Consider the following 121,896-nt stretch of genomic DNA (forward strand, 5'->3'; position numbering starts at 1 on the left):
GCTTAAGCTACATGGTTTGGTGGCTTGAACTCAAAGACCATTGCATTTTGAGTTTGGCGACTAGCTTAACTTGAAGCGCGTTGGAGAGCAGCTGATTTCAAGATATTTTTGGTAGTCGTTCGCAAAGCAACTTGAAAAAACGCAAGTGAAAACACGGCCATTGTAAACTGAAACAGTGTAGACCACACAATGTAAATTTGACAGTGTAAGCGAATAAATGCAAACTAAACAGTGTGAACTGAAAATTATGAAAAAAACCTTGTCAACTAGGCTAAAACAATACAACTATTCTTAGGTAAACAACTTTAAGTACTGATGAGAAAAGAAATGAATGATTAAGACCGCTTTCTCTCAACCGAGATATGTAATCCTCCCTCAGGGTAATTCGCGACACGAGACCTAAAGGCTGGGAAAAATAAAAAACACTAAAAGCTTCTCCCTCGCAAGCCATTTTTTCCAGCTACAACTTTATCCACACACTCACGAAAACAGTAATCTATTTTTATTGATCAAATCTCCACGCCCCAAGAATGAGCACCATAACAACATTCATTTACTAAGTTACCTTTACTGTTTTGTCGTAGGATGCCGAGACCAAAAAGTCTTCTAAAAAATGAAAGAAAGTATTCAAGACAACTCAATAGACAAACTAAAGTGTGGTCCCTGAAGAAATATGAATAGACAGAAGAGCCATAAGTGATGGGGTTGGTGAAGAACACATTGCAAAAAAATAACCGGTGATCATGTCATTTACAGCCTTCCAAGAGATCGTAAGAGCCACTCGAACAGCGTACATAATTCGGCTTATCGTATAATAGATCATAGATCATGGATAACAACCAATCGAAACTCATGCTGAATGAAGCATTTTTCAAACTAATTGTAGATAACATGGCTTACCTTGAAACTTGACGTGTGATATAAGGTTGGTGTGAGCAGGAATAGTGTACACGCACTGCCTCTTCCTCAAGTCCCAAATCATAATTTTCTGATCTTCACTTCCAGTAGCTACACGATATCTGATACAAAGAGGCCATTTTACAACTTCAAGTCCAAGTACACGCACAAGTTTATACAATTTTATCCGCATTACTTTGTTACCGTTTTTAAATGGTTGATATAAATTCTTCATTCGTATGTTGTATTAAAATAAGCAGATTTAAGTCTAATTTACATCTAGCAGCACCTCTCTCGGTGCTGACGGTTTTCTGTCACTTACATTACTTTCTGTCACTTTCTTACATTAGTTTCATTTCCCTCGATGTGTTCAGATTGCTCGCGCGAACGCGTTTGGTCTTAAAGCAAAAGAAAATTACACACAACAATTGCCACTGAATTCACGAAATTCATCGCAGTTTCCTTTATTTGGATTGTCTAAAGACGTGTTCGCGAGCCTGCTGGTCCTAAAAACCTTTCTTTTTTGGGCGATAAACAAGAAAAATGTTTGATGATGCAGTCGTGAACCAACACTCGGTAGCCAACCAGAACAAAGTATCAACTTCATCTTAATAGCTCGCGGGGCTAACCATACGATAATTTGATATGTTTGGCATATTTTGCTTTGTTTTGATTGGTTATAATTTCTTTGGTTTAAGTTTCACGCATGCGTAGACACCCTATGGATGGGTGTTCTTAGGCGTAACTCACCCGTCAGGTGCAAAGTCTATTCCTAGCACTTTTTTCAGATGTCCATCCAATCCCATAATACACTGACCTGTTCTAAGGTCCCATACCAGGCCCCGCGCATCGAGGCCACTGAAAATATAACAGAAAGCAGCTATTTTGACTCGAACTGTACGCACAACAAAAGGTATTTAAGTGAACTTCATTAATGCCATCCAACATTGCCTCCTCTGTACAAATAATTGTTACTTAACTCCTATTTACTGTTTTGACAGCAAAAAATGGTTTGAAAGAGCACAGGAGTAGACTTTTTACATTGGAGAAAAACGGGCATTGAATATGACATGGTTGCCACAGAAACTCTATTCAAAACTCCCTGATGAAAATAGAATTTCCCTGACCAAACAAGTAACATACACGAGCAACCCCTAAGCTCTTCACACATCCTTCCTTTCCACCCACTGATTTTTTTTTTCAATAAATCACGACAAAGCATTTGTAATATCGCCTTAACCAAACAAATTGGACTAAACCAAAAACATTGTCCATCTAAAAATGATGAAAAAAGAAAAGGCCTTCCACCCATCCAAAGCATTTACACTGTGGTGTCATACTCTCAGTTATCCCTGAAATTCCTAAAATTTTCCAACTCAACCAAAAATTCCTGACCCAAGGACTTCTGCTCATCCCTTTGGCAACCATGACAAAATCTCTGGTGAACATAAACTAGCAACTGAATAAGTAATGATAAACCATACCATGTGGCTGCAAGTGAGCCATCAACTTGAAATGCAATACTGTACACCTCTCTAGAGTGACCCTCCTACAATAAGAACATTCACAAACCATCAAATAACCATTATCAAAAGATCAATCACTTGGGAATGGAGTAAATGGAGTAGTTTTGAATACCTGATGGAGAACCTCTTTTAGCTGTTCCAAATCCCATAACCTCCAGGAGTGATCAAAACTACACAAACACAAACATCCAGGAATTAAAAGAAAAGCAGACTTATATTTGTCTGACAGTCAAAAAAACAAAAAACCATGGATTGAACTACTGGACTGACAGAAGGTAACACAGCTTACCAACAAGATGCAAGAAAGCGTCCTGATGGATGGTAAGCCACATGGGACACACGCTTCTCGTGTCCCTCAATGTTTGCAAGTGGTGTGTCCCTAAACAGATGATGGGAAAAGGTACCATGTAAGTATCAACCTTTTCACTTCCTCTATTAACCCTTTACACCCTAAGATCCTTGTGCATATTCTCCACACTGTTTTGTATACATTTCCTGTGGTGCTAACAAGGAGAATTTGTTTAACAGTCAAAAGCTCCTTTAGTTGGGGATAAATTTCTTGTATTCTCATGACCTTAATGTTTGATTCAGCAGTGATACAGTTGGGAGAAATTAGCTGCTTGTCACTCTAATGACTTAAAGGCTTTTTCTTCTGGCAAGATTAGAATTCACACTGATGATGACTTCTGATGAGGTTGTCAAAACATCAGTCACTGCAACCAACAACAGTTCTTCTCACTACCAACACTCAGACTACACCATCAAATTAGATTGCAGAGCCAGGAAGACAAGTGATGATGATAAAGAAAATCATTAGATAGTATCATCTACTGTGTGATTCCATACATGTTCAGTGACCACAAAAGCACAACACCATCTGCATCACAGGATGCCATGCAAGGTCCTGATTCATCCAATGACAGTGTAGCTTGGGGATGGAACACAATGGAGCCAACACGCTCATTATGACCTGCAAACATGCATAAACAAAAGCATCACAATTTTTTAGAAAAAAAATTGCTGGTAGTAAGGAGAATTTCCAAAAAATATCAACAATGGAGAGAAAAAGAGCAAGAGTACCAAAAAATTCATGATTAATTGTTGCCCAATTCACAGCCCAAATAGACAAAAATTGAGCCACATTGTATTAGGAGAGAATTATTTAAATAAAAGTTTATGTGAAAAGAAAACTATGGCACTGTAGGTTAACTTTCAGTGTTTGAAAATGGGAAAGAAAACAATTAATTATTGGAAATTGCAGATTCAAGGCCATTTATGGTACTAAAAGTTTGAAAGTAACCAAAACACATAACAACATTTATCATACAAGTGGTACCTCGCAAAACTGCTATTGATTCACAGTCAGGAACTGACCACAGCTTACACAAGCCACTCCTAACAACCAAAAAAGGGACAATAAAAATAGTGTTAGTCTGCTATAACATGCAGGATACTTGCCACATACAAATCTAGTTTTAGGCCATACCCACCACTGAACTTTCTGTAGCTCAGTGGAAGAACATCAGGCCATTAAATCAAAAGGTCTGGTTTTCAATACCTTATTGGGGATTCATACTTCCCATGGTTATGTAAAAGCAAATAAAATCTTCCTATAAAAGGTTATGTGTAGTATGGAGCTTTCACTATAAATTGGATTACATGTATGTCTGCTCAAAACCTACCATGATGCAGTGGCTAGCATGGATGAGTCTGGGGAGAACTGGCAGTAAGACAGTGGTCTATCATCACCAATCTGACTACAAAAGTTGTTCAGACCCTGCAAAACAAAATGTTTTCTTTTTTTAATAGAACCAAACTAAACACCTCCTTGCTTTCAAGATATTGTACACACAAACCCGCAGCTTCCGATGTAACTCCTGTGTCTTGGCAGCCTTTTCTGGATCAGGTCTAGCTTGCTTGATACGCATTTGCTTTAATCTTTCACAAGCCCTGCAAATCCAAGACGTATTCTCAATAAACCAAAAATTTATGTAAATTAGATTTTTGACAACTACAAGGTGAGAAATGAGTACACAGACCAAAAGACTGACAGACAGACAGAGCAACTACATAAGAATGATGAAACATAAGAAGTACACAAATAAAGGTACCCTATATGTTAAACTACAATACATCATGACATTCATGTCAATACAAAATGGCCTATGTTTAGTGAGATGAACCCCATCTTAAGATAAACAAATTTACTCCAAGGTCAGTGTCAATGCTCAGTGTCCTGAATTAGTATAATCACATGACAGGTTGACTTGAGTTGGTTCAGAAAAAGCCGTCCTTGTGCACTTAAATAGCTTTGTTACAAAAAAAAGAGAGAGAAAGACACTTTGTTTACTTCTAATGAAAAAAAAAGAGTAACAAAATTGAGAAAACAAGTCACGTTTTTCAATGAATTGTGATTTTCTTGTTCTGACTTGAAAAAATAAAGGAATAGTTTTTATTGTAAAATCTTTTTATGCGGTTTTCCCTTGCACACCAGTCTATTCCATCCCATTTAAATGACAACAAACTTCTTGAATTTTCCAAAACCTATTCAGTAGCCTCATGATAAAATACTTATTGACTAAGTTAGGTCAGGCTAGATGGGAAAATATTTTACTCTCATTCATGAAGTATGGATCTTGCTACAATTGGTCTGTTTGCCATAATCACGAGCCAAATATTTTCCCATCCAGCCCTCCCACTCAGTCAATTAGTACATATTATGTCCTGAGCATCTGAATGTGTATGTTAGAGCTGGCAAGATGTCAGGAAAACCAAGTAAGATATTATGTGGGATAATGGAAAATTTTGCAGGCATTCATTTTGAAAGTCTACCCTCAATCAATCAAAACACCATGTATAATAGGGGTCAAGTGTCAAATTGTATGCTATCTGTTCAGACTCATTCAAACTATCCACCCATGATTCATCAACCAAACAACTTTGCAGTGCATACCTTGAAAAGTTATTGAAAATTTGCATGTCTTCTGGCATGATACTAAACCCTGAGGTACCAAACTTTATTGTTTAGAAAAAACCAAGAGAAGGACCATAGAATGAAATCATGAAAATTGGTTAACAGCATGAATTTCTTTGTCATCTTGACCAGCCCAAAAATCGTTCCTATATATTGCAAAAAAACTGTCTATCCACATTTAAATAAGTCTTCAAAAGTTTTTTCCTGATTTACGTATTCTAATCAAATTGCAATGGGTCAGTGACAGTGACTTACCGAGGTAAAGAGTATTTAGCCATCCACAATCGAGCTATTTTGAGTTCAGGATCTCCTTCATGGTACCAGACTTCTTCCTGAACTTCCTGACAAAAAAAAAGTAATGTGAAATCAGAAGACATTTCTCATTACACCCATAACATGGCTTATATCCTAAGATTCTCAAAGTTCATTCAGTTTTCATCATCTTCTTCTATGAAACCTGGCCTCTTTCACTTAGGTTTCTGAAGTATTAAATTCTGAGATGTTGCATGAATCTCCAAAAACATTACCAGCCATATTGCTTACTCCAAAACAAGCCGTGTGATTTAGCCAGTAAGAAATACAGCTCAGGCAAGCTGTCCTTTGACAACATTTTTTGTCTATTTTGGTGACCAAATTTTATTCCTGGCAACCATTTTAACACCAAATATTTGTTCAAAAAATAATGCACTTAATCCGCAACAAAGAAGTTACAATTCAATTAATTTAAAATCCTTTCCATAAAGGCATACTTACTGGTTCCTGTTTTGACTTCTCTGCAACTTCCTTATTTCCAAAGGATACATCTTCACCTGTTTAGAAAACATTTTGCAATGTAAACCATAACAAAATCCTCCTTATTGCATCTAAGCATGCATGCAGATAATCATCAGTTCACAATGTATTCAAGTATGCTTTCATTCAGATAAACAAGATTTTACCATAATTACTTAATTCTTACCAAGTTCAGACAAAAGGATTCTCAATCTGTCTCTTCTCTCTGGAGGACCTTCTCCAAACAAAGCTGCAAGGAAAAACATTAAATTATTAACAACAAGATGGCCTAAAGTTTTATCCTTATTTAAGCATGCTGAATTCACACCATATTAACCCTTTACAACCTAACTGTAACATCAGTAAGCATATTCTCCATAAAATTCCTATACATTTCCTGCGGTGCTGACAAAGAGAATGCGTTTAACAATCTTCTTTTGTTGGTGATCATTTTCTTTATTCTTGTCAGTTTAATGTGTGGTTCAGGGATGAAGAAAAAAATAGATGCTAATTACTATTTGGGGTAAAAGGGATAAAATAACTTACTTATTGGTTCTCCAATTTCTCTGAGTCTTGCCTTAACTGAAGCATCATCTGTTGGTACAGTTATTGCCCGTGCCTATAATAAAACACCATCACAACTTTTTTACCATGTCATATCATAAAGAACTCTAACTCTAAACAAGTTAACAAAAAAGTGTTTCTAGCCACCAGAGAGAAACTGAGTCTATTACGTTTTCTAAAACTTAACACAAACCAAGTCTATGGTCTCAAATGAATCTTCTGAGATGTAATGTAATCTACAGTGTTACCTTTTTTCTTCTCTCAAATTCTGCCAAAAGTTCCTGATGTCTCTCACTGGTCTGGTCTTCTGACAGCTCAAGGTATTCTCCTGTTTTATTAAGTGGAAAAAATATAAGCAATATCTAAAACTAAATGCAGAAATAATCAATAATGAAAGATAAAAATTCCAGCTGTTAATTCCACCTTTTCAAAATCTTGTCTGAGTTGGAAAAGAGAAAGAAATACAGGGCCATAATCATGCCCTTACTCATCCAAGTAGTGACACTTTATGGCAAAGAAGACAATCTAGTTTTAAATGTATATGGTGACTAGTTTATAAAGAAATTGTTATTCCAACTGAATAACAAAATTTAAATGAATAAAAAAAATTTAATTTTAGCAGCAGCAAATCCACAGAGTAGTCAGATGGTTATTTGGATTGTTGGTTTTCATAGAGAGGGGAAAATCGGGAACACAGAGAAAAACCATGAAGCAAAGATGAGACCCATCAACAAACCAAGGCTACGCCTGGTGTCGGCTTTGGAAATCAAAGCAAAGCCAGATATATGGAAGGTGACTGCTCTCATAAAACAGAATTCCTTCTCCATCAAAATACATTCACACATGTACCTTGGAAAAACATGGGTCCCACACTTTTTCCAGAAAACCACAGAATCTTATTGTCATTTGCAGTGATTCTAGAAATCTCATTTGTAGTATGTTCATATTGATCTAAAAGTTGTTTTCAAAGCTATCAGTCTTGGACTTGTCCTCACAATGAAGAGTATCAATCAAAAGGTACAGTAACTAAAGTTTGTTGGGGTTAAATCTTTCCAAGCCACTGAAGTCTGTTTATAGACCTTTGCGTGACTTGAACACATGCAATGATCCTTAAAGATGCTTCAGTAGTGCTAGGGAATAATCCAGTTGAAGTATTTTAGCATCTGTCTAAAAAACTGACACCACCTTTTTATGTTCCTACAATCAGTGTCAACATTAGTTGACACATCATGTTTAAACAGTCCTGTTTATGTGTATAACAACACTCCTGTGTCTACCACACTCTTGATCATTAACAAGACCACCCCTTACTATTCAATGTTGCCTGTAGCTAAAAAAAAGTTCATGGAATCCCAATACAAAATTGTTTGGGAGGGGGGGGAGGGGGCAAATAGGTTAACCTAACAAGAGCAAAAGAGATAAAAGTGAAGTAATAGGGGTTGAAAAGGTCAATGCATCGACAAGTTTGTCACCGGTTATTGATAAGGAAGCAGCACTAGAGTGAAGGACCTTGCACATGAACAACCACACAACTAAGTGATCCTAGCCAGGTGTTGAGCAGTATGAAACATGTCTAGTTCCCCAACAGTGCCCAATATTTTAATCATAAATACATGTAAGCAATGACAAATATTTATAAGCAGGATTCTCTGTTAAAACTGCGATGAACATGCCATAATTTGTGTCACAAGTTTCTCTTGATGCAAGAGAGTGATACTGTAGGAATTTGTGATCTTGAGACCATAGCAGCAAAAGCAATGACAGATATTGATATGTACGATGCTGTGCTTATTCAGTGCCACACATTAATACTGTAAGAATCTGTGATAAAGTCAAAGTCTGCCCATATTACACGGTGATTTTAAAACCACGACAACTCCACGCTATATACAGCTAAAGACGTTCTCGTGACGACAAAGCACGCGACTATATTTCTAAGGAGGTAATATCGTCGAAAAAGTAAGACACTAGACTTATTTACAAGCTGCAGAATAATAATTACCAGCTTACCTTCGGAAATATTTATATTTCCCGCTCGAATTCCAGCTAAGACAGCCGCGGACACTTCGTTGTCCTCACCCTCGGCTTCTTGATCGTCATCATCTTTTCTATCATCATCATTATCGTTGGACGATCCAGTGACCAGACGTTCTCTTTCTACAGTTTCAAGGCTTCCAAAGTGAATCCTTTGTTTTTTGACCGCTGGGGCCAAATCTTCGTCGTCCGACATGGTTGGTTTTCACAAGTAAATTGTCATAATTTTGATTTGCAGCACGAGGGGTAATGGCTTGGGGACCGCGCTAAACAAATTAGTAGCCAAGCCTTCTTGTTATCGTCTGAACCTTGGTATGTGCTGACAAATCATTTGGGCTTGTGAGTCTCGATTCAAAATGTAGTTTCCGCGATACACAGGAGGATGCAACGCTCGTAAAAACTGGTTTACAATGTCAGCTGTTCGGGTTTTGGTCCGGTCACTTTTCAGGCAAATTCATAATATCGGTAAACCATTCTGTCGTTACTTTCTACTAGTTAATTTTTTGTTTGTTATGACGTTGTTTCCGACCCTTTCAGTTTCATTATATTTCGTTTCCTTTTCGTTATTCGTTTTTCCTGTAAGTTTGTTGATGTGACATAATGCTTTCAAACGATTAGGACAAGTTGCAGCAAGATCAGGCTATAACAGTGCTGGTGAATTCGCAGCAGTTAGCAGTGTTGCTAACGGCCAGTCAGCACTCATTCTACGAGCTCCAAAGAAAAATGTTGGTGTGTTCGCAAGAGGTCTTTGGAGTGGTTTTACTTCCAGAGTAGGATCAGTCTCTCAAGCTGCCTCCCTAAGGCGTAAGTTTGAAGCCCTTTTATATTTGCGATCTTTACGTTCATATCTTTAATACGTAATGTTGATCAAGTGTTAACACACTGCTAGTGGTGAAAATAATACGTACATGCATTGTTATGAACTGTCGCTTTTTATGAACAGAACGTTCTCTTCAATTCTTGCTATCTAATGTTCATGTCATCTTTCTTTTAATTTAATTAAGTTCAGATAAGATCTGTTCTAACCAAGGTCCAAGTCAGGAAGAATTATGTCCAATATTCCACTAATCTTCATTAATCCTTTATACTTCCTCTAAATTTCTATATTAACCTTTAGTCTAATTCCAACATTGGATTTATAATTCTAGGTTCAGGCCTCTATATTTTTCCTTTTTAAATAATTTAGGAGATTTTCACATTACATCCAGATGACTTACCATTATGTTTCTTTAACCTCGTCATTTGTTTGTAGCATAATGTAAAGATGTTGTGAAATTTTCTTATTGATCACCACATAATTAACTGACTTAATTTGACATATGCAAGAGGTTGCTAACTGAATAATTAATGAAATTTTTATTTTTTTGTTATATATATAGGGATGGCAATTGCCCGCATGCTCAGAGGTTGTGGACCCAAATCCCCTATGTTTGCCTTCCTTGGGTTTGCAGTTGCAATTTCAAGTAGGTTTTTCTTTTAGTTTTTAATAACCTGAAATTTACTTCTTAAGAGGAAGATTTCACAGCTTGACATATATGTACAGTTACTCACATATGTGTATGTTGTTTTAACAACAAAACCTTTGCAAAATAAGGGGGGGGAGGTGAATTATAGAAAACCTACTAATTTTATCAAGGCAATGTGAGAGAATGAGGAAAAAGTATCCCTTGGAGGACAAGGCTGAATAGTTTTGGGACATGACTCTTTTAATTGTTGCAACTCTGCTCACTAAAGGATTTCTCAATGACAGACTTGTAAATGGTAGCCTCAAGTTTTGCTGAGTATGTGAGCCAGATCTCTTTACATCACAGTTCACCCTTAGAAGGATGTTTATTCCAAACACTTTTAATTTTTTTATAATGATCCCTCCACAGTCATGTGTAAGTTACTTGGGTAAAGTAACAACCATTTTTGTTTCTGCAGGTATAAAATGGTAGAATTGCACCGCGTTCGCCCCCTATCGAGTTCACCCCTTCAAGTTCGCCCCTACCTGATGCTGTGTTCGCCCTCACACTTTTCGAGTTCGATCCCATCAAGTCGAGTTCGCCCCTTGATTGAGTGTTATCCAGATGAGTTGATTTGTGACAAAGGCACTAGCAGAATGTGCCAAATGTCACGTCAGCGACAACCATTTTGAATTTCGGCAATTGCGTGGAACCTGCTTGGGAACTGGGTCGACAGAATCAACTAAATACTCCGCATGGGATCTGGGGTTACCAGAAATAACTGTATACACTGAACTTGTGATAAAGAGAACCACACGGTTTATCTAACGAACACAAAATGTGTTGATCGTAACAACCAGACTTGAGAAGATGCAAACCATGCTTTCATCGCGACAGCATTACTTAAGTTGTTAGACTTGTACCCGTTTAGCTTTATTTATGAAATTAAGACTGAAGAATTTACTCATCAACTTACAAATCAACTCATCTGGATATCACTCAATCAAGGGGCGAACTCGACTTGATGGGGTTGAACTCGAAAAGTGTGGGGGCGAACACAGTATAAGGTAGGGGCGAACTCGAAGGGGCGAACTCGATAGGGGGCGAAAGCGGCGGATACCAAATGGTTCATTTTGTAAAAGTTCTTATGTGCTAGTCTTTTTTGAACTTTGTATCAACATTACCCTTGGATATTGTATTTTCAATAGGTGAAGATGGACAAAGAAAAGAACCATATAAAAAACTACATCAGACGGCCCGAAGAGCTCTTTTGACTAAAAATATGTTTGCAGAGGTACAATAAATTATCTTTCGGTGAAGTGATCTTGTTCATGTAGACTGTATAATCATAATAGCTAAGTAGTGTAATCATATTAATTAGCATCTGTGATGAAAGGACTAATTACTGCTGACTGTTAGGATTTAATGTAACTGTGCTGTTTGGAGTCAGATGAACAACAAAACCATAGGATTGACTGTGAATCAAAGCACACTTCTCACAACAAGATGGCTGGTTCAGTCTCATGTCCCATAGTTTTTTTCGCTTGTATAGGTCTTAATGTCCTACTTAGAACATTACAATAACCTTAACAGAAATCATTTCTAAGTACACAAGGGTTTAATGATATCAAAGTATACCTGGTACCATGACCCTTTTTTTTCCTCTCACAGCTTCAAAAAGATTTTGAGGAACCTTCCCTTGCTCAGCTCAAACTAAAGGACTTCAAAGTTGGTGAACGACTTGGCCAAAGTTCCTCAAACTCTGCAGTTTATTCAGCTGAATACATGGGCCATGAGGTTGGGGTCTTATAAAATTTGTTGTGTTAGTATGACAATCAATTTAGAACCACCCCCCCTAGATTGAAGGTTTACTCACAGGTTTACAAGAAGGTTGCTATTAACCAAACAAAACTTATACTTTTTCTAATACTTAGAAATTTTAAGCAAGTAGTCTCCCATTATGCATGGTAGGCAACATACTGTAGGAATCCACTGGTGACATCATTTTCCATAGTTTCTTAACTCTGATGCATTAAAACACTCCTGGTATTTTGAATAGGTAATTTATTGTACAATAATATTATTGTTACTCTGATAAATAAATGTTTTGTCTTAATCAAACAGTATGCCATCAAGATGTTATTTAACTTTGGAACAAGTTCTCAGAGCAGCTCTTTAAAAAGAGTGAGTTTTTATCTTTTTCTTTTATAAGCATATAACATATTAGGTGCAAGGATGAAGGTAAAACTTTGTACAGATGGAGATGTGCACTTAACAGGCTGTTACTTTGGGCAGAAGGCCCTGTTTGCCACATGGCAGATGCACCTCTTGTTGGGTCCAGGGGCATGTTCCCCTTGAAAAGTTTAAAATTTAGGCTCTCTCTTTTGTGCCAAAATTTCAGCCTATACGAAATGTAGGTTACTTGACAGGGTTGAGATATAAAGTAGAAATACTCTGAGGAGCTAAGCTTTTAACAAACACATGATCAGTCCTAGAAATGGAGTGTTTATGATCTTGATACTTCTATAAGAAAATAACTGAAGTTTAAACATACAAAACAATATCTTATTTCACTGAAAACTTATATGAAGAAGCAGAAACTATTTGAAGATTTATATTTTTTTCCAGCCATGAAAATCCTTTTGACAACTGGATATTTTCAGCTGCCCATGTCTATTTTTTGCATTCCTAAGGTGGTTCATAGTACTCACATATCTGTCAACTTCCATTCTTAAATTGATGAAGCATCATTAATATGAATATTTCCCTTTTTAACAGGAATTTTCAAAAGAGTATCAGGTTCTTAGTGCCAAAAATGAGTGCAATGCCTCCCAAGCAGGTACATGTTATTGTATAGCAAGTTTTTGGAGCAGACTTTGATAACATCAGAATAAAGTAATGCTAAAAGCCAATCAGAACAGACTTAATTAGAACCCATTGAGACAAAAGCCTGTTCTGGGCTCCCAGTTATTAAAAATGAGTGTAATAATAAATGGCGCAACAGTAGTGGTGAAGCGCAAAAAGGAGAGATGTGTGGGTTGGGTTGCCTGTAACTCCTACTGTGCTCTCTGTGACAGAAAGAAATCTTATTTTACAGGTTTATCCTACACCAGGCTTTCAGCACATCCAAACATCTCACCGATCCTGCATCACTTTACTGATGACATCCCTGTCCTACCAGATGCTTCCACTAGCTACCCAGCTGCATTACCTTGCAGTAGTGGTGGACTGGCTAGGAATCGCACTATGTTTTTAGTCATGCCAAGGTTTGAAACTACATGTATTCACAAAATATGTCCACATCAGACTCTAAATGTTTTGTCTGCTGTGATAAACATCCCCATCTTTTAAACCCAATGAAGTAAAGATTTTGATTTTGTATTATTTTTGACAGATATGACAGAACTGTCAGAGAATATTTGGCATCAAATTCAAAGCCAGATCTGCAGGTATCTTCACTGCTTCTCCTGCAGCTCCTTGAAGGCATCAGGCATCTCAAAAGACATGGAGTGGCACACAGGGACCTTAAAACTGACAACTTGCTTTTGGGTGAAGACACCAATAGTTCATTCCCCCAGTTGGTGATAGCAGACTTTGGTTGCTGTCTAGCAGACAGATCAAGGGAGCTTGTACTCCCTTTCCAAACAGCAGAGATTGATCGTGGAGGCAATTTCACTCTGATGGCCCCAGAGGTAAATGATCAATGACAGTGCAGTGATCAAGGTGTTTAATCAGATGTATTTGGAGCTGAACAGTACACTGTACTGAGTGATATACGTTGAATTAAACAACATAATTCCAGTATTTTTAGCAGCTGTAGTGACTTGTAATTTAGTTCATTACACTACCATACCTGTAAATTTTCTAAATATTACATCACTTTAACTTTTTTCCCAGATTGCATTAGCTGTTCCTGGGAAGGATTCTGTCCTTGATTTCACTAAATCTGATGGTAAGCTTTTAGTGCTTTTCTTGTCAAAGGTTCTTTTCTCTATGAAATAAAACTGTGTGCAGTTTGCAAGATCCACTCTGTGACTGCTGTAATGCATTCATGTTAATCTTTATTGCAAAAACTGTATTCACTTGTTGCTAAAAAGATTTGTGATGTGCAAGATATGTATTTTGTGTCCCTTCCTTGTTCTTCAGCATGGGCAGCAGGAGCCATTGCATATGAGTTTTTTGGCAATGTCAATCCATTTGGATGGGATGGGTTGGACAGCAGGAATTACAAAGATGATGACCTTCCTGTTCTTGTCCAGTAAGTGAGATACATCTTTTCTGCAGAAAAATAATTTTTTTCTTACCAAAAACAGTCATGGGCTTAAGCGCTGACAATATTATTGTGTTGTGTTCTTGAACACTTTATTCTCAGAGTCTATCTTTTCTTCCAAGAGGTGAGGATAAGTACCAGCAGACTGTCTGGGAACACTGGCAGGCATCCATTTAGGGGGTTGAAAAACTATATGAATTGCTTCATGTTACAGAAACCTGGATAAGCCCCACCCAACTCACAAACCATTTTTAAAATTATAACCAGCCAGTCATGATTGCAAGAGATAGCCAAAAAGTTGCCAATAGTGCAATATTTTATCACTGTACATTAACACTTTTTTGCCCCAAACAGAGTCCAACCAGGTGTGAGAAAAGTAGTGTCACTGCTCCTTAAAAGGGACCCTGCAGAGAGGATAACAGCAGAAACAGCAATCACTATGTTAATCCTAGTGTTAAAGGCCCCAGCTGAGTGGCACCAGGGGGAAGATGTGCAGGTTGAAAACATCAATTGGTGAGTATTTGTAATCCTCCAGAATTAAGTGGAAAGTATATCATGTTTCAGGAATCAGTCAGTGCAGAATAGGGGTGGTTTGGAAAATAAATGAGCCAGGCCTTTTACAGAGATTTGTTTAGATCCACAACATGTTGTTTGCAAGTTCAGCAAAGTTGTTTTCGAGAAGGAAGTATTAGCAGTTTGACTGGACTCAAAACACTTAATTAACAACTGCTGTCACTAGATAAGGAGAGTAAACTTTCTGGCCATGATTGTCTTAAAAAAAACAAGCCCCTAGGGTGGCAGTATGGGACAAACTAAATCAACCAGTCCAAGATTAGGCACAGGCTTAAATCATAGTACTCTCTTATGCTCAAGGGATTTAACTATTTGAACATAGTGACACCACCTTGACAAGGAGTGTAAATGGTTTTGGCAACTAGTCAGAGAATCCATCATTCCTGGGTGTAATCTGTAGCAGACGTCAATAGAAAGCGATAAAGAAAATAACCCAACACCATGTGAAGAGTTTGCACACTTCTTTTCCATTCACTTAACTTTCCATAATACACATACTGCCAGGATTTCTTTCTATTTTTTTTTTCCAATTTTGTTATTGCTCATTTTAAGAGTTGTGCTGGGGAACAGGGAATCCCTTGATATGTGGAGACTAATTTTGTTTTTTAAGTATTTACCTTTTGAAAATGTATTTCTGATGTGCCCTTGGTACTTTCAGTTACCACCAATCTTTTAGCAAAAACCTGGGGTTGATTTGTGAGGTGGAAGTAAGTTATGTTTTCTTACAGATGAAAGCATCTTTTCTCTTTTTTCCTCTTTCTTCAGGTGGCTTTTCTGCATTTCATTGGAAATGCTTGGGTCTGAATTCCAAAGAGTGTGGACTCTTGAAGATAAGGTCAGTTGTTGGGCACAACTTGCTAGAAATCCTGTGGAAGTTTGTCAACTCAAAAAGTGTAAACAATGACAAACCACAATAATAGTATCTATCTGACCTTTTCAGGAAGGAGTAAGTCAAGTTGTAGAATACACTTAAAAATAGTGCCCTGTAGAATTTCCTCTAGTTGTGTCCTAGATTCCCTTGAGGGCTGAGTCCTTTCATAAATGTCTCATAGTTTATCCAATAGTCCAGTCACTGTTGTGTGTCTGTTGTTTTTTATTACGTTCCTGCTTGTGTGTTTTTTTGTTGTTCGTTTGTCAGTCCACAACCAAATTTACTTAATCGCAAATAGACAGAAGCAGTCAGGATTCAATTCAAAAGTAGCCACATGTTCATAAAAGGAACCATTTTGCTACTTATATATTTTTTCTATAAAAATCTTGTCTTATGTCTCATTTTTGTTATTTGATCACATTTTTGTTTATATGCAGCAACTGAAGAGTGGCCAGTTCATACTGATCATTTGTGTTTACTTCAACAGATCATGTATCGCTTCCTGTGCCGTGTTACACCAAAACAAATCAAAGATGCATTGGAACTGCTGACAAATGATGTTTAATGGACTGGACTTGTAGTTGCTAGACTCGTTCTGGGTTGGGGTGGAAGTTATCAATAGACTTACATAAAGGCATCACTGGAATCAAAAAAGAACAGTGCAAAAATGTTGGAGACATGAAACAGATTTATTGCCACGCCAACGTACATTTCTCTTTTGCAGTTGAAACAGATTTTTTGTGACTTGTGTTTTGACAACGCGTAGTGGATTTATTTCACTTATAAGTTGTCTCCCAAGATTTCCGTTAGTGTGGAAGAAAGACTAAATAAGTTACATTTGTTTAATTGTCAATTTCAAAGTTGTAGTTGCGAAAGAGAACATTATCTCTGATCGCTGACCAATAAGATCTGGCTTGTTGTATTTATCTACGAGGCCCTCTTCTTGTTTAAGTTCCGCTCTTTTTGTTTCATTGAGTGTAGAAATTCAAATGCATCTTGCTGTGTTTCACTTTAATCCAACTAAGGGCTACATTCGTTGCGGTAGTTAATTTCCCTTAATCAACTTTTACTACTGAAATTCAACCAAGTGTTAAGAAACTAATGATACATACAAATAACCTGTCAAAAAGTAGACTACTGAATGTAAAGAAACTTTTGATTGGTATGTTTTTTACTTCTGGCAATTGAGTCGGGTCCAGTACACTTTATATTAGTGTTTGTTTGTACCTTGGTACATTCGATTCTGAGGGTTTTACCCAACGGTTGTACATTTTGAGTTCGCCTTTTAGTTTTTTTACACTGAGGGCAGCGAGTGATTTATTAATGGTACCCTCAAAAAACTAATTGTTTCGTTGATTCGAATTTGTGGTCAATCTTTAGTTAGATCGCTTTTTATTGTTGAATTCAATTCCTTAACTTCTATTTCTTTTGTTTTTGTCTCTTTAATTAATTGATGATTTTAAAAATCCCGTGTAACTCCTAGCAATGAAAGGTAAAACTTTTCTTTACCTGCTCAAGTTCCCCTATGTTTTTAGCACTCTGATTCCACAAGAGAGAGATCTGGATTCGAGCGGGGCCCGGTGCACAAAGCATTGGTCACCTTGTCGCCACACAGGAGAGTGAAGTGTTTGCCACATAGATAACATTGAAAGAAAACTGAATGTTAAAGCATCCCGGACCAGGTGGATTTTTTTAACCACCATCGCCGCCTCGAGACATGTTGATATACCGGCTCTGAAAGCCACGAGAGCCATTCCTGTTTTGCTATTTTCTTATCGGTTTTATCACGTCATTGTAAAATCGTGAGTTTCTCGTTTTTTCCTCTCTCTTTTTTTTAACTTGTCAGAATGGTTATTCAGTGCATCTCTCTTTGGTAGTCGCCCGAGGCATTTTGCAGTATATGAAAGGCACATTTAGCCCCTCTAGATCAACACGACTTTTATTTTGTCTGTTATCATAATCTGAGGTTAGGAATACAGTCTTGGAAAACAGGGAAACGTTTCAATTTTTTTATCCACCTCCTTTGATTAAAATGCGATCTCCAAACACCTGATCCTCTTTCCTGAAGACCAGGCATCGCTAAACAACAAAGAAACTGAAATTAAACAAGCCTTTGAATAACTGCAAACAAACAGACTCCGCCTCTAATTGTTTCTGGATAGCGAGTGAGGAAAACCGCAATGGGGTTCTAATGACGGCTGTCAGGTAATGAAAATACTTCATTGAATATGTCACCGCTAAATACAGCGGTATTTATCAAACTACCGACCCGATATATTGGAAGGAGAGAAAACGTGAGTTATTTAATATGATATGTAAATTATCCATATCACTAAGGATTAATAGGGATGGATATTTCGCAATCAATTTTGAACCTTTTGTTTCGGGCGCAAGACATAAAAGGTTGACGCATTTACGTTCTAAGTAGATCGAAAAACTTGGATTCTCAGATGAAATTAGTTTTCAGAGCGGTTCGGTGATGATGACTGGAAATCTGTTTTTGTCTTAGATTAGGATCCAGTTTTTTTCTTCATATTTTCACGCCTTGGAATAGGCATTTAGAAATGTTTTATTAGCGTGTATCGCGGCCTAAACCGCACTGTAGAAATCGTGATAAAGAAACTGAAGTAAATTTTGTCAGCGTTTGATAAACAGACACTGCCAGAAATTTCTAATATAAATTACTCCCAGTGGCTGAGCGAAACTGAGTCTTCTAAACCCAGGTGGTAATAACTGCCACGTGCACACATCACGATATTGTGTCTAAATCAATATTTCTAAGAACAAAACTTTCAGCTTCCTTCTTAAAATCAAGCAACACTATTTACTGGTTGCGATAAATATAGAAACGTTTTAGCGAGAAGTCGTCAATCGAAGCGATGTAATGCTGTCAAAGTGTTTCGCATTCTTACTTCGTAAAACCACAGTGATAAAAACAGTTAACGCCAGATAAAATGGTCGGCAATTAAATATTTGGAATTAGGTTTTCTAGTGGTCGGACATAGGGAAAATTATTGTCTAATTTTTCAGATTGTGTTTCACTCTGCAAAATGCTGCGGTGAGTCCAGTCCACTTTCCTCTAAACGCGGTTCTCGAGCTAGTGTTTCAGTTATAAAATATAAAAGTCATTAATGGTTTGACTTACGGACACAAGCACCGTAAATACTTTGTTAAAAATAATCTTGTTCAACAAAGAGACACCGCAATATGTGCTAAGGTCAAAGTCAAACTCAGGACATTTTTGTAATTTACCTTTAAAAATAGAAATCTCTCTATTGAAAAGAAAAACACGTCTTTGAAAAGTTGTGTTTTTTTTTTGTTTTCTTTCCCTGTTTAGTCCATTATTTATTTTATTCAAAAAATCTAAATATTTTTTCTGTTGTTTATAACTCTCTACCGAGCCAAACATTTGTTCGGGCATAAATCAATCGAAAATCAACTGAACTCAACTCACTTCTAATATGAATGACCGAAGGCGTTTCAAAATTTAATTGACGCGGTTTTCTCTTTTCACAACTTTTGAATCGGCTGCGGGTAGAGCATCTCGTATGATAATTCACCGGATAATCAAACCACTTGAAAATTGCATATCTCGGTGTAAAAGAAACACCTGTATTGAGGTCGAGAAAATATTTTGATCGCAAGGTTAGAAATGCGTTTTTAAGACTTTTTTCATTGTTTATCTTGTCGTCAAGTGTTTCTCAGTCAAACTTCATTCTTGCATCATTAGCATCGGATTTATACCTATTACTAAAAAAACTAGGTTAGCAACAAAACTCCGTGCTATGCTGAATAATAAATAAAGTGGAAAGAGAGAAAACTGTAACGTAAGAAGGTCCAGATAAAATTCTGTTGAAATGATACGTTCAAGGTGATCCAAGAATATTAATGAAATATAACTGGAAACCCAAACACCAGAAAACGCAAACAGTTTTCTAGACTAAATCCGTTGAAGAAAAAAAAGCAATTAGATGTCTACAAAAAATTATTTTCTTTTTTACACCCACCCATCACGTCGCCAGTGAGACGCTTGTCTCATTTGCCATAATTAGAGTTTCAAAAAAACTAGACGTTGCTCTTCTAATTAAAAATAAATTAGTCCTAAAGAGAGCGACACGGGGGGGTTTTTAAAGACCGTCGTGTTAGCCATTTTGCGTGCCCAGATCAAACTGAATCAAAGTGTAAGAATTCTTTTATTAGTACCGATAACGATTAAATCCTTATACCAGGAACAGAAAATTTTGTTTAATATCTGAACTTGTCGCTTTATCCGTTTCTTATCATTTTTCAGGTTTTAATTAATGTTACCTAAGATATACTTTGTTAGAATCCGATGATATTAGACTGGGAGGAAATTGCAAATTACCGTGAGCTTAAATATGCTTTTTTTCTCTCTCGTTGTTTTTTCCTCCTCTATTACTCCAGCAAACAATGTAAGTTTTCTCTTTAGCTCTGTGTTTAATCAAGGCAAGCATAACTTGTGTCTGCTGTTTAGGTCTAACGTTATCCGTATGACGCATGTTTTAACGACTTGATTTGTCAAAGAACTGGGAACTCCTCACGTAGAATTGTGTTTAACCGGCGTTAAAATACTAAAATTCACTGAAACAATATCTTATTGATACTCATGCTATGACTTATTTCATAAGGGAATGCACGACTCACCCAGAAAGCGAGCTCACACGATAGACCGATATAATTTAAATCAAATGCAGCCGTTGGTAAACATGGATTTTTTTCCAATTTTATATCGGCAGCGACACCTGCATTCTGTTCGCGCGACAAAAACACTCCCGAAGCTTTCAAAATCATTTTTGAAAGTTGTTGTTTAATCTGAGCCTGTGTTTTCCTTCTTAGGCGCTATTCGTTGCTTTTCTCGCCAAAGACAGGCTGCCCAGATAATGAGGCAGTGTATTTTGTCTTCATTGTCAACCAAAGGTGAAGCGAGCAATTATGCAAATGCATGTTACTGATGAGGCAAACACAATAATAAATAACTTATCCCGTTCGCGTAATTTGTCGTTCATTTTTATCACAAAACTTTGTTTAGAAAACAACGCAGCTTAGGAAAGCTTTTGAAATAATGAGAAAGCTCATTGAAAAGTCCGTCATTAAGGTTTTTAAACAAAGTCAGTTCAAGCCATTAAAACTCACTTTACAAAGTACGCTTAAGATACTTGTCAATATGATAAAACGCAAATTTGTAAATTTATCCTCGAATTTACCCAAACGAAATCATTCGCATAGTTCACACACTGAACCTCATTAGAAATAAAAGACCTTTGATAGGAATGGAAAGTAAATTATCGCACTGCAAAACCTCGCTGAATCTAATCTGAATTTGTATAGAAGGAAATAATGTGTCAGTTTAAACTGAATAAATTTTTCTATCTCCAGTTTATGACGTTTCTCTCGACTTCTCTCCCGATCCTAAATTTCAACCCTTGATTTGTTTGAGCAGAGAATCAAAAGATCTTCAGTCTATTTAGCTCAAAGAGCTCTATCGACAAAACTGTACTTAACTGAAAACAAAAGGGAATCATTTGAATCGACTGTTTGAGAACTGTTGCCATCTTAAAGTATTGTCATGCCTTGCTGACATTTTGAACTGGCTAAAATGAGGTATTTGTTGAAAGGGAAAATGTTAAATACCGAGTATTTCTCAAGGTAGAATTCCGACAAAAACGACGAACTGCTGCGGTTTTTTGAGCGAGAGTTAAACTTTTGAAAGGAGAGCGGTGAAAATCAGCTGGTGGGCAAGGGGACCACAAAAGATTGGTGCCATAAGCGGCGTATATAGTTAGCGAAAGGAAAGACTTATTATGCTGCAGCTGAAATTACAAATAAATAACGTTTTGTAAGTACTTTTATTTGAATTTTTCCGGCTTTTTACATCATTTCAGTCTTGTTTGCGAGATTAATGATAACAAAGTAACTTACTAAACTTTCGTGTTAGTTTGTACTTATCCATGAGGACTTCTGAACGAACTAAAAACTGTACCTCCGTTAAGTAAATGTTGTTGTAATTATTGTCTTTTCAGGAGAACACGGTCGCATCACTATAAAGTGTTTAATTTCCTTTATTGTGAAAATTTGATCTAATGGATTATGTCGGTGAAGTATAAAAAGTTACGTGGTTATTCCATTTTAAAGTAATGAATAGTGTCGGTTTGTTGTTTTTTGAGACAAGAGATAAACTTCGTTTGAGTTCAAGATCTCAGAAAAATTTGTCCGTTTTTCCATTTCTATTAACATGCACGCTATTTGTTACTGACGTATTTCTGACCATTCTCTTTATATCCATAGCATAAATTTAGCTTTCATAAATTATTGATTCAGCGCAAAAGCAAACTATACAGTTATTAGAAACAGGAAGAATACTTCACTACTTTGACCCTGAAAATTCATAAGAACTAAAATGTTACTGACTGAGTTTCATCCCTGTTGAGGTTTTGGTGATTTCTAATCTTTTCTTACAGAATAATTCTCACTTTTTCTTCTTGTATGTGGTACCAGGGCGTTAATATTGTTTTAGTTTATGGATAATACAGTTATTGAAATTGCTAGTTGAAAATGTACTTGCTTAAGGTATGTTAGCACCTTAGGGTTTGTAAGTTCCAGGCGGGGCGAAGCGAAAAAGCCTTGGAAGTATTCACGGCTTCATTAATGAGCTTCCATTGACAGTCTTTCAAAAGAAAATTTACTAATAGCGCAAATAGGCATAAAGTACATCTTAAATAAAGTGCGTTCTTATTTTATATTGGGTAAAGCTTAATACTCTACCAAGGCGAAAACCTTTCGTGATAAAATGTCTTGCAATTTTTTTGTAATATAAAAATCTAATATACTACAAATGATCGTAAATTCATCGAGAATTCTATGATTGTTTTTCGGTAATTTTACAATTCTCTTTTCAGCCAAAAGAGTTCTTATATCCACTGACTTAGCTGAAAGGAAATACTCATATCAAAATGCTACTATTTGCGCCCAAGTTCTCGCACTTTTCTATAGTGCTTCACCTTGACATTTCAAGTTAATCTTTGGCTATTTCAACTGTTTGTCAAAAACAATATTCTTCGTTGACTTTACATCGGTGGACCGTTCTCGTTCTATTTTTTCTCTTGCTCGGCAAGGTAGCGTAAGTCGTGAACTAATGGTACGATGGAACGAATTCAAACGCAGACATTGAAGAGGCGTGTGACTTCGCCTTCATTCTTAACGCTTCCAGCGCCATCTTAGGTTGTTCGGCATGGCTTGAGAAAGCGGCGCCTTGGCAAGGCCAAAGCGTACCGTTGTGCATTGGTAGCTGCGATGAAGACATGTAACTAGAGTTTGTAGCGTTGAGAGAAGTCAAAATGCCTGGATATGTGTGGTGATGGGCGCTCACAGGAACTGCACCCGGTAAACCAAGGAAGTAGTTCGGTGGTCCACAGGGAATACTTGGTCTGGGAGCAATTGGCAGGTGCGGTCCAAGTTTTTCGCTTTGATAGCGCACTTTTTTCGTAAAACTCTGCGACGGGTTTTGTCTCTTTCGCCATTTGGCTCGTCTGTTTTGAAACCAAACCTAAAAAGTGAGAAAAAACAAGCTGAATCTCAACGAAATTTCTCCGTGTTCCTTCAAATAAGAGGGAACTCCAACTTGTATGATGTGAGTCAACAAAAGACAAACAATTTAATGGTTTCCACAAAGAAGCATTTAAAACGTGTTCGGATGACAAAACTCGTCTCTTTTATCTCTAAATCAAAAAGCAGAAGTACTGTAATATAGTCAGTTGAAGGATAGAAATGATGTTTAGAACTTGGTCTGAGAAATGCCGGGGTAAGTGAATACACTTATACAACATTGAAGACAAACATTCTCGATGACCGATCGAAGTCCGCGGTGTTTAATTGTACATCTCAATATCGAAAGAGCTATGTATATATCGTATTAGTGGAAAAGTTACAAAATAACGGCAACAGGAAGTCTCGACAACAGCATGAAAAGACGGTTCAGATTGAGATATTGTAAAAGACTTAATGTTTTTGGTCACCAGTAATTTGCCACTCAGTGTTTTTTCGTGAGTGTCATGAAATTTGTTTAAATTTTTCGTAGAAGGACTCATAGAAGAGGAAACAGCACATCGATCGATCCATTTACTTTGCAGCAAAAATTTTTTAAAGGATGCACAAATCAAGCGCTGGCTATTAAAAGGCAGAATACTCAAAGTAATCTTATCTTCATCAAAAATACACGGACATAAATTTTACCTTACATTAGACAATCGATGGTATATAATTTTCCACTCATTTTAGTGTGCTATTTAGTGGAAAATCTTTCCAACAGAAAAACAGCTTTTCGAAACTCAAGAGAGAGAGAGAGAACTCGAATTTCTGCTTGACTCAAAACATCGAAGTCTGCAACTTTGGCAGAGTATTTTGCAGCAGTGTGCTAAAATCACTGGTGAAATATCGTGTGAAGCCTTTATTCTTGGTAATGTGTTATTGGCAATATATTCATACTTTTAAAGGTGGAAAAAAGAAATTCAATTATGCACAAATTCACTAAGCTTGAAGCTATATCGTCGATCACACAATTTTCGCTAGTAATATAATCTTGCCCGGCGTCCTAATACAATTATGGGCCTACTATTACACAAGGCTATCGTTAACGACCACACCCGTTTACGTTTTATCTCATACATTATTTTTTCTTTTGGCGAAATTAAGATATATTTTCTGTGAGATTACTTTCTTCACACGCAACATGAAATCGCTTTCGATGAGCTCTGTGTATTCAAAGATGAGGCTCAAGCATAGAGATGGGTGTTTTTAATTATTGTTAAAACGATTTACCTGGATTCGCGCCTCGCTGATGTTAATCTTGGCAGCAAGCTCTTCTCTGAGGGCGATATCTGGGTAATGCTTTTTATCAAATACTTTTTCTAGTTCTTGCAATTGTTGCTTTGTGAATGTGGTACGATTTCTACGTTGCTTTCTCCTCACTGTAACAGAGCTTTCACCATCAGCATGTCCTTGGGGATCTGATGGTGCTTGGAGGTCTGCCGATGGAGTCTGATAACTTCTGTAAACCAAGGAGGGGACTATAAAGGGAAGTGTTTAGAAGATAGTTAAAGTCATATTCGACACTGTCTTTTTTGACAGGCCTGGGTTAAAGGTTTTGGACGTTCCCTGGCTAAAATTAATGTTGTTTTCAAATAAAGACAGATAAACTGTGCTTACACTTAGAGGAGGAAGTTGCCAAGCTCTCGATTCCTAAGACATCACTGACTACATACTGGCTATGGGGTTTGCCCAGACCAAGAGATTGCTCCATGGCTTAGTTACAATGAGTGACCGCTATATTCAGTGGTACGTGTGCGAAGACTGAAGTCCGTGCAATTCTGATCCTTACAACTCGCTCTCTTTGAAACTTATTAGCTACACGAGCTGATTAGGGCCTTGGCGCTAATTGTTTTTGGCTGTGGAGCAGCTGCAATGATGCATGAATTCAACATCATAGCCACAGCGTTCGTAGAGAAAATTGAAAATTAATATAAGCCCTGTTTGAATGCATACAATGGTAAATTTTATTACTAATGCCAAAGCAAGACCTTAAGACACCTGCCATACGCGTGTCTAAGAAATACCCTTCGAGGTTTTATTTGTATACGCCTAACATAAAAGCCATCACTATCAATACTAATGTTCTGTGAATAATAAGACAATTTTAGTAATGATAAAACGACCGGTTATAAGATATCTTAACAGTGTTTGGAGCACTTCCTGTAAAACAGGCCGCCGTTTAGCGTTGAACAAGCATTTGTAACATTTTTGCGAGCAAGCGCGGAAACCGACAACGCTGTAAGGAATGCGAGTTGTTCTAAGCGAGGATTTTTGGATGTCTTCCTCAGAAAATGAGTGGGATTCCACATTTTTAATTAATCAGTATAAATATTCTTCGGAATCGTGCGCTCAATTTGATTTGGTTTTCTTAGTTATGACTCAAGCTAAATTGGGATGGCTCGGTAAACATTATCAATAAAACCGGACTGTCATGGTTCAGAACAATTTTAGCTTCCCGCTAATGGACATTGTAATTTGCAAAATTAAAAGAGCATCATTTCATTTAATGGTCTTACTTTGTCCTCGAAATCATTAAAACCGTTAATAGATGTGAGCTGCAAAAAATGAAATTGCATGGCAGTTCATTTTCAAATATCGCTGGTCATAATGTTAAAATTTAAATAAAGATGTCAATAGAGATATTTATGTTGTGGCGCCAAAGAATTTAAGTTTGTTAAAAGATAAAAACATTGAGGTAAAAATGCCATTAAAAATTGCTAATATCATTGTAAAGAAAAAACCGACCCATTTTCGATATGAGACATGAAAATGATGTATTAAAAATTGTATGTAGAGTCGCATTTTACAACATCTCAGGTGTCCTTATGGAAAACCTCCCTCAACACATCCGCCAATCAGAAGAGAAGCTAAACGTGACTCGATAACAAGCGCTGTTTAAAAGACTTTTTCTTTTGCGAAGAAAGTCAGTTTACGATAATAAGCAGATGGTATTTTAGGTCTTTTTGCATTGAAATTCAAGACAGTACGCCTTTCAGAGCGTAGTTTTTTCGTTTTTAATCCTCAGGCGCTGCTTCTGGGAAGGTTGTCGTCAATTCTTTTTCATATCTGTTACTTCTCATTTCGATCGTTTTTATTTACTCTCGAGTTTTGCTCATGCAAGGAATTGCTCTAACATGATAAAGGATTAACATTAGTATTATAAAAAATTGATTAAGACTGGTTTAAAATTGCAAGTTGGAAATTAAAATGTTTACCCCCCTATAAATATCAATTTGTCAGTTAAGATATTTTTATATTTAACTCAAGTCGAATCACACCAGACGGGAATCAAGAGTGTTTCGTTTTAAAAAGGCCTTAAAATCGCAAGGAATAAGATATATTCTTTCAGGTTATGCTAGATTTTGTTTGAATCAGATGCACATAATCATTCGTAGAGAGCACTTATCCCCCAGCTGAAGAAAGATCATCCTAAAATTATTCTGAAACAATACTAAACCAATTGGAAGCCAATCAATGGAAACTTTGATGAATAATTTACAAGTTCGAATAGCTTCTGTTGTTAATGACAGTGAATATTCAAGCTAAGCCGGCCAATAGACCATTGGGGTTTCTTGTAAGTTAACAACCTGCGCTATGATTGGTAAAAGTTGTTAACGACGTCTACTTTCTGTGAGTGCAATGGTGTTAAAATTGAACCATCTCGGTTCGAATGTTTTTGTTCGCATTAATGTCTTTTCGACATGATATTTTAGGCTTATTAATAGTCGCAAATTATTTGATTTATTGCTGCTTGTACGCCTCCACCACTAAACTAAAGAATTTTAGTCTTAAGAAGCCTAATATCAAAAAACTTTTTTCACGAAACGGTATGTTTTTTTTCAACCTCGCATTAAAAGCAAAGATCGCAATTACTAATTTTATTTCAGTTTTCTCGCTACAAGTGTTCTTTTGAAGATTTAAGCTCCATTCCCTGGTATTAAAAAGTGTTTTTTTAAAGAGTTTTTCCAATTTTAAATTATATTGCGTAACTGTTTAAGCCGGGATATGAGTTACGAAACATTCATCGACTGTGATATTGTTTATGCAAAAAAAGTAAATCGACTTTTAACATGTTTAAATTCATATCTACCCCTGCCACTTGTTCTTTAACCACCTCAATATTCGTTTTTTAAATGGCGTTTAAAACAAAAATGGTCGTAGCGGAATTACATGGTTTTATCTGAAACAAAGAGGTTTAATAGAGCCGCATATTGACATTACATTACTGAATAAATGTGTTCGATTCTTGGTAAATTATGAAATGCTGGTACAAAAGAACCCTATAGTTTATCGCTTTTGTCAAGGAGCTGTGATCAGTTTGTAAACAGGGGCAAAAATGTTTGACTTTACACCTAAATAAAGGAGAAATCTTGGCGTGTATTTAAACGTTATAAACACAGATTTCAGAGTTTTCCTAATTATCCAAGCTTTTGTGTGCTCGATGTTTTTGGTTTTTTGTTAGCGATAAACATAGCATTTTTATTAAAGTCACTGTAAGATCTCTTGAACAAAAGCTTTTGTCATTTTGTTCGGTAGGGGATCCAGCAGAGGTAAAAATAAAACAGAATTCTTTTAGCAAGATATTCAATCGAGTAGATTTTGTTTACATATACAACTAGTTCTTGAGGAGGAAACTTGTGAAGTGAGATGTCTCCGTGAAATACTGACATCTGAAGTGCTATCTTATTTCAGCGTTTCTTTGTTTAATAACTGAGCCGATCAGGAAAATTTTTCCTCCTATTTTAAGTGACTATGAATTGCGTAATAATTTATAATCAGCTCGAAATTGATTTGTTAAGAATGACCATGTCGCCTTAAGCTACGACTTGTTATTTTAAAGCACTTCACAAACTTGTTGATCAGCCACGCGCGTTCGAATGGAAAGTTCAGGTGCCTAGCCAAGTATGACTTAAAGATAAGATCTGCGATTGCGAGATTAGCGATTTGTTCATGAATCGACACCACCTTTTGTAAACGATTGACTTGTGTTGTTATAATGTTACGTTTTTGGATGTGTAGATTGCTTCACAGAGAAGCGCAACTTACAGTAAGCAAGGTACACCCAATCAATTTAAACGCTGTTTGTAGTAAAATATATATTTTCTTTTACCGTGCTTGAATCCATTGAAATTCTTACAAATTGAAATTTAATCGTTATAACTCTTTTGAATTAGACATTACCTCATGATTTTCTAGGTTAAAAGGGAAAATACTCGTAAATAATCTTCCAGAATTCTGCATGTGAAATGCTGATATACTTCACGCCTCTGGAATCACTGTCTACGCGAATGAGAAACAAGAATGAGCCGTCAAAATCGGAAAAAAAACGGTTCTGTGGAAATCTCTATAACGATGAACACTAAATGCAGTTAATTGGAGTTTGAATAATGGACTTTATATATGATTATAGTATTCCTATTGAATACTATTCAGATAAACCGCTTTGGCTAAGTTAATTATGTTGGACTGGTAGACAGTTCTATTATGATGTTTTAACAATATACAGCGTTCGTACACTTTAAGGTAAATGAAAGGATTTACTTCCTTAACTTTGTCGTGATCATCGAACCCGTCCTAACTAATTGCTGTAGATAACATCTTCAGAACGCACACGTGAAAACACAAAACTGGTTATCGATAAATGTCAACAAAGAGTCGAAAAACACATACAGTTGTAAGGTGAACACGCATCTTTTCTTTTAATTACCAACCCCATTCATCATTGTCGTAGTTTATTAAGTAGTTAACTTGTAAAACAAAGCTCTGCGAAAGAAAAGGAAAAGAAGCCTGCCGCAGGTAGAGTGTGGTTACCTATGTCTTCAGATAGTTACAAGAATTTGACCGAATTTTAAATGTAACCAAAATAGAGCGGTTTTGTCTTTATGTCTTAACCCTCGCGAATTTGCCTGTCAACACCTGAGTCGGAATGAGAAATGGTTTTTATGTCTAATTTTGCGCCATTTCCATACAAACGAGTGTAAATATCGAAAGCTTTACGACAATATTTATAGACATTTTGGGATAATTATCCGAGCGAAGTTTGCTAAGTATTACGTCAAACAACTTTTAAAAGTTAGATTGAAATAGCACTCTTTCAGTGTTTGCCAACTTGTAAGGAGAAAGCCTGCAAAATTCTGTGACGCACTTTGCCCATCCGTTTCACTATTTGTTCATGTCGTGTACCGTGACCTTTTCCCTGCGAACTTTTTAAGGTTGTCTCACATAAAGAGCGCGAAATGCCAAAAGGTGACAAGTGTTTGATTTTTTTTTTTTCGGAGTATTCTGCCATAGAATTGTGGGTAGGGTTTCATGTAACTCCTCTGGACTGATCTCAACAACAACACGTGTAAAGGAGATGAGAAACTCTGAAAGATGAGGTTAATCGATTTCTAGGCAGTTTTGGATCGATAACGAGGATTAAATCAAGTAAAATGACAAATGTTGAAAGCATTGAAAGACTGAGAGGTGTTAAAATATTAATTGTGAATAGTCTGCCATGAAACTTGAGTTGATTTCTGCACTCAATGTAGACGAGTTTGTCAGTTTGAAAGATGCGGCCGTGAAGCACGTGCAACAGCTTGGCTACTTCTTTTTTTGAGAGACAGAGTGACAATTCGACTAGTTGGTGTCGAATGACAAGCTTAATTGCGGGTATGAAGTTTCAAACCTTCATCCAAAGATCGATCTCTGAGACCTGTCAAAACTAGAAAGATGTACCCGTGTCGACAGTCTCTTAAAAGTCCTCTCATTTTTTGCGGCTTAAGTTACAATTGATTTTCAAAGGAGAAAATTATCCTTCAACTTTATAATTACTGAAATGATTTTATCCCATCCAGTTAGAACAGTAACTCCATATTTTCGAAAAACACCAGTGAAAACAATTAAAAGTGATTTATTCATCACTGATCAGAATTAGACAAGTTTACTTTTCTGCTTGCCACCCATTTTGTAATCAGGGACAATACCTCCTACAATAACATAAAAGACCTTGAAGAGCGATAGGTCGCTAGTTTACCGAAGAGGAATTCTGAATAAAAGTGCAAGGCTCTCAGGGAAGTCAGCGTTTCGATCAGAAATAACCTCGAAGAGTACCCTTTCCTCAAGGTTCGGCGTGTTGAATGGATAGAACAAATCCTGATTCTAACCTTTCTCTAACCTACCTAGACCGTAAAGCTCTGTTATCATAAATTCTAAGCTGGGAAGAAAAAAAAACAATTGAATTCACGTGATATACTGTGTGCTGTCCCAAATTGAATTTTGACTACGTTGCAGCAATTAATTTAGTGTTTTAACCTGGGAATTCACCGTTAGCTACCGAGTAATCCTGCTCTTTTAAAGACAATTTCATTTCTCTCAAATTATTCACCTAAAAACGTACTCTAGGTATAAAGAACAAAGGCTAGCCGAGACTTTCAGCAGGTGCAATTGTTAAAGAAAAGCTTCACACACCAATTTCAATAAAACTAAATTAAAAATTTCCCCTTTATCCTCTTGCATGGCGAAATACTGAAATGACCGAATGTTTTAATTCCAAGGTGATAAAATTAATTTAAAAGGATCAAAGTAAAGGAAAGTACTGTTGGGCAGATTTGATGTTCAAATCAGATCCTTGGTAAAGGATTGCGTTCAGCACAAAGCCTTTTAACTGGGCGGTGAATTTTCATGAAGGCACTGCTTACTCAATAGCATTCATTTGAATGGTCACACAAACGAACACTTGGGGTTTTTTTTTGTACAAAACTTCAAAGTTAGAGCTACCGCTTGTTCAAGAAAACAAATATTGACTCCACATGAAAAGGATTTCCTATCACGTTTTCACTGTTATATTATTGATCGCACGCTAAGTTTGTGTTCAGTCTTAGATGACCCTCATCCATCTCATGAAGAGCCCAATAAACGGCACCACATGGAACTGCACTGCTTAATAGCTTTGAGATAAAAGGTCACACACTACGATTTCGTTTAAAGTACAAATTGGAACAACTGCTTGCAACAGCATAACAAACAGATCGACATGGAGACGCAACTAATAGGTTTCAATGGCTTTCACTACCACACAGGAGGGTTTTAAGGTACAGGCTTAAAATAGCACTGAATTTTAAAAGTGGAGTCAAATGAAAGGGCAGAGTTGAAAGATATGAAACGCTATATAGAGAATCGCTTCAATCAAATTCAGTCAGTGGTAACTAACAAAGCTCTTTAATTTACTTCTCAGCTTCTTACCAAAAACTGTTGATATTTACAAGTACCTGGTTCAAAACTCAATTGTGTACAACATCTTATGTTCTCGGCATCAACAGAATTCATAAAATTTTCAAGTCGAGGTCCAGACAAGCTAGAACTTCAACACTGAAATAAAATTCTTTCATCTAGAATGAATTTAAAAAAATTTACAAAAAAAAAAAAATTAAAATAAACCCTTGATGTTTCCAAAATTTGCACTGAGTTCAACTCTAGGCTTCACTTTAACATTTTCCAAGACCGATACGCAGTCATTCTTCTAAGCATAACTGTGCAATTATGGAATAACTGCAGAGTGAGACACCTTCTTCTCTCTTATTGCTTATTTTCTTTCTAGATTACAGAATTATTTTATTCATGTATATATAGAAAAGTTCTCTGACTGTCGGAATTAAAACTCAGTACAAGGTCCAATTCGGGTGATTTATTTACAATTAGAAAGACATTCGCTTATCTTCTCCTTTTTCTTTAGTAGAAAAAAAAACTTTTCGAAAAGAAACCTGTGATCTGTGGAAAATGACTACACATAGTGTACGATAAAGGACTGTACATGTGAAAATTACCATGTCAACGAAAACCCTTTTCTGGCCATAAAAAAGAAAAAAAATCAACACCAACTTTGTAAATAAAAAATCAAAACAGAGTCCAGAGTATACAGAATTACAATTTAGAATCATTTCATGATTGAAAGATCGACAACCGTGTTCTCGTAACGACCTAACAGAAACATATGAAATGGCATCCCAACAACCATGAACTAACAGCAGCAGATCACAGGAACACTAACTTGTAAAATAAATGTACAAAGTTTCCTTCTCTACACTCCAGAAGTCTCTGCACTAGTGAGATGTTCCGCGTTTTCCGAGAGCCATTGCAGCAAAGTCCTTAATTTATTTGTCCGGTTGGTGGAATCAGGACCCAGTCCTAATACATTTCCAATATTGACTTTCTCTTGGAAATAATCAATGAGTTTAGCATCGACTACAAAGTCATCTTTGCGTAGATGATTAATTGCTTCTACGCGGAACTCTTCAAGCTGTTGCGTCAGAATGCGCCCAGAGTCCAAATGTGCCGATATTGTTTCTAACCCAAGGTCTACCTCAGCATGTGTCCAGTCACTGAGAATTTCTTCCGGGGTCATTTCCAGGTACCTGACCAAGGGTATGATATAAGGAAGGCTCACTCCGGGAAAAGGGCTAGGAGCCCCTGAGCTCAAGAGCCCCGCCAAAGGCTTGAGAGTGCTGTGGTAGAGAATCGCGGTAGAACTGCACTGGCGATGAAGGCAAGACCACGCGTGGTGAAGTCGCGTTACCTAAAGATAAACCACGATTTAGGGATTTACAGATTCAAGGAAACAGAGACACAAGAGCACACTCACACACGCACTCACTCAAGCTCGCGCGCGCACGCACGCACGCATCAACCTAATATTTAAAGACTGCGGCACAAACTGGCCACAAAATTTCATCACTCAAGCTGGCAAGAAAGGAAAGAAAGAAACTCAACATATTTTTTACCAAGGGCGTAATTTAAGCCATCGATTCTTTCATTTGAGATGATTCGACAGGAATTTAACCATGAATGAAAAATTACTGGCAATATAAGACGACACTAAATCTTCAAAACTATCAAACCTCCTTTCTTCCCAGTCTCTTTTTTTTTTTTTCATAATTTTGCACAGTCTTTGAGCAAACTTTATTACACACCAAATACGTTGCAGACTGCTCTAAAATATATGTCAATTTTTTTCAGTCAACGTTGACGTTTCGTATGTTGTTGCCGTTGCTGACGCTCCCTTCTGTACACTAAACGGGTGAATCAGGACGAAAAAGTACCTGAGGTAAGGAGAGTCCTTCCATAACAGCCATAAATGACACCAGGTTACCAAGTTTGTCGCTCAGAACGTCAGCCAACTCAATCAGCTTTTTGAGAACTTTGCCTCTGGTGCCCAGGTCACCCGCAGCCACGACTAATGTCGCTACCCAGTGTCTCACATTAGAAAATCTAAAAGAAAGAGGAAAGGCGAGAGTAATAACCGATGGTTTACGGTTAAAAAGAAAACACTCTGTCGAGCTTAAGTATTTTTTCCTCCCTGAAAAGTGAACGAAATTATGGCAACCAGAGTGACGAAGGTCTCTTACTTTTCTCAAATATATTTGATTTTTTTTATATCTTGATGGGAAGTTAAATTCTTCAAAACATGCACGAAGGTGAAAAAAACGAAGGATAAGCCATATGGCGAGAAGAGAAGAGTAAGTTGTCATGTTAACTGTCAAAGTTGTTGTGGTTCTTCTATCCCCCCTTAGCTTTTATTCCTAGTGCGATGCTTAATAACCCCACAGAGAAATATGTAGAGATACCAGTATGGTACACTTGTGGGATGTTCATTTGATGACTACGAGATGATAAGAACAATGATGACTACATGATGATAAGAACAGTGATAACTACATGATGAGAGGAACAAAGGTAGGTCAGAGTAGTAGCGTGCTCGTTGGGACGTAAAAGATGCTCCCTTATCAATGTGCGACGAAGTCTTTCCCTTAATCAATACACATAACGTTTCCGTCCTTAAGAAGGAAGACATTCTTTTGATAGACTAGGATGGTGGAGTAACCTAAAACTTAGGCAAAACTGATTTTAAGTTCTAATTCTTAAATCTAACAGATGCGAACCTTGAAAGTAATTGTGCCCTTTGATCCCTTCCTTGAGGAAGCGTAAGAATTTCCAGGCCTTTGGCTCCTCCAGTGCCATCCTCAATGCTCCAAGACTGACGTTGCGGCTCCTCGCCCCATAGTTGTATCAGATCCACCCGAGTCAAGTGTCTCGCAAGGGTGAGGCAGTCAATCTCTAGGAACGGAGAAAGCAAGTTCTCGCCAATCTTTTTCATCACATTTAAAAAGATTCCCTGTTTGTCCACAGAACCTGAACGCTTAGGTCTGTTATCTGCCACGTTTGGACTCGTTTGGTTCTCTTTCTCGCCATCAGTTGGCTTTGATGGTGTCAGCTCCTGTCCCGAAATAGCGCCAGATTCAGTTGGTACGTCATATATGTCTAGATTCTCAGGCGAGCCGAGGTCAGATTTTGATGACAAAGGACTTTCTGTTTGCCTTGATGGAGGCGTAGAGTAGTAAGCTTCAGACTCTAAGCTAACTCCACCTGGAGATAAATTCTTGGAAGTGGCTTTCCTCAAGAAAAACTCAGCCCCTGAATGCCTTTTCTCCGGAAGAGCTTCAAAGGAAGGACCCCGGCGGGCAGATGCGTCAGAATCATAGGTCCGCAATGCAGGCGCACTGCATCGTGACACGAGTTTGGGAGGAATTTTCGAAGAAACAGTTGGATCTGAGTTCCTGAAAGACTCAGTCCTTTTTGGTTTGGGGGGTGGTTTGTCGTATAGGTTATCCTGACTGGCCCGTGGTGTGTCGTACAGGCATTCAATGCTACGTCGTGGCTTATCATAAACATCTTCCTGACTTTGTTCTCTGGAAGTGTTCGACAGGCTTGCTTGGCTGGATTGTCTCGGTGGTTTGTCGTAGTATTCTTCCGAGCTTTCTATGGGAGACGGTTTATCATAAAAATCTTGGTCGTTAATCCCATTCGCAGGTCTGTCGTAGTAGCCATCATTCTTTTCCAGCTCCTCTTTTTCATCAGAAGGTTTTATTTTCTCCATGTCATCAACTGACGTTGGTGACTTTTCCTTTTCTCCAGGTTTGTCATAGTAATTTTCCAAACTTTCCTTTTCATTAGGATCTTCATAAAATGGCTCCGACGTTTGTAAAGTTTCCTTCAGATCCTCGACTTTCTTTTCTCCTAACGGTGTCTCATAAAATGGCAAATTTTTCTCTTTCTCGGCCTTTGCAAGGAATGCTTCGGGAATTTTCTCCCGTTGTTTCGGCTGAATTGTCCATGATAATTTTTCTGGGGAGGAGGGAACATTTATTTTCACCTGAGAATCCATTGTAAAATGTCGCATTTTGACACCATTTGTGTTAACCTCAAGATGTAATCCGGGATCACTGTTCTTGCGAGTAGGTTTGTCGATTCGTCTTTGACGCAGGGGACCAGTCCCAGGGGGATTGGGCGGACAGGCATTAGCAGGAACAGTGTTTGTTACATACCTGTTATGATGATTGGAGTTCATACTTTTTAAATCGTCTGATGACAAAAGTGTTGCATCGCGGCTGACAGCATGAGTGATTACTGCTGAAGTGTTCGGGGTTAATGGTTTCTTTTCTGTTACATAGTAGTGAATTAACTCGCATATGGAATCGAAACTGTTCTCAGATTCCTCTGTCCTATACTTTATTCTTGTTCCTTTGGACGAGTTTACTTTGACAAGTGGTATGTGAACCGCTGACCGTTTGTGGCGCACCACGATAAAACAGCTGCCTGGTTTTGCGGGGTCTTCACGCACCAAGAAGTTTCCGTCTCGCCGTAAGTAACGCTCTGCAAAATCTGCTGTGATCTTTCCATGAAACCAGGTTTGCCTTTCTAAGGGCACATTGAATGAATCAGAAGCTCCTTTACTTCGCTTTTTCTTCCTTTTCAACAGATCCGCTAATCTGTAAACAAAAGAGCATAGTCAATATAATCCTGTACATCACTGTTAAAAAAGTGCAGTGCAGTTAAGTTGTCACGCAAGGCTGACAGATGTGTGACACGTAAAGAAATAAAAATAACTTTATATTGAGAAATAATTGATAGTGCGGCTATTAAGTCCCCAAAATAAACAAGATTTGTTTCAAACTAGTTTAAAAAGTCACGGCAGTTTAAATAGTTATGACCTCTACGTCAAAACCACATGGATGTAGGCGACAATTTTTTTCCAAGGTAATCTGTTTATTTTACCAAGGAAGGAACGAGGAAAGTCGTCGAAAGGGAATAAAATAAATATTTCGAAACAAACGCTGTTTCCAAATAAGACCCAGACGTTTATCTAATAACACACAGCGCTTATCTGCAAACTATCGTGTTTCTTCGTTTGTTTAGTATCCATTACGAAATTCAGTAACTGATTTGCCGCTAACGTAATATACACAAGACCTCTTAGTATTTCAATTGTGTCTGTAAAATTAGTAGATAACATTACCACTAAACGGTGCGCATCTTAATTAAACAATTCAATGATAAAACTATTTTATGCAGAACACGTAAATTTACGAGATACGACACCATTGCATGGGACATATTTTCAGTTCACACCACAATAGTATTGATAACCTAACTAACCTTCTGAAGGGAAGTGGCGACCTTGTTTTGGGCTCTTGTACAATCTTTTTCTCGATCTTAACTCTGGAAGGCAATGGCAGAGTCTTGCTCCGGCTTCGAAAGGCTGTCTGTGATGACGATGACATAGCTAACTTCTTGCTTTCGTTCGCGGTTCTTAACCGGAGATCAGGAAGCTGAAAGAAAATTTCAACCGAGTACACATTCAGCAAAACATTCACAGAGCATTCTTGTTCTAAATACGTGCTGTGAGCGCCTAAGTCACTTAATCAGGCGCCATTGAAACCGTACCGATTAGCTGCTATGATACGGTCGAGAGAGGTCGATAGATGCCGCTTTGAAAGAAACAGAGACGCAAAACAGAGCAAACAACAGTGTGTAGTTCAGGAATCCACGATCCCGTTTGCTATTTGTCTTTTACTCTGATATGTTTTAAATCTTAACTAAATAGGAGCTCGATAATTGCTATGGTAACTAGTGTAGCTTTAGAATATCGCGTGTACACACATTGAACAGAACACTAGCACCTTCTGCTTTGGATCAGAAAGGATAATTAAACCAATTACACTCATAACTTACGACGAAATGACTGAGAGAGTAATCAATACATTGCCGGGAAAAAAAGCAGAGAGTATTAACTTATTCGCTTTCGATTCTGACAGGATTACTTTTGTCTTCACAGACGATTTTTCCTCTATTATTTAGACCACTTTTCACATTGCTGTCAGAATATTACGAGATCGTATCTGAAAGGTGAAAGTTTAAGCAATTCAACTTCTGTATGTCTGCTACGATTTTCTTTTCCCTTGACTCATAAGAAACCTCATGAGACAGCTTTGTTCTAAACGGAAGTTTCTGATCCTTGCTATTGTCACTAGTAGCTCTTTAGCAAAAAGAAAAAAAAAAGCATCCTGTTCCACAAATTAAGTAAACGTTATCGATATTCAAACTAGACAAGAAGAATGCTTGAGTAATGCGATTTTACCGATGAATACTAAATTATGAAAAGCTCCACCTGGAGTCTATCACAGAAGACACCACGTACCGACACTCGTTGAGGCCGGTTCCTTCAACAAGAAACGAAACATTTAGCACGTGTAAGGCGAATATAGAAGAACATGAATCATACTAAAAAAATATCAAATATCTTCCGCGGTTTACCGATACTTACTTTCTGACGTATATTCTCGCGGTAAATATTCTGGTTACTTCATTAGGTTTTCCGATAAACAAACAATATACAAGCGCTGGCCGGAACTTTGTCAAGAAGTGAAATCTTCAAAGTACTTTACTTATGCTGCAATGACTTTTCCGATGAGCGCAGAAAGTGGCATAACCGAGAGCGAAGTGAAACAATGTAGATTGTGCTAAAGAAGCTGATGACCAGAAAATAATTAATCACCCTCACAATGTGAAAAGAATAATGGCATTTCACACCCTTCCGAATCATCTTTAAAAGTCATGGATCGCTAATCCAACACGAAATGAACGTGACACAATTATTTTGTTCTTCAGGATAATTTGGTGAACATTAGTCTCTCAGCAGGTAAAGAAGCAACTCACATTTTCTGAAGTCCAATACCAACCAAAGTAAGATTATTTTACGATAAAAAATGTTGACGTTTGTCTATTAATTTGGGTGTCTCTTCTTCAATTTCCAGTGTTCTCGCACAAGTCTGCTAATGAGCCGGCGAATGTGGGGTCCCACTCGGAAGTATCGAAATTCACCGAAATTTGAAGAACTTGCCCCGAGGATAAATCAAAAAACGTGTTCAAACATTTTTGTCTAGACGATCTCTACAAATCAAATGAATATGAATAGCCATGAGTTTTATTTTCATACACTTAACCCACCGGAAGTGACGTTTTCGACCGGTTTTTCGAGTTAAAATGCATTGTCAGTGCTTACTGGAAACGTATTTCACCAAAGCCAAGCGTATACGGTGCCATCTTTCAACTGAACGAAGAACTCTGCAATTGGAAAAAGCTCAAGACTTTGCCCTGCCCTAGGATCCTATTACCAGCTCTTAGCTCTTAACATGCATAGAATTTTACTCTCAGCAAGGCCAGTCAATCAGCTGAAACCGAGTGCTAAGCCGCAGACACCAGCGAAAATTTTGCCAATTTACAGGGCAATTTTGTTATTTACACTCGGTAACCTCTATTCAATAGTGTGTTACAACCGGAATATGCGGCGCTATATGTAAAAGAGTTCGTCTCGAAGAATGGCAATTATTGATGTTCAGCGAGCAATTTGCATGTAAATTCAGGTAATGAAGTACTCCAAAGACTATTAAACATTATTTATAGCTAAAACATAATTGCCTCAGCTCCTTTAGCTCTCCTGTCACAAAGCAGAAATCAGTTTTCTAAAATTTCTTCAGATACACAATTATGAGTTGTTTAACCACTAAATTATGTACATTAGTTGATACCTCGAACACAATGAGCGCATACAGAATACGAAATGAAATCAATTAAAACAAAGAATATGGAAGGTAAGTACACAAGCAACTGGCAGAGTAAACGAAATAAAGACGAATGTGTACTTATAGCCGCGTCTTCTTAACGAATCGCAAGGGTTCATTGAAACAGCGAAATCATCCTCTTTAACTTGATACAAGATTTGGCACATTCAAATTTTTCATCAGAAAAACAAGGCTTTCCAAGTATTGGCGATCACTCTTGATGCATGTAATTCATACAGGAGATTACAAAACGATCAAGTTATACCGCTGAGTTTTACATTAAACTTCCACATGTGCTCACGAACATTAAAAGCCTTGCGTGTTCGAATTGTTGACAGATGATACTTTACATTTTGAAAAGACTAAAGCAGGTATGAAAAGCTTGTAGATAAACTCAAGGAACGATCGAAAACACCTCTCTACGAATTATGGTGTTGTGGAACAGAAATTCCGCTTCTGTGTCACGAAATGCTAACCTTGTGATAGGTCACAAAAGAGCAGAAGACCTTAGTGTGATGCCCCGAAGTTTTCTCATCTCAAAAGAACAAAAGCTTAAGAGTAATTCTTACCTGAAATATTCGAAATCATCTATCCCTGCTCGCTGTAATAAACAAGATTCATTGAAACGCACGATTGATCACAGAACAAGGGTTTACGCAGTTAATAATAGAACAATGGTGATTGGTCCAATACAACACGACTTTGTCACTCATTTGTGATTGGTGAAATACAATACGGCTTTGTCAACGCCAATGTCTGCCCACTTGATTACGACGTGTCGAAAGTTCGAGAGACGTCATCATTCGTAAAAATTGCCACAAACGGAAATTTTGACGAGAATGTTCGGGTTTTCACGTATGGAAACGAACGAATTTAGATTTTCATCGACGCGAGGGCGCGGTTGGCAAATGGAAACAACACCAGAACGGTTACTGTTTGTCGACTTACCCTAAGGGCGTCTTTTAAATTTTGAATCTTTTCAGGTCCCAAAGTTCACTTAATTAGGTAATTTGCTTGATCATCAGGCTAATCAAATTACTACTGAATAGCTTCATGAGCAAATGATAAGGAGACAGGTGGTAAAATCAAGAATATTGCTTGTTCCATTCGGTGCTAAAGTCGTTTTAGGCAAGAGGGCATAGACAGTTAATTGTTATACACAGGGGGTCCAACGATCAAAGAAAAGCCTCAAGTGATCAACAAGGTTTCTATTAGTTGCGGTTTATGCGCAGTTGAGCTTATGTTTCCAGGACAATGACTCATAAGCTTTCCCTGCCTGATTTTGCACTGTTTGTCGTTTTCGGGTGTGGAAGGGTGCAACTGCTTTCCCACTTGGTTATTGTTTATCGTAAATCCTTAACAAAATTCCGAGGCGGTGATCTAAACTGCTTAAAAGGATTATCGTAACCGCGTTAGTGTGAACTACGTCGAGAACAGAAATGTATTATTTTTGGGAACACTGTAACAATCTGGAACACCCACAAAAGTAATCCTAGAAAGCCTTCTAATATCATTCGGAACACCCCTGGATTCTATTTTGACAATACACAAACAAACTAAAAATAATTTGAACGAGGGAACGCGGCGTTTTTCCGAGCAGAAATAAATAGAAAGTCTCGTGGTGCCTGTTGACGTAAATCCGTTGACTAGAAAAGAAAGCAAGAAAGATAAACTTGCCAACCATTAATAGATATATAAAGAAGAATATCGGATGAATAAAAAAAATGAAATAAACACAGATACAAATAAAACTAAGAAAACCATACACTCTCGATGGTTTGGGTGGATCGCTGGATTCCTTTTCCGTCGGTCAAAATACGTATACTTTACGAAAGACAAGTTAGCAAGGAAGTTCATGTGCACCGGTGAGTTGGGGTGATCGAGATAAAGCTCCTGTTTCTGAAGTGGCTGAACTCTTGCGCTCAGCTTCATTTGGTATGCTTGGGCTAAACCATTTTGAAACTAAAATTCATTAATTTTCTGGACTCAACTTTATCAATGTCAGTTATATGGGAAGAACAGAGAATCAGAGGAAGATAACAACGGTGTAGACATTTTTGACGCCATTGAGCATTACATCATCAGTTCTCGCAAGCTTAATGGTTGGGTTTTTGACAGTTTTTCTTCTCATTCAGTTTACACAAACTATCTAGGTATGTGTTAAGGTTTACTCTGTCATTTTAAAAAATCAGTTTTGGTTCCTATTATTATTTGGAATTCCATATCCTTACATGTCAATGTTATCGGCATAAGTATTTTCGAAAGTACGTGAAAGCAGCCATGCTTCAAAAAGATAGCATTTGAGTACCCTTTGACCCTGTCAGCGTTATCAGAATTACATTTGATAAAAATACGAATTTGCATGAAATACTCAATAAAACAGTTTCATTCCGAAAATGTTAATTTGCAGGGGCAAAGATAAACATTTCGTGAAAAAGCTCTCAGTGAAGTAAGCCCGAAATTAGTTGCTGTTAACTTAACTTGAGCGTGCATGCATTGCTTTCAGTTGCGAAATACTCTTTTTTGCCATAGGTTTATCTCTTTCGACCCTTTTAGCTTCATCAGCTTCTATTGAAGGTATCTGTTCTATGGCCCTAAACCGGCTACATGCTTGAATTTATTCGCCATTCGTAGGTTTTCGCTAAGTGCAGATGCACCTCTTAGGCTCTTGAACTGACTTCTTTTAAAAGAATTTCCTCAGCGTGACCCGAGAAAGCCTTGTGACCAAATTGGCGGCCGCACCAGTGAAGGTAAGAGCTGAGGGCTCTCTGGGCGACAGAAACTTCTTGGAAATTCATATCCTTCGTAACTTTCATCCCCAGTAACAGACTCAGTGAAATACCTAAACAATGGCTGCAGGGCTCAAACATCTGTGAACGCAGTTTAAGCTCAGGTCTAGCTGTCTGTTGAGGAGAAAAACTCTTTCTTTGATGTGCTTTCGGAAGAAAAGGTATATATTAGTAATTACTATTCAGTCCGCAATGAGAAATATAATCCATTACGAACGTCATAGATATGGAAGTAGGTTGGGTTGTGGACCTCGCATAATAATTAACCCGGGAAAAGAATATACCTTTGACGCAAAAGGAAACTGGGATGTTATTTGATTGTCTGCACCTACAATACCAAGTTAATTTAATTTTGACAATGTTCAACGCTCGAAGATGATACGTAGTTCTTTTTGTGCGATAGTTGATCTACTGATCTGTTGGGGGAGGGGGGAAGATGTCGAGCACGAGTCAGACGGCCCAGCCATTCCGTGCCTGGTGCACTATATAGAAAATGGCTACTGCATTTCATCCGAACGCGACAAGAATTTTCCCCTAATCTCGGGGAGGAGAGGGAGGGGGCTGGCATTCCTCAACAAAAAAAGGCCTTGGTTCTAAACCTTGCATATTAAGAACCACGACCTTCAATACAACGACCCGGAAGCTTACACAGAAGGGACCTTAACTGTACACAATCATGCATAAAGACGAAATACAATCAGACACATGATCAACATTCACGATTAATTTTAATTACTTCTAGTGTTAGCCTGTTGAATTCTAACAATTACTCCTATACTGAATTCCGATATTTTGCCTCACAGTCGAAAAAGCGGCCGCTCTTGACCTATACTCTAGAGCTATTTCTTATTTTGTTAACAAACTAATTTGTTGTAATCCATACACCAATAAAAAATCAAACAAAGTACTATCTCACCAACACTAATATCAAGCTTCTAAATAACACGCTGTGGTACATTTCTACCGACACCTAATTTGTGTTGTATGTTAAAAAAAGGAGAAGAAAAATACTCATATTTTTTTAAGCATACATTTGTCAAGTGAGTGCAGAAAATAACACTGACAACATACGTATTTCTTTAAAAAAAAGTTAACAAAAACAAAAAAAGCCCATAGTGAGAAAATTTCTTGATTTCATTTCGAGAGCAACAAAGCCCTGTATTGTAAGAAATATTAAACACAAAGCTATACTAGATTAATACTCCTTATAAATTGTCAACTTACTTAAAGCTACTTAAACGCGACCGAAAAATAAAATATTCTCGTCAATTGGAGCCTCCAGTAACCTCTTATTTCGCATTGTTAAGCAACATCTTACGTAAAAATTAACATTAACCCTAAACTCCCAAGACCTCATTGGTAGTTCTCCTTAGTGTCTGCCAAACCATTCTTATTATATTAGTTTGGAGAATTTGGTATCGGATCAATTAGTAATTCCATAATTGATATTTTTCTTTATTCTGATCACTTGTCTGCGTGATATTGTATAGATGTAGTAAGGAGAAATTCTGTCTTGGTCACTCACGGGAGTTTAAGAGTTAGGCCCCCTTCACTCCTCTATTCTGCTAACAGATACGCATTGATTTTTTTTCATATCCTTCGCGTGAAATTCGCATCAGTAAGTCCAACATCAAACTTTTAATGATATGGTTAACCTTCACTATATATTTTCATAAGATTTCCATCCAGTCAATAATGTTACCATCTGTCTAAGGACAAATTCAAGTAAAATGACGGTATACACTACTGTCCAGTTAAGCACCGTGCGATATAGTCTATCTGATGGGTTGTTTCTTTCGCGGGAAAAGTTTTCGGCCAAACCTTGCGAGCAGACAACCAACCAAATTCAGTGGCTGAATAATCAATACAAGAGACAATAGGACAAATTAGAGGAGGTGGCGGGGGGAGGGGGGTGGTGGGCTGGAGGACCCTCACCCACACTGCTGTCTTTCTCACTGTTTACAAACCGAAAGCGGTGAAAATGACGACGCATTTTCTTATTGACAACGGACTTTCCCAAAATTTTAACCATTCAATATTATTTTAGTTGTGTTACACTCACTAATTTGTGAACCATGTTTCTCCTACACATATTCAATATAAGTGGACGGAACATATCCTTCCTCATCGTCTTTTAACACTTTCGTCCAGCCACTGTTATCTGTGTCTTGTTCCAAGACAACCAGCTCATCTCCTTCAACAACGGTGAGTTCACCATCATTTGTTGCTGAAAAAAGAATTGGGATGGCTTAAGTTAAGATGCAAATGTTGAGTTTTCGAAACGCGTTGTCCACAGAGCGTCCCAAGGGTTTTAACAACTTTTATCATAAGCGGCTGCCGATTGTGAAATAGGTAGCAACTGGCTTTTATTGAAGCCTTTGCGCATGCACAGCAGTAACCATGTTTTGAGTGGTTGGTACACAGTCAAATGGGAGTTTGATCAACAATCAGACAGTAAAGACGCCAAGTAATACCTAAAGGAAAGAGAAAAGGCTTGTGTTACCTTGGAAATCGTAAATAACTCGACAGTGAGGCTCGTCTTCTTCAAACTCATCATCTTCTTCAACCGGTGGTACTAACATAGCGGGGGGAGGTGCAGGTGCAGGTGCAGGTTCAGGAGGGGGAGGGACATTGGATGGGGCCCCGTCTGGTACACTGCTGCTTGGTGCCGGTGGTGATTGGGAGCTGCCAGTTTTGGAGTAGACCTCAGGAGGCGGTGGGGCATCTCTGTTCTCCAAAGCAGCCAGGTAGCACTAGAAATTAGCATTAAGAGGTTTCATCAAAATTTTGGATCAATGTCGTTAATGGGGTTAATATTGGATTAGGGGAGGGGTAAGTACGCAGTTACTAAGATACTCACATTGATCCAGAAGTATTTTTGCATAACAACCAAAGTATTTTGGATATTTCCAGATATTTAGTATGAAAACTGATCAACCATTCAAAACTCTTGAAACCGTCTTTGAGGTATTTACGGTAATCTCCACCCCTCTAAGGAATCACACTATACCGTTGACAGTATAAGGGAATTCAGGGGAACTTTTGCACTTAAAATTAACTGAAGGTGAAGATCCCTTCTCTACACTGGTTGGGATTCAGTTCATTAAGTTGCTCAAATTTATGAGGGGTTTGGTTTAGAAGTCTCTGCAGCAGAACTCATGTCTAGCAGATATCATCACAGAGCAGTAGTCTCTAAACTGATATTTGTGGAGGGGGGTCTGGTTCAAAGTGTCTGCTGCAGAACTCATGTCTAGTAGATAACATAGCAAAGCAATAGTCTCTAACCTGATATCTGTGGAGGTCAACATTAAGAGCATCCAGCTCCTTAGCATTATCACTGAGGTTTTGTTCAATAGTGGCTGGGTCACCGAGTGAAGAATTCTGCCTGTACACATCAATCATTTTTTCCAAAGCCTCCCTGAAAAAAAGAAACAAAGGAACAAGACTAAACCCAAGCCAGTGTTCTTTTGAACTTGGAGTAGAGATGAGTACCGCTGAACTGTGACGGAAAACTAGAAAAATGTGGCCGATAACTTGTAGAGGACTTCCAGCACACCTTAACCCTTTACACTCGAACATCAGTATGCATATCCTCCACACTGTTCTCTATACATTTCTTGAGGTGCTGACAAGGAGACTTTGTTTAACAGTCAAGAACCTTTTAAGTTAGTGATCATTTCCTTTAGTCTCAATACCTTAATGTGTGATTTGTGGGAGTGATATTGTAAGGAGAAATTAGATGCTAGTCACTTTGAGGGGTTGAAGGGTTAAGGGAATTAAAAAAATTATGATTCTCCTCGTCCTTTCATCACAAGTTTTTGTCTAGCTATTTTCTGAAAAGGATAGCAACCTGCTTGTATTTGTGCTCGTCTGTCTATGTTCTCTCTCTCTCTCTCCATTTCTCATTATCCTTCTCTGTATCTCTGTTAGAAGTTCAGTCAGTCACCTTTCAACTCCTTAAATCTCATGAGCAGTTCTTGTTACTGTCTGCCATATGATTTGTATTTTTTATTTAGAAAAAAATGGTTATTGAATCACCTTATAATCCCCTGATTGATATTTTTGTGTATTCTTATCACTTGACTGCTTGATATTGCATTGATATTGTAAGCAAAAATTCTGTCTTGGTCATTCATGGGAGTTTAAGGGTGAAACAGTCCCTCAAGCAGACATTCAGACACTCAGCGAGTCAGTCAATCAGACTGACTATCTATGTCTATCTGTCTCATGGTCCATCCTCCTATAACTTTCTTTATACATATCTGATTGGAACAATTTGACACAACAATAACAAACTTCGGGTAACTTTTCTGAACCCCCCCCTCTCCAGTCCAAAACAAAAGTATATAAATCACAATATTTAGAAAAAAAAATACAGAGTGACAACAGGGCTGGGTACCTGGAGTTCTTGAGCTGTGCCACTTGTGCCTCTAACTGCTGCACCTTCTTTTTAGAAGTGCGAATCTTCTGTCCTGGTGTCAATGTTTGATCATTACCATCTAATCCATTATCAACATTCTGAAGAAAAAGAAGATCTTGATGTCAGACATAAGGTAATAACCAATCATTGGATGAGGTTGAGCAAGATTTTATGAATTTTCAAAACCAACATCTGAGTTATCTGCTGAAATGTGAAGGCTGTGGCAAATAACACAAACATGACATTTGATTCATTCATTCATTTACATATAAGCTGATTTTTAATAATTCAATTCTCTTATAATTGTTTCATTATACACTTTTTAAAAGCATTCAGCCATTTTGAATTCCTCTCTGAGTTTATATAAGTTTGTGAAAACTACATGGACAAGGGTCTTGGAAACAAGGCTGACTCTGAACTCGACATAATAAATACAATATCTCCTGCAGATATTGCATTTATTATGTCAACTACATATGTTCTCTGTTGGTTCCAAACATCAGTGATTCTTAAGTCAAAATTTTGAAGGACTGTCATTAATAAAGGAAAGAACAATAAATACAAATCCTTTGCCCCCAATGACAATCTTCAACAAGCTTCACACACAATTAAAGCTAGGGTTTAGGGTAATTTACAACTTTTCTTGTGTTTCAAAGTAAATGTACTACCTGCTGAAAATGGTGAAAATTTAATAAGTGCCCAGCCTTGAATAAGCATGCATCTCAAGTAGGCACCCTCTCTCAAGGTCTAAAAATTTGACAAGTAATTATCCCTGGGTGCTTAATTGAATGAATACCATACCTTCAAACCTATTATGAATTTCAAAATTTGCAAATAAACCCACAAAGTGAAAGCAACTAAATTGTTAATTTTGAAGTTTACTGCATTTGACCATTCAATTTCATTTTCAATACTGGTCAATGGCTTGCTTCATACCTTTTTCTTTTTTTTATTTCCAGTAAAGATACTCTTCCCTTTTTTGCCCTTGGTTTCACTAGCAGGCTGTCTGGGGAGAGTGTGTTTGCTGCCATATTCCTCAAACTGGATATCTTGAGGTGGCTTGTACTCAGTTTTATGTTGATCACACAGGAGTTTGCTGTCCTGATGTTGCAAAAAATATCATTCACTAGGCTTTATCTACATGGATATGGGAGAAACACCTATAGCTGGGTAACCCTGCTTTCTGTTGTTTTTCCTGGTTCTGTTTATCTAAAGGTAAGGAGAGGTACTAGGGGTGAGGTTACCTCACTTTTTTGCCAGGGTAATCCTCCTTCAAGGAACAATAGTTTTTGTGTTTGAGCCATGTACAGGTATTAGCCAGGGTCATCTTTTTCATATTATTGAAAATTATCAAATTATCATATTACTGTGTAGCTATGTTCTTCAAACTGAATTGCACAATGTAAATTAGCAAAAGACTGTTTGGATCATGTTGGACACCTCCTTAACCTTGAGATCTGGGTGATAATTCTCCCCTCTAGCTGCTACACATTGCCTTGTAAATTAGTTATGAGAACCTGGTGTTAGATCAAGACAACAACTTCTACCTGACAAATTTGAGTATTCTCATCACCTGTTTGCTGGATAATACATGGATATTATGGGGAGAAAATACATGTTAATCACTTCCAGGAGTTGAAGAGTTAAAAAGAGATCAATACCTGTTGTCCATTGACTGATTTTCCATTGTCCTTCATGTTATCCAGACATTTTTGTATTATAGGCATAACTTTGGCCTCTACATTTGCATACTCCTCTAATAATTCACCAGTTCTCTTTATTCTTCGCTCATCCATTTTCTGTAGTTCCTGAAGATTTAACAAAGGTATTTAGAGTTATTCAGCTCTAAGAACTAATTAATTTTGTTATCGACTCCTTTCCAAAGTGATACGAAAATCACACTAATGGGATTCCCTTTTCAGTTTCTGGAGCAACTTACTTTCCTGTTGTGACCTCTTAACATTCTACACTCTAACATCAGTATGCATATTCTCCATACTGTTCTCTATACATTTCCTAAGGTGCTAACAAGGAGAATTTATTTAACAACAAAAATCTCCTTAAGTTTGTCATCATTTCTTTTATTCTCCAAACCTTAATTTTTAATTCAGGGGTTATATTTTAAGGAGAAATTAGATGCTAGTTAAAGGATTGACAAAGATCTTTTGTTACTCCTCACAAGGGAAGAGAGGTACAGCTGAAGGAAGAGTATTCCAAAACACCAGTTGATTACAAAATGTGTGTGAGTGGCAAGCGGCAAGGGCCTGATTCAGACTTCAACCTGCCAGTTTAGATTTGAACTCTTGTTTGTATTATTGTGTTGTGCTCTGAGGGGAGAGACCAACATCCTCTTCACACAAAAAAGCACTTGGTCACTAGAAGACTGCCCCAATTTGAGTTACAGCAAGCTCCGTGCTTGAGGGATTCTGGTTTAGCAATGCAACATAGCAGAGGATTTTTAAGAGACTTGCACAGGACAAAATTCAGTTCATGCAAAAATAAGTCAATGAATTAAATTGCAATAATCAGAAGCAATTGAAAACTTCTATATTCCTAAACTTTTTGATAACTATTATTGTATCTATCTATTGCCGTACTTAAGTTGAATCTAACATTTAATATTAAGTATCATTGTGTCATAGAAAATTTAGTTTCTGACATACGTACATCGAACACCGCTGGCATTTCATTGCTGTAATGTAAGGCTTGCTTGCTATTTGTCTGTTGAAGTTGGTTTCTGTATTCATCCTTTGCCCTCTCACATGCCTGGCCCTTCTCAACCGATATATTTTTGTGCTAAAATAGCAAAAACATCACGATCAGTTTATTATAATTTGTTTGGAAAATATATATGCTGATGTAAGGGAGTATAATTATTTGCTTTCCTTCCTTAAACTATACTTAATTTTATAAATGATGCTCTCCTTCTCAAGGGAAATTGTTGACATCCATATGCTACACTTCATGGTATAGAAGTCAAAATCATAATTTCTGTTATCCAGTTTTAAACATCAGCCCACATGATGTGAAACTGAACATTCACACAGCTGATACTTTAAATGAAGAGTGGCTACTCCCAAAGGAAAAAAATGAGTTATGGTCAAAATATTCCATGAGTAGAAGTGTTCAAGTTGCGAACTGTTTCTTAGAAAAACAGCTCCCTGGATTTTTGTCCAGATTTTGAGTAGATAGCATTTTTTCCACAATAATAGCTCAATTGATAAATTAGGACCTGTTCTATGGAGTGATAATGGTTAAAACTGTACAACTTTATTTCACCTTTTCAATCTGCAATCTAGAGTTAGCCATGTCTTGATCAGCTTTCTGGAATGCTTGAAGGGCTTGCTCAGCTTCTTCACTTGCCTTCATATAAGCTCTTTTACTCTGCAAGGGGCAGAAATTGTTATTTATAGCAAGTGGCTTAAGCTATTAATTTAGACAACACCCTAAACTTATAATAACTATCCCTCTAACTCCCATGAATGACCAAGACAGAATTTCTCCTTCTAATACCCATACAATAGCAAGCAGATAAGTGACGAGAATATAAAAAATATCAATTAGGGGATTACCGTAATTTCCGGTCGTTTACCCGCACGGCCGATTACCCGCACCGGCCGATTATTGCATACGGCGAAAAAAAAGTCAACAGATTACCCGCACTGGTGGATAACCCGCACGTTGTTATTCAACTTTTTGGTGGCGAAAACGTGACATTAAGGTGATACATTTCAGTCTTTTAAAAGTTGTCTGATCCAACTTTCGAAAACTTGAAAGCGTCTTTGTCGAGTTTAAAGGTCAAAGAAATTCAGACGCGTGCACAATTCTGTGTCAATATTAGCATGTACTTTATTGATGAGATTCTAAAGTAAAAACACTAGCGGCCCATGCCCAAATCTCAACGTTTCATACTTGACAGAATGCGAATTTGTGGCCACATTTTGTGCGAGCGATCGTTCAGCGCCATGTTGATTTATTGAAAAAAAGCTGGGTGAGTATTAAAACTTGAATTATAAAGTACTGTCGGCGATTTCTGAAAAAATCGATATCTCCGGTTCTATTGGGCCTAACAAGTCCCTTAAAACGGGAAAATTCTCTTTAGCTCAAGCTAGTGTTAAATGGAAATTTGTTACTGATGCGCCGGATATCTTTGGATAATTTTTGTCACCATCAAGGTCTTGTTTTCACGCGTGCCGATAATAATTTGTTCGTCGTGCAACTAATTATGCGTGAAATAAACTCGAGTTGGCATCATGTTTTCGTGCCGCTTTGCGGCACTATTAACACAATAAAATTTACTTGAGAGGTGGAAACGCATGTTGGTGATATTTTTTTTCAATTCAACTACCACTGGATTTTAAAATTGTCACATAACCCGCACCTCCCTATTACCCGCAGTGGCGCGCGTTTAATGCAAAATCAACAGATTACCCGCGGGTAAACGACCGGAAATTACGGTATTAGTTGATCCAATACCAAATTCTTCAAAGTCACATACTAAGAATTGTATCGCATGCACTATGGAGAATCCCTAAATAAATGATATCTTGTGAATGAAAGGGCTGATGCCACTAATACTTACAACTTCCATAGCTTTTATTGACTGTTCTAGTTGTTCTTGAACTTTTTTACCATCAGACAGATGCTGGAAATTACAATAATTGTAAAAATAGATTTTAATAAGTCGAGTCAATGAGCTTCCAACAGTACATTTCTAGACCTATTTGCAAATGCATTTTTCTTTAACAACACATTCCACAATCTTTTTGAAAAGTTTTTTACCTATCACTGACTCCAAAATGAGCAATGACACTGACAGAATCAAAACAAAGACTTAAGTTTTAAAACCTATTTTCTTGAAAATGAATCAGTTACATGTATGCAATGCTCTGTTTCTAGTATAGGCAGCTGGAAGTGGAACCTTTTGAAGACCCATGTGAATAGCATTAATTCTGTCAATTCCATGAGCATTTGAGGAGTAAAAATAAGTATCATCTTAGTCTCCGAGGAAGAGACTCCTACTTGGTGAAAAAAAAAAAAAGGAAAACAAAACACGAAAAAAAAAAAATTAAAAATAAACAAGCAATTCCAAATTTGTTCTTGTAATTGCTGCTGGCCTATTGATACAACCTATCATGTTTTGTTACAAATTGCAATTTTTACTCCCAAGAACCTCCAAAAACTTATAAAAAAAGGGAATCAACATCTACAGCGTAAAAAGTTTCACCTTTCTTCTCTCTGTCTTAAGTTCATTATGCAATAAATGTAATTCCTTCCAAATCTTTTCAGTTAAACTCTCTGATATCAGCTCATGCTGTCCTGCCACATCATCTGTCTCTTTCACGACGCCAATGAAAGCCTTTTGAAAAGTAAATCTGTAAAATGAAATATTAAATTACTTATTTTTGCTGATAATCATGAAGTTAAACCTGTATGAAGCAGACCCAACACCTGATATCAATCCTATAACCCCCTTGAGTTAACCCTTAAACTCCTAAGATGTCATTAGCAATTCTCCTTACTGTCTGCCATACAGTTCTTGTGATGGTAGTTTAGAGAATTTGTTATTGGATCAAGTAATAATCCCTTAATTGATATTTGTCTTTATTCTCATTACCCGCCTGCTTGACATCGTATTGATGCTGTAAGGAGAAATTCTGTCTTGATTACTCTTGGGAATTAAAGGGTTAAAGCGTCAATACAATATCAAGCAGACAAGTGACAAGAATAAAGGAAATTACAACAAATACCAAGGGAGTGTTCACTTGAAAACATGATATCTTCAAACATGAAGTACTTTTAAAAACATTTTTAAGTGAAGTGATTGGTATTTCATTGGTGCTCATATAATAAATAAATAAATAGAATATCACATGGCCACTTGGAGATATGAAATTAGCTTCTTGTGTTGAAAATATTTCAGTACATTTTTTAACACTCACAGAGAAATTTTGTATCTCTTCATGGCCATGCTATATCCTTTGTAAGTCAATAAGGGGATTATTAATTGATCCAAAATAAAAATTGCAAAACAATGTAAAACTTAATGGGTAGAAAGCAAATGATCACTTGGGAGTAAAGGGGTTTGGTGGAAATCAGCCCACATCTCAAACACATCTTTGTCTTGTTTGAGGTACAAGGACACCATTGTTATTTGGATGATAATCCAAAATACAGCATCGTTGTCATTAAAAACCTGTATAAAACAGACAGCTTCATGTGAGATTAATGTGTCATTTCAAATCCATTACAGTGTAAAATGGCCAAATTGTATAATGTCAAATGGTAAAAAACTTGCAGATTCAAAAGTTCACTGACTGAGTGATAAGTCAGGCTGTCAGAGCATAAATGTTCACCACAAGCCATGATCCCACAACAATTCTTCTTTTAACTATTACAGTTGTTCAATTTATAGAAACCTTTTCTCATAAGACATTAGTAGAAGTCTCATGGCTGTCTGCTTGACCATTTAAGTAGTGGAGTATGTAAATGTAGAGGCCAAAGTTATGCCTATAATACAAAAATGTCTGGATAAAGGACAATGGTGACTCAGTCAATGTACCACAGGTACTGATCTCTTTTAACTTGTCAACTCTCAAAAGTGATAAACACGTATTTTCTCTCCATAATATCCAAGCATCATCCAGCAAACAAGTGATGAGAATAATCTAACTGTTTACACTAAGGTAAAGGCTGTTAGCCTGATCTAAACCAAATTCTTGTAACAAATTACAAGGAAACATAGTGCATTTAGAGGAGAGAATTAACTATCAGATCTTGTTAGTCAATGGGTGAACATGATTTTATTTTTAATTCCTTCTGATAAATACCACAGTATGAATCTATGATTTATACTGTCAAGTATACGATAACATGATGAGATCTGGTGCAAACTATGGTACAAATGATTTACGGCTTGTGACAAATGATAGATACAGAATTTTGGATGCACAAAAATCATCAATTGTATTGTGGTATTTTGACAATCCATAGTTAACTCTCTACACCCCAACATCATTATGCATATTCTCCATACTGTTCTCTAAAAGATTCCTTTGGTACTGACAAGGAGAATTTGTTTAACAACCTAGAGCTTTTTTAACAGGTGATCTTTTCCTTTATTCTCATGAACTTAATGTTTGATCCAGGGATGATATTATAACAAGGAAATAGATGCTAGTCACTTTAAGGGATCGAAAGAGGAAAAAATGAAGAGTCAACTCACATATGTTCATCTTCCTTCTTCTTTGGGTTGAATTTCTTTACCAGTTGTCTGTGAAGTTACACAAAGTAGTTTAAAATGTGAGTCTAAGCATTAAGAACAATGATTATCTAATAAATGTTCCTCCCACTGCTTGAGAAAGGAAACTAATTGTTTATACATACATGTATTACACCAAGTTAAAAGAATTGGACATGAAAGTCATAATTTATTGCTAATCCTAAAAGGGATTCAAAATTCTCTTACTAATCTTGTAGGTCTTTCTAACCAGTTCTTAACCATTTCTTAAGAACTACAGAGTACATATAAATTTTTCTATATAAGAATATATCTTTCCTTTGAAAATTTCAATTTACTGTCAGAGAAGAAAGTTGATGAGGACTCAGACAACTGTCAACCCGGACAAAGAAATGAAAGTTCCTCATTGCATGAAGAAGATTGGGACTAAACTTGTATCGTGTGATAAGAACTTTTGTAACTCTATACATGAAAGAAATAATGATTGTGTATGATTTTGAATTTTTAATAGCAGAGAAATGGAGACAGGAGAATCCCTGAAGATTGCTAATTTTCAGGTCTAGTAACTGAAATGATTAAGTATTTCAATGCAACCTACTGTGAAATTATGTTTGGGTTTGCATTGTGTCACGATGGAATATCTTGAAATACTTCCTTTGATTTGAGTAATTAATGCTGAATTCTTCATGAGGAAATGAAATACGGATAACACAATGGGCCTCTGAAACTGAGTGTCAATATTACGTGATGTCAAGTGACTCCACTGAAAAAATAAACAGCTCTTTCTTCAAAAACAAAAATCGAGCGAATCCTTTTTGATAATGTGGATTTTGAATTAAAAGTTGATGTGGTTGTCAATGTTTTAAATATCTGACAACTGTCCCTGTTAAAATTTGAGGTCGAAAAGTGAAATTCGATGATTGAAAATCATTAGTTTGTCGTTCTAAACTACGGCAAATAATCAATAAACGTCATCAATATGGTTTTCTGTTTCGATCCCTGCAATTTAACAGATGGTCTCCTTGATCCTGAATTAAAAGTATGTTCTAATCAGCGAAAGTAGAAACACGGATAGTATTTCTCAAGGACAGCGACACGCAGTAAGAACAGTCATGCAAGCGCGGAAGAAAAATTTGAGCGTATATGATTATTATAAAGAATGACACCAATCAGCTGTCTGTTAGGAAACATGCTCAGAGCAGCATAGAAGAGATCCACATGAAACTCACCAAAAATGCCAAATTGTTTACACATATTTTACACTTAAGCTCCAACGGAGTCAAGTAATAATTTGATGGTACAAGGACAATATACCAGTCATTCTGTTACGACATATAAAGAATTTCGATTTCGTAAAATGAAATTCCTTTCTCTCTTACCGTAAGTCCCTCGCATACCGCGATTCGATTTCACACCTTTCCTTCACGAACTTCGCTACCTTTTCCACGAAATCGATTCCAGAAGACGTATGGTTGGCAATGAGATCAAATTGATCCTAGAAACCATAGAGAAAATGTGCAAGTGTTAGTCTCATCGCAGGAGAATGTTGAATATCGCGCAGTTGAATCACTGATGTCGGATAATACCAGAACACAAGCTGCGACAAGACAAGCGAGCACTCAAGCCCTTGATCACTTACCCAAAGCTCTAAACCCCAGGTCATTTTAACAATCAATACAACCAGACTTCAAGAAATGTCCGTAATCTACAGATCTAGAAATGAAGCCAGACTACCTCGCGTATACTCGAACGTACTACATGTCAGGATGCGATGGCACTCTCATTAGCATATGGAGAACCGGAGGTACAAGAATGTGCGGGCTCATACAGCTAGACGTGGGTGGAGCCACCGGAAAGAGCTCCACGAGGTACCAAAATTGATCATTTTGGTGAAAATATGACTATTTATACTGTCAAATAAGGCGCTTTTACCCCAGTCAAAGGTTAATTTACTGACCTTTCAAGGAATATGCAAGCTCTATTCTATATTTTAATCAAGAACTCCGCAATTTTCTTAAATCTTTCCGCAGATCTGAGTTTTAGCGACACCTCTCAATGGCGCAACCTCTACGTGGAGACGGAAATTAAGGAAGGAGTGGGTCTCGAAATGAAAGACGTTTGGAAGTGATGGAACATTCAAGAGGAAAAAAACATATCGCAAGAAAGAGTTTATTTTCTTAAGTTTTAGGCACCATTTCACTTCATGTAAAGCAAGTAGCAATCACGCAATTGGGTATGTATGTATTTAGTCTAAGACTCTCTGGAAGTTTTCAGAGCGATCGTAAAGAACACCAATACATTTCAAGATTTACTAGAAATCTTTCTAATATTTTCACCTTTAACATGCGAATTTGCCCTCAAAAACTACGCTTTACAGCCTATACTTAGCTTTAAATATTATCTTTCGAGTAACAAAAAAAAAAGGGGGGTTTTGATACAAACCTGGAGCTACCAATCGTTACAATTTCCTTCGATTTAAAGTGAAAGGTAGGCTGTAGAAACAGCTAAAGCTCATCGAATGATTGATTGAATTTAATTTTCTTGTTCCAATATGCCTTGATATCCAACTCTTACTGGTCAGACTAATCCTATGCCTACCTGTAAAAGGTCCACTGTTGTGGGAAGTCCCTGTTGTTAGCCTGGCTGATGGACTTGGGACAAAAAACTAATTTTTGAGTTGCAGGTAACACATTCCATGTTGTGATGAAGGCTGCTGCTGAAAGAATCGGTTAACTGTAAAGGATACCTGAAGCTTTTTCTATGTTTTTTGGAATTATTATTTTTCTGTACTTATCTTTTTCTTGAAATATTACTTTTTATTGATGTCATTACCATGTCTCATAAGTAGTGGTAATAGTCTTAAATTTCATAAGATAAAAATCACATACGATATCTTGTTGCAAAATAAAATGATAAAAAGTTTTAAAAGGGTAAAAAATAGTTGAAACTTGTAAAAAAGGCTAAACTTATGGCACTACCTTGTGTTGGAAAATTTGAAAATTATTTCAGACACGAGAACTCGCACAGACATATGTGGCCAAATGATATGCAGAGGATGGTATCACACTTAATTCGTTCTTAAGGGGGACACACAGTGCGCATGGACAACAGGAGGACAACCTGTGGTGTATGGGTTTTAATATTTAACAAAAGTTAGCTGAAACCCCCACTAATTATTTAACAATGTTCACCGAGCCTGAGGCAAATAAGTGTTGTGATAGGAAAAACATTCTCTTTCTTTGCTTCCAATTTGTGACACACCAAGGAAATGAACATGTGGATTCTGGTGAGTAGACCACATGTTCAATCTGTGAACTGCACATGACAGAACCAAAAACTGAATTTAACCGGACAACATGTAGTGAATGTGTCAATGTACATTTGAAAGAGAGTTTTATGGGTTAATCTTCTAAAATAAAGACAGTAAAGGCCAGTTCAGTCTGAAAATGCCCCTGCTTTATTCTTTTATTATTGAGAATAAGTGATGCAAGTTTACTAGACCAGTCACCAAGTTGAGCAAGGCAAAACCTATGCAACCTGGGTTTACTTTCAACACTAAATTGAAAATTGATCTAATTCAAGTGAAGTTAACTTAAGTGCAGTTTGCATGTACATCATATAACCAGATCCTAAAACAGTTGCATGCATTTAAAATCTATTTTTGATAGTATTAAGATGTACTTGTGCTGTTGCACTATGATCACTTTGAACTAAGTAATTGAAGCATGATATAGTGCAATCCTCAAACAATCAGAGCAAGTGCATCTCTGAAATCAAACAAGCAGTTATACTGATATAAAATAAGGATAGGTACAGATTGAAAGCAAACCATGCATCTTTTATAGCCGCATGAATTCAAAATCTCTTTTATGGGATAAGGGTATTCTTGTGACTGTTACACTGGGTTTAAAGTAAAATGCACGACTTTTAGCCAAGCTGAGGTCAATTTACTGTGTTCTTAGGTTGGAGGCTTTATTTCCACAGTATTTCTCCTCAACCTGAACCAGGGACATAATCTGCTGCTCAACACCCAATGATGGACTTGTACTATTATAGTAATAATCACTTCATGTCAGGCAAAAATCATTGGGCACTCAGCCTTTTGATCCATGCTTGTGAAAAAAGCTAGCTACATTGAGAAATCTATCCATTAATAAATAAATTCTGTGTTGAAATATCCCTCCCAATTCCTAGCAAATGATGAACTCACTTAAAAAGTAAAACTGTGGGCAAGAGCACTAATAGTAAAGAATTACAGTTTTAATACTGTCATTGCATATTAAAATTTTTCTTATCATTATCATTACTACTATTTCAATAATCATCACACTCACTATTACAACCACTATCATTATTTTATGGGCCTGAAGTCAAGATTCCTTACTAAAGCCTCTTAAAAATCTGAGGTGCACTGATTAACATCAGCCTTCCACCCCTCCCACCTTGTAAGATGTCTGATCTCAGAAACTTTGTTATGTACTGTGGGACGAACACCTTCAGGGAAAATTAATTTGATACGGTGAAACACTGTGCCACACAGTGGACTTTTGAGTCCAGCATTAATATTAGAATATCCTGAACTTTAGTTGAAAGGTCTGGATTTTCATTCTTAACACTTAACACCATAACACAGTATTCATAACCTCCACACTGTTGTTTTACATTTCCTACTGCACTGACAAGGACAGTCAGGAACTTCTTGAATGGTAATAATTTCCTTTACTTTCATAACCTTCACATTGAAAATAGGCCACACTGTCCCTGGAGAGGCAGTATTCCTGATAGGGTTTATTCAGGAACTGCACAAGCTCTAGGAACTGTGCAAGTCAGTCTAGTATGCTAAATTGAACAGAAAAATGTCCCAAAGAAGGGGCAAAAAAGTTTTTTGTCAATCATGTTCAGCTTGCTAAACAAAATTGCTAAAAAAGAAAACGGTATGTTTCAAAATTTTTTTTTAAGCACTGAACACTTGCTTTGATAATAGAGTTGTACTTTAAAAAGGAAGGTTATAATGAAGGACTCCATACCAAACTTATTTTAGTTAGAAAGGCTTTACAAGTCATGAGAAACACTAGCCTTTTGATTAAGAATCCATTGTTTGAGAACCTGGATTCCACCTACTGTCAGCACACAGTGTTCCTCCACAAATCCTTCAGGAAGTGGGTTGTGAAGTCCAATGGCCATACTGGCCTTCAATGCAACACTACCATCAAAATTAACAAAACACATGCGAACAGTAAGTTCTGTTGAAGGTCTAAGGAATGCTGGACCTCCAGGCATGAGTGCGACTGACACCTCTTCAAAGATTGCATCACACATTTGCTGTGCAGTGGTGATACCCCGATTGGAAAGTGCACATCTGATGACTTCAAAATCAGGGAACATGTAGAAGCCACCCTGAGGTTTCACAGCTCTCACCCCTACTTCTGTAAGGTGCTGATAACTATAATCAGCTATGGCTGCCAGGATGCGGCATTCATGGGCTATGTAAGCTTTTGACTCTTTGGATGGAGTAAAGCAAGTTACAGCAGCATACTGCATGGGTGCAGCCGCACATGAGTAAGAATGGCTTGCAGCACTTTTGACAGCATCTAACAAGGGTCTCAATTGAGCTGGGTAGATCTGATAGCCTACCCTCCAACCACCTGCACTGGCCCACTTAGACAAACCTGAACTCAGAATGGTTCCTTCTGGATAAAACTTTACCAATGAACAGTGAGAGTCTGCAAAGTTCAAGCGTCCATAAATCTCATCGGACAGTACGATGGCATTGTGTTTTCTAAGCACCGGCAGTAATTCTTTCCAGTGTTCCTGAGTGTAAGCAGTTCCCGTAGGATTATCGGGGTTGACCAAAACGATGATTTTGTTTTTCGCGGATGATCGGCTAAGAGCTCGATCTAATATATCCGGAGTGACCCGCCAGTCGTGCCGATACTCAGTTGTAATAACTATGGCATCGTGGTGCGCAAGGCGAGCTTGGGGCTTGAATGTTGTCCACGTAGGAGACAAAACAAAGACATCACCACTGAAAACCGCGAGGAGGAGGAAGATCAGTTCCTTAGAGCCTGGTCCAACAATAACGTTGTCTGGCAAAACTTCAAAACCGTCAAATTCTCGATGAAATTCACAGATGGCGTTCCTCAGCTGCGAGATTCCAGCCACGGGAAGGTAAGCATTCTTCTCGGCGTTCTGTGCGAGAACCAAGCGAGCTGACTCCATTACTGGAAAAGGTGACTGACCGAACGCTAGATGATATACTGGCTTTCCAGATGCCATAAGCTCTTTCACTTTCTCGTTCAATAGTAAGTTTGAGGCAGGAGCGTAGTCGTAAAGATCCGACCTGACAAGATCCGACCTGACAAGATCCTCACTGACTCTAGCCATAGTTCTTAATTTTTTGGTCGGATAACTTCAAGTCAAATCAATGTTTCTGGCAATGCATCGTGGGAATGTTTCTAACCCTGTTGAGAAAAGCGTGTTGCTCAGTTGCTATTTTCATTAGTGGTTAAACCTCGCTGTGTTGCATGGAGTGTGGATGATAAAGTTTCTTTTTTAGGTTACTATGGATGCTCCGAAACAACAGAGGTGGTTAAATGGTGGTAGTAACCTTGCCCGTGGACGCCGAGCTCCTTATAATTAGTTTGCATCGCTCGTCATGGTAAGGCGCACAACTATCTTTTTAAAAACAACCTTGTTCTAAACACAGCACAGAGGATTGACCAGCGCCCTGCTTGAGTGCATACTTATTTCGACAATTTTACTGAAGTTGTGATTTGTTCTTTAGGTAGACCCGACTCGTATCATTTTCACCAAGATCATTCCTTACGTTCAAATTGACTATTCTAAAAACTCACGAAATGTGGAGACAAAGAAAAGAGCTTAGCAGCGATATGTGCAACTTATTAAACAACGGATACAGAAACAATTACTTGTGCTTCTTCATGTTCAGTTTACTACAACGCCGTAACAAATCTTACGGGTGCTGAAGCCACGATTCGGCTAACTGCAGAATAACCTGCTACTCAGTTACATGTCATTGAATAAGAATAGATTCTATTGTGCTATGCCTCGTTCTTGAAAGCCACACGACACATGTAAATGAGGTGGATCAAAGTGGCAGGGCATTCCGCAATTACTCCGAGAAATCTTTACAGGCGACCAAGGTCAAGATTCTCCAACACGGATTGACCTAACTCTAAATGATGATATTGCCAAATAAAGAGTTCAAGGGAATGATATTATTGTGCTGACACTTCTGCATGTTGACGTTGTGACGTCACTGATGTGATGTTGAGGCTAACCAGAGGGCCATTTTCTAGTTCTCGCGATCCAAGCACAAGAACGAGGCTTGGTGCGAAGTTGCCTTCTCGAGCCCGGGTCATTTTAGCTCCTCGTGAGTGGTATGGTCATGGGGAATTATTATCCACAATACATATTATGTCCATATAATGTCCTATAATAATTTCCCATACATGATTTACCAAGGAATTTGGCGACCATATCACTGACAAGGAGCTAAAATGACCCTGGGCTCGAGATTGGTCGGTGTCAAGAATGAAGAGTTGTGGTAGTGAAAATGGGCGAAAATTTCTCGAAATTCAATGTGGGAGAGAGGCAATCACTTAAGTGAAAGCAGAAAAGGAAAGAAAAAGGCAGAACTGATCGATCTATGCAAGAAGGTCGCCGGAAAGAAGCAGAAGACCTGACGTTCTAGAGCTCTTGTTTACATAATTTAACCATTGCTTTTTTTCCTGCTGGTTCGTAGCGAGAGCTTATGTGGCAGTGAGTTCATCAAGAATCTCGAATCCCTCTTAAAACCCATCGGCGTTTATTTTCTGTAAATGCGCTCTACTGTTTGTGCGACTCGAAGTACACGAGACAGAAGCAAAAATCTCAGTAGAATTGTAAATGAACTTTACAGTTCGTACGACTCGGAGTACACGAGACAGAAGCAAAAATCTCAGTAGAACTGTGAATGAACTTTACAGTTCGTACGACTCGGAGTTCACGAGACAGAAGCAGAAATCTCAGAACAACTGTGACACGAAACCTCAAGGGCTTCCATTACAAAGACTAAAGTTACGAAATCCTACAAAAATTCTTTAAGCAAATGACTATATCGTCACGCAGTTCTAAGTCACACAAGTCTTAGTTCACTCTGTTACACTTTCTTTAATTTACGAATAACACCAAACGAAACAAAATTGAAATATGTAATTTGCGAAATAAACTCGAAATATCTGTAATTTGCAAACAAAAAGTGCGCAAAACTATGGCCACCGGCGGGAAGAATCAACCGATCAATTCACTATAAATGTGGATTACAGCAATTTATAACAACCAGGAAAAGTGCCAAAGGAAAATCTTCGTTGTGTACTTTGCGAAATCTTGTACGTTTGGGATGAATTATCGGAATGCGTGACGTGACACTTTTCCCGAATTGAAAGCGTCACGCATTCCGATAATTCATCGCAAACGTACAAGATTTCGCAAAGTACACAACAACATATTCATGTGCATGTCAGTATTTATCCATTGTTCATTAGTCTTTTTGAACATATTAATTTGTTCCACTTATTAGAATTCATTGATTACCGGATAGTCAGATTATCTTTTGAGATTGTTACATGCACCCTCTTCTTTTTTAGGACAACTTTTCTGCAAACGGCTGTATACATACCAACGATACTGTCTGCTTTGTGAATAGTACTAGCTATTCTCTTCTGAACTAGCCAATCAGCCCAATCAGCACGATTCACTTATGTATACATATGCCAATTAACAATTTTTCACTGGTGCATAGTGATGAATATTTAAAGTGGTGAGGTAATCCACTGACATGGAGATTAATAATTCTTTTTTCTTAGGCCTTAAGTTACATACAGCAATCTTGCATCACGCTTTGCACCCTTATCTGTTTTAAAACTAACATACACATGTAATTTCCTCAATTCAGATTTCAGATCTGACCCTTGTTAAAAATAGTCCTTATTTCCAACTGACCAGCCATATTATGATTAATCCATAATTTTTATTGCTATTGAACAAAAAAATAAAAATGTCCCTATGTGAGCAAAGTGAATGAAAAATTCATACTTAATTGAGCACAACAGATGTACTGCATGACTTTTGAGAGGGGATTCCCCAATAAAAAAACCCCTTTCATAACATTTGTGCATTTAGTCCTTGTGGTTGTTAAGGTCTGACACAGTTTTTTTCATGTTCAAGTATTAGCTGGGGTAAAATTAACTACAAGCCTTGCTGGCAGAGGCAGCTGTTTTTCCTCAACTCAGAATGTCAGATCAAAGCAGCATCTTGACTGCATGACTCCCCAAGACTGAACTACAGCATTAGAGTAAACAACTTCCTCAAACAGCATATACACCATGACTATACCACAAAAGCACATTCAAGAAAAGCATAGAAGAACCGTACCCTGCTTTTAATAAACCGCAGTGTCTATTTGTAGCATAATTTTGTACAGTCTATAGATTGTGTTAGTCACATATTACGCTGTTATATATCTATGATCCCCACCCTCCTTTGTGATACTAAGGGCAGGGAAGATGAGATTCTCACTTGGATCCAAGCTTAACAGGTCTTAGGCTTTTAGTGCTGCGTATATGTCTGGGTTGAAGTTTACTGTAAAGTTTTTAGTCGACCCAATTTTCCTTGAAACAGAGTAACCATGAGCTTTAAGATTCTTATGGGACTTAAACTTCTCCGCCGTGAAATTTAAGTAGGTAAGTAACTTTATTTAACCACATATCGCATATGAGCGAATAGCTTGTTTAAATGCAAATGTGCCATAAAAAATTGACATGTATAAAAATTGACATGTATAAGTAATAAGTAATAGGTAAGAAATAAAAATTAATTATCTAGAATGAATAATTGCTATTAAAGTAATCAATAATTTAATAAAAGGTAATATCGGTGACTAGACTATTTGTTTACAAAACAAACAGCTGCAGTCATACGATGAGGACAACTGCATGTTTTGCAAATTTTTCCTAAATATAGAAAGGGATTCTGACATCCTTATTTTGTCTGTCAGATTGTTCCATTGTTTGCTAGCCTGGTATGTAAAAGAATGTTGCATATAAGATGAGGTTGGTCTTGGAAGAACAACCTTAAGATGGCCATGTAGGCTGTAACCATTACTTCGCAGAGAAAACATTTCCTGAATGTAGTTTGGTGTCTGGTTATGAATACTTTTATATACAAGTATAAGTGCTTGTTCTATGTGTCGATGTTCTACACTTTTAATGTTTGCAGTTTTCAATAACTCTTTGTAAGCAGTCAATTTGGAATAATTGAGAAGAGTCCTCAGAGCGAATGCGTTGGTTGACTCCAGTTTTGCAGACAGACCCTTACTTAGACCTATAAACAGTGGTGATGCATATTCGAAGTAAGGGAGAATGAAAGCTTTGTACAATTTAATCATCACATCTGAGGGTATAAATTTACGAATGCGACGGAGAATTGAAACTTTTGTGTTCACTTTCTGGCAAACTTCTTTAATGTGTACGTTGAAAGAGAGTGGATTGTTGATGACTACTCCATGAAGCTTGATATGTGTAACGTAATCCAGTTCATTACTGTCAATAACAAAGGGCGTTGGTAAAGTTGCTCGTTGAAAGCAATGGATTGAGATTTACTATGATTGATCGCCAGAAAGTTCTCACAAAACCAGGAAGTGAGTAGACCAACGTTGTTTTTTAGATTTATTTGCAAGGTAGATGGACAAAGGTTTGAAGAGTACCCAGTAGTGTCATCGGCATAAAATCTTAAAGAGCACGAAATATCTGAAAAATTCACATCGTTCATATATATATTGAAGAGAAGGGGGCCCAAGATTGAGCCTTGAGGAACTCCACACCTCATAATTTGCCAATCCGACAAAATACCGTCAGTCTTGACATGTTGCTTACGGTCAGTCAAGTAAGAACGTAGAAGTTATAAGGCGTCTTTAGTTACACCATAAGCTGACAGCTTTGCAAGAAGCAAATCATGATTGATAGAGTCAAATGCTTTGGAGAGATCTATGGTAATTGCTGCAGAGTGTTCGCTAGAGTCTAATTTTTTTCTAATGTCTTCGAATGTCTTGAGAAGGGCTGTCGTACATGAGTGTCCTTTCAAGAAACCAGACAAATTCCCGCTGAGAAAGTCAAGAGAAAACTCATATAACTGATCAAAGATAACTCTTTCCGCTACCTTTGAAACAGCCGATAATACAGATAAATCGCCAGAACTACTCCTGAGACAATGCAAAACATCGCCGTAGCTCATTTGAGGCCACGGCAACGGCGAATCCGACCTTAATTTCTCTTAGTTCTAAACCTCGTTAAAGTTTCGGACCTCGTCAAACCTCGTTCAATGGAAACTTTTAGCTTCTCAAAAGGTCTCCGCCACAAGCTCTTCGCCCTTCCGTCGCCATATCCCGTCATGTCATATGATCTTTCGCATGCGCAGTACGATGTAAACAAAGACCTGGCTTCTCGCGGTTAAAACTGGAAACGAAATGATACTCCGGGTTTCGAGCAGCCAGGGTTCTCTGTGATGTAGTTCGTACCCACCATTTTTGTGTCATGGATTGGGTCAATCGACAAACAGCCCATGAACGCCCTGTAAGTGGACTTAATCTTTTTTTTTTTCTGTCTTTTGTTTTTTTTCCTAAAAATGGGATAAACTGCAAGTCATGTTGTATGCAGTGTTAGTAATGGTATTTTTTGTGTACGTCGGCCATCTTACTTATATTTGTTTCAATTATATTACTATTTATGTCATGGGTTGTTATTACAATCGGGGCCAGTCCTTTATTTGTGATCCTGGTGTCATTTTCTGTTGATGTTACAGGATTTATTGGAGTGGAGAAAGCGTCAAGGGAAGGCAGCATGGTATGGCCTTTGGTCAATAATTATAGGTAAGCTTGTACAAGAAAGCCTCTTTATATATAATAAGAATTTATATAATTTAGAATTTATATATAACTTAAGAATTCTGATAAAAGTTTTGTTCTTGTGCATATCTTACCTAAAGAAGAGTTAGTAGAGGGAATTAGTCCGTAAAAATCTTCATGACGCAATAGATGTTGCACTTGTTGATCAGTTTTGAGGAACGTTTTTTTTCCACCAATCAAAGATAATGGACAAGGTTGCTTTTGAGAAAACTGTGATCTGTCGGTAGAAACCTTTGCAGCCAAAGACTGAGGCTAATGATTGATCTGTAAGGCACTGATAAATGACATAATCTGTGGTGTGTGCTTTTGATCACTGAGTTTTCTTTGTCAATAAACATTTTAAGCAGAACCTAGTACTGTAGGATCATGGAGTAACTTCTGAGAACAGTATATATATTTAGTATATGCCACGCAAGTGAATAGTGCTTTTTGCACATGCTGATTTGAAAGTTGAGAAGTGAATAGGAAGTACTATTCACCCCTAAGGAGTGGATGAGACAAAATCGCATATCAAAAGATTAATTTTCTGACCATTTTTCAGTATTGTGATGCAAATAAGCTAGTTTTTCATATCTGTGTTGTTTATTATAAAACAATTATTCATCCTGATGCAGTGTCTGTGAAAGTGGTGGATATTTACCTTGCAACTTTGGAAATATGCACTATTATTATCCAACTGCACAAAGAAGACAACAAATAATGGGTGAATAGAGTACAAATATCCTGTGATATTGGATGGTTGTTTGGACAGTTGGTTATTTTGTACTGAAAATAAGCCTGTTTAACCAGTCAGCTGTGTGTGCTACACTTCTCTATCTACTTTGCTTTTCCTGCCTTATGAGAAAAGAGCAGAAAGACTTAGCAGAAAAAAAAGCAGTTGGATAATAAATAACTTATTAGACGTTTTGGTGTTTAGTATCGCTGAGTATTTTTACTTGTTTGTATTTTGAGTCACCCTACGTGCTTGTTAAAATATGGCACAACTTGCAAGAATACTCGGCAATACTACACACAAAAATGTCTAATAAGATACATCTATTTACCTCCACCTCAGTGAATAATTATTGTAGAATATTGTGACAAATGTGCTGATGAGACAACACCTATTGGCACATACTAAACATGAATGTCTGATTGTCCACCTGGTTGCCATGTGAACTTTAATATATTTCATGAATGACATGTATCGAATATCTTATGCAGTGCAAGAAATGAAGGAATCTCTTCTTATATTGATATGGACAGAAAGCTGCAGAAATTTTGCCCATTTTGGAAATCTGTTCCATTTCTGGTGTAAATTTGATTGTTTCTTTTAGAAGGGGGCCAAACTCAGATACCCCCTCACCTCTAACAGTAGAGGTGAGGGGGTGGTACTTCCTCAATACTACTTTTAGTGGTTTTGTCTATTTAGTAAGTACATACAGAATTATTTCTTTGTTTCAATTTTTAGGTAGTAGCGTGACTTTTTCAGGCCTTTCGTTCTTCCGGCTGCAAATACCCAAGAAGTACATTCCACTTTTGTCTCTAAGTATGTGTTAATATAAGGGTTTTATTAATATATGAGATATCAAAAGTTCATTTTCCTTTTATATCATGACTGAAAATTCACTCTGAATGTATATATAATACAGTTGTATACTCACAAGAATGACAAAATTGGAAGAGTATGGGTGTGATTTCATGAAAAGCATCATTTGCTTATCATAATAACAGAAAAAGCACACATTTGAGTTGTACTTAGTTTGATTTGAAACATACTCAGTAACTTCTTGTTTCACGGCATTATATAAAGTTGCACATGTTCTATGCAAATTACTTTTCAATCCTCATGAACTTCCATTCCAACAAAATGATGAAGTTTAATCTAAGATCCAAGTGCTGTTTGCCAATGCTGGTTACCATTAACTTCGTCACTCAGTGTAACAGGCTGTGTTTAGGCATATTTTAAAGATGATTCTGTCTATGGAATGTAATTTTCCTCTTTAATTAGATATGCCTCACAGCATATCAGTTTTGTTCTTGAATGTGCTAGTCAACTGAAAAACTTACTTTAGTCTGTTTTAGATAGAAAACCCATGAGTAAGGGGTTTCTTTTGAGCTCAGAACCTCATGTATTCCCTTAGTAATAACCCAGTTTAAGAATATTAAAGAAATCACAGGACATAAACAACTTTTATTTCTGGAAACCTACTGCTCTAAGCATGAAAAATATTTTTCCTCATATTTGAAGTATATTCATTTGTCTCATAATGTAATCACATCTGATATGGATCAGAATTGTTTACAATGTGAGAAAAATGATTACACTTCATGTAAAAATGTAGTCATTAAACTGACAAGGCACAGCCTTGTTTTTCTTTTCTTCCTTTAAGATTGACATTCTTTTTTTGTTTATAGCTGCTGGAGCTTGTTCTGGTTGGTTTGTTTCACACAGAATTATGAGGTCTTCCTCTCCATCTGATGTGGGTTCTGCTGTTCCAGACATCAGTCAGCCATTAAGTAAGTTTAGGTAACCTTTTGTTAAACTTCTAAGTTACCACCTTTCTGTTATTCATGAAAGAAAATTTCCCAGTCCATAATGGTTTGCTTTAGTCCTTCTTCCTCATTTTGTGCATGACCTTTTGTTCCAGGCCCTTGCTTAGTGGTCCTACATCCAAAGAGACAACCACAAACCTATTAGGCTTGGCTAATATAAGAGAAAAAGTCTCTTTTAAGAAATTTTCATTTAATTAAGAACAAGAAACTACATTTAATGTTCCATCTGACTGACACCTTAAATTGGTTTCCAACCAAATACAAAATGTGTAGAAAATTAAGAAAACTGCAAACCACAAAGGGCAAAAAAAACTTAAAAACTAAAAAATTTTTTTTATGGGAGGGCAAAATACAATTTCAAAAGAGGCCAGTCTGCACAACCAGTATAATTTTTGATCATAATTTTTTGTTTTCTTTTGCTGTAAAGAAATTTTTAATAAATGTGCCTGTATTATTTATGTGCAAATTGCATTCAATTTTCAGATAATTGTTTATTTAATTCAGATACTAATTTTTCATTTTTTGTCATTAAAAATGTAGAGAACAATGCATCGGCTATGCAGGAATCAAAATTTGGAGACAAAGACTTCATTAAAGAGTGATATATCAGCTGTGGTTTACCATGGTGTCCCTGTCTATCAATTGTAGAAAGGGGTGTTTTAATAATTAAATATATGGATCGTTCATAAATGTTTGAAACAATCAACCTTTTTTGTTATAATGTGGATTGTACATTAATGTAAAAAAAAAAAAATCAATCTTTTGCCAATGCCATAACATCAGAATGTTGTGTTACAGCAGAATGAAAGACTGACTCAGCACAATACTTAGTTTTGTTTATGTAATTGTGTTCAAGTTAGTCACTCTGTCTAAAAGCAACTATTCATAAAAAAACATGGAGGTGATGGAAAGGCAATTGTCAGGCCCTGGCGGTTAAAAGGGCAGAGGCAGGAACAGAAGGGTTTATTGTCATGCTACACTTTGGGAGAAAACTTAATTGAGCTATTTGAGGCTAAGTCTTTAAATTTGTTGGGGCCCTTGAACACACCTTGGAATTTCCTTCTTTGGTTTTGTTAGGCCAACATTATCTCTCCCTAATTTTACTTGTGTGAGAATTCAATGTTTTTAGAAAAATTGGAGTAACTAACCACAGAGGAAATTTTTCAAATACTTAAAGAAACTACTACACGAACCTGGGGGGCAATTACAATTTTAGTCTTTGAAAGGATTTAAGAGTATTCTCCTGTTTTCATTGTGTGGATTAAAGACCTTCTTTCTATGAATACCTACATGTACCCAGTGTTGTTTGTGGTCTGTTCAATAGCAGAGGTGAGGGGAAGTCAACCTTTGTTCATATCCTGTCTTTGGTAGAGAAAAAAAACCTTTATTGGCCAAGATGCACAACTTCATTGCATAAATACCCTGTTATTTATAGGTTGGAATTGACATCTTGGGCTTGTTATTCTTGCATTTTTCAGATCTTCTATGTCTTTTGTGATAATTATAAAACATTATGAGTTTACTTGTTTCCCATTCCTGTTTTAAACTTGCATATTCAGTCATTTTCCATTAAAGGCCTAATATGGAACAGTTTGTTATGGTAATTGATGAAGTTTGTTGCTGAAGTTGCATGAATTCAAGAAATCCCAAGATCATGTGGCATTCAGCCAGAGTGCAAATATTGGGAAAAATACCACTTAAAGTCAAGACTTCCTTCATTTGAGAACTCAGCACTGTTATGTAGAAGTGAGAAGTTACTGCCTTTCACTTAAAATGACTGACATTTAGCCACATTCTTGTATTTATTGGTAGAGTAGGAGACAATCAAAAATTAAAGGAAACAAAGGGAAAAAAAATAGCCAAACTAGAAATATAGATTGACCCCAAACAAAAAGGAAATGGTGGTGAAGGAGGTAGGAGGGGTGTCTCAAGTCCCTTTAAACCCTAAAATGAGTGTTATTCGTTGGGAGGAGACCATGTGCTGCTATCATACAAAACCTATTTAGTCCAGATAGGCTCCCTGTTCAAGAAACTAAATGTGAAATTTTACACCCTGTTTCTCTGTTCACTGGCATAAACCAGTTTAGGCTGAATGAGGAGGGTACCCCTCCCATTGAGACTGATACAGTAAAACATTTATAGATATTGTGTTCCTTTTCCCACCATACCCTACTTAGGTTCAAATTAATGTGTATCATCACCATTACCTCAGTACAGTACACACAAGAAACACAAGAAACTTATCTTGAACAAAAGAAGCCTTTTATCATGATAAAATGGATAAAATGAATAGATGCAGATTTGTGTGGGGCTTTAGGCAATGCGGGAAAGTGAAATTTCAACAGAGTAAGATGAGGGTATAATTCAAAACTGAAAACTTTCCTTGTTAGATGGATGTTAATAAAGATTACTTGCAGTAAACACTTAACACTACAATCCATCCCAGCATGGCACAGAGGAAAATCTTTTGCCACAACCACTCTATGTATGGTCAAAATCAAAATTGAACAACGAGGTAGACTCAATGTCTGGAAATACAAAGAGATAATAAGACGCACTTTTGGGTGCAGCGTAACAATACTGACCTTATTCCAGATTTCAATCTCACTTCCGGTGCATTCCGCAAGGGATCACGGGACTAAGCTTTCAGTTTTGTAGGAAGTAGCGCGGATTACAGTCGCTGAAGAGAAAAGCTTGCCTATATTTCCATCACACCACTCTATGATAGTCTTTGGCTTCTGGAACGTGTTATAATTCAGTTCTCTCGATCTCCTTCCCGTGGCATGTGACGTTTTGAGCGCGCACAAATCTTTTCACTGTGAACGACTTGTGGTGAAGGTATGCGGTAAAGTAAATAGCTTAATGTGCCGTGTGTTCTTTCAGGGTGGTATATTTTTACCCTTTAATCTTTGAATAAGCCCCGTCTTTGGAAGCCATATGCTAGAAGATACTTGATCAACTACAGATGCGCAGAAAATCAAATTTGGCTTTTGCTTGCTCGCTTCTACTTTTGATCTCACTTCCAGCTGTTATCCCCTTGTGTCGACTTTTTGTCTTTCATGAAGTTTTTTAAAGTAAATAATATAGATCACATTCTTGTCACAAGATGCTGGTGTTAAAAACAAAACCAAAATACTTGCAGTATTGTTAAACAAGTTTTTGTTCGTAAAATGCTTAGCGCGTTCAAAAACAAGTTGACATAAAATCAATTTGTTCTTTTGCCAATATTGACGTTTACCTACAGGAGGCTTAAAATGCCCAAATTGAAGTGCTTCAGTTGGCTTTTGTTTCTGACCGAAGTTGTCCTGAAACTGAGAGTTTTTGTTATTGTTTTTTTCCGTTCTCTTCTCGGGATTATCTCGTGCGAGGAAGATTGTCTCTGAAACTATTTTGGGTTTAATTCCCATGCTTTTATTTGCACGAACAAGAATCATGTTTGCGTGTCTTGCGTTGAAAAAACGTTAAATTGTAACTTGCTAATTGTAACCGCGAATATTTCATTTTTCTGTGAGAGTCATGATAAGTGCCACAAAACTTATCTTATTCACTGCATATTTATATTTGTTCACGGCTTTATCTGACCTTAAACTGATCTAATCGAGGGTTTAAAGGGATTCGAGAATGAAGCTGACTCTTTCAACATAAGCAATCTTCCTAGAGCCCACAACGAGCAAATAGCACTCTGTGGAAATTTTAATTTTGTATTCAAGAACACAATATTATTCGGAAAATATTTACTCTGAGAATTTGCGTGTGAAGAAGTCGACAATTTTTACAGCTTCAATGTGAGCGCACGAAAATGAAAGTTTCTCATGCGAAAAGAGGTCAACAAAGGTGGAATACGATTTGTTGGTGATCATATTATTTTGGCGAGGACTTAACGATGGTAGTTATATTGTTTTGGTTTCTTTTGGGTTCTCGCCCACCATTTCATGGAGAACGAGGTTATTTATAGCAGTGGTGTTACCTCGTTCACCTCCTTAAAAGGGAAATTCTGTATGTTTATGATTATTCATGAATTTTCAGCTGACGTTATTTATGCTTTCAAACGTATTGGATGACTCTAATTACCCTGGTACACAAATTAACAAACCAAGTCTATCCCTCTCGTCAGATCTTCACATCTGTCTTTCCCAGACATTTTTAAGGAAACATACAAGTCACTACGTGTTTTTATCCGTATTCTGATATAAGCTTTAGTCACTTAGTACTCTGACATCATGAAATCAAGGATAAAGAATGTTTTATTAAAGAAAAGTTACTGTTTGCTTTTAATTACTTTTTTTAATTTTAACATCTTACATCACCTCAGAAATTGAAATCAAATGTCAGAATGATGTCATACCAGCACATTGATAAAGAATGTTCAAGGGAAGGTTGAATCATAGAATTTACTTTTAGGTTGTTCATAGCGAATGCGTATTGTAATGTAAGATTCTTGGGCTCAAAAAATTATATGAATGGGAGAAATTTTGGCCTGGATTCCAGATTCCACTTGTCTAGATCAGATTGCAGAAATAATTGTTAGTCTCTGGTCTGCCTTTGGGCTTTTCTGCACTTGCGAAAACTAGAATTTTCCTGACAAAATCAAGGGACAAATTTTGCCATGACAAATTTTCATTTCCTCTGTTGCATCTGCATTGAAAATTTCAAAGCTGTAAAATTCTGTCAATATTTGGTCTGTTCATAAGACTGGCCAGCATAGTTTGTCAAAGGATTCCATCTCTAGTTTCCAGGATTTATCCTAGGTCATTTTAAAATTTTAGAATCCCTGAGTCGTGCAACTTGAGGCAATTTTAACCTTTCTAGTAAACAGATTTCAGTTCAATTACATGCTGGTAGTAGCTTTTACTACAAATGATCAATTTTATCATGGTTTTGTTTGTTTATTCAATTTTGTCTGGTTTTCACCTGGGACAAATTATGTTACTGGTGCGTTGAGGACTTGTCTGCTCTGGCCAAAATCTGTCAAGTTGCAACAAATCATCCCACTTGTGAATGTTCACAAGGACAGAGAATTCGTCTAAACAAACAACTTTTCGGCTAGAGCGTAAAGGCCTTTTGTCATTATGTCAATGTTTGTCAGCTTTGTTCTGCTGGTATTTGTTAGTATAAGTAGACCTGTTGATAAGGACCAATAATAATAAAAATAATAATAGAATTTGAATACTGTATGATTTATCCTGGTTGACTATGGAGCAAGAAGGGATCACTGCTTTAAAATGTTCTCAGAACAGGTTGTCAAGGAGGAAAATTGCTTGTGAGAAATGTTGTGGGACATCTATTTTTAAGCAAAGTACATGTTTTACCAATAGAAATATGAAATCCCTTCCAAAATGAAATGAAGCCTTGGGAGAAAGAAAAAGAACAATTTTTGTCATATTATGTGGTCTTTGTACCACTAAATCTTTCATAGAGCAGTTCAAGCTTACATATTATCTGTTAGACTTGGTTGGAATTTGACATGGCCAATTTGACACAACTAATTGCATGTCTACGAACAGTTTAAGTAGGTTGTTCAATGGCAGTTCAACAATTTCTTGGGAAGCAGAGGCAAAGTAGGAGGGGGAAGGAAGGGGAGAGTTCTTCATTTTCCAAGCCAAACCCCACTGATATTTTGGAAAATTTCTAATTTTAAGTTTCTTAATTTGTAATTTCAATAGTGTCCAATACACAAACATTGCTAATTGATGTTTGACCTCCTTAGTACCTGTTCAAGTACAAGCTAACTTTTATGAGGTTTTTTATTTTGTTCATTATGTTTGCAATGAATCAATTTGTGAAAAACTTGCAAGGCTGAACATTTTCCAGTTTTGCTATACTTTTGTAAATTTCTATTTCAAAATGTGGGGCCCTGCCCCTCCTAATTTCAAATTTGGAGGAGTTTTAGCTTCCTTTGCACCTCTCTTGTGCTCTACAACCTACTGAATAGTTGATAAAAATATGATAACAGAGACGCAAGTTAGGCTTGATTTCTGTCATTCTTTAGAGCCCAGTTACAATGTATCTCTCCAAAACAGGAAAACTGTTGTCTTTGAGGCAGGAAATTATGCATGTAGGGTATTTGGTGAGGAATGTGATCTATTTTGGCTTTTATTCAAAGCATCAGTCGCAATTTTTCTGTTTATTTAGTAGTTATGTAAGACTGCTTTGTGACTAATTCTTGTCTACTGTGTCAATTTTATTTTCTCTGTAAACAGTGTTTATGTGGATTAAGGTGGATTTGAATACCATGTAACACACAAAGTATTTGTGTTCAGTTGTATTTTTGTTTTTGTTTTGCTACTTGCAGAATGGTGTGATTATTATAAGGCAAAGATGGATGTTTCTTTGTGGAGTGTGTTACTTTTGACAAGTGTCTTTTTTCTGTCTGGAGGATGTCATGAAGGTAAGTTCTGTTTTGGATCATCTCAGACAACTAATTGCATTGTATTCCCAGTCCTAATTGTATGTATTCACTTAAATGCAGCTTTCTTGATATTAAAAGATGAATAGTACATCAATTAGACCTGTTTTCCTCTGCAAAGTGCAATACATGTGTGGTTTGACTAATTAAAAACAGATACAGATGTTTATGTATGGCTCATGAAAGGGAAACATGTGAGCAACAAGTGAACTTGACATTGTTCATGCAACACATAACTTCGTTTACTGCTGGCTATTTTAATTAGGAGGAAGGACCAGGAAGGAACCTCCACCTCACTGAATTTAATGAATCAAAAGTGCCTATGAATTAAAACATTTTCTGCCAATTCTTGGCCAAGGAAAAAAAAACAACAACAAAAAAAAAGAACAAAGAAACACATGGCCAATGCTACACTGAATCATAATTTTAAGAGAACATTTTTGTTTTGGGGTCTAAAATAATCCCTAAGAAGTCCTGAGAACTGGTACCTATGAGCAGCCCTTATGACATTACAACCCATTCAAATCCATTTGCCTATTTTACTGAGCACGAGTCAAGTATGGGTTGATATTACTTAGGTTTATTGTTATGCAAGTGTGTACAAACAGGCTTAACTGTTTCACTCCCAAGATCTCATTTTCCTTAAAGTCTACAATAACAATTGTTATGATGTTGATTAGGAGAATTTGGTATTGGATCAACTGATGATCCCTTACTTTATATTTTTCTTTATTCTATACCTTTTCTGCTTAATATTGCATTGATATTGTAAGGAGAACTTCTGTCTTGGTCACTCATGGGAGGTAGAAGGTTAACAGTTTTTACAAAATGATGTTCTTAATAAGGCAGTATGGTTGCAATGGTTGGCTCCTATCTTTTGTTTGGCTTTAATCCTTTAACTCCAAAGATCAGATTGTGATTACTTCCCTCTAGCTGCTATTCATTTCCTTGTAAATTCAGTTACAAGAATTTGGTGTTATATCAATTAAACAACTGCTGACTGATATGTCTGAGTATTCTCATTACCTGTTTGCTGCATGGTGTATGGATATTATAGGGAGAAGTTGCACTTTAATCACTTCTGGGAGTGAAAAGGTTTACACAATTAAGCTCATATTTTGTCACTAGGCTGCTCCATGACAGCTTGAAAGCAATACCAGAAAACTTATTTTCTGCTAGTGATAGATTTGATTCTCAGGTGCAAATCATTATTTCATTATCAAAGCATTTGATTGGGAAGTGATGATCCTCATCTCTTTTTGCACAGGCCTTAGGAATGAAAGCACATCTTACATTTGTATTGTGCAAGGGTTCATTAAGCTATCGCCTCAAACCTGCAAACATGAATCTCTCTTCTATTATAATTATAAATAGTTATATGACTGAATACATTTCTTCAAAATGATTGGCCAAGAGTACTGCACATTTTTGGAATGAGAAAACTTTAAAAATAGTAAAAGAAAAGGCAAATTTCATTCAATAGGTACTTCAAAAACAAAATCTGAGTCCTATATAGTTGAGTTTTGTAGGTACAAACCTTTTTTGAGAGTATCTCACCTTGGTAAGGATACTTTGACAAATATAGTCAAGGACACATGTACTGTATCAGTTTTAAATCAACAAGCCATTTTTGTGGCTGCCTCATGTAGGAGGCAAAGCCACTCATGTCATCAAAGTTAGTGAGATATTAAGAATTTTTTGCTGTGTCATGGCAAAAACTGAAAAAGATTTTATCTTTGGATTTACATAATTTGTTCATTTAAAGGGTAAAATATTCTCCCCTCATTGAAAATTTTTTTTTTAAGTTTCATGGTATTTTTGCAATGAAAACTTTTGTTTTGTGTCACATGCAATCCTGAAATGATTGCAGGACATTTATCATCTTCTGCTGTCGTCTGTAGTGTCATGGCAAGCACTGAAAACATCAATGTGCTCGTGGCTATAAGCCAGAAATTACAAAAGGAGAGAACTCAACTGTGTATTTAGTGTGAGTGTAAACCTACTAACTAAGATACACTGAAACAAACAATAAGTAGCACTGGGAGTTGTCAATGCCATCTCAGTGAAAAGGATGAAAGCCACAGAGAAGGAAATGACATAATTTGATGGTAGATATCTTTGAAATTTCACCTATATATAGAAAAATTTAGCCCAAGATCAATAAAAGAATAGCTACAACAAGTAAAATAAGAGTCCTTACAAAATTGTTATTATTCTCTGCAGATTGTTTGTTGCCTTTGGGAATGGAAGATGGTCGTATCAAGGATGAAAACATTCGTGCAAGGTCTTTTCTACCACTGGCTAGTCCTACTAATGCTAGATTGAATCATTCTGAAGAATATGGAGGGTGGTGCCCTGATCAGATGCAATATAAAAATAAAACAGCTCCAATTAATAGAGAGTTCATACAAATTGAGTTTGGCACTCTTTTACGAGTCAAAGGAATTGTGACACAAGGTCGTGCTAATGGAGCTGAAAGAGTGGAGCAATACTGGTTTAGTTATCTTGGATCAGAGGGGACATATGAGTGGTATCTTGAGGGCAACAGCCACAGATTGGAGGTATGTGCCAATAAAATACCAGATACCTTTGATACAATTTTATATGGATTAAATATGAGCAACACAATGGGAAGCTATTAAGGGGCAACACAGTAAAGTGGTTAGAAAACAGGCAGCTGTACTTGTAATCTGGTGGCTGCAAACTCAAGCCCTCCCCCTTGCCACTCACTGTATTTTTCCTCATCTCTGCAGTGTAACCCAGAATCAGCAGGTATATTGCTATGGAATTGTTTGTATTTTCAGAATAAGTGACTGATTGTGTGAAACTTTGTTTGAAAAATGTTGAGTGATTATTTGATTCCAATGCTTTGGTCATACAGTTGTCATTGCCATAAATAACAATTGCTCAGATTGAGTTTTCCTGGCCTAGGCTTCCATTTTTATTGAACACTCCCACATCTCATCTAATTTAAATGATTATGTGTTTGGTGACCTTCTTTGACTTACATTTATCACTTCTTTGCAGATCTTTGAAGGTAATAGTCAGCAGAAGCCTCAGAAAAAAAACATACTGAGGCCACCAGTTGTAACAGGTGCCATCAGAGTTCATCCACAGATATTTCCAGAAAAACAAGTTTGTCTGAGGCTTGAGCTCCTCGGCTGCTCACTGAAAAATGGTAATTGAAGAAGTGTTACAGTTTTATTATCCTGTACTCATCTGATCTTTCATTTGATACACAGTGTGGGAAGTCTTTTGTATAGCAAATGTAGTGATAGAGCTTCACATCAACCAATGAGCCAGCTAACTTTACCTTTGAATAACCAGCTTTGGTTTTTGGTTTTTCAAATTTTTGCTCACAAAATTATCTTTTGCAGCCCTTATCCTAGATCAACAATCAAAATAAACTTTCCAAAATACTCAACTGAATTTTGTTAACTCTGGCCATCTGCTCTTTGTGTCAATCAATTTATTTTGTGAATAATAGGTCACCAGAAGGACACATCACACACAAGAATTTTAGCACCCCACAAACTTAATTTAAACATTGAGGGTTCCAGCAGCAAACTTTAATTTTTTTTTTTAACTTTTAATCATTTACACCCCAACATCAGTATGCATATTATCCACACTGTTCTTTATACATTTCCTGAGGTGCTGACAAGGAGAATTTGTGTACCAATCAAAAGGTTCCTTTCCTGGTGACCATTTCCTTTATTCTCATGACCTTTAATGTGTGATTCAGTAGTGATATTGTAGGGAGAAATTAGATGCTAACCACTCTTAGGGGTTAAAGGGTTAAACAAATAATCTTTATAGAGTATACTAGGTTCACAAAAAAGTGGTTTACAAAAGGGTCCCCCTAAAAAGATGAAAATCTAAAAAACTACCATCAATAATTATTGTAAATAGGATAAATAAGATAAGAAACCAGTTAAAAGGCAAAGTTTCTTGTACTGTTGTTTTTTTTCCATAAGAAAGGTATCATAAATTTCACCAATGCTTTGCATGAATTGGTTTAAATAAGTTTCCAGTTCAATCTACTTTATTCACTGCTGGAAAGAAACAAAACAATTCATTATGGGCATGCCTTATTGTAGTTTTACTTGCCCGTTGAAGGCACTTGGGTGATTGCTGGTGTCAAACACTTGATGAACCTCAGTATCTTAAATCTTTCTTCAGAAACACTTCAACTTTATTTTCTGACTAGAATTTAGGCGTTGTAATCTTCAATTGTTCAACTGTTGCAGTTATGGTCAAAATATGGGATGATATTTCTTTTTCTTTTTGCCTCATGACTGGTTTTCCAACTTGATTTAACTTGAATTTCCTTTCACTACTCAGGAATTGTCTCATATGAGACTCTTCAAGGTAATTTGATGAGAGAGACCTACAATTTCACTGATTCAAGTTATGATGGTTTGGTCAAAGACAACTCCTTGTTCGGCGGCCTTGGAATGCTAACTGATGGTCATCTGGCTCCTGCTGATTATGCCAACACTAGAGGAGTGGGTTGGATTGGCTGGAATGCTGAGGATACTCCAGATCCATACATCAGGTTTCAGTTTTTGAACACAAGAATCTTTCATTCAGTGACCATTCACTGTAATGTCAGGGATGAAGCAGATGTCCAGTTGTTTTCTAACGTTACAATCAGATTTGGTGAAGATGTTGCTACATTTGACAAGTCACTGTCTTTCAAACCAAAGCAAATTTCAAGTGGGCTAGGATGGAAAAACTACAATGTCACAATTGACTTGTGCAAACATGTTGGGAAGTTCATGGAGTTAAAATTTATTCATGTTGGAAACTGGATATTGATCAGTGAAATTTCTTTCAATTCAGGTAAGTTTTTATGTTTTTTTTTTGAAAGGCATATCTGAACTGTTTCCTTCCATTGTTGTGAGCACAATGCCTCTTCAAGGGAGAGATTTTATTTTTGCCCCTTTTGGGTTTGATGATGTTCTACAGCATGATATTTTAGTTAACCAAGTGTGTTATTATTATTGAACAGCTCCCAGTTGGTTTGTTAGCTCAGTTGGTAGAGCGCAGTGCACTGGTATTGCAGAGGTCATGGGTTCAAATCCTGTACGGGCCTGAATTTTTTTCAGGTCTTATTTCAATTACTAGTTCAATAGTGTTCATAGCTGTGAGGATCTCTTATATTCGTTTCTTCACTGCAGTGCACATATATGATTTTCATATATCCACAATCATTATTCATCAGCTTGAGCAATATTTGCGCAATATGTGATACACAGGCAAGGCTTTTTCATTTTCATTCTATTCTTTGTGTGCCATTCACCACTCTGCTTGCTTCAAAACTATGTTTCAACATAAGCATTTGTGTTTGAAATTTTGCCAGCCAGCAAAGCTGTGCTTTCAGACTATTGAGCTCGATTATATATACTTGGCTATCTAACTGACTTATTTTGAGTGCATTATATTTTGCACATCATTTTTATTGTGTCCTTTATTCCTCTTGAACTGATTTAAGTATTTAATTATTCAGTGGAATTAAATAAAAAACGTGAGAGGAAATTGAATGCTCATGGAACTGAGAAAGAAGTGAGACCTTAGACCTTACTTCTTCTATATCAATTTTTGCTTAGGTTGTATTTTATGTTAAAGTATTTTCCTTTTGTTTAAGCTAATAGTAGTCTTTGTGGTGAGTTAATTTGCTGATATAATGCACATTCTCATACCTTTTTTTCCAGATCCTCTTGGGAAAATCTCGCCTCCATTACCCAAATGTGCTTCCATTCCCCCTTTGTTCACAAGACCTCCCACTGGTCTAATAAACGATATCAGCACTAGCAGTCCATCAGATGGTGTTAAAGGAAAGACAGGTATGATACTGTCTGCGCTTTCCTACATCCTAGCACCTACCTTACTCGCTGTCGTAAGGGAGGGAAGTTTATTAAATAAGAATCAGAAGTGTGGTGATTAGCACATTCTACGTGGTGAGTGACTTTCAAAACAACCCCCAAAAAAGTGAGCAAAATAAGGCTGACAGTGTGCTATATTTCCCGTTTCCATGACGCAGTGGGAAAGAGCAGAGCCATCTGCTTTCCTCACACGACTTAGCCGGTGACTTAGCAGATTTGGACCCCCTCTCCCAAGACCATTTCAGATTTGGACACTACCCCCCCCCCCCCTCCCGATTTGGATCTCCGAGTCCATTTTGACCTTTGGTTCAAATGCGCAAGCAGAAATGGACCCCGGGGTCCCTCGCTAGCTTCGCCGATTTGGACCACCTCCTCCCCTGTAAAATACAAATGGTCATACTGCTAGAGTAGACATGCAAAAAATACTTGAGAAAAGATATCAACCGGAACTCTTTTCTTCGATATTTAGGAAAAGGGACTGTCACTGGAAACGGTTCTTTGAGCGGTGGTGTAATAGCGGCAATCATCTGTGCCGTCGTAGCAGTCCTTGTGGCTGTTGCTTTGTTCATTTGCTGCAAGCGTTACCCTCATTGGTTCTCTCAGCGTGAAAAGCCATTCAACTCCTTCATCAAAGTCGAAGTTAAGCCGTACGCGCGTCACCATACGCCGCAGCGCGTTTCTCGACTTGATAGTACAGCAAGTGAAAACGAAGAAAAGAGGTACAGCTTCAAGAACAATGTGTACAATGAGGCGGGGGGAAAGCGTGGTGCAGAGGTTACCATATGTCCTATATATGCTAGTATACAGGGTGATCTGAACAAAGGCACTATGAAAAGCGACGAACAGAACAACATACCAAAGGGTGAAAGACTTTACTCTGAACACAAGTCTTCAAAGAAAGGTGTGTATAGAAAATATTAACCCTTTATCTGCTGGAAGGAATAAGTTTCTTCCCTCCACGATATCAGGACATTATCCCATAATGAAGTGATGAGTAGCAAAAAACTGAACTGCGGGTGGTATTTTGAAATATAAACCAATTCTCAAAGCTGAGTTACGGGGAACTATGTTAACGGTGTTGCCAACCAAATAAAATTTGTTTGTACGTTAGTAATTCAAATCTCCTTCCCACTGCGTTCGCGTTCCTTACAACACTCGCGCGGAAGGCCATGTTTTAAGTGAAAAAGAAAGGCTGTGAATACTCTATACTGTTCATCATTTATTTTTGTCCTTGTCTCTTTGCAGTCAAACCTCCCATACCACCCCCACTGAAGCCGCCTGAGCCTCTTTCAGAGGTAATTTACGCCGAACCTAACACTCCTCTGTTACCTTCACCAACAAATGGTGGATCTCCCAAAGCCGCAACAGCCCAAAGTCTTCCTCAAGTAGACGTAACAGAGGAATCAGATGTTGCATATAATGACTATGCCGAGCCGGACTCCCCATGTGAAAAAAATCGCTTGATACCGGATTCTCCCAAACCTAGAGTTGTTAGCGGGTATGCTGATCCTATCGATGTCATTTCTCCCACATCAGTGACTACTTTCCCGAATCCTATTTACGAGGAGATTTACTCCGAGCCATTTCAGGGCGTATCGGGCACCAGTTTGTATTGTAATCCTGACGAGGAGCTAAACTTTAGACCCAGACTGGACACATTCAAGGAACTGCCTCGTCACAAGCTTCACTTCAAAGAAAAGATCGGTGATGGACAATTCGGTGAGGTGCATATTGGAGAGGTTGAGCGATTGGGAGACATTCTGGGCGGGGAGTTCAAAAACAGTTCTCGTACAACAGTGGCCATTAAAACTCTCAAGCTGAACGTTGATAAGAACATTAAGGATGATTTCTTTAAAGAAGTGAAAGCCATGGCGGGGCTGAAGCACTCAAATGTGATTCGGTTGTTAGGTGTGTGTCGGGATGATCCCATGTGTATGATAGTTGAGTACATGGCCAATGGCGACTTAAATCAGTTCCTGAAAGAAAAAGAGCATACGCCCAGCTTGAATGAAAGCGAGGGGTGGCAAGATGGCGGACAGTATATCTCTTCTCAAGCTCTGTTTTACATGGCAAAGCAAGTGGCCGCAGGAATGAAATACATATCTTCGTTAAATTATGTGCATCGTGATCTGGCCACGCGTAACTGTTTGGTGGGACACGCAAACACCGTCAAAATTGCTGACTTCGGAATGTCAAGGAACTTGTACTCTAAACACTATTATCGCGTCGAGGGACGTGTGATTTTGCCAATACGATGGATGGCGCCCGAATGTATTCTACAAGGTAAGAGGTGGTGGCATAGTATACCACGAGTCCTCGGATTAGTGCCTGGGGTTTATCTCGAATTTAGGGTAAGACGGGGGGTTCAGATGTGATCGTTTTTTGTGATACAGCGTCAACGACAGCAAAAGCGGTGTATTGATACTAACAGCAGATTCTTAAGTTTCACAGCGGCTCAATTTTCAATTGGGACTCGTAATTAGTTCTCTAAACTCAAGGTGTTTACCAAGTGGATCATATTCGGTATAACTTTGCAAGGGTGGACGAAATTGAGGAAATTCGCCGTTGTTATACGTTTGTTATTGTCTGAGCGTTTGGCCATTATACTGTGGGAGCAAAGGAGGTAGTTATTTTAGAGGGGGTGGGGTGTATATTTTGAATTTTGGTCGATAGGAGAGGCACTCGTTCGATGGGAGGTGTTAATATGGAACGGTAATTTAGGTGGTTGGTTACGACCAATTTTACAGAGAAGCGTGAGGTTTACTGAGATCGGACGATATTTTCTGAAAGAAAACGAGACATGCCGAGGATGGGCTCCAGGGAACCCTTACGACGCATACCAGAGGCGCACAAGTTTCAACTAGAAAATGCGGAGGAGAAAGAGATTCATCTCACGTGTTTTTTCCTTATTTCATTTACATTCATTTCACATATGTGTCGATATTTTCAGGTCGTTTTACAACGTCTAGTGATGTGTGGGCGTTTGGAGTCACTCTATGGGAGATACTCACTCTTGCTAAAGAATATCCTTACTCGGAACTCACCGACGAGGAAGTCATTGATAACGCGCAGAAGATTTTCCATGGAACGGGTACGCCCTCCACTCGGTTACCTCAGCCGAAGACATGTCCAGACGATCTGTACCAGGTCATGTGCCGCTGTTGGACAAGAGAAATGGAGGAAAGACCCTCTTTCATGGAACTACACAGCAGTATAGCAGAGCGTGTGCGACTCAGTGAAGTCAGTATGGAATGTTAAAGTGCACAGAGAGGGTTGATGTTTGAGTACCAGAGGACAGTTTTGATGTGCGCCGAACAGTTTGTCGTTAACTCTGTTCACGTAGCCGGACCGAATGCTAGTATTTAGAAATGGCCCCGGCATCAAAGCAGTAGTCCTGACTTTGCGCAGCCAAGATATGATTGCCTTGGAGACAAACCTAGACCAACAAGTGAAACATTCGGTTCTACTGGGTTGGATAATTGTCTTCAAGACCCAAATTTTTTTAACATTTTTTTTGGATCATAGATTTCGACGATAATAAATTGTTTTATTGCCAATCAGTCTTTTAAGAAAACGGGAGTAATTTAGCAAACGTTTATAACAATGGACATGATCATTTATGTTGATGTTTTGAACCCTCTTACCCCCAAGATTGTCCTAGAAATTCTCCCCTCTGGCTCTTATACATATCCTCCAAAATGATCAAGGTTACACCATTTAGCTAATATTGATGTAGCAGTTCTGGGAGTTTAACTAAAGTTATCCCAACGTTTCTTGGGAAATTATTTTTTCATTTTTGTAAAGTAAGGAGAGACATTTTGTTTGATTTGTTGGAATTTTGTCTCTTTGTTGAATATTTGAAATTAAAATGCCGTTTGATATTTATCCGCAAGTCAGGTCAAGAATGATGTTCTTTGTATATTTTTGATTTTTTTGGCATCATTATTGTACAATACATTTTGCTGGGTGATGTGTTATTGACAACGAACCTTTTAGATATGACTATGTTAACATAAACATGTCATCTAACTTGAGTTTTATTTCGAATGTTCGAAAAATAAAGCATCTACGCCGTAGTATGAGTATCTTTGCAAATTTAACTAAAACTTTTTTGAAATTTGATAAATCTTTTCCATCCCGAGTCGTTCCCATTCCTCACGAGTTTACTCATCCCACCCACCCATCACAGCAAGTAATATGGGTTTTTTTCTCTGTCGTTCGCTTTTGAATTTGCAGAAATACGTCTAAATATCTCAACAAAGCTTCTTCAATACAGGCAAGTTAGTCTTTTTGCAGCTTGTCAAATTATTCGTATAACGCTTACCGTAAAATTTACAGAATTTTCATAATATTCATTTTCTTGTTGGAGACTTTCTTCGCGTGGCGGCTAATGAATCCGCTTTTGAGATTACTTTTCACTGGTAATCCCATTTTCGACTAAATCTGTCGGTAATGGAGAAACGGAGAAGGGGTGTAGCTTTACAAAGCCATCTGAATGTGGTTTTACTTCCAAAGGGGACCTTAATGCGAGTCGGTGACTTGGCTCATTAGAGCAGTTTTGGAACAGGGACAACACTGCTTCGAGGACATTCAGTTGGGGAGAAATACACCACAAAGGGAATTACGAGATTTCATTAGATTTTATTGAACGTTTGAATGACTTGTTACGAAATGGGCCAAACTATCCGCTGCCAGAACTGGGGCAGAGTGTGATATATCGTGAAATAAATATTTAGTAGGCTCGGTATAGCTCTCAAAAACACGTGGCTTCCGACTCAACCAGTGGTTGTGTTAATCTCAAGGCATACGAGTGAAACGCTGATTTATATGTGTACATGTATATATATTCGAGGAAGATTTGAGTGTATAGAGTGCAAATACTGTTTGCACAAATCCTATGTGACGTCTTGACGCGGCAAGGATCGAAAGAAAAGGTATACACGGCCAGCGTGCACTGCGTGGTCTTTACTCAGGCGATTTGGACTTGGATTCAGGAGTTAAACATTTTCTTATTTCACGGCCAATAGCGGCCGCTAGGGGCGGTGGCACCGCATTTCCGACCTAACGGGGAGAGGATCAACAATATTAGTGCATGACAGGTGGTCAAGCTGACTACGTGAGATTAAGTCCTCAAAAAGTGGGCTATCTGCTACGCAGAGTAACGCATTTGGTACAGTCAGAATTAAAATAAATAAATAAATAAACATGCCGTCTATAGATAAACCACGGTTTTCAGGGTTCTAATAGCCAATATAAGAACGTTTGGAAGCGCACAAATGACGCAACAGCGTTTTCAATTAATAACAAGGAATAATTGACAGACTGCGTGTTTATATCACCCAAGGAAAAACCACTAGGGAGCGCCCACCAGAATGACGTGGATTCCATATTTACGGACGCCATCCCCTGAGGGAAGTTTTGCTGTCACGTTCGTTGCTGTGACCCTAAATCGTCTAAAATATGTGATGTTTTCATTCTCTCGAAAGAAGCTTCAGATTTGTTTTTATACCTATTAGTATAATTTAAGTCATCTTGTGTAGTTTTTCCATCGCTTGGATTGATTCAAGGAGGTTATTTTTATTTTGCCTCGGACTAACAGGAAATTCGTTTAAATACTTTGTTAGTTGGGTCATCCAATTTATTGTGACTCACGATTTCCCTTTCGTGAATTAAGCCAGCAAAGCTACTTTTAAGAATTAACGCTTTAAAAAAGAACAAAAATACGTAACTTAAGAGTTGCAAAGCAAGTATGTTCGCGGGTGTGATAATAGAAACAAAAACCTCGGTTCTGTCCTGAAGAGTTTAAGGCTTATTTTGGTTCGCCGCCAAACTGGGTAAATTTCTAAGATACGCTACTTCCTGTGACCTAGCTTGATTTTCATACACCAAAATCTTGATGACAAACGCACGGCCGTAATCATTTATCCGGAAATCCATTATAATGAGACTACAACTAAACTCGTTTGCCTTGACGGATATTGTCTTTGAAGAAACCCAAAAAACGTGTCTTTTATCTACCGAGAAGGAATAATTCACTTGTATGCCCTCTGGAGATTGAAAGAGGCGAGGCAGGGTATTGTGAGGCCAAATGATTTTTTTCGCTTTAAGAAAGGTTTTTACAAATCTCCTCGGCGGATCTAAACAGTGGTACAACTTAGGTTAAGGTCAATTAGGCCGGTATATTAAAGTAAATCAGTAAATGAGATAAGAACTTATTCTTAGTTCATCCGATAGAATAAACATCTCACTTCATTCCGCGACTGCGTTCGAAATCTATCTTTTTTCTTTATCTGTTCTACGCTTTCGGAAATTCTATATATGATGCCAAAATAAATAAACCAAAATGTGGTTGAACAATCATTCTCTTCTTATCTTTTCGTGTTTTATTCTAAACTGTTAGACGCCTTCGGGTTTTACCACTCACCTGTCGATGTTTGTCGATGATGCTTCCATAGAATCGATAAGCGTCGGGGAATCCCTGGGACCTAGCACATTCTCTCACACTGACAACTCTGTGTTGCTGTGGATGAAGGACTCGACCCTAATTAGAAGAAAGAAAGAAGATCGGACATTCCTAATTTACCACGCAAACAGAAAAGTGGTCATAAGTACTCTAAGAAATTTCTCTGTTCTGATTGTATCGTAAATGCACCTGCTGACCTGCTTTCCCATGGGCTCAGGATTCGTGATGGTTGTACTGAAGTACCCGTCCCACTCCAGTCTACCGTACAACCCCGCCCAGTGATTATGGCGGTTTCCCGTATGTGGAAGACACCATGGTATAAGAGTGTTGACCTGACGGTCAGCCGGGTCACATGGCTTGCGCTCTGCGCACGAACAAACTCCTCGTAATTCGTCGTTGGATGACCGACCGTTTTTCTTGTCATCGTGCGTATAAGCTCTGCAACGAGTGATACCACACATATTAGAATGGAAAGAACTTGTTCTACCCTCAAAGCAGGCTAGGAATTTGGTGGAACAGCTTCATGTTGGTACAGACAGCCTGTTCCGTCACAGGATTTCAAGATTTAAAAAGTAGACAGGAGGAAAAATTTAAAACGGCAGACAATGGGCACCCTCCAGACCGCTTAAGTCGTCATTCTGGTAATCTAAGTCGCTTTGAATTAATAGAGAAACCTACGACTGATACCTAGCAGAGAGCGAGGTATTGTGACAGTCTTATTCAACCAAAAGAATATCCTCTCGACTCAACTTAATAGTCAGAGAGCATATGCAGGTGTTTGCAAAAAAAAGAAGTGTTGACCATAAACGATGAGACCCAACGGCATTATGAGTTTACATAACCTCAATGATGACCTCTTCTTGGTCGTGTGCGATGAATGGTGAAAACTATCCAAGCTTTCCCAAAAGGAAAGAATTATCATGAAAGAGATTTGCCATAAAGAATGGGAAAAGTAAATATGTGTTTCTGTAAATAAACAAATACTGACAAAAAAAGCAATCAGGTCCTAGTGCTCATCGTTCATACTTTCAATGGTCAAAGTTTTTGCAATCCAGTGGAAAGATTGAAGAAAGAACATCAAAAACCAATAGAACCCATAACTCACAAAAAAAACAATAGAACCCATAACTCACAGTTTGCTGGTGTAAGTACCGTCGGACAGACGGACGATATTATTCGGCAAATCTCTCCAGTCTGATCCTGGGGCAGTAGGAATGTGACGCATGCGTGCAGCAACGAGAGGATTCATTTCCTTACAAATGTGATCTCGAAGAACTGGCTGGTCTTGACGGCCGCGCATCTGAGAAGTAATAAACGAATGTTGCACACAATTCTCAAATGCGGGTGTAACAGTATTGCATGCCTAATCATGCATAGGGGAATCTCTATACGATTTCCTTCGTTTGGACAGAGTCCTCTGTTGCCATGTAAATTATTCTCAATGAGAAGCCTCGGAATAACAAGTTTTATTTTCTTTAGGTAATACAAACTAAGAAAGTAAGAGAGAAATTCATATATTTAAAAAAAATTAAACTGCCCTAAATCAAGATCTGGACTTGCTGTTCAGGTTGCTCTGTGACTGGTTGAAAACTTGCTCTATCTTCATGAATTAATCATGTTTCAATTTTCCTCACTTGTTGAAAACTTTCCTTTATTAAACTCAATACAACTAAAAAAGTGTAGGTGTGAAATGTATACAACATAGAGGAGAAAGTGTCAAAACTCTTACTTGTCTTTGAAAATGAGAAATCGAATCGCCATTGTAAGAGATCTCATCATTAGACGCGCCATTCCTTATCTCCGGAAGATCTGACATGGCGTCCCGTACAGTGATTGTTCGGTAGGGAGCCGATGATAGCCGAGTAATGTTCGATTGGAACTGGAAAAAAGAGACAAAGGCGCTGGAGGTTAGGGAGGCACAGTGCACTGTATTTTGTCACATAAAAATGAATCGATGCAAGATGTAATTACTTTCTTATCGTCCACCATGACCGTGAGTTGAATGGCCCGAGGAGAAAAGCAGTGTGTCGGCTCAGGGTAGAGCGGTAACACTTCACCTGGAGCAGCTGCCATAATAATGGCCCTGAAATATGACATAAAAGCAAGTTTAAAACACACCCTCTAATTCACGCTAGCAAATACACAGACGTACAAGCTTCATCATCAACAACAACAACGTTTAAGTTTAACACGTTACCATTCACAACGTTCCACCAATGGATTGATGTGTTGATTGAGAACATCTCTTCATCATTTAATTAAGCTGGCAATGGTGTAACATTTCACCAAGAATAGAAACAACCCAAAACGTAGAGAATGAAAAATGATTTTGATAAAAAATGAAAAGTCTTAGTTCACCTCCGCCTAGTCTGTGGAACGCCATAACAACCAGCCTGTAGGACACCAAATGTACACTGCACAGAAAGTAAACAAGAAAGTAACGGTGTCAATTGACCATGGTAACACCCCTTAACAGAGCCAAAGTAACCACAACCGAGCCAAATAAAACTCACGTCCTATTCATACCAAAGCTTAAAAATGTTTCGTTAAACACAGTTTACAAGAAGCTGCCTAAACCGATGCTTGTCGACTTTAAATGTAGCACCGTGACATTGAAAATACAAGTTAGCGATAACCGGCGTGAATGAATCAATGTATTCCATAGAAGATTCATTTCTTTGTGTCTCGATGACATTAAACCCGGTTTGACTCAATATGTTTAGCTGGTGTGAATGGGTTATCAGGCGAACTGAACTGGAAAATTCGCTTGGGAAAGTCGCCATCGATTTTCGGGATCAATATCAGTATCTGGGCAACTGCCCACCTACCCCTCCCCTAACTCAACAACAGTCAATTGACAACAACTTAAGGTTAATGTTGGGTTAGGGGAGGGGTAGGTGGGCAGTTGCCCAGATACTGATATTAATCCGATTTTTGTTTGCGCGTTTAGGCTTGTGAGGATGGCGTGAAAATCACTAAGGAAATGGTAGAACACCCTAGAGTATATTTCAGTGAAAACTCTCTGTAATTTCATCCAAGATAAATTGTAGAGCGAGTCAAGGAAAATTTAAATGAAATACACTTTATTGCCAAAGGAACAGGTAAATGTGCGTAACCAGTCACATGCAGAAAAAACAGGGATTCAGAGAAAAGGTCTCACTATAAACAGGATTGAAAAATATGACCTAATAGTTGCTTTTTCACCGGAAGAAGAAACTTATTAACTGAGTAAACTAAACAGTTCTTTTCCAGTCGAACAGTGCGATGACCAGACGGGGCATAAAACCAACAATATTAATCAAGGGGGGAGATTTATAAAAATCCGTGGTAACCTGGTAACCAACTAACCTGATATCCCATCTTAAGAAGGCATCGTAGAGTTAATTTCAGCACCATGCTTCGCTTGAATGACACAAAGTTGCGAACATTTTCCAAAATGAAAAACTTCGGCCGATAGTAATCACAGTAACTGAGGTAAGATGCCACCAGAGAATTCTACAAAAAGAAACAATTAAACGTGGGATTGAAAGAGCAACCAGACCAACAAGTGTAACGTAACATGTATACAATAAGAATTTTTTCTGTTTCTCTCATGCACCATGACAACAGTGATACTTTCCGGACGGCGCGTAAATGGTCAGCGAACTCTCGTTGATACTAGATGACTGTATGTATTTGAATTAGATTTGTTGTTCACCTTAAATTTGGAGTAGTCTCTTGAACTGAAACGGTTCATTCCACTGAATCCTTGGCAGGGGGGGCCGCCGCACAACAGCTCTACATCTCCCTTCTGGGGTAGTGTCTGTCCTTTTGGATTCTTCTTTTCACCCTGAGAATGCAAAGGCAATAAAATTGAAACTCTAGCAAATAGCTTTGGCACTTGTGCTTCATTCAAAATAAATACATCTCTCAACAACAAAGCGTTCAATTGCGATCAATAGATGATCAGAGTCCGGTCGTTTCCATACAAAGTCGTTTCGATACAAACTGAAGTCGTACCGACACGACTTTTCAACGTTTTTCTACTTTGCTGATGCATCTAATAGACCTGCATCGAAACGACTTTGTATCGAAACAACAGTAAACCAGATGATCACATGACTTGGCTTACATCCATCACAAGCTTCAACAGAGAGTTACAGTCATCAGTGAACACAGTACATCCGGGATTGTTCAAACTGAAGGCGCTTGCTGCAGGCTCCTCCTTCTCAATGGCCCAACAGGACTCAGCCACGCCTGCTTCATGAAGACCCTCTGACAGACCTGGGACAAATACAGATGCCGACAATAAACCATTTGGCAATACGCCTACAGACAGTAACTCTTTCGCAAAATTTTCACTCACCGCCGCAGCCGGCAAAAACATCAAGACACCGCAGTTTGGTGACTGTTTCATTCGCTGTACCATTAAAATCCTTTTTTGAGCTCTGATTATCTGTTTCAGCAGAAGCCTTCCCTTTCCCTTTTCCTTTTCCTTTGCCTTTACCCTGAAAATCAATTTACAAGATTAGCGGGTAGAAATGAGTTTCACTCAGTCTTGTTATGTGCACAATTGAATTTTCAACAGCTGCACCGATGGCAACGTCACGAAGTTGCAATGATCTCGTCGCTTCAAACCAATTTCTTTTATCGACATAGAAGTCTGATTTTATAAAATGACCGAGGCACAAGAAATTTGCACATTTTACCTAAACTATTAGGTTTCCGTGTTTTATGGCCATGATACCAACCTTTCCTTTCATTGCAGCATTACGCGCCTCGATTGGAGGCTCTTCAAACTCTTTTGTTTCACTGTTGTACGCCTGTGGGAAATACCATAGTGTAAGTACAAAGAAATCCTACGGGAAAACTTCCTACAATTTTTCAGTAATGCAATGCACCGATCAATTCGAAGCTTCAACACCCCCTGCCGTCCGTTCTGCTTTTGATACGAGAACTACTGAAAGGCTTTCTTGGGAGCAAATTAAATTTAACGTAGTTTTTAAAAAAGTCCATCATATTCTTTACATTACGTTAGTTAAGAAAATGAAAATCACGAATGGCTAATCAATAATGATGAGGTCAGAAAAGGCCATGGAATTGCCAATATCGGCGACAACACAAACACAAACACGCAGTAAGCGACTAACGGAATATTATAATCACCTCTAAGAAGTAAAAATAGTTAATTCCTTTAGCTGTATATTCTTCAACTGAACAGTTAAGATCCTCTCCACAAGTAACTACGCACCCGCCTGTGACGTCATCGATGGAAATAGTTGCCTCTGAAACAACACAACAAGAGAGAAAAACGGAACGAAATCAAGAAAGCTTGCCTGAGCCAAAACATGACTGTTTCTACTTTTAATAATGTTCTAAATCTTTTCACTCTCGACGAGTTTTTCCCGTGCACAGAAAAGAACACTAATCCATTTGGGGCAAAAACAACATGGTATTCGTTCGCTCGTTCTGCCTTTAACTCCAATAAATGAGCTGAAAACCAAGATCTCTTTACCTTCTTTGCTCCAATATAACAAATTCAGATTTGCTTGGTGGCCAAAACTTGATCCCTTGTGAGTATTCTCTGGCCTGAAAGGAAACATAGCCTGGCATAAAAGCCTGTCGCATTTTATGCAATAGGTGCCGATTTTATGTTGATTTGCGGAAGTTTTCGTTCTCACGCTCAACTTTCTTAGGTACTGGGGTTTTTAAGATCTTGTCGGTAGCAAGAAGGCGAAAGTCCTCTTACTCTGTGCTCGCTCAGTGGTCTATGAGGATTTCAAATTGATTGGCTGGTAGAGGTTGGAGCGCGCCTAAAGCAGTTGCATTCACCATCCGGTCCCCAGTGGTGTCTCATAAATGTCTGAGCTTTAGTGTTCCCCTTCCTAAATGCTCTCATTCACAGTTACGTAGAAGATAAATTATGAATAAGAGAGGTCATGAAATCGCCGGGCTTGCCGAGTAATTTTTCCTCCTAAACTGCGCACGAGAATAGGCACTCCTTAAGTCTGATGGTACCTTCACCTACCTGTAAAATTTATTAACAGTCAACATAATATCAAGTTCTTCTGTTAACTTCCCTGAAGTTGATTTTGTAAAGATGTTTACAATGCGACCTGAGAAAATAATAATAAAAAACAAAATCAGGCAAAATAACAAACTTACCGATAATATGATAGAATAAATGACTGATAGCCTGTCTGACTGACTGACTGACTGTCCGATTGACTGGCTGGCTGGCTGGCTGGCTGACCGACTTATTGGCCAATTGACTGACTGACTGACCTACTGAATGCAGACTGATCAACTGACTGACTAACTGACTGACGGACCGACTGCAGACTGACTGGATGACTGACTGACGGACCGACTGCAGACTGATCAACTGACCGACTGACGGATCGACTGCAGACTGACCAACTGACTGACTGACGGATCGACTGCAGACTGACCAACTGACTGACTGACTGACTGCACATTGACTGCTGACTGACTGCAGCCTGACTACCTGACCGACCAACTGTCAGAATATCTCACAAAAACCACCAACTCGAAACACGATAGGATTTTGTATTTCAATGCAAAGTTTTTTAAGGATTAGGTATGCCGCAAACTCGGTCTCTCTGACCTGTAATACTTATGTATGTGTTTCACCAACAAAACAAACGAAAGTCTGTCACAGCTTATTTATCTACGCTTTTAGTAATCTGTCGCTGACAACGTACCTATTTTAAATGGTTGTGGTACATCATAGTTACTTCCTTTCACATACTCATTGGGTTTTCTGTAATATTCGGGATAAACCTCTTCGTCCACCTAAAGAGTTTATACGATTAAAAATAATTGTAATTGGTATTTATGTGAATTGCTAGCTAATGAAACTCAAATAACTTGTAAACCATCGTCATGAATTCCCTTTTTTAGGTCAACTGGTATAGACCATAACCCTTTTTTCCCTGGGGGAATTTTTTTGGGATTGGCTGTCACCCTTTGAGATGAAACAGAGGGTCTAGGGCGCGTAGTAACAGAAAAACGAGAAACAAACCAGCAAACCACAAAGTGAATACCTTTTCGTTCTTCTTGAAGCCTTTCTTCGTTTCTTTCGGCTTGACGCTGCGAAAAAAGAGCAAAATTTGATTGTGATTTTTTCAGTGACGTTTGAACCCTGCCAATCTTTGTTCTCAAACCTTTTCGCGCTCGGTTCCGGCTCCATAAGTTTGCTTTACATTCCATCTTGTTGAGCCCTATGATTTCATTATTAGCAACTCAAGGTCATAGGACTCAGTTTAACACAGCAAGTTAACATAGCAGCCTCGTAACAGCATTCTCTATCAATGCATCACAGCATTCCTCGGTCAATTATGGCTGATCAAAGGTATTAGAGTTCAGGAAGTAAGGAGCATACAAGTAAATCTCTTACTTGAATGAAAATGCTTCAGGCGTGAGGAAAACACAATCTCCTAGCTTGTACTGCACGCCGTTTATGTTGCACGATCTAAAAAGAAGAAAATTCACGAAATTTTTTCTGGGGTGCAAATACAGCATACACAAAGAAATAATCATTACCATGATACGACACTTTTTTTCCTGGAGTAGATAAGGGGACTAAAGACCGTGAAGACACATTTCCTTCAAAACTTTCATGAATTAAGAGGGTATATTGAAGCTAAACAAGCTGAAAATGATGGATTAGGAAGAATAGTTGAACAAATAAATTAAAGAGCCAAAAAAAAAAAAAAAACTGGAAGAGACGAGTCTCCTCTGCGGAAGACGTGCAAATGACCTTGCCTGAATATCTTTGGCGTTCAAAGCTAAAAAAAATGCACAAACTCTGATTAAAACGAGAAAAGTAAGAAAATAGACATACTTGTAATACGTTTTAGAGGAAGATTTTGATTCTTTTTCCAGTGGTTCCTCCACTGTTGGTGTTTCTAGCTAGAACATGTATGATAAGATAATTATGTCATACGTGGAAAACTAAACCAAAGGAACAAAGAACTGCAAAGATAGATGAACTCTATGGTGTAGCTTTGACGCACAAACACCTTTCGTTAAGTCATTAATAATAATAATAATAATAATAACAAAAATAATGAACTTTATTCAAATGTTAATACACTTAAGTTGTATGTAGAATACCATATAGACCTTATACTCAAAATGTGAAAAAGTATATACATCTAAAAATATTTATAAACAGGATAAAAAAATAAATTTAAGAAATAAATATTAACTTATGCAATTCTACCTGCTTTTGTGCTGTCTGTCGCTTACAGCTCTCACAAAATTTATGATTTTCTTTCCTATCTAAAGCAGCAGTGTATTCCGAGGGGGGATCTGTGAATCGACCATGTTCAGAATCATACCTGAAACGTTGAGAAAGCGATATCTCCTTCTGTGACATATGTGCATTTAGAATTAAAGACATCAGAGCTTTGTGACTGTACAATTAAGTTCATCATTACATACAACTTGTTTTAGCTTAAAGGATGGAAGAACTAGCAGACCCGAGTTACATCATGGCCACAAAATTTGATTTATTACATTTTTGAGTTTAATTTCAAGACTTCTTCGGACTGGTACACTGAACAGTGCACGAGAAATTTAGCACTCCACTGCTAGGGACCGTCCAGGGTTCATTGAAAATTCTCCAGTTACATTAAGTGAATGTTCCTAATAAACCAGTTTCTGTAAAATTTCAGCAACCTTACGAAGATCTCACCCTGCACCTGGGCAGTTTTGCAACTTACCCAAGACTGTGCAAACTTTCTCTATCGAGAGGGGAAGTTTGGGTAAAAATGGAAAAATGAATCAATGACATGAGTGACACGGACCCCACACTAAAGGACGCTGACTATCTTCACAACTTCAAAACCTCTACTTTTCAAGAACTTTTCCTTACCATTTCTGATAGAAAAATGTGTTCCCATCGTCCTCTTCCATCATGCTGTCAGCTTCCCACTCTTCAAGTCCGCCCCTCTGGAACCAATCAGCTTCTGGTAACTTCTGCGTCACCTGTTCATTCATATCACATATATTAATCTGTAGCCTATGGAAAACTTAAATGGTATACATATATGACACACATATTATAAGCCTGTGTTATTCACAAATTCACAGACTTTGAAACCTGGGTTTACCGATATATACCATACTGTGCAAAAGTAACGCAAACGAATTTCGACAAATTTCCTCGCTTTTCGTGGCTTTTCGAGGAAATTTCACCCTGAAAGAAATTTCCGCGAATTTTCCACGAACTTTTGAGTCACCTATTGTTTCAGTACACCAAAATTTCGAAAGATATTTCACCGCGGACACTAAAGAGTTGTAAACTTTTGAGGGAAAGTTCGCTCTTCTAGAAAGTTCGGTGCGAAATTTCTAGAGAAAATTCGCTCTGGTTAATTGAGCAAAATGTTGTTCAAGGTTTGTTGTAAAGCGACGCAGAAATATCCGAAATCAGTTTCATCCACTCAATTCAATATTCTATTGCTCCTTTCTGTTGAAACCTCAATAAATGTTTAATTGTTGATGTGATCCGAGCAGTCAGGTGTTGGAGTCTCAGTGCAAACGACTACCTCATAATGCTGGAATGAGGGCAAGGATAGAGTTGCATGTTTGCCAAGAATGCCACAAGCAAAATCAGTGTATTTCTTTTATGCACAAAATGTATTGAAAAGGACTAAATACGACCAGAGGATATCTTCAGATAAACTTACAACACATTTCTGTACAATGGAACCAAGAGGGTTGTCATCGCATTCATCCACAAGAAAAAGCTCCTTAGAATCACTTGTTTCACCCAAAATAGTTTCTGAGCCACGGCTAGAACCAATCATATGGTATTGAGAGAAAATATGCAGAATGTTTGTTACTTGACATGTGAGTCTGAAATGTTCAGAGTGGGGTAGCAAAGAAACTACACAGCTGTCTTTGCTGCAGCCATGTTGTTATTTTAACAAATTCATTGCTCTTCTGCATAGAAAATAGAAAAGCTCACTATAAATGATCTACAATATGTGCTGGTAGACATCGAAGCTTTACAATCAGTTGATTGAAAGAAACATGTAATGCCTGTTGTACCTGAACCATCTGCAGTGAAACATCTTGTCACCATTTGCCGCCTCCCACATGTAGCACACACAGGAAATAAAAAGTGGCATGTGAGGATCCTCAGGGCGTACCTTCACAAAATCTCCCACTTGTACCTGCCATAGGTCAAAAGAAGGTATTGGCTTGTGTTGACAGCTGAGCCAAGATTCCACAGAAAAGTGAGAATACGAACCTCTTGGCTGTTGATAAGAACTGATGAGTAGTATTTCTTCTTTCCACTGACTTTAGAAGGATCTCCTATCCATTCAACTTTGGTCTAATAATGGACAAAAAAAGGTTTTTAGAATCATTCTTCTTTAGGAACCCTTGACAACTGATTACACATTTTAATGAATGAAAGGCAGCTGTGGAAAAATCAAGTGATCACTCAACATGATACAATTTGTGCTCTTTGTATAATCTCTAATGAAAAAACAAAGTTTTTAGATATAAAGGAGTAAGAAACATCTCTTTCCTATCATTATAAATGCTGTTTGCTGCCTATCCTTTTTAACCCTTCCTATACATCAGCCATTTTCAAAACTGACATTGTTTAAGTGGCACTGTCATGAATCAAACATTTCTTTGTACTGTTGCTATTAACATTGAAGACAAACAGTTACTTACAGTTAAGCAAGAGCTGCACATAGCCTTTAAAAAAGTAAACTCACCTCATTAATCCCTTTCTTTGATTTTGCAGTTTTATGTGTTGTTTTTTTCTTCTTCACCATATCCTTGTTAGGACTCTGGAATAGAAAAAAATATGCACAAAATAAATAACATTACCTCATGAACATCAGCTATTAAAATGTCTTCCTTTTACCCTTGAAATTTAAGTACAGTTTTACTTACCATTTTCACATTTTCTTCACTCTCCTCTGTGACATCTTCATCATCCTCAGCTTCTTCAACAGCCAAGTTAGGGCACCTACATTTAAAGACAAACTTAGTTAGGTCTTGAGGAAAAGAGAATGAAATAAATCATTTTTTAAAAGCCAGTATGCAGCAAATTCAGGGTCATGGAAATGAATGCATTATAGAAGACAAAAAGAAGAACAAAAACCTTCTTTCTTCACAGCACTGTTTCTTTCTGCCAGTTCCACCAAACTTGACCATGTCCCTGCAGGATTTACACTTTCCACAGTCTGGCTGCTGGCACACCTCACAAACACCACATCGCTTCCTACGAGTTGTTCTTGTTTCTTTACCATCGATTTGATCTTGGAAGAAAATGTCAAATATGTTCCGCACCAGGGGTGTAGTGGTGGCCTACAATAAATTCAGTTTCAAATTATTGAGAGGCCATTAATAAATCTTTATACAAAAAACTTACAAGACACAAAACTGCTGTAATGTTCTTTTTTTATAGTGCAAGAAGGCCAGAGGTCTGCCAACTATACAGTGACACCTTCGGTTAATAATGATCCAAGGTTCATCTTTTCAATATTGAAGTACAAAAGCATGTAGCACAAAAGTGATAACTTGTTTTGTATTTGTTAGTCTACTGTAAGTACTAACTTTTGATGGAACTGTATCTTTCTTCTTCTTGTCTAGTCGGACTTTCACTCCCCTTGCAGCACGTCTGAATAAAAAAAGTTGACAACTATAAAACATCTGAAGAACAATTGACTGAGGTAGTTTCTTATCAAGAAAATGTAGTTCTTTAATAGAAACAATTGATTCATCTACCAGATAAATATCTTGAATAAACAAGGAGTTTAAACAGTTACTTGAGGTAAACAGGTCTTTATCCTTGGTACAACATCTGAGACAACAACTATTTTTTCTACTAGGATATTAAACATTTATCTTAGAAAAGCATCACAACAGATGCATAATTTGCAAATTTATGTCATTTAACTCATAGTACCATAAAATTTGATGAAATTCTCCTTTTCATTAAATAGATAATGTCATTCTAATAACAAACCTTTTTCCAAGTGTAACTCCTGCCAGCTTGATGAGAGCCCTCATGCATGGTGTCACCAACAGTGGGAGCTCATCATCATCAGCTGCTTGGTCATAACTTTCCACCTAAAGACATCATAAAGCCAAGAATGAAAGATGACAATTGCAAACTGAAAGGTTCCTATTAACAGATGCCTTACAGGTATTCAAGATGAATCTAAAGAACAAAATTTCAAAACTGCCACAATTTTTAGCATCATCCTCCTAAAGAATACCAGTGATCTTCAGAGGAAAGACATTACAGTAATTTATTGTATCATACACCTTCAGACAGATTGTAATACAAAAATATGGTAAGGCAAATAGGAGTTGATATGAGTTAAATGAAAAGCTTTTACCTGTTCAACAAGGAACTGGGCATGTCTCAACAGTGTATCTTCAGTAAAAGTGGAACAGTTTTCTGGAGGCACAGAAGTCTTGGAAACAAAAACATAGCAAAGAGGGGTTAACATAGATCACTCATCCTATGATTGGTTTTCTGTCTTATGTCATACAACATTGTACAGGGAATTGCATAAATTTATTTGCAGCTCTAAACTGTAGACTTACACGGAAACCCACACTACTAGGATTGGCAGCCGCAAGTACACATCTCAGTCCTATTTGTAACAATCAACTTTTTATTTATATTTGATGTATGCAGTTTCAGTGAACAAGAAAGGAGTCAGCAGGCACATTTATACATGACAGATCCTTTTTTGTGCAGAGGCCTGTTTCTTCTAATGGACCTGCTTAACTTTTTACACCCTGAGATCAGTATGTATATTCTTTACACTGTTTTCTACACATTTCCTAAGGTGCTGACAAGGAGATTTTGGTCAATAATCAAGAGCTCCTGTACTTGTTGATAATTTCCTTTATTCTCATAACCTTAATGTTTGATTCAGGGGTGATACTGTATGAGGAAATCAGAAGCAGGTCACTCTTGAGGGTTAAGGGATTAAAGTTGTCCTCCTTGATAGATCAGATAGATAGCTCTTCCTAGTTGTACACTGCACTAGTTGCACAATCAGCCCAAGAACCTGAAATTTTGTGAAATTAGCTACCAAATACAATGCATTAAGTTTAAATCTGTTCATTTATTATTATCAATTATTGAAATATATGACAATATTCATCTTGCTGCTTCTTATCACTTCATCTTCATTATAATTATGGTCAGTAACAACAAACATCAACATCATGTCAGTACCTGTACTTTATTCAGCAAGTCCTCGTACCTTGCCTCTGGATTATCTTGTATAAATTCAATGACAATCTGTAACCAAGAAAAGAAGTCCTTACTTTCATGTAATAACTTATTTAGCATATTCATTTCAGTTAGTTTTTGTGGATTTACAACTCCTCATCCATATCCTATGAGAGCACTATTGGCCTTAGAATCCGGGTTATATGCTTCAGATTCTAGCTAATAATTAGTTTCCTTTTACCACCTATAACAGTTGCGTGCTCTGATCTTTTAGTTTGTGATTCTTGCTGAACTAGAAAGATAAAATTTTAAATAAACATTACCTTACTCATAGCAATCTTCTCTCTCATGAGGTTCATAAAGGGCATATATTCCTCAGATGCCTGCATCAATATGTACTCTGCAAAGGCTAAAGGTATACAAACTCAATCTTATGGATTTCAGTGGATAGCAGGTAATAAATAATACACTAGTCTAAAGAAAGATTAGAGTTACAGTCACTGTAAATCAAGGGATTAATCTTTACCTGTAGTAAAACCAATGAGAGCATTCTCCCCTCCATCAAATCCTGTTGTCCACCATTCATTGATCGGCCCTAAAGCTTTTGTTGGAACTCCACCTATATATAAGGCACATTTTAGCAAGAATATGTACAAATAATTGCTTTTTCAGTGATTAGTTCAAGGTTGTAAAGGATTCCCTATCTTTTCCAATTATTTTAATCCAATGTTTCTAAACTGTTTTTGAAATACAATTTACCTTCTGGACTTGGATTTTCATCATAGATTGGTTTAAGGTATCCACTGAAGAATAGTTCTACATTTTTCTCTATCAAGCCAGAGTCAAAAGGGCACAGGTGAGTGTTCTTGTCATAAATGCTATAAATAAATGCATAATAATATTAAAGAGTAAGAAGAACTTAAGGACAACTGTGGCAACTTGATGGACTGGTACGATGCAACTTAAAATGGAACAGATCGGAAGAGGTGGGAAAAGAATAGAAGAGGTGAAGCATGATAGAATGGTGCAAAGAAATATGAAGAGCTCTCATCATCTTAACTTTTATTTCATTTGATTAATGAATGTGACAATTGTAAAGATGCAAAAATTCCTTACCTGAAATTTGTTATTTTGTGTTGTGGTCTGTCGTTATAGCTGTCAAATTGTTCCTCCTCACCAGAGAACAGAGACAAACGTGGATCAGTTAAGGCAACAAATTCTTCCACCTGGTAGACAATAAGCAATTACTGGATGAGGTTGAGCATGATATCATGAATTATCAATGCTGAGGTCTGAGTTACCTGCAGAAGCTGAAGGCTGGGGCAGACAACACAGACACAAAGTTTGATGTATCATGATTTTATGGGAAAACCAAAATTCAGTAATTGTTTTATTATACATTTTCTAAACAATCTGCAAAATAAAAACAATTCTCTGAGTTTGCAAAAGTTTAGAACATTTCATAGACAAGGGGCTTGGAAACTAGTAAGACTTTGAACACAACATAATAACCTAATATCAGCAGCAGATATTGGGATATCAAGTCAACTTCACATGCTATTGTATGCTGACTGTATGGTCACGACCACTCAGAAATTTTATAGTAAGTCTCATGTATAATAATATCAGTTGACAATTGTTAGAACAAACATACTGGCTGTGACATTTCATAAGACAACAACCCTTAAGACAGGCAGGAAGTTAGAACATTCAATTTTAGTCATATTGAAATGGTTGTCAGAAGATAATATTTAGTATACATGTTTGTCAGATACCAGTCATTGTATAGCTAACTACAAGAGAACTGTAACTAGGTACATAGTAAGAATCATGTCCTTTTCCACTAGTAAAAATTTGAACCATAACAAACATTTGCACAACTTCAAGGAACTTCAAAAACTGCCTAGTGGAGAGCAACATGTATCATAAACTTACAGCATCATCACAGTCACCAAGGAAAAGTCTCAAGTCAGGACTGTCCAGAAGTTGCTTGCATTCCTTACATTTGACAGGAGGCTACAGAATGATCAAACATATTATCATTTAAAAGAGCAAGATAGATGCCATTTGAAGAAAGATCATTTCACTTGGAGAAATGACTAGGTAGTTTTGAAATAAAGCATTAAAAATTGTGGCTTGAATAGGGTTCAAACTGATGACTTTCCTGCAAATACTTGACCCACATGTAAACCAAGAAAATGTTTCCATATTCCATTGTTGTATATTACCAGAACATTTAAGATTTTACTTTTTCTCTCAAATCCTGAGAAATATATTTATTTCTACAGAACTTTCATAGAGGTCTTCAGTATGACGAGAAGAATTCAAAAATTTTTAGCACCTGTGTTTTTTCCCCTTCACATTTTGCCCTTGCAGAGGATTCTCTTAGCTGATAGCTGTTGAACAAAAAAAGAATTAACACATGCAAGAGAAAGAAAAAATATATTTACAACATTATCACGTTGAAATTTGGTAGGTGTTAAACCAATAACTACATGTTCTATGACTTGCAAAAACAATAATTAGAGTATTCTAATTTGATAGGGATGACTATGGACAATTATTTTATACATACATACATACATACATACATATATATATATATATATAAATATATTTATATGTATGTATGTCTGCAATGCATACACACCAATAGCAATAAAATTTCTTGGATTGTGCTACTGACTGAGATAATTATAAGTTATGAAAATTTTATTTTTCATCTAATTTGGCAATTCTTTTCTATGATCAAAACAAACCCTGAGGGTCAACCAAACAAGATTGAGAATAGTATATAATATTCAAGCTTTCAAACTCATATGAGTATTTGTAAAGTTGTCGACTCTTGCCTTTCTGTTCCTGTTTCTGTTCCTGTTTCTGTTTCTGACAATTCTTTTTCTTTTTCATCAGTGCTTTCATCTTCTGACACTTTAAGACGTTTGTTATCCTGCCCAATGAACATACTGATTAACAGTGATGTTGATGTTTTTATCGAAAAAATCCACAATAATATTTATTTTAATGATGAAGTGGTACAGTGAAAGTAGACTACATACTTTGCTAATGATGCTGTTTGATGAATCTTCACTGGTCTCACCAGCATCTTCACCATCATCTGCTGTATTCTTTCTTTTAGCAGGCCTAAAAATTAACATTCATTTACTGAATAATAATAATAACAATAATTCTAAATACAATCCACTACTTATTAGACAAGGTTGTTACGTACGTTTTGTCTGTGATGGAAGGAACAAAAGTTCTACTAAACATGTTGGTAGGGAAGAGCAGACATAATGTGAGAAATAAAGTGGCGGAACACTGAAATGTAATGACTTCTGCTATTGACTGGTCTGGTTACAATTGGAGGCCATAATTTCACTGTGGTTGGGTCTTTGAGACATCACACTTTGCATAAATAGTGCTAGTAACTCTCTGTCTGAGAGTTAACAAATACAGAATCCAGCCTAACTGCTGAAAATTGTCTTTAAATAGTCTCAACTCCCATCCAAGGAGATTGTAATACTTAAGTAACAAGAGGCCCAATTGTGTTAAGCAGCCATAACCCTTTGTTTCTTGTCACAGAAAAAACATTAAAGTTTACATTTACTGCAAATCATCTTAGGATTCAAAAGGTTTCTGTCAACAGATTACTGATTCAAATCTCTTTCTTGACATGGTTACACTTGAGGAAAGTCAGGTACATTAACCCAGACCACAACATATCTGCTACATAAGGTCAAGTACAATTATTTAAATAAATCCTTTAAACATTATTCATTCTAACTTGACTCTTATCATATGTACTTGTATCTTACCCTTTAGTAAACATCTCTCTAATACCCAGTTGCCTGCCAGTCTCTTTTCTCAGTTTGGTTTTTTTCTGCAAAAGAATTTTTTCAGTCAGACAAACAGCCTTGATATAGTTTTTAATATTCTTTAAAGTCACATTTAACAGTCACTGTGGCATTTTGTTAGTTATTTACATTTCCATTTCACAACAAACTCTTGTAGGTACCTTGTCCTCAGAGTTAGGAGGGGTTTTCTCTAACGGCAAAGATGACCCTGGAAAATTGGAAATAAAAAGCCTGCCTGTTAAGTAACACAAACAAGATAGGGAAAGTATGATGTTGCCATTAAGAAATTTGATTGATTCAATTATTCTTAGTGATGAGATGATGAAGTCAATTGTTTGTACAGCACCTTACGAAGCATTATGATAGGCAGTTTTTGAGGTCACCTTCTAGAGGATGATCCCCAGAGAGTGATAGTGATTGTAATGTTCAGTACATGACAGTAAAGAGTAGATCTGAACCTCAAAAGGAGACTACCAACACATGGTTGACACAAGTGATCCACATAAGAATAAATTAATATTTTATTATTGTTATATATCGTCAAGATGGTTAACCACAACCTCTATCACATTCATCACATTATACCTACCTCCTTTGCCAGTGGATAATGAGGCTGTCTGTGCTTCATTTTCAATGTGGCCTTCCTTTGAATTGCCATTTGACGCCCCTGCAGTTGAGTCAATAAATGGTTTATTATCTGAGTCATCAGTCTGCATAATTTCATTAGAGTTTGTTCCTGAGGCACCAGGATCAGTGTTGTCATTACTACTTGTTCCGTTTCTGGAGGCTACATCTTCTGTCTCCATTGGATCTTCTTTCACAGATGACATTAAGCTATGTTGACCATCATTACATGATGCTGGAGATAATGGAACTGCACCACATCCATTGCTAGCTCTGTGACCAATCTCAGAGAGGAGCTCTTTCAACTGGTCTATGAGTTGCTCCTGTAGCAGTGAACAAAAATGAAAATAAGATCTGAAATGTAAATGCTTTGAGCATGCATTGTCTTTACAAAATAATTTTATAGCTTAGCACTTGCAATCAGCATATTACAATGGGATAATGTGGAAAAACAATTATCAACTGAATCAGAAACTTACTTCGGTTGCCTTTCCTTCTTTGTAGTCGTCTTGAGCTTTCTGAATCCTACGATAGAGATAACACGGTGGTTTTCAAAATAAATCCAGTGGAAGGATTATGAGTGTAATTTCAACAAAAATAATTCCCACAACCACCCCTTCTCTTAACAACAACTACACCAATAATTAAAGTCTGCTTTTTATCAGGTGATGTAAGGCCATTTTTATAACTCGTGATTAAAATCACCAAAAAAAAAAAAAACAACCACAAAAACAAAACAGCACAAAAGCAGACAAAATAATTAAAAAAATATATATAATTCTACAGCTTACTTTTCTTGTACCGAGTTGGCCGACAACGGTTTTAAAAGCTTAAGCTTTTTCATCACATAGCCCTGTGTAGGAAACAATTTCTACATATTAAAGCTGGCCGGCGGACAGAAATTTTACAAAATTTCCACCGAGAGGTTTTCTCAGGTCTGCCAAAATTGATCCTCTTGCAAATGTCCTATGTTTGATCGCTGCGTTTACCATTGATTAATTATTGGAGATCACATTTCCGAAGGTCGACTTTACCTTCTCGGTGAAAACGCCATCCTTATATTCCTCCGCGAGCTCTATCAACCTGAAAATATATACAACAGAATACAATCTCGATCGATCCAAAAGCCCTTGAATCCAATTGACAAAAAGTCAGAGGCTGATTTTGTGATATGCACTGGTCGGCGATCGCTTAGTAGCTGCTGAAATGTATCGAACCATGGCCAATATTTTATTTTGATCGCTGAATCTTACCGTTCAGAAATTTCCGTAGGATATTCAGGTTCAGTTTCATGCACCATTTTCCCTTTTCGTTGGACAAAATAGAAGAAATCAGCAAATTGACCTAGGTTCTTTTGTGACTGAAAGCTGTCTGTCGATGGTCACGATCGCGTGGAATGTTGACTGGTTGATTTCCCGCCAAAAATTGTTTGCGCAGGCGTTCCGCTGTAACTAGTCACCAGCGTTAGTAGAGCGCGCGTTCAATGCTATCTTGTGGAGGCAAAAATGAACTTCTGGCGAATGACTTGATCGTGAAATGCCGAATTTTCGGCATGGGTTCGCAGAGCCAGTCAGACGCAAGTCAGCTCAATTCTATTATCGTATCCTTTTTAACTCAGCCAGCGTGTATTGTTTAGTAATAGAATTATCAGACAACTTGTAAGTGTTCTCTACGCGAATACTCGCTTTCGAGCCTGAAAGCGTACAAGATTGAAAATAACGTTGCATGATAAACCTACGGGAAAAATTTCCACTGTTGCTCAAAAATAGAAAACTGATGTTCCTGTAAATGACTAATTTAACTTGAAGCAATGGGTGCGTGGAATTTTAAGGCTATCTGTACCGACCACTTCTTTTACCACTGTTGGAACACTTCAGTATGACTCATTACTTTCTCTGTGGGCATTTAGCTAGCTTCATTCATTACAAAGCTAACCAAGGTTTATTGAGATTTTCCGTTATTGTCTCCATGCAAATCAGTCACCATAGAAATTTAACCTAATTTGAAGTAGTACATGTACACACATGTGCACAGTACAAAGGGGTTTCCACTTTACAAGCGATACATATTCATTCTATATTTTATACAGTCCAATTCGGTCAATGACCCTATGAGTGATAAACAAAACAGTAGGCCGATTTGTCAGTTACAAACTTGTGTGATTGTAGACTGAGACTCACACAACATTACAGGTGTAAGTCCTGTTACCATTTAATCAAAACTAGGAAGAAATTTTAGGAACAAACTAGCCATCTGTTATGTGTTTTGATTAAAGAAAACACAGTTAACTTGGCAGAAGGTGAGACAGCAAGCATATATGCTTTGCGCTGTCCAATTACACAGGCATGATGCATATACCGTCGGATAGCACTATCCAATTATATGCATGAGGCATGCACTGTCTTATTTAGTGTTAAAATTGGGCTGGTGATAACCAATCACCTTGGAGAATTATGCTAATTTTTATTAAAGCAACAACCTTTCAATTTTAAGTCCTGAATTAAACCTGCACTGAACTACCAAATATATCATACCTAGATAAGATAAGAGAGTATCCCATCACTATTGTGGCTTAATTACCTTTCAGTAGTATCTTTTGTAAAACTGAATGATATCAGTATAATGAAAATTGTTCCTTAACAGTAATCCAATTGTATCAGAAATCCTTTGGTGAGACTCCAGATAGAACTGAAAAGCTAGGTATTGTTTTATAAAGGATAGTTTTGTTCTAATCAACATTTTACCTTGAACCAAACTACCAACTGCCACAGTTAACCCTATAACTCCTTAGATCTCATCAGCAATTTTCCTGCTGTCTGCCTTACAGTTCTTGTGATGTTAATTTGGAGAATTTGGTATTGGATAAAGTAATAATCCCCTAATGATATTTGACTTTATCCTCATTACTCTTCAGCTTGATATTGTTTTGATATTGTAAGGAGGAATTCTATCTTGGTCACTCATGGGAGTTAAAGGGTTAAAGCTAGGGATGCTGATTTAAACAAGAATAACCATTACAATAATGATGATGGTGTGGTGCTGGTGATTATTATTATTATAACCATTAGTATTTCATGTATCTATACAAAATAAAAGTATTTTTGTTTTGTTAGGTTATTTGAAAAACCTCACAAGTCAAGCTCTTCCCAGTTTATCCTTAGTTGAAGTAGAGGCCCAATTTTTCTCAAGAATCTTGCCAAAGGTAGCCACTTTTTTGTTAAAAACATTTATGTTGACTTAGGGCCCTCAATATACAGCTGAAGAAGCAATTTTCAAATTCAAAAAAGGACTTCTCTGTTAAGGAAAACACACCATCCAATCGTACATTGTACATTGTATACTGTTATTTCATCTTGTAGCCATCTGTTCATCTGTTGCTATGAATATAAACACATTTATAGATAACAAAATTACACTTTTTTTCTCAATTTCATGGGCTTCTTGAAATGTCTAGTGATTATATTTTAACATTTTTACTCCCAAAATATTATCAGTTATTGCCCTTACTGTCTGCCATACAGATCTTGAGATGTTACTTATAGGGGATCAACTAATAATCCCCAAATTTATATCTTTTTCTATTCTCATCAATTGTCTGCTTGATATTGTATTGATATTGTAACTTGGACAAGTTCTTTGTTGGTAACTCATTGGAGTTCAATTGTTATTTTTCTTTGAGTTATGAGTTATAAACCAGCATCACGTCAAAATGATTTTGTACAAGTTTGATTTGTATTTTTCTCATTTCGACATACATTACAGTATTTTCCAATACAGAAAATATATTTCTCAAACTAGCTTAAATTTTTTGACCTTCCATTTGTTTGAAACTATTAACTATTTGTACCTTGGTTGACTGTCTATTAGGTATATGATGCTGTTTATGAGGCCATTTTGGAAATAGAGCAGATTATTAAGTCACTACAAGTGCAGGCTGTTGATCAAGAAAGAAGCCATGACAGATTACAAACAGTCCAGTCACTTCTACAGGTTTGTATTCATGCTCTGATTACAGTCATACTGTCATAACAATATTGTAGCCAGTTGTTAGATATGCACAAATCATGATTTTTCAAACCTCTTGTGGGAAAGGAAATCTGATCAATTATTGCAAGGATAAAAAACCTGAGTTAAAATTAATGTGTTGAATGTGGAGGGAGAAGCCATGCAGTTTTGATATTATGTATCTGGTATTTTGGGAATTGGAAGGTGTAATTAAAAGGGGTGTGATTCTGTCATATACAAAAATAAATGGACTAGGAAAGTGTGGAATAGAAAATTAAATATGAATTAAGACCTAGGAGACAAATGCAATGTCAAGTACTCACTTAATATCATACTTCCTTCTCTTAAATTTTTCTCTGTACATTTTACAGCTAGTTATAGCATTTATGGAGTGTCTGGAGACTTGTGTTGGGAATGTGACTCAACTTTCCCTTACAGAGGAGCTCTTTATTGAACACATTCATTCCCTTCCATCAGCTGTACTGCAGACTGTGAATGCTACTTTTAAACACTGCAAGGTACATTCTAATTGACACTTTTTATTCAAACAAATTCAGATATTACAACATTAAATTGTAAGTGGTTAATTTATATGTGGGAAGTATAATCAAATCATAATAATATTGCTCTACAAATTTGTGATTTTTCCTTGCAGGATAGTGAAAAAGTGTATGGTGATTTGTTCCATGTTGTGTCTCAGGATCTAGCCATGTTGTTTAAGAGATCTTACCAGCTACAGAAGGTAAATAGGTCAACTATATGCTTATAAAGGGCTATTGTTTGTTTTTAGATGCTTATGCCCTTGGCCAACCCATTAAAAAAATTAAAAAGAGAAGAAGGGGGTGTAAAAAATGGAAATCTATCAAAGGAAAGATTTAATGAAAACTAGAAATTTTCTAGCATATGGGTTGAGACAAAACACATCAGAGTATACAATGTATGGTGCTGGTTTGGTCACTACCTATGGTTTGAATGCTTTATCTGGGCTCATATAATACAATTAAACCATTGGAGACCAGGTTTTTTTTACCAGTTAAAAAACAAGAGTTGTGAAAATATCATCCAATATTTTTATTTACCAAAGGGATTGATGGAGGTACTTGACAAAGTCCAGTTAAATTATGATGCATCTGATGAGGATGTTAGAGATATTACAGAAGGTGAGCAGGGGATAATTTGAATTACTTAATAAATAGATGGTAAATTACATGTACTATTATCAAGATCATTCAGAAGGAGAATCATGGAAAAACACTTGCCAGCAAGAGAATTTTATTTTTTTTCCTTCTTAATTGCTATCATGAATTGGAAATTTGTAGCTGATGAAACCTCAGAGTTACTCACTGACACTACAATGATTTTGGTTATATTATGGTATAGTTATGATTAATTTTCATGGAGTGTTGCTCAAACTGTACTTATGTCATCTGCTGGTTTTTCTTTTATGACCCAGTGTGCCATCAGCTCCTTGAAGTTTGCATTCTTATTGGTGATTTGGATACAAGTATATTGGTGAACACATGGAAAGTGTTAAAAAAGTATGTCATTATTACTAACATCAAGTAACAGTAGATAAAGTGTAGTGTATATACATGAAATACATCAATATGTTATCTTGCTCACTGCTCAAACATATTAAAATTTAAATATTTGGATTAAGCATTGTGATAGACCTGCTTTGATGAGATCTAGGAAAGATTCATAAATGTCAGTGTCTGTCAGTTCCCATTTGGATGTCAAAGTTAACAAGTGCCCTTGGTACTAATTCCAGTATTTGTTGCAATGTTTCATTATTGTAATGCACTTGATGTTTCACCACCGCAAAGTATTGAGTTGTGGATTTAAAGCATATCTCAAAATTTTTGGGGATCAACAGACTTGTAACCAAGCATAGAGATCATATCAAGAACTATTTAGAAGTAAGTGAAAAAGTATATGAGGTTTTGGTGAAAATTCATAGTGTATAGATTCTGAGTTGATAATCATTTATAATTAATTATTTATGATACACAGTGATTGACATTTATGTGTTAAATTTTTATTATGTTCTGTATTGCATTTCAAACACACTCCCTATAGAAGCTTTACAATGTTTATGAAGTGTGTATTTACATGTATGTCTTTGGAGACAACTGTTTGTCATACCTTCTCTTCTACCCTGTAGAACATTGGTGAAGACTAAAAATTCTTCCTTGGGGGAGATTGCTTTCAATCTCTGGCCATTACTCTTCATCTTTGATCTTCAATCAAAGATTCTGTCTTCTTGTCTGATTCTATCACAAGTCTGTTGTTGCTATGGGATTTGATTTATGTTCTCTGGTCTTTTTGAGTTGTGCCATTAACCTTCATTGTTCTTTAAAAACTTGTATGTTTGAGTAACTTTTTGTCTTACCTTGAGCTTTGTGTTACAGGTGGACAGGTTGATTTGTCATTTGTGTACCTCAATTGAGACCAAACTAATGCGATGTGTTCAACTTGCCCCATTCAGAGCAGAAGATACTGGTAGTTCTGATGGTCAAAAGGTTATACAGAGGACTTTCTAATTCAGTGCATATCAGTTGTATATTTAACTGTATGGTGTAATTTGATTATTTAGATTTTTGTTCTCATTCTTGAACTTGTGGTGATAGATGTTAGTTGATTTTTCAGGTTACTGGTGATGAAGTGGCTCTGGCTAAGATGCTTAAAATTATGCGATTTTTGGTGGGTCACCTTGTTCATCTCACAAAGGTAAGGAAATGGTCAGTAGATCACTAACCTGCTTTCCATCTCAATCAGTTTCATATGAGCTTCTGTTAAATAATTCTCTGTTTGAGATATATAATGTGATTAATTTGTTGTAGTTTAATACTGAATTCAAGCACATTAGTTTACATGTTCCTTTTTGTCATCAACATTTTTACAGGAATATGATGGTTACTATGACACATGTTTGGAAAATATTTTTCATTTTCTGTTAATGATTCAAAGGTATGTGTAAAACTGTGTTAAATTTTACTTTGACAACTCACATGCTTTTCATATGGTAAAGGAAACTGTCCATCCTGCTAATTTTTTTGAAAAAATTTATATACAAGAGGATAATGGTTCTAAAGCATTCAATGTAATTCACTTGTATTTTATGTACAGCAATTTATAATTAGCACTTGCCCACCCCCATGACACTGTTTCTCTTTAAACTAGCTAGTGTTAGTTTAAGTGTATAATAAGTGTTTCTTTATTTCCATCTCTCAGCACTTTACCTCCAAGCCTAAGTGCTCCAAAAATTGATGCTTCTGCAGTTCAGGGTATAAAATCTGCCTTATTAATAGTGGTGAGCTTAATGTGCAAAATATATTTCTTTGTTTAGTATATAAGTATGTTTTATCATTTTTAACTTGGAAAATAATTGATATTGCATTTTATTACAGCTTGTAAATAGTTCTTAGGTTGCACATGACATTTATGCTTTTTATTTATGGAAACTGTCATGCATAGGGTTAACCTCACAATTTCTGTCTCAAGAGGTATTTTTATTATTATTATTTGTATCTCCTGAATAAAGTATGGTATTGTATTATTGCTTATAGAAATTTGTTTCCTCTATATTCAAAAAATATTCAATCAAAAGTTAATACTGTTTTTTTTACAACTCTTTGTCATATATTTGTCTATAAAAGTTATCATAATTAATACATACATGGGTGGTCATGTTTCCATTACTAATCAAGTCCTTGACACTTCAACTGTGTCATATTTTATGATAACTTTAGTGATAATGGAAGTATTGAGTATGCTTATATGGTAGTGGTAATTATTATTTGAAACATCTTTGTCTTTTCCTAAGGTGGAGCCATTACTTTCTGTTATTGTGAAAAACAAACACTTTGCCAAACTAATAACTAGGAAATCATTAGGTAAGTCGTAAAAATAGGAGGCATTCATCATTCTTTTTGGGCTTTTAGCAGTATGGTCATAGAAAGTAGTTTTTATCTTTGGATTTTCCCAGACAGTCATGGGAGTGTAGTTTCTAATGTAAATCATTATTTTGGTGGATTTTCTTTCAGTGGTGGATGACAAGAGTCACTTTGCACACTGCTGTTTGCTGGTTACTATTCTGAGTGTTCTACCAAGTACACCAGGTAATTAACTTGAACAAACTCCTCCAATACTAACTGTAATGTCTACCAAATCTTAACTGCTAACTGCAACCGCTATAAACTCCTTTTTGATTAATACAGCTGAAAAATAACCTCATTTTTGTCATTTCTATCACTACCTAGGCTTCTAAAAGTTTCCTTTTTTTGCTACTTAATTTACATTTGTCTGGTAAGAATTAAAATACAATCAGTGGCCCAGATCTTGATAGCCTTAATCTTTCACTCGATTGGTCCTAATGTCATTGCCTCCACCTCCCCACTCCTCTAATGTTGAGTTTTCTATCTTTAACCTCAGTTGCAGACTGAGTTCAACATTATCTTGGAAAGGTTGTGCTTCTATATTGAATAAGAACTTCTAACGGAGAAAACTTTGGCATGTGCCATCATTTATACCTCTGATTGTGCACTTTTTGTCTGAATTGCAATGTGGCTGGTTATGTGGGTTGATTTGATTTGATTAAAAGAAAGGAAGTAATTTTTACTGCAATGTTTTTCTAAAGTCTTCACTAATAATGCAGTGTTGTTGTTGTTTTTGTTTTTGTAGAGGATGTATTTGCATATTGGATCTCACCTACTAATTACCCAGAGGTAAGGTACAGGGTGTAACTCTGCAACTCTTGCAACAGAGAGAAAAATGTAAAAAGTGGCATTGCCATGATAATTGCAAGGTCTGTTAAAGAAATATGTATGTATATAACAACAAGCAAAAGAAAAAAATTTCCTTACGCCATTTAGCATGTTACGGTATTTATTGTCTTCAACAGGAGGAATGTTGTCATTCACTTTTGGAGGCAGTGTTTCAGTATTTCAGTCAGTGTAAGTATTCTTTGATGATGTGCTGTTAACATGCATGCATGTTTTAATATGTGCATTTCTATTATTTTCAGGTGTTGTGGAGGTTAGCCTGCCATTATGTGTAGAAGGTGTGATGAGCAAGGGAAAACCATTGAGGTGTGGCCATGTGCTAAAAGAAGAAAAAATTACAACTGTGTTGTTACATTAAACTAGGGAGTTAATAAATGTTATTAATCAATGAATATAATTATAGAACCTCAACCTCTTTTTACTTGGTGGTGGGCCTTGTTCTGTAGAATTATCGGATCATGTGTACTATAGGTGGCCTCAGTCGACATATCGGCTGATGGTCGACTATCGACTGACTATAGGTCGACTATCGGTTGACAGTCGACCGACTATCGGTCGATAGTCGACTGATAGATCGGCCGACAGTGGACCAATATAACGGCCGACAGTCGATCGATAAATGTGCCCATATTGGCTGATGCATCGGCCGACAGTTGGTCGATATATCGGTCGATTGTCTACCGATAGTCAACCGATATATCGGCCAACAGTCGACCAATATATGTGTACATATTGGGTGATGCATTGGTCGACTATCGGTCTACTGTCGACCGATAGTCGGTCGATTGCTGACTGATATATTGCTAGTCCTATAATGTGGAGTGCAGTACTGTGCTCACCTTAGGTCCAGCATCTCTTGACTAGGAAGTCAATGTGTACTTATTGACTGTACAGATGATGTACAGAGTGCAGCAAGGTCCATGGGCCTTGACTGAGAACCAAATATTATCCCATCCGGCCTGACCAAACTCAGGCAATAAGAATTTTATCATATGACCACTGAATGTTGAAAATTTTTGTTTCAACCTAGATAGTATGTGATATAAGCTCATGGGACAACAACAAAACAGATTCTAAATTGGGAAGTTTTGCTTTGTATTTCTTGTCAGAACTTTTAAAACCCATAATTCATAAAAAGAAAAAAACACTAATTTTTGTAGTCTGTGTGAGTGCAGGGCCAGACAGCTTATTAGGGACCAACCCACATCAACCTGTCTGGCCTTACACATGTCAGCTTTCACTATGGTTTCTATGGGCTTGCACACAGGGCCATACATGCCATATGATAATAAATGTTATTGGTCAATAAATAAAATATTTTTAAACCTATTTTCCCCCTAACTAAGGAGTTTGGACAATTTGTTGCATTAATTGTCTAAAGCTTGCTAACCATTCAATATTTTATGCTCACTAGGCAATTAATTTGAAGACTGACAAAGATAAATTATCATTTTGATTCTGTTGTTTCCTCAGAGAGGTAACTTTGTATGAGCATGTTTGTACTAGAATGTGCTCTCTTGTGGCTTCCACACCGGCAGTATGTTTTTCTGCTGTGGTAAGTAGTGCTAATAGAAACACAGTGCTCATAACTTGTCTTAAATGTCAGGACATTGAGAACCATGTTGTAATTTGCTTCAAGAATGGCTCAGTTCTTACACTGACAGACCAGTTGATTGCAATACCTCTGAGACAAGACACCTTTACCACATTGTTTGAACTCAGAGAATTGAAATGTAGTCAGGTTGTGAACATTCATGCAATGGTTTTCTTTATTTCATTTGAACTTTTTTCATCTAAAATATTCCTTTTTTTGGCTTCAATTTTCCTCAATTTTCATGCAATGATCTATTTATCTTAACCCTCTGATTCCCAAGATCTGATTGATAATTCTCCCCTCTAGCTGCTACACAATTCCTTGTATATTAATTACAAGAATTTACTGTTAGACCGAGATCAGAATTTCTACTGATTTAGTTTAAGTTTTAGTATTCTTGTTACCTGTTTGCTGGATCATGTATGGATATTATAGGGAGAAGTTGCATGTCAATCACTTTTGGGAGCTAAAGGGCTAACATATCTGGGGTTTTACTTCAATTACACCTCCCCTTTATTTCCTTTCTCTTAGGAACGATGCCTGTTGGAGCACATCCTTCAGGATGACCTGCTGTGTGCTTTGCTCTCGAGTGACGTGTGGTGCTTCATGGCAAGGTAGACATACAGTGTCATGTTTGATACGTGCTATTCAACTACTTTTCATTTAGTGCATATCAGAAGACCCTACAACATAAGTTTTTTGTCTACATGTAGGTGGGGCTCTGCCGAGCTGTGTTCGGGACATGTGATAGTTCTTACTCAACTGGTAGGTGAATTTTCGACTCTGGGGCAATTTATAATGATAAATGATGATAATAACAATGATAATGATAATAATAATGATACTGATGATAATAACAATAACAATAATAATAATAATAATAATAATAATAATAATAATAATAATAACAACAATAACACTGATAACAATAATAGCAATAATAACAATAATAAGATTTTAAAGTAGCGTACATTCCATGAGGTGGCTCTTCTTTTCTACCGTTTCCAGGTCAAATTGGAATTTGGGATGTTGGGAAGGGAAGTTTGAGTCTGGGTTTGCCACTGAGGCCTTCAAACACCAACCCTTGTGAAAAAAAAAACCTTTCATTCTTCTACCCTGCCTAGGATACTATTTCTCGCGTTTTGTGACAGAAGTAGGCTCCCTACTCTTCAGGTTTATAAGCTAGGGATCATTTATTCATGTTGGCTTACAGCAGGTGACTACCGTATTAGAAATGTCCGTCAGCGAGGCCTTCATTTTCAGTTGACTGCAAGGTCCTCGTTGCAAAGAAGAAAATAAAAAACAAAACAAAAATTACAGGCTATTTTATCAGTACGTGAACTTTTGGAAACACTGACTTACAAAAGGTATTTTGGGATTTAACAATAGTTGTCGATTAAGATTCCCTTGGTGGATAAAACGCTAAAGTATTTGTACATGCAGCGTCTCTGGATGACAAAAAGCAATAATTTCGCTCTGTGGTTCGGTGGGCCACAACGTATAGGAACACTTAGCGGAACGTTTTGTGGCGAACTGTGGATCAGTCTAACATTCATTACGGTCATTGTTGGCTTTGTTTCGCAGTTATCACAGTTGCCTGCTTCAAGTGCTGGTTATGTCCATTTGTCGCTGCTCATTCAACGTCTTACTCGCCTTATGGCTGTGGAACATCAAGTACGTGTTGTCTGATAAAACTTCCTTGGTTTTCTTTTACTTGCCATTCTTTATGTATGACAATTATTGGCTTACGATTAGTTATGAAACATTTAAGTACTCAACGTCCGCTTTCGGTTTTCTACTTTTGTTTGAGAATAGCAGAAACAGTATCTATATATCATAGGTGTTTACTTCAATTTTCGGTCAAACGTTTTTCGGTAGGAGAATCTTGCTGTTTCTTTTCCACCGTCGAAAGAAGAAAACATCGCCGCGTGGTGCATTTATCCCTTACGAGATATGCCCGAGAGCGTCAAGAAGAAGGTAAAGGCTTGCTAATCTTGAAACGAGTACTCAATGCAATTGGAAAAAAAAATATGCTTAATTCTTAATTTACAGATTTTAGGAAACAATTCGAAAGTACCTGAGCAGTCATACTAATACAATTATTCACCTCTGGCTCAGTGAACATTTTTTAATAATATTCACTTCGCCTTCGGCGAATAATTGTTAAATAGGTATTGGTGATCATGCCGAAGTTTGTGCCTCGTCTCAGGGGCTTTCAAGGCAGGAATTTTGTTTGTGACGTCAATGGCAGGGCTTGAATAGAAATTGTTGGTTCTCCACTTGGATAAGATTCTCGAGCATTGCATTTGGCCTTGTGTCGCATGGTTCTTCAGAATTTTTACAGGTGCACAGGACTTAAAATCTGGAGTGCAGTGCACTAACCTTTACTTCAAGAGCTTCTTTATTTTTCTTTTCCTTTGTTTTTAAGACCTTAAGAATCAGCTTGTGAACTACTGTATCTTCGTTTGGTCAAAAAGGTTCAATCATCTTTTAGTTGTAAACGAGCTTAAACACTGTTCATTTCTCGTTGTAAAATCAAAAACTTAGCTCCGGTTTCATGTCATTGTTCCGTTATTATATTTTACCAAGTCTCATTCCAGTAATACTGGGCTCAAATCTTGTGAATCCTCTGAAATGTCCTTGAATTTTAGGTTTGCCGTTCTCTTGTTCCCTTGTGTGTACAAGTTTGTCACTCGCGAATAGCGAACCAATCAGCAGAAGACAACGAGCTCATGGTATGTACCTTGACAATTAAACATAACGACTTGTTTGAATGCCACTTTACTTTACTTTTACAGCTATCTACCGATATATAATTAAGCCATCTCACCGTCTTCATTTTTTCGCAAGCTAACATAAGAAAAGATGATACCGGAATGAGATTCATTATCTTCCAATACAGGTGGTTCACTTCGTCTTAAATTTACAGTCTTTTTCATGTTTTCTGTCACGTTTCTAGTCACTTTCGAAGTAGTTTCTCGACACTTTCGGAGTAGATCTGCCTGATTACGAAATTTATCGACGAGCTTATCGTCATTACCACCATTCCATACTTACTTCTATGTTTCTTTCTTTCTTTGTTTTCGGTTGCTTCAGTCGCGCTGCTTAAGTTGTCTCCGGCGAGTTTACAGCCTACCCAAAAGGGAAGGCTATATACCTCCTGTTCATCACTCTGCTACCATTGGTCTTATCAACGACTTGTGGTCGCTTTGTTGTCAAGGAAGTGAGCAAGTAGAAGTAAGTTTTATCTTAGAAAAGATGAAGGGAACACAGAAATTTGGACTTGATCTTGATATTCACAGATCACTATTTCCCCCCCCCCCCCCGGCTCTGACCAACGTCAAAATGCGAGCGAAATAACAGCCGAGGAAGGACTTACTGACCACGAACGTTAAAGGCGGGTGGGGAATTGCTCCGGCGCTTCCCAACCCCAGCTCTGCGCTGCCTTGCTTCACTGAAAGGTAGAAACAAAACTGCTGTGGACAGGGTATGACTTGAGTCCATCTAGTATAATAATCCCGGATTTTATCTGTTAAGTAAGAGACAGTTTTTTCGAGACTTACTCAACTTGCAATACTAACTTTACCAACACATTACTCAACATATATTTACTTCCGAAACTAACCTTACCGCCAAAATTTCTCGTTAATTTTGCAGCGATTTAGAATCCATATGTGGTGCAAGTTACTGGATTTGACGTCCACCTTGCTTCCCTTGATCCAGCCTGAAGATTACGCAACGGTACAGTGCGGTTTTGGGTTTCCTGTTGAAAGAAAGTATTTGTGTTATTAGCTTAAAATAGAATTTATGTTTTTTGTTGTTACATTTTAACAGATAGTTATTGGCTTACGAAGTCTCCTTGATAAGAAGCCTACTGTAGGAGTTCGCCAGGCAGCCGCAGAGTTTCTCGGGAGATGCGGCAGTAAAGAAATCCCAGAACACCTTGAGGTACGAAGAAGCTAACCGTTTTGGCTTTTGAGCTTATGCGAGCTAACCCTAAGCTAACCCTAACTTGAACCTAACCTAATGTGCTTATGTTAGCTCAAAGTCTGCCTTAATTTTTTTTGGCTGGTTTAGGTGATCAACTTCACAAGTATTAGCAATGATTAAGACAAAATATCCTCTGTTTTGTTTTTGTTTGGTTGTTTTTTTGTTTGCTTTTTTTTTAGCAGAGTTCCATTCACAGAGCGACTACCGTTAGCGGGGTCGCTTACAGAAAATTGAGCCATGCGATTGCAACAAGAAAACAAAAACAATGAATCCCATCTTAATCTTATGTGATGTTTGCTTTTTTTTATTCCCAAGCATTGATTGAAACAATTTAGTTTATTTGCAATTCCTGTTCGTTTCCTATGTTGTGTCTGGTTAATTTTTTTTTCTAATAGTAGTGGCACTGCATGTAGAGAACTTTTCTCTAGATTATGGCAGTTATTTTGTTCTGGTTGTGACCTATTGATATTTGTTGCTACCAGTCCGCAGTGTTAAGCGACATCAGCGCCATGTTCTCCGCATTGGTCAATGACACGCACTGGTTGGTTCATCAGCAAGCATTTCAGAGCGTTAAGGCATTCGCAGAGGTATTAGGATTTATTCAAACATTGAAATTTAAAATTATAAATCCTGTTGATTTTATTGAAGGGGTTTTTAAGAAGTTCATTGAAATCCAGTAGGGTGTGATGATAACTCAAGAATTTTCCACCTCACTTTAGCAAGCTCTATGATTGTTGTTTTGTTCCCAGGTCACCCGATACACTCACGTGATGGGAGATTGTGTTCCAGAGAATTTACTTCCCAGTTTGTCAGATTTTCTAAATCAGGTTAGTTCATTTGCTACTATATTTTTTCCTTTAACCCTTAAACCCCTCAGTGTGAGGAACATCTAATTTCTCCTTACAACATCAACCCTAAATCAAACATGAAGGTCATGAGAATAAAGAAGATGATCACCAACTAAAGAAGCTCTTGATTGTTGGACAAATTCTCCTTGTCAGCACCTTAGGAAATGTCTGGGGCGTAGTATGGAGAATATTCATACTGATCGATGTTAGGAAGTAACGGAAATAGAATCAGATCAGTGGATAGCTAATATGTTACTTTGTTGTTGTGTTTAAGCTTCCTTATGAGCACAGTGAACTCGGAGATGGAGACTTGACTAATATGTTACTTTGTTGTTGTGTTTAAGCTTCCTTATCGGCACAGTGAACTCGGAGTTGGAGACATGACTGTATCCTTTGCCTGAGTCGCAGTGGTGTAACTTCTGTAAAAGTAACTGAAAAGTGGAATATTTTTTGCGCGCTTCTTTCAGTTTTTTTCCTTGACAGGATATGTAGGAATTCGATGTAGAGTTTTTAAGACAACAACTCGGAACGGAGGCATGGAGTAAAACACAGATCACGCCGTCCAATGACATTCAAGAAACAGAGATACCATTTATGGACACAAGGGGTCGATTACGGAACGATAGTGCGAATGAAAACAAAGAGATAGAGGTAGTCATCAAACCCTTCGAATTTTATTTTTAAAAAAAATTTTATGATTTTGCCTTTATTTGCGTTGTGCATCACTCAGACTTAGTCTGGATAATGCACAACGTTCACGTCGTACTCATAACTCTGCAAGTACTCAAAAAGGAGTCGCAAATGGCAAGGGGTTGTAGCTGTGTTTGAAAATGTTTGTGCATCTCAACTTTCAAGAAAATTGCATCACCGAATCGTGATCCAATGATTGATGGACTTTGTGGGAATGGGATTGATGGAACTTTCTTTGTTGCAGCCCGAACCAAAACGTTTAAAAACACAGCACGATTTACCCAGTGAAAGTCAGGTAAGGTGATAATAAATTTCTCGATTAGGTTTCTTTCCTTCCGTTGTATTTTCGTTTGCATACTTTAATCCGGCCGGAATATAGTAAATACTAATCCACGACCTTGTTGTTTATATTTACAGGGGGAGGCACTTTATGATGAAGCGATACAGAAATTGAAGATACCTGTCTCAACAATCCTTGATCTAAGAAAGCAGTTTGCCCCTTCAGCAAAAGTCGTAGAGAACGTGGAAGAAATTCAAACATTGTTGCAAAAGTTTCTCAGCGGAAGCGCCGCTAAATGATACACTCGCCGTGCAGCAAATCGCAACTGAGTGGATAATGAATGACAAGAATGCGCTTTATGTGTGCAAAGTTTGAGTTTGCATCTTCAAGGCATTCTACAAATGTTGCGCTCTTTTCTATAAATTCCGTATTTTTCACACGCCTGACCTTTCACAGACACCAGATTTGTTGACTGGACATATTAATATGTATGCTAGATTCGACTAGATTCGAAGGATGTTGTTTTTAAGTGAGTTTTTTTATAACTTGTAAATAAAGAAAATTGAAATCACCAGTACATATGTGATAGGTGTTATTTTGTTATTTCTCTTCTAACTGAAGCCAATCAGAGCAACTGATCAATTCTACCAAAGGGACAAATGGAAAAACGAATAATTACCTTTTCCTTCAAGGGCCTTCTGTTGTCCCGTCTTGAAATCGGTCATAGTATCAGATGAAACTTAAACCCCGTTCAAACGGTCATGATAGTTGATGATAGTTTCAATAAACACACGCGTTTGAACACGAACTATCATGCACTATCGTCAACTATCA

The 121,896-nt window shown here is 37.2% G+C and overlaps 10 protein-coding genes across 14 annotated transcripts in view; 4 read left to right on the top strand and 6 right to left on the bottom strand.

The window, feature by feature from the left end:
- Positions 1–9,018, bottom strand: part of LOC131778729 (U4/U6 small nuclear ribonucleoprotein Prp4) — a 10,553-nt gene extending 1,535 nt beyond the window's left edge. The window contains exons 1-16 of the mRNA XM_059095177.2: positions 8,743–9,018; positions 6,981–7,060; positions 6,715–6,787; positions 6,356–6,418; positions 6,151–6,206; positions 5,653–5,738; positions 4,280–4,373; positions 4,106–4,200; positions 3,760–3,818; positions 3,270–3,393; positions 2,713–2,802; positions 2,536–2,593; positions 2,382–2,446; positions 1,648–1,755; positions 901–1,019; positions 566–606 (exon numbers count right to left, since the gene is read on the bottom strand). Coding sequence (XP_058951160.1) covers positions 566–606; positions 901–1,019; positions 1,648–1,755; positions 2,382–2,446; positions 2,536–2,593; positions 2,713–2,802; positions 3,270–3,393; positions 3,760–3,818; positions 4,106–4,200; positions 4,280–4,373; positions 5,653–5,738; positions 6,151–6,206; positions 6,356–6,418; positions 6,715–6,787; positions 6,981–7,060; positions 8,743–8,962 — 1,431 coding nt within the window. The 5' untranslated portion in view covers positions 8,963–9,018. The remainder of the gene's footprint in view (positions 1–565; positions 607–900; positions 1,020–1,647; positions 1,756–2,381; positions 2,447–2,535; positions 2,594–2,712; positions 2,803–3,269; positions 3,394–3,759; positions 3,819–4,105; positions 4,201–4,279; positions 4,374–5,652; positions 5,739–6,150; positions 6,207–6,355; positions 6,419–6,714; positions 6,788–6,980; positions 7,061–8,742) is intronic.
- A 45-nt stretch (positions 9,019–9,063) lies between these two features.
- On the top strand, positions 9,064–17,347 carry LOC131778818 (serine/threonine-protein kinase Pink1, mitochondrial). The gene is made up of 14 exons (XM_059095281.2): positions 9,064–9,231; positions 9,385–9,570; positions 10,146–10,229; positions 11,420–11,505; positions 11,883–12,008; positions 12,336–12,395; positions 12,990–13,050; positions 13,309–13,477; positions 13,606–13,903; positions 14,109–14,163; positions 14,358–14,469; positions 14,836–14,994; positions 15,820–15,889; positions 16,413–17,347. The coding sequence occupies exons 1-14, from the start codon at positions 9,177–9,179 to the stop codon at positions 16,488–16,490; spliced, it is 1,599 nt and encodes a 532-aa protein (XP_058951264.2). The 5' UTR covers positions 9,064–9,176; the 3' UTR covers positions 16,491–17,347.
- A 4,426-nt stretch (positions 17,348–21,773) lies between these two features.
- On the bottom strand, positions 21,774–25,339 carry LOC131778820 (retina and anterior neural fold homeobox protein 2). The gene is made up of 3 exons (XM_059095288.2): positions 25,148–25,339; positions 24,761–25,008; positions 21,774–23,489 (listed from the first exon to the last, which is right to left on the bottom strand). Exons 1-3 carry the CDS (start codon positions 25,239–25,241, stop codon positions 23,076–23,078), a joined length of 756 nt encoding a protein of 251 aa, XP_058951271.1. The 5' UTR covers positions 25,242–25,339; the 3' UTR covers positions 21,774–23,075.
- A 6,374-nt stretch (positions 25,340–31,713) lies between these two features.
- LOC131778819 (breast cancer anti-estrogen resistance protein 3 homolog) lies at positions 31,714–40,142 on the bottom strand. Of its 5 annotated transcripts, none has more exons than XM_059095283.2 (5): positions 40,035–40,142; positions 37,001–37,173; positions 34,447–36,333; positions 33,607–33,775; positions 31,714–33,083 (listed from the first exon to the last, which is right to left on the bottom strand). In XM_059095283.2, exons 2-5 carry the CDS (start codon positions 37,123–37,125, stop codon positions 32,589–32,591), a joined length of 2,676 nt encoding a protein of 891 aa, XP_058951266.2. In that variant the 5' UTR covers positions 37,126–37,173; positions 40,035–40,142; the 3' UTR covers positions 31,714–32,588. The 5 variants fall into 5 exon arrangements, with proteins under 5 accessions (XP_058951266.2, XP_058951268.2, XP_058951265.2 ...); XM_059095285.2 differs by lacking the exon at positions 40,035–40,142 and adding an exon at positions 38,561–38,777; XM_059095282.2 differs by lacking the exon at positions 40,035–40,142 and adding an exon at positions 38,169–38,348.
- Positions 40,143–42,956: 2,814 nt separating this feature from the next.
- LOC131778728 (formin-binding protein 1-like) lies at positions 42,957–55,695 on the bottom strand. The gene is made up of 13 exons (XM_059095176.2): positions 55,554–55,695; positions 55,294–55,409; positions 53,900–53,947; positions 51,902–52,049; positions 51,257–51,319; positions 49,954–50,058; positions 49,342–49,470; positions 48,336–48,482; positions 47,611–47,775; positions 46,654–46,772; positions 45,540–45,672; positions 44,758–45,007; positions 42,957–44,481 (listed from the first exon to the last, which is right to left on the bottom strand). The coding sequence occupies exons 1-13, from the start codon at positions 55,575–55,577 to the stop codon at positions 44,339–44,341; spliced, it is 1,590 nt and encodes a 529-aa protein (XP_058951159.2). The 5' UTR covers positions 55,578–55,695; the 3' UTR covers positions 42,957–44,338.
- Positions 55,696–57,354: 1,659 nt separating this feature from the next.
- On the bottom strand, positions 57,355–61,109 carry LOC131778811 (aspartate aminotransferase-like). The gene is made up of 2 exons (XM_059095273.2): positions 60,844–61,109; positions 57,355–60,375 (listed from the first exon to the last, which is right to left on the bottom strand). The coding sequence occupies exon 2, from the start codon at positions 60,296–60,298 to the stop codon at positions 58,967–58,969; it is 1,332 nt and encodes a 443-aa protein (XP_058951256.2). The 5' UTR covers positions 60,299–60,375; positions 60,844–61,109; the 3' UTR covers positions 57,355–58,966.
- A 4,325-nt stretch (positions 61,110–65,434) lies between these two features.
- On the top strand, positions 65,435–70,004 carry LOC131778735 (uncharacterized). The gene is made up of 5 exons (XM_059095182.2): positions 65,435–65,544; positions 65,774–65,840; positions 67,327–67,404; positions 68,274–68,375; positions 68,952–70,004. Exons 1-5 carry the CDS (start codon positions 65,506–65,508, stop codon positions 69,011–69,013), a joined length of 348 nt encoding a protein of 115 aa, XP_058951165.1. The 5' UTR covers positions 65,435–65,505; the 3' UTR covers positions 69,014–70,004.
- A 1,046-nt stretch (positions 70,005–71,050) lies between these two features.
- LOC131778695 (discoidin domain-containing receptor 2-like) lies at positions 71,051–84,781 on the top strand. Its single transcript, XM_059095103.2, has 9 exons — positions 71,051–71,249; positions 74,704–74,799; positions 77,041–77,378; positions 77,845–77,995; positions 79,162–79,662; positions 80,535–80,666; positions 81,175–81,606; positions 81,951–82,988; positions 83,656–84,781. The coding sequence occupies exons 2-9, from the start codon at positions 74,730–74,732 to the stop codon at positions 83,961–83,963; spliced, it is 2,970 nt and encodes a 989-aa protein (XP_058951086.2). The 5' UTR covers positions 71,051–71,249; positions 74,704–74,729; the 3' UTR covers positions 83,964–84,781.
- Positions 84,782–85,326: 545 nt separating this feature from the next.
- On the bottom strand, positions 85,327–106,262 carry LOC131778696 (DNA (cytosine-5)-methyltransferase 1). The gene is made up of 46 exons (XM_066164915.1): positions 106,125–106,262; positions 105,906–105,954; positions 105,663–105,724; positions 105,351–105,396; positions 104,837–105,194; positions 104,409–104,455; positions 104,209–104,273; positions 103,450–103,534; positions 103,243–103,340; positions 102,735–102,789; positions 102,329–102,409; positions 101,510–101,619; positions 101,153–101,271; positions 100,920–101,012; positions 100,717–100,802; positions 100,397–100,462; positions 99,543–99,620; positions 99,167–99,270; positions 98,755–98,818; positions 98,300–98,505; positions 98,089–98,164; positions 97,908–97,982; positions 97,430–97,513; positions 97,228–97,352; positions 96,864–96,969; positions 96,050–96,162; positions 95,396–95,513; positions 95,015–95,082; positions 94,568–94,642; positions 94,215–94,260; positions 93,873–93,963; positions 93,176–93,263; positions 92,663–92,736; positions 92,314–92,432; positions 91,899–91,970; positions 91,514–91,655; positions 91,280–91,431; positions 90,866–90,997; positions 90,517–90,663; positions 89,527–89,582; positions 89,140–89,251; positions 88,898–89,047; positions 88,302–88,468; positions 87,366–87,606; positions 87,130–87,246; positions 85,327–85,766 (listed from the first exon to the last, which is right to left on the bottom strand). Exons 1-46 carry the CDS (start codon positions 106,169–106,171, stop codon positions 85,671–85,673), a joined length of 4,761 nt encoding a protein of 1,586 aa, XP_066021012.1. The 5' UTR covers positions 106,172–106,262; the 3' UTR covers positions 85,327–85,670.
- A 97-nt stretch (positions 106,263–106,359) lies between these two features.
- LOC131778710 (FIGNL1-interacting regulator of recombination and mitosis) lies at positions 106,360–121,631 on the top strand. The gene is made up of 33 exons (XM_059095135.2): positions 106,360–106,471; positions 107,532–107,571; positions 107,985–108,073; positions 108,739–108,861; positions 109,248–109,394; positions 109,532–109,618; positions 109,961–110,036; positions 110,330–110,414; positions 110,753–110,795; positions 111,288–111,398; positions 111,526–111,606; positions 111,782–111,846; positions 112,111–112,189; positions 112,703–112,772; positions 112,923–112,997; positions 113,560–113,603; positions 113,780–113,831; positions 113,903–113,966; positions 115,134–115,215; positions 115,786–115,868; positions 115,968–116,019; positions 116,839–116,928; positions 117,133–117,231; positions 117,906–117,989; positions 118,351–118,491; positions 118,912–118,995; positions 119,089–119,202; positions 119,727–119,831; positions 119,994–120,071; positions 120,437–120,478; positions 120,585–120,743; positions 121,027–121,077; positions 121,200–121,631. Exons 1-33 carry the CDS (start codon positions 106,424–106,426, stop codon positions 121,359–121,361), a joined length of 2,805 nt encoding a protein of 934 aa, XP_058951118.2. The 5' UTR covers positions 106,360–106,423; the 3' UTR covers positions 121,362–121,631.
- Positions 121,632–121,896: the final 265 nt, after the last annotated feature.

This window comes from Pocillopora verrucosa, chromosome 4 (genome assembly GCF_036669915.1).
Source record: "Pocillopora verrucosa isolate sample1 chromosome 4, ASM3666991v2, whole genome shotgun sequence".
Lineage (NCBI taxonomy): Eukaryota > Metazoa > Cnidaria > Anthozoa > Scleractinia > Pocilloporidae > Pocillopora > Pocillopora verrucosa.

Bases quoted from the DNA above. Each gene is read 5' to 3' on its own strand.
- LOC131778818 (XM_059095281.2), top strand. From the start codon at position 9,177: ATGTCAGCTGTTCGGGTTTTGGTCCGGTCACTTTTCAGGCAAATTCAT. The intron at 9,571-10,145 runs GTAAGTTTGAAG...TTATATATATAG, and splicing joins TCAAGCTGCCTCCCTAAGGC to GGATGGCAATTGCCCGCATG. The intron at 14,470-14,835 runs GTAAGTGAGATA...TGCCCCAAACAG, and splicing joins GACCTTCCTGTTCTTGTCCA to AGTCCAACCAGGTGTGAGAA.
- LOC131778820 (XM_059095288.2), bottom strand. From the start codon at position 25,241: ATGGAGCAATCTCTTGGTCTGGGCAAACCCCATAGCCAGTATGTAGTC. The intron at 25,009-25,147 runs GTAAGCACAGTT...TTCCCTTTATAG, and splicing joins GGCAACTTCCTCCTCTAAGT to TCCCCTCCTTGGTTTACAGA. The intron at 23,490-24,760 runs GTAAATCGTTTT...CTCACTTTTTAG, and splicing joins TCAGCGAGGCGCGAATCCAG to GTTTGGTTTCAAAACAGACG.
- LOC131778819 (XM_059095283.2), bottom strand. From the start codon at position 37,125: ATGTCATCGTCATCACAGACAGCCTTTCGAAGCCGGAGCAAGACTCTG. The intron at 33,776-34,446 runs GTTCGCATCTGT...TCTTTCTTTTAG, and splicing joins AGGGCACAATTACTTTCAAG to ATTTTCTAATGTGAGACACT. The intron at 33,084-33,606 runs GTACTTTTTCGT...GTTTATCTTTAG, and splicing joins AAGGACTCTCCTTACCTCAG to GTAACGCGACTTCACCACGC.
- LOC131778728 (XM_059095176.2), bottom strand. From the start codon at position 55,577: ATGACCTGGGGTTTAGAGCTTTGG. The intron at 50,059-51,256 runs GTAAGTATTAGT...TGCCCCTTGCAG, and splicing joins CAATAAAAGCTATGGAAGTT to AGTAAAAGAGCTTATATGAA. The intron at 47,776-48,335 runs GTATTGATCTCT...TTGCAACATCAG, and splicing joins AATCAGTCAATGGACAACAG to GACAGCAAACTCCTGTGTGA.
- LOC131778811 (XM_059095273.2), bottom strand. From the start codon at position 60,298: ATGGCTAGAGTCAGTGAGGATCTTGTCAGGTCGGATCTTGTCAGGTCG.
- LOC131778735 (XM_059095182.2), top strand. From the start codon at position 65,506: ATGGATTGGGTCAATCGACAAACAGCCCATGAACGCCCT. The intron at 65,841-67,326 runs GTAAGCTTGTAC...TTCAATTTTTAG, and splicing joins CCTTTGGTCAATAATTATAG to GTAGTAGCGTGACTTTTTCA. The intron at 67,405-68,273 runs GTATGTGTTAAT...TTTTGTTTATAG, and splicing joins CATTCCACTTTTGTCTCTAA to CTGCTGGAGCTTGTTCTGGT.
- LOC131778695 (XM_059095103.2), top strand. From the start codon at position 74,730: ATGGATGTTTCTTTGTGGAGTGTGTTACTTTTGACAAGTGTCTTTTTT. The intron at 74,800-77,040 runs GTAAGTTCTGTT...TATTCTCTGCAG, and splicing joins GTCTGGAGGATGTCATGAAG to ATTGTTTGTTGCCTTTGGGA. The intron at 77,996-79,161 runs GTAATTGAAGAA...TTCACTACTCAG, and splicing joins CGGCTGCTCACTGAAAAATG to GAATTGTCTCATATGAGACT.
- LOC131778696 (XM_066164915.1), bottom strand. From the start codon at position 106,171: ATGGTGCATGAAACTGAACCTGAATATCCTACGGAAATTTCTGAACG. The intron at 100,803-100,919 runs GTAAAGATTAAT...GTATACCTTTAG, and splicing joins TCTCATTGGTTTTACTACAG to CCTTTGCAGAGTACATATTG. The intron at 89,252-89,526 runs GTGAACTAAGAC...GTCATATTTCAG, and splicing joins GTTCCACAGACTAGGCGGAG to GGCCATTATTATGGCAGCTG.
- LOC131778710 (XM_059095135.2), top strand. From the start codon at position 106,424: ATGGGTTCGCAGAGCCAGTCAGACGCAAGTCAGCTCAATTCTATTATC. The intron at 112,190-112,702 runs GTGAGCTTAATG...TCTTTTCCTAAG, and splicing joins AATCTGCCTTATTAATAGTG to GTGGAGCCATTACTTTCTGT. The intron at 118,492-118,911 runs GTAAGTTTTATC...TTAATTTTGCAG, and splicing joins AAGGAAGTGAGCAAGTAGAA to CGATTTAGAATCCATATGTG.